The following is a 141,744-nucleotide window of genomic DNA, read 5'->3' as shown; positions in this document are numbered from 1 at the left end:
ACTATTTTCAGTGTGCTATGGACACTAACCAGCTCAGCAGTCCCTTTGGCTTTGACAGTGTTATTTAAAACTCAGAGACTCACCTCAGGGAACTGTGCCCTCCTGCCTCAGCAGCAGCAACAGACAGTCGGGGTGGGAGACAGCAGGAGAAGAAAAGGTAGGACCTGTACTTGCTACAGCAGCAGAGTCCGATACTATGTTTAAGAAAAGCCTCAGCCTTCTGAAGATGAAGCTGTCAAAATGTGAATCCCACCCATGTGTGCTTAGTCCTAGCTTTTGTTCTTCTCAATTAAGGACAATCTGTTTCTGCAGCCCTTTGAGGCGGTTTCTATCTTGGAGACACAGCAGCGCGTGCAGGAATGAGAGCTGGGATGGCCAGGATTGTTTGGCTTTCATAGGGAAAGGTTGCTTGGACAGAACCAAAAGGTTTCTGTGGAAAGTTTTGGTTTTCTTTTTTTTTTTTTCCTCCTTTGGGAAGGATTCTCCAGGCTGAAAAGAAGGAAATTAATTGGGTAGCCACTCTTGGGTGAGACTCAGGTTCATACCCCTTTTTAAACCTGGCTCTGTGGCATCCCAGCTGCATGCCACAGGCTATTAGCTGTTTCAGAGGACAACACAGTATGTGGGTGAGAAGTCAGTGAGACTGGGAGGGAAGGGAAGGAGGGACCCTGTTTGTGTTGTGAGTCAGAATAAAAACATCTCATCAGGGTGATGCTTTTCAGGAAACGGAACTGCTGATTTCTGGCCAGCTGTCTTCAAGCTTGGCTGAAGTCAGTCAGGAAAGGTATTTCTGGGAAAACGGAATTTTCCAAGTTTATGATACCTTGTTTCATATCACATTGCAGCTTCTGATTTTGGTTTGCTTGCATGCCTGGTTATTTTTGGCCAAAATCCATCTGTTCCTTTGCAGATCTGCTCTCCAAGCTCTTTTACTACCTCTTGCAGAACTGGCTGGATTAGAATTAAATCTTAAAAAAATCTACGGAGGAGACCGTTCATCCTGTCCTTCCCAATAACAGAACTGCAAGGGTGGTAACTGGCAGCAGAACAGCAATAACAAACAGCCAGGGATAGTCCTGCTGCAGCCCTATGAACAATTTGTGCTGTAGTAAGTGGTGCTATCCTGCTTCAAACCATCTGCAAAGATATGATGCAAGCCCAATAAAGCAACTTTGACTGTTGTTTTGGGATTTGGATTTGAGCCCATTTCACAGCTCACCCTGCTCCTTCTCCTTTAGGCATGACTACAAAATCCCAGTATAGACACAGTCTGTTGCTTGAAGTCAAGATAAAGCTGTCCTGGCTCACGTTGTGTCTTTCTAAGGCTAAAGACCCAGGACAAACTGGGGCCAGAGAGAAGAAAATTAAGTTTTCCTCATTCCCTGTCTCACAGTAGATTTCACCTGAGTTGGGATTTTTTCCCTTGCCATGGGCTTTTGCCAAAACCCTTGGCCCTACCACCCCCTGCACAGCCACCATGCCCTTAGAGAACCTCTTTATCCCCATCTCTCCTTTCACCCATATAATATCCACTGCTGCAGCTTGAATTTTCCTTCTGGAGATACACAGATTCAACAGAGGAGATGGACACACGGCTGACTTGGGGACAGAGATCAGAGACAAATTCCACTACCTAGCTACCTTGCCTCTGCAATGCTCGTGTATTTGTGTCTGAAAAGAAGCCTGCAGACGTTAGCCACAGGGCAGGCAGCGTTTCCCCAGAGCTATTGGTGCTGGTGCAGCGAAGGACTGTCTATGGGCTGGAATGAGACTGGGCATTTTCAGGCTGGGGATAGGAGCAGCGATGGCCCCAGCACGCGGAGGCAGATTCCACACCGGCTGTGCCTAATGCAGGCTATCCCACAGGCAATAGCAGGGGCCAATCCTCCCCGAGTCTCCTCAGCTGTGCTGGCCCATGCCTCATACTGCCGTGCCACAGATGTGTAGGCAGGTGCCTGCTGCCTCTGGGGTGGCATGGAGGAAGCTGGGTAGTGCTGAGGGGTGGACTGGCTTCTGTTACCACAGAAGTCTCCAAGAAATTCCTCTGGTAATGGAACAGCCTTGCAAATGGACAACTAGAGCTGCACAGGGATGTGTTGTATCCCAGCCTGGCTTTCTTTGCCTCTGTCTGACTCATGTTCCCTCTTTATGGGAAGTTTCCTTGACCAGCGAATTGAGGTGGAGTAACCAAGGGCAGCGTCACCATTCAGGGCAGTCTCTTGGCAGTGAGGAGAGAAGCGTTTGGATGGCACATAGATGATGCAGAAAAGAGAGATCTCCTTTAAAGAGAGAGGGAAATCCTTTATGCTATTGCACTGCTCAGGCCTGAAATCAGAAAATGACTTTTCCCGTTCCCTTTTTCTTTCTTCAAACACCGACTTTCAAAACAGAGGCTATTTCACTGTCTGCCCCCATTATCATCCAATTCAAACTCTTTGAAAATCATTAGGGCAGCATGTGCCTTATAAAACAAGGAAACAAGCTTAATAACTGGGATCAGTAATTTTCCTGGGGTATTTATTTGCCTTTTGTTTTTTGAGCTCTGAACTGTCCCTCCTGTTCTTTGTCCCAGAGGCTTGGACATATATGTAATATTAGATGAGTGGCTGTGACACAGGTCTGAGGCTAGAGGGGCTGAGCTGTAAGGAAAGACTTCAGAACCTGGCAGCAAAGGTCAACAACATCCAAGGGGCTACAGAGAGATGTGCTAGGGTGTGCTGTAGTTTTGTGATACACTGGTTTTGGTCACAATTGTTTCCTATGAAGCTCCTGGCTTGTACAGATTCTCCTATCCTATTCAACTCTGGGAGGTGATAAAGGCTCCTTAACAAGATCACAAACAGACTTGGGGGACAGAAAGGCCCAGCTGTTGGGGGACCAACATCCAATATGTGCATAGGAAATATTCCCTGATACTCTGCAAGCCTTTAAAAGAGGAAAATGAATCACAAAAATGCAGTTATGTTATGGTTTCTATTTCATTGAGTAATAAAGAGCGGCATACTGAATGAGATAAACTGAACTAAAACTTTATGACTCATATGTCCCATGAATGAGCTGTCAGAACAAGATATTTTGTATTCCTGGTTGAGTTACCTACCTGCTGATGATCTCACATCTTGTTTTACACCGTGGTATCCAGTCTTTCACTGAAATAACAAATATGGCCAGAGTGCTCAAAAGGCAGAATGACTGTGGACACATCAATCAAAGTCATCGGTTTTCTTCTTTTCTTCATTGGGTGTCTACCAATCTAGTTACCTGATCTGCTTCCTCTATAATCCCGTCAGAACCCTGTAATTAATAATAATTATTAATTACCCAGCAGACCCCTGACCATTAATGCCAGACCCAGGCAGTGCTGTTGGTCATTGGTAGGTGCTGCAGATTTGTTCTAGCTCAGGTGTGGGCCCACAGCCACATTCTGACAGGGCTCTCCTGACTCCCGCCAGCTGTGATTTTGTGCCAGCATATGCCCTGCATGTGTGAAGCTGGTGCTCCAGGTGGTACTGAGCATGGCTGGTGCTGTGCATTGCAAGGATGCACTCCTGTTGCACAGAGCAGATGTTTGGGCAGCTTCCCAGGAAGGGACCGGCTCTTTCTGAGGGCAACCACCATCCCATGACATGACCTTAAGTAAAGACATCCCACTCCATGGTGGGAGGGCTAACACGTTACCTCAGCAGTGCAGCATGTCATTTTCATCCAGTCCTAGGACACTACAGCAGCAGGAGGAGGCAGATAGAATCATAGAATCATTAAGGTTGGAAAAGACCTGTAAGATCATCGAGTCCAACCGTCAACCCAACACCACCATGCCCACTAAACCATGTCCCTAAGCGCCTCATCTACACGTCTTTTAAATACCTCCAGGGATGGGGACTCAACCACTTCCCTGGGCAGCCTGTTCCAGTGTTTCACCACTCTTTCAGTAAAGAAATTTTTCCTCACGTCCAATCTAAACCTCCCCTGGCGCAACTTGAGACCGTTTCCTCTTGTCCTGTCGCTTGTTACTTGGGAGAAGAGACCGACACCCACCTCGCTACAACCTCCTTTCAGGTAGTTGTAGAGTTCAAGCCCTGGGAAACTGGAAGCCCTCAACATCCAGCCTTTTGTTGCCAGCTCACTCAGAGAAGGTTAACCTGTGGCTTGGCAACATGATGTGAAGCTGTCACAGCACAGCAAAAGCATCTTTTCCCCCAAGCTGTGGGAAATCCAGATCAGCATGCCATGTTGCTGTTGCAGTTCACAGGAGATGATGAAGCCTGGAGCAGGAAAAGCAATCTCTGGAAGACTGAAAGAGAACCTGAGCTAGGATATCCTATGTTCTTGTATCTCAAGCTGTGTTAGTTTTATACCCCTGTGTCGTTCACTAATGTTGGTTGCATGATGGAGAGTATGTGAGTGAGAATCATGGGTAAATTTGCTAATCCTGAGAAATTATAGCTATTGCAATGAATGTGTGTCTGTCCACTAAGGGCTTTCAGGGGTCACAGATACAAGGTTTGTGGAGTTAGAGGTGAACTAATATGCAGAATGGGAAATGGCTTCTGGAGAAGAGATATAGGCATTGCTTAGTGTCAGCCTGTCACATACTGCTTACATCTTTGGAGGAAGTTGTTGACAGGCACATTCGAGTGAACAGAGCTGCTGCAGTTTAGGAAAGTACCATCCCATCTCTTGACTTCATCTCAGGTGATGTTTATTGCTGTCAGAGCAGAGTCGCTGGAAAAGATCACGTAAACAAGCGCATACTGCACATTATCCTGCCGGAAACTTTCCCATCAAATCTCCACTCAGTCCATTACAGGCTGAGTGTCACCATCGTATCTTAAAAGTGTTCTGCATCTCAATCTGAAACCTCCAAAGAGGCCTATTCCTTAGTAATGTAAGTTTTTCAGTCAAAGGCAGGTGTGTTTATGACAGAAGTAGCATATTTAATACCTCACATGTATGCATTCCTGGCAGACTTTTTCCAGTTGCATCTGTGATCCTTTTCAGCTTTCAGAAAGTTGCACTGTTGCCACAGATACTTACAATGCATGTACAACCAACCATGTCGAAATGAATACACTGGTCATGCACGTCTTTACACCCTCTTCCAAGACGCACACAAAGTTTGCCCATCAGGTTAGGGTGGCGTGCATTGGTTAGCCAACAGCCCACAGTTCTCACTTTGTCCCTCATGGAGAGAGGCGGTTTCTGAGGCAGCCAGCACTCAAGCCAAGAGAGTTTGACAAGCTGGTGTCAACATCTGGCACTAGCTCCAGCATGAGCCCTGAAATCACTGAAGCTCCTTGTCTCTCAGAAGAGACAGGGCTCAGCAATTTCCTTCAGGTACTCCGTAAAAGGAGAAATGGAAACCAAAATCCTCACACTGTCAGCTCATGCAGTTTTGGGATATCCCAGGTAATGGGAAAAAACCCAAGGCCAGTTCCTGGAGGGCCAAATAGCTCTGTCACTGTACTAGGCCAAAGCTGGCTCTGTGCATCCAAGCAGCGTTGAGCCTGAGGTAACCTAGCTGCCTGGACCACAGAGTGCTGCCGGCACGCAGAGTGTGGCATAGCTCATGTTGAGGCAGAGCTGGTCCCTTCATGGGTCTATGAGGAGTCACTCGGGTGTCATTGCCCCCTGCTCCCTTGGGCTCCTAGTCTCAGGAACATGCCTGCAGAGTCTCTGCAGCACTCTCTGTAGACACATCTGGTCCTTGTTACCTTAGGCTTAGTGTCCTGTGAAAGTATTTGTAATGTTTCCAGACCTGAGCAGGCAGTGCTGTGCCTCAGCTAAAGAAGCCAGCCAGACTTTGCATGGAGCCAGCTAAGCTCTCTGCATCCACAGCGCAGTTAATCTGCAAGCAGAATATGAGCTCCCGAGTGACTGGTAGTTGTAGCTGCTCCTCGGTGTCACCCTAGGATTATGAGTCTTGCTAGTTTTGCCTTGGCCGTGTTTTCAGAAGGGGCCTGGCAAAGTTGCTGAGCTGCACTGTGTTCTTCTAGCGTAGCGGTTAGGTGAACAGTAGTAACTCTGTGGGACTTGGGAGCTACTATCTTTCCTAAATGTCTCCATAGGAAATTAGTATAACAAAACTCAAAAAGACCTTAAGGAAGGGGAATGTGATTTTATTTTACAAATCTCAAAATAAATGGATTTTGCCCCCTTGCACTGTCTTACCCATATACTCACCAGCACCAAGATGTGTGCATCTCAGTGGCCTGGCCAGGATCACTTATGTGCAGGAGAGACAGTGCAGGGTACTTACTGTATCTCAATAAGAAAGGCCCGACAACAAATGGCTAAATAAAACAGCTGTTTTAATAAGACAGAATAAGAAGAGGAATATAGACAGCGAGTAAATCTAACATCCCTTCAGATGCTGGGCACCCCGTGTTCGCGCAGCGTTGGACAGAGCCCAGATGGATTTCCCCACGGCACACTGCGCAGATCCTGTCTGTGAAGGGAAGCTCCCTCTTTTTGGTCATCTGAGCTATTACATATTTTCCTACAGGAACACAGTTCTGTTCCTAAAGGTTGTTCGAACTTCCTGCTGCACGTGTAGATAACGGCAGGGCCAGGCCGATGGCGTAATCGCTGGTACCAAGCAGGAGCTGCCTACAGGCTCCTCTGCTACAATCCACCAGCTAAGTTTATCCTGCGGCCATGGGGTTTGTGCAGCATGGCACGGCCTGAAGGCCACGCTGCACATGCAGCACAGCGCAGCACAGACCTGTGTATATAAATTACAGATTACATTAGTAACATAAGGGCTTCTCAGTCCCTAAGCACGAGGCCCAAGAGAGCAGACATGGCCTGTTCGAGATTACCAGCTCCTTGAATGCCACGTCTTCTGCAAGGCTCCCAACACACAGTCCCCTCTCTTCCTCCATAGGGGGAACTCTCGACCCGCAGGGTTTGGCAGGGAAAGTAAGTAAGCTTTGCTGATACCTTGTGAGCGAAGTCTCTCATCAGAGGTATTTGTGAGCACTTTGTCCTTGACAAAGCTCTGACAGCATGGAAAGACCTCGTGATGCGTGAGGCTGAACCACCGCGCTTTCCACAGACCCAAGCTTTGGGTGCTTTGGAGGAAAGGCCTGCGTGCCACACCGAACAGCTGCACCACCGGGAGGAGTTTCCTGCACAGAAGAATAAACCTCATTTTTCTGCCAACGAAGCGTTATCATCCCTTTCAAACTTACCAGCAGGCTTCAAAGAGGTTGTCCAATTCTCACATTTTTAACCAGAAACACCTATCAGCCCTTGCTCCCCAGCTAAGGTGTGAGGAAAGAGCGCTGCTAAGGGCAGGCTTGTAAAGACATGTCATTATGTGGTAGCAACCGCCGTCAAACCATTTTTTTCCCTTTCCTCTTACATCACCCGGAGCCAGCGGAGCCTGGGAGTGTGCTTCTTCATCAGCCGCGGGCGGAGCCCCCGCCTGCAGGAACAGAAACAGAAAGGAAGACAGCACCAAAGGAAAAGAGCAGTGCCGGAGGGTTCACGGGGAGAGGAGAAGCCATGTACAAGAAAAAGCTGAGAGGGTAAAAAAACAATTGCTGACCAAAAAAACACCCCAGCTTCTGCTCTGTGTTGTCGTTGCTCCAACCCAAGGGGACCCTTTGCTTTGCTGCCCCAGGGGTGTGCTTTCTGTCTGTGCAAAGTCTCTGCCTTGCTTGGGGAAGGGCGAGGGCGATACTGGTATCGGTGTACCCGAGTGGGACCCCTGGTCCCCGGTGTAACTGTAGCGGGCGAGGGGCCGCACCGAAGTCTGAGCCTGTTGCGGAAGTTCCCGCTGACATAAAACTTTCACGGGAGCCGTAAAACGGTGGGGAACAAACGGCACCGATAGAAATGAGTGAAAGATGGGGGTGGTTTGGGGAAGGGCTAAGGCAGGAACTGGCTCACCCCAACGCTGGGCAGGAACGGAATCCGAAAGTGCCTCTTCCCTGCTCGACTGTTTCGAGGTCTTGAAACAGCTGTTGTGCCACAAAATAAACAGGAAGTGTCAGACCAGACATTTTCTGTCCAATAGAGGGGAAAAAAAAAGTTTTAATGCAAAGTTTAGTAAAGAAGTGCATCGGCTGTGCAAAGCGTTAGCAGTAGAGGAAAAACACAGATTAAAGAAGTTTTGACACATCTATGCTCATACATTTTTAGATATTATCATTATTACTATCTTGCAATGAGCAGAATTTTAAATAGTTTCTAATAAAAAGTGTTAGAGGAAGGAAGGAAAATTATCTGCACCATCTGTAATGGTGCAGTTTATTACACAAAGTTCTAATAAGAGAGATATTAGTTTTAGGAGCTGTTTTCGTAAAATTAGTACATTTTAAAATAAACTCATTGCATTCCTGTTCAAGTTATGGATGATAGGACGACAGAAAAGGTATAAATAACACATTTTAAAAGATATTTGTAATCAGTCAGTACGTTTTTAAGGTTTAATGCACATTTACATAGCAGCTGCATATTAATGGAAAAGAAAATAAAGGCTAGGAGACAGTTGTGTTGGCTGTCATCCCTCTGCATTTTCTCTCCTAACTCCTCTAAACAGTGTTTGGGTGCAATTCACCTTTCAAATAGTCAGTCTTTACAGTTGGTGTATTTCTCTCCAGCTCTTAAATACTGAAAGGGTTACAAGTTTACCTTCATGAGATTGATGAACCCTATTTAGAAAGAAAACTAAAAAAGTTTTAGGACTTTTTTTTTTATTTGCTAGCTCTTAATTTTGTCTCATATTTGTATCAAGGAACCAGCTATTAAGTGCTTGATTTTTTTGAGTTAGGCTCCATGTGTATATGTGTACCATACATAACAATGCTGAACAGCAAGGACTCTTTGTGTTAGCTATAAAAATAAAAAAATTAAAGTGATTGAATGGCTTTGGACAATTTACCTGTAAACTCACAACTTATTTTAAGTATTTTCTTATCTGGTTTGGGGAGAAAAGGGAACAGGTTCTGGGATTCTATATATATTCTATAGTGCAGGAAAGTTTTATGATGTGTTTTAAATTTCTTGTCTGTCCTTCTGTTAGAGCTGTTTAAATTTACATTAATCCATTAATGTAAATGGGCATGATTAATGTAAATGAGCTGGCAGTGTGCCCAGGTGGCCAAGAAGGCCAATGGCATCCTGGCCTGTATCAGAAATAGTGTGGCCAGCAGGAGTAGGGAAGTGATCGTGCCCCTGTACTCGGCACTGGTGAGGCCGCACCTCGAATACTGTGTTCAGTTTTGGGCCCCTCACTACAAGAAGGACGTTGAGGTGCTGGAGCGTGTCCAGAGAAGGGCAACGAGGCTGGTGAGGGGTCTGGAGAACAAGTCCAGTGAGGAGCGGCTGAGGGAACTGGGGTTGTTTAGCCTGGAGAAAAGGAGGCTGAGGGGAGACCTCATCGCTCTCTACAACTACCTGAAAGGAGGTTGTAGCGAGGTGGGTGTCGGTCTCTTCTCCCAAGTAACAAGCGATAGGACGAGAGGAAACGGCCTCAAGTTGTGCCAGGGGAGGTTTAGATTGGACGTGAGGAAAAATTTCTTTACTGAAAGAGTGGTTAAACATTGGAACAGGCTGCCCAGGGAAGTGGTGGAGTCCCCATCCCTGGAGGTATTTAAAAGACGTGTAGATGCGGCACTTAGGGACATGGTTTAGTGGGCATGGTGGTGTTGGGTTGACGGTTGGACTCAATGATCTTAGAGGTCTTTTCCAACCTTAATGATTCTATGATTCTATGATTCTATGATTATTTAAAAAATAACAAATTACAAAAAATCTGATACTGTAGCAGATATTTGTAAGAATGCAGACTTGTTTATATTGCATTAAGGTGATTACACAATAAATTTCACTTGGCTTAACACATCTTTAAGGTGGCTATATCTTGAAGACTAGTGCAACGAAAGATTGTTCTAAAGAAATGGCTTTATGTCCCTGAAAATATGCACAGGACACCCACTGCAATAGCTTATCCAAAGTGCAACATTTTATGGTCAAGACACAGGCAAGAGGGTGCTTAAGACCAGTTTAAGTAAGACCTGGAGATTTTAACTTGTTGGTATGTTGTAATCAGATGGCAACAACTACAGATACCTTTAAACAAATCAGATCTCTGTAATCTATTGTAACACTGCTTTCCAAAACCTTAAAGATACCTTCTGTAAGAATTAGATGAACTGATTGGGCTTGAGTATTGGGAGTTCAATGTATTTTCTTCGGTGAACTTCAACCACTGTCACTATATCCCATGTATACATACACACACACACACACTCTCTCTCTCTCTCTCTCTCTCTAATGTACATATTATATATTTATTATATATATATGTTCCCTAAGCATCAAGTTTTAAAGAAATTTATGCTAATAGGCATTAACTTCCAAACAACATAATAGAAATAGAAAAGAATACATCTCTTTTAGCACCTCAAATGAGAAAAAATAAAAATTAAGCCTGTGTTTCATTTTTGTCTCTCTTTGTTGTTTTTTTTTAAGAACATACTAAAAGAATTAAGTATAATAAAAAAAAAAGTTATTCCTGTACCAGAATTAAACATTTGGTGATGTTTACATTTGCTACATTTACATCAGTTCAATAGAAAGTCTGCTGAAGATATCTGTATGCATAATTTCTGTGGTTTATATACACAGAGTTTACATGGAGAAAATAAAGAGAGATACACTCTCTTTATGAACTGGTTTATGAACTGGTTTATGAACTGGTTTATGTACATATGTATTTTAATGTGTAGGAGGCTGGGATGAGGAAGGAGACAGGGTAAGAAGACAAAGCCTTCTGACTGACTCAGATAAATGAGATGCTTTTTTACATAGGTGATGAGTCCTGCAGCTAGAGAATATGTGACAGTTGCTTGATCTTCAAGGTTTCATTTGTCCTTAGTTCAGGTAGTGGTTTTTTTTTGTTATTGGTGGATGCTATAAAACAATCTACAGGCTTATTGCTTCTCTGTTAAGAGTTTGTCTAGTTGTCTACTAGATTTATTCTGAGTTACTCTAATGTGGAAAAATATATATCTGAAGTGCATTCTCATATAAATCTCTATATAAAGCAATTGTACAAAGGCTACAAAGTGCTAATGGTGACTTCATATATTATTTATGTATCATGGATAATTACTGATATAAAGGATACATTCACGACTAACACTGGCAGTCTTTGTATAGTTACTTAATTGACAATATTTAGAGGTCTGTTCTGAACTGAATAGATCTGGATCTAAGAGATGGACTATCTGTCAGAAAAATGTCATTCTTGGGAGCTGCATCTTTTTGTATAGAGCACTTCTTTTTCCTTCTCTCATGTAGGATTGTGCTGACTGTGCTAATCCTTATGAAAATATAAACAGCAAGAGAATCCAGTAAGGAGAAATACTCAGCTTCGTAATTTATCAGTGGTTTTCTTTTCTTTCTTTTATTTTTTTAGTTTTTACAAAATTCGCAATGGCTCCCTACATTGAAAAGGGCTACATAAGAGCCCTGGAAAAATGTCTGACACATAAAAAGGTGTAGAAAGCTTTTAGAAATACTCATGCTGATGAGGAAGAGGACAGCCATAGGGAGGGGTGAGGACGTGAAAGTTCTGCATGCAGTGGCAAGCAAAGGGAGGATTAGGGGGTTCAGGGTTTGGTTCCTCTACCCTGCCGTGGTGCCTACCTCTCCATTTTCCTTGCATTGCTGTCTCCTGTTTTGCCCTTCTCAGTTCTCCTCTTGTTTCGTCCATCCTCCCCCTTTTTTGTGTACTGGAGAACTACTGAAAACAAAGTTGTAACCAGTGATTCCTTGAAATTTCTTGTCTGTTTCAGCATGTATATATCTAAGAAGGTGTTAAAGCATCATTTTGACCCCCGTAAGGCTCCACGGGATGCATATCTACTATGCAAACTGCAGTGGGGTGAGACCGGCACACCTTGGATACACTGGGTCAAAAATGAGCGTTACCATGCTGAAGTCTACTTCCTGGAGAAGATCTTTAAGATGAGAAGATCCTATAATTATGTCAACTGTTCCATCACCTGGTACTTGTCCTGGAGCCCTTGTGCAGACTGCTGCCGTAAAATACTGAATTTCTTAAAGAAGAACTCAAATGTGAACATAGACATATATGTAGCACGGCTTTATTACACAGAAGATGAAAAAATCCGCCAAGGTCTGCAAAACCTTGTGAGCTTGGCAGAAGTAACCATTGCTGTCATGGAAACTGAAGGCAAGGTTTCCCGTGCTTTGTGGGACTGGGAAGGGGGGAACTGGTGAACTTTGTGCATGGGTGAATCTGGGATAGGCTGGCTTCTGTGCCCAGTGTCCTGCCCAGCTTCTTTGGGGGCATATCCATCACCATTCAGCAACTGAGTGTCGCATCCAAAAAAAGATGTTCAGATATTGCAGGAGAAGGGGGAGGGGACTCTTAGCAACCAGACCTGTATGAAAATTCTCCCTTGTTTAGAAACACCATCTTTCTGTCTCTCCTGAGGGAATGGGAGATAGCGTGCTTCTCCCTTGTCCTAGGGGACTAAATGCAGCTGCTGGGATAAGGCTGGCTGAAGGGGGCCTCCACTGATAAGAGAGGGAAAAAAAAAATGCCCAGAGAGAATGGCATTGGTTCCAAATACGGAGTGGACAGCCTCCATCATCTGGCCTGTCCATGGCCAAGCTGTCTCTGTGTCATGGGCACAAGGCAGAGGTTAAAAAGTCTTGTTCCCTGAGCTTGGCTGGTATCTGAATAAACTCAGGTTAGTCATCTTGCTTCCATTTCTCCAGACTATACTTTCTGTTTGAAAAACTTTATCCAAGGAGGTGCTGATGATGATTCCTGGACTGTGGGCTTTCAATCAGAGATAACTAAGAATCGTTTGAAGCTCCAGGACATCTTAGAGGTTAGTAGACTCTGAGGTATAGGGGGAACCACATTAAATGATTTGCAGTCTGGGGTCACTGAGCTGTAAAGAGCAGGAAAGAAGCTGTTCATATCTAGTTGGTGTTTAAAGAGTGCTGCAGCATGCTTTGGGAAAAAGTAATATAGCAAAATCATAGGAACTATCCTGTCCCATTGGAAGAGAAGCACTGTGGATTTTCTTCCATCATATTACGAAGCAAAGGCTAAGAGTGCAGCTTTTCTCCTTCAGGCTCCAGAGTGGGAAATCCCTTGATTATCAGCTGAAACTCCAGTTTCATCCCAGAAACCCTCCACCAGATTCCTTTCTAATCTGGATCTGAGCATGGGTTTCTGTTCACCAAATGATGCTACTCAGCCACTTTCTGTCAATACCTGCAGTGGTCTGACACACCCTCCCAGTCACCAAGCCCCTACATACTTCATTAAAGTCCCTTCCAGATTTGATTGAGCAACTTCCCTGACTGGTCCGAAGGGAACAGTTTCTGTGAGATGAGAAAAGTTGTTCAAAAAAGAATGTCTGTCCCCTGGGAAAATCCAACTTTTGTTTTTGTTTTGTGCCAGACCTCAAGGTGGGAGAGAGAAGAGTGTGTTCACCAATGGTGCTGAAAGTTTGTGCCCCTGGAGACAAGAGACCCTGCTTGAATGAATAGGTCCACATCCTTGGCCTGGAAGGACTGTGTACAAAAAAAATCTAGCAAAACTAATATAAGTTCTGCAGCATTTTGATTTAAATGTATTAGAGTTTTCTGCCAAGTGCTATTTTTAGTGAAACAGAGTGAAAGAAATCTATGGCTAAGTAGGTCATTGAACATCTGGGAAATCCATTTTATATGGCATGTGTGGAAAAGAAATATTCTGGGCTATTACAAATAATAGACTTCCCCTGCTATGTCCATTTCAAATCACAGCAAGTCCAAAGTGCAATTGTTAAAGGATCTAAATGTCATATTTTTATTTTCATTTCAGGATCTTCCATTCATAGAATCGTAGAATTATAGAGTATCTCGAGTTGGAAGGGACCCATAAGGATCATCGAGTCCAACTCCCTGCTCCTCGCAGGACTACCTAAAACTGAACCATATGACTAAGAGCGTCGTCCAGACACTCCTTGAACTCTGACAGGCTTGGTGCCTTGACCACTTCCCTGGTGAGCCTGTTGCGGTGAGCGACCACCCTCTCAGTGAAGAACCTTTTCCTAATGTCCAGTCTGAACTTCCCAACACAGCTTCATTCCATTTCCTCCTGTCCTGTCGCTGGTCACCAGAGAGAGGAGATCAGCACCAGGATTACCCTGTCCCAGGTGGAGAATCTGGCACTTGCTCTTGTTAAATTTCATGCAGTTGGTGATTGCCCATCTCTCTCATCTACCCAGATCTCTCTGTAAGGCCTCTCTACCCTCCAGGGAGTCCACAGCTCCTCCTAGTTTAGTAGTATTGGCAAACTTACTTAATGTACATTCGATTCCTGCGTGCAGGTCATTTATAAAAAAATTAAAGAGCACTGGCCCTAAAAATTGAGCGCTGGGGAACCCCACTGGTGACTGGCTGCCAGCCTGATGTAACCCCATTTACTATAACCCTTTGAGCCCGACCCGTCAGCCAATTGCTCACCCAACGTATTACGGACTTGTCTAGCTGTGTGCTGGACATTTTGTCCAGAAGGATACTGTGAGAGACAGTATCAAAAGCTTTGCTAAAATCCAAAACAACCACATCTACTGGCTTCCCTTGGTCAACTAGATGGGTGACCTTGTCATAAAAAGAAATTAACTTGGTTAAGCAGGACTTTCCCCTCGTGAACCCATGCTGGCTATGACCAATGACTGCACTGTATCTCAAGTGTTTTTCAGTAACTCCCGGAATAACCTTCTCCATAATTTTACCAGGCACTGAAGTGAGACCGACAGGTCTGTAATTACCAGGGTCTTCCTTCTTACCCTTCTTGAAAGTTGGGACAACACTTGCCAGCTTTCAGTCGACTGGGACCTCTCCAGACTCCGAAGACCATTGAAAAATAATGGAGGGAGGTCCCGCGATGACATCGGCCAGCTCTTTCAATACCCTGGGACGAATCCCATCGGGCCCAAAGGTTTATGTGCATCCAGCTGGAGCAGCAAGTCTTGAACAAGTTCAGGGTCGGCTGGGAATTTATCATCCCTCAGTCATGGTCTTCCAACACAGGGCTCTGGGGGTCCCAGGGCCCATCATCAGTGTTGAAGACAGAGGCGAAGAAGGCATTAAATGTCTCTGCTTTGTCTACATCCCTATTTGTGAGGTGACTGACCTCATCAAGTAACGGACCAATGTTATCTCTGATCCTCTACTAAGAGATTTCACCCACAGAAGATGGCCAGCTGCCTTACTGCTTGAATGTAGAAGATAACAATCATAAATTGTTGCTAACATTCCCCAGTTTCTAAAAGCCACCAATATCCCGGACAGACAGCTTGTCACTGGGAGTCTTGAGTATACTGAACAGTGCTAATTATCCCCAATGAGAAGCTTCTGGATGTGGAAATGGAGGCAGGTAGCAGCCAGAATGGGGAACAGTGTCCCAGGCCCAATACTCTGCTAACATTGTTCTTCCTCTGATGTGGCCCAGTGGTGCACAGGCTGATGGGAAAAGGGTACTTAAAGAGGACTGCTAAATTAGCACCTGAACAGTTGATTAATCCACCGTAACTTACTTCAACTGAGTCATTTTGATGAAAACAGGCTATTTCCTTGACTCTTGAAAAATGAATCTCTGGCGAGAGGAGGTCAGGGCGCCAAAAGGAACATCTCTGGAGACTTGCTGTCCTCTCGGCTAGCCTTTTCTCCTACCTCATGCCGCAAGAGGAACAAAAGTGAACCTAAAACCACAGAAAACACCCCATCAGGGCAGAGAGCATAGTCCAGACACTGTATCTAGTAGTGGCAGGAGGAGATGCTTTTTAGGGAGAGCAGACAAGCCTGGCCACTATCTGTGGTTTGTTATGATCCAGTCACACTACCTCAAGACCCACAATGACTGTGGTTGAGAACCCTGCATCTTCCCTTTAGTGTCTGTTTATGGACTTGTTACCATGAATTTCTCAGATCTCTTTTGACCCTGTCCCACCATCTATGTCCACAGTTTACTGGGGCAGCAGATTCCAGAAGTTCACAGCTTGCCATGTAAATAAGTACTTTCTGTTTTAAACTGATGAACTAATCACAATAAGTGCCAGTTCTTGCTATACTAATGTCTCATCATTAATCACTGAAGCACTTGTCTGTCTGCATTTGAAAGACTGTGCTAGCCTAGAGAATTTTCCACTGGCTTCGTGGGAGCTATAATATGTAACTGACAGCAGCACTTGATCTTAAAAGAGCAACTTAAAAAATCCACAGATGCTCCATTCAACAGAAGCAAATCATCCATCCACCAAGTGGTGTGACTGTGGAATGATAATTACAATATCCGTGGTCATTGCATTTCAGCAGCTCCACTCAGCTGGCTAAAAGAAGTAAGAAAGTATTTTTATTCGCAAGCCCGTCCTGGAACTGGACCACTAGATGTATCCACTGGAAAATCCTTGAAAAGCAAGGCACATTAGGCTGCACAAAGAACTATAGGAATGCAGCTGTATCCCTTGCAGTAGTCAAGCTGGGTTGTTTGCTCCTCTGTACAGTGCAGAGGTACAAGCCCTGCTGTCAGTACCGAATAGAACCTCTCTCCACCCCCTATTTCTGATGCTAGGTTATTTTTGCAAGACTAGGATGAATATTCATTGGCTTATACCCATTTTAGTCATTAAAGTCTAAAGCTATGATTGGACCTGATTCTTCTCTCATTTGTATTGCTAATCTTTTAACACAGTCAATAGAATTACTCAAGAGTTTTGTACCAGTCTAGCCTAAAGAGAATCTGGCTTATGGAAACTAAGAGATGACAACCTGTAACTCACAAAATGGCAGCACTCCTCAATTAGGTAATGTCCACTCTGGTAGATGTGTCCTCTTGTTTAGATATGGGTCTTTACATCTTACAAGTTCAGGAGCTGATGCTTTTAAGCTGGTCTTAAAAAGGCAGAGAAAATTGGTCACACAAGTTGTTATGGGGGGGAAGAGAAACACAGACAATGTGAAACTGCTAAGCTCAGTTTATGAAGTGGACCAAGTATCCCCCCCTCAATCTCTACTCTGAAGGTCTTTGTAGCTAGTTGTCGGCACAGGCTGCCAATCAAATGATATCACAGTATACCTTCCCAGCAGCTTTGGGAATGGTTCTGTCGCTTGTTGATCCACTGTCCCTGCCAAGGCTCATTATGCTTCATTCTTGTTTACATTGTCCTGTTGGCCTTGGCTTACCACACACAGCCCCTGTTAGCATTGTAACCAGCTCTTGGCCAAAGCAAGGCTGTGACATTCCTATGTCACAAGCAAGCAAGAACCCCAAATTGTTTTCACAATAAAAACTGAAGGCAATTATTATGGTCTGTGTCTCTCAGGGCCCTGAAGGCATTAAAAAAACCTTAGTTGCCTTGACCACCCTCACTTGGGGCTGCCCATAGATGGCCTAGGAGCCCCATTTAAGCTCAGGTCTGTGCTATTAGTCCCTGCCTGAGCTATAGCGTAGGTGTGCTTGTCTCCATCTCTCACACCTATGCCTATGTCCATGCCCATGGCCAGCCATGGATCCTGTTGATCTGTTTCCTGACCTGTGAACTGATTTTCTGGGTTGACCTCAGACCTGTCTCATCTCTATGGACCAGCCCAGTGATCACTGTGTCTGTATGCGACCTTGGTTGCCATCACAGGACCTGATCCTGACCTGAGGATTGACTTCCCAGCTTGACCTAGGACCTAGGACCTGCCTCGTCAGCATGAACCTGCCTGAAAATTTGGACTCTTTCTTGATCCTGGCTGCTAGCCCTTGGCCTGCCCTACTCTCCTTTTCTGGATACACTGGGATGGGCCCTGGCTAGGAAGGCTCCTTCCTTGCTGTCTGCTTTATCTTACTTGACTCAACTCCTCATCCCTTAGGGAGTAGTTGGCCCTTGCTGCGCCCTGGCAGTGTCTGGCAAGAGCTGCTGTGACTTGGTCACAGAAAACAGTGGCTCTGGTCACCTGGGCAGTTGTCTAGATTCTGCTTATCTGTAATACTATGATGAAATTTTTATTTCAAGCCATTCTTTTTGAGTCACATTTGCCTAGCAAATCAGTCTGTGGTCAAACAGTAAGCAAGAAGAGACCTCACATTCAGCTCAGTTCTGCCTGGGGTGTGTGTGTGTGAGAACAAGGAAATGAAATACAGAATGCTGTATCTAATATAATAGTAAAAATTTACATACCAAATGAGACCTGATAGGCCAAATATCAATGATGCAGCTGAGCAATATTTCTCAATAGTAACTTAGAAATCAGAAGCCGTCTCTCTTGAACTGGCAGAGACAAAAGCCAAGTCATGAAGCAGGAGAATACTCTTGTTGCTGCCATAGCTGGCTGGAGCACTGCCATTTAACCATGTGGCATGTGCATATGAGGCTGGGAAAAAGATCTGGGAGCTGAGGGGTGATGTTTTGTACTTGGATGTCTTGTAGTTCTCATGTACAGAGAAACAGAAGGGCCTGAATCCAGTCCCAAGTGGCACCTCTATGGTCACTGCTAGTCCCTTATGCACTATGGCCTTTCTGTTCCCTGCTTAAGGCATGTGACATTTTAGTCTCCTATGGGCTGAAATTTGTGCTTAAACTCAGTCATTTAGAGGTTATGGATGATATGTAGAGTAAGGCCTCATCCAGCACCCCGTTTCTGGCTACCTGGTCTGTTCACATCTTGTCCACCTCCACCCCAAGCCCGTGTCCTGCCACACAGCATGATGACTGCTTCCCTCACAGTCTGTTTCCTGACTGGATAAAGGTGCTGCTAGCTGTTGTCTCTCTCCTTGCGGCATCCATGCTGAGGCTCAGAACTGTCAGGCACTGAAGGGGCTGGAGCTCCATCACTGTTTTGGCCTGGTCTTTTCCTTCAGCAGATCAGAGCTCCTATGCCAGCATGCTCTGTACGTGCCACCCCACCTGTGCATGTGGATGGTCACTTGGTGACATCCCAGAGCTCTGAACAGACCCAGGGAGCAGCCAGAGTTTTATCTCCCCAAAGTGGCTTTGGGAGCCTGGCTCAGCTCTGCTTCCTGATCTGCAGCCCCAGAGATGTGATGCAGAGCCACAGTGCTTTGCACTGGCATTGTCTTGTTTGTGCTGCATCCATTGCTACCATGGGTCTGGTTAAACCAAGAGCAGTTTTCCTGCCAAATGTGAAGTCTCTGTTCATCCTTAGCCATGGTGGTGGTAGGCAGAGTGTCTCAGTTTAAGTGTCTCTGATGAAGGTGGGTTGTGGACTGGGCAGTAGGCTGTGGCAAAAGAGGTGCAGATGGATATGTTCCCCATCCTGCAGCCCTGCCTGTCTTACAAGATAAGCAGTAACTCTGTTAGCCTCCAAATCTGCAATCTGTGTTAACTGTAGTAGTGAGATCTGGCAGGGCTTCCCTGTCAACATCATGCATGACTTCTCTAAGATAAGACAAGAAAATTGTGACAGGGCAGATTGCTGAGACATGGTATCATAATTCCCTCTAATTCCAACTACCATCTGGATTATTGGTCTACGCCATAGTGAGGTCTTTCCATAGCAGCATCCTGATCAGTGAATGCCTAATCCATAGCACCAGGGCCAAGACTATTTGGGTAGTTGGAGATGATTTTCAGGCCACTTTCATAGCTGGATCTGATGAGCATTTACAGTTGACCCCATTGGGTGTACTCATCTGAGCGAACCATGACAGCTCAGCCGGATTTTTTGATATAAAGTCTGCCCTTCCACCCTCACAGTTCCCTGCTACATCTTGATTTCCATCTAATTTGTTTTCCACTTCTGCCACTTGGTGCTCACAAACACTTCTTAGCCCCATATCCACCTTTTAATCCCTCACTTCTCTTAAGATCTACTCAGATGCAATGAACACAAACCATAACCGTCACTGCGGCAGGTGTGGCTCCTCCTTGTATTGCTGACTGGCCTAAGCAACACAGCTTCAACCTGGGAAAAGGTAGCTGGGACCCGCCACTTCAGCTGCATTCCCTAAATCTCTTCCCTTGAAGGGTTATCTCACAGCTGTACCAGGTGTCCCCTGGACCTGCACCACATGCCATGACTGTTCAAGGTCAAAGCTATCAAAACTACTAATAGATGGTCCCCTGAAGATTGTCCTGCCTCTGCTATGAGGAATATCATAAAGCACTTACTGCTGCTTAAACACACAGGTTCCTATCCCACAGTCCTGGTCTATGCCAGTGACAGGAGAAGGACTGTTAGCTGTGATGGAGAGACTATTTACATAGTAACATAGGGCCTGAATCATGAAGATCCTGGCAGAGCAACCCCATCTCTCTGGAGTCTTCTGAAGACTTCTTACAAGACCTCTTTAGCAGCTTACTTGTGGATACCCAAGTAGGGTGGATTTCTAACCTACCTGTGGACATGAGATGGTAAGATGGGTTAACCTTGGCAGGCAGCTAAGCACCACATAGCTGCATGCTCTCCCCTCTCCCCACCCCATGGGATGGGGGAGAGAATCGGAAGGGCAAAAGCGAGAAAATGCGTGCATCAATATAAAGACAGTTTAACAAGTGAAGGGGAAAAAAAGAAGACATGCCAAATGATGCAGAGGCAATCACTCACCACCAGCAGACTGATGACCAGGCAGTCCCCAAGCAACAGCAACTTCAGAAAAAAATCCCCCCCAGTTTTATTGTTGAGCGTACCGTTAGATGACATGAAAGATCCCTGTGGTTAGTTCGGGTCAGTTGTCCCAGCTGTGTTCCCTCTCACTTTGCCCACCCCCAGCCTACTCACTTGGGGGCAAAGTCAGAAACAGAGAAGGCCTTGACGCTGTGCAAGCACTGTTCAGCAATAGCTAAAATGTTGGTGTGTTATCAACACTGTTTTGGTCACCAGGCTAAACCACAGCACTGTACGGGATGCTATGACGAAAATTAGCTCCAACCTTGATGGTGCCCAATGGTTGTAATGCCTGGTTCTGGTGGACGTTTTCTGCTTCTGATGGAGGTTTTACCTCCCACGGGAGCTACAGCTTACAGGTGACTTTTGGGGAGAGTTTAACCATATGGTCACCATTGAGCAATCTCTGAGTGCTTGGAAAAGAAAAGCTGAACATCCCTAGAGCTGCTCTGAACATTCTTTCTGGTATGACTGATAGGAAAGGAACAGATGAATCATTACTTTCTCTCAAGTGAAGTCCACCTGGTTTTGTTGTCCCCCTTGCTATTTAAAACCCTGCCAGTTGTGTGATGACTGTATGCCAGACTCAGCCTCTCAAAGGGAGTATGGACACTCTGATGTCCACCGGATTTGGGGTACTTATTGTTCTGCCAAGTGCTTTGACACAGCATGTGCATTGAAACAAAGGGGTAGAAACGAGACAAAATCAGAAAGATAAATATATAGAACTTCTGTGATGCAAAGTAGTGTGAGATGACTGTAGAAGGACTGCCTAGAGTAGAAAATCATAGTCCAAAATACAGATATGCTCACTTGCAGCTTTTCTCTTTTCACACTGACTCCTCATGAAATATATTTGATTCACTTCTCTGATTTCTATAGCCTCATCAGTTAATGTGAAAGAATTATATTATAAGGATATTGGGATGTTTTGTTTAGCTAAGAAAAATTAATACTGAAGTAAGCACACAGGTAAGTCCTTCCCGCTAATCACCTGTTCTCCACCTTGCCTGGGTCAGGGCTCTGCCCACACACACTCGTAGCTGGCTGCCATTCCACTTCGTTGTTCGGAGTCAGACTCATAAAGCTCACCCAGTCATAGCAGGGCGTCATCAGTTATCTTAACCTCTTACGTTTCAGTTTCCAGGTATGGGAACTGAACAAGAGTCTCAGTAAAATATGATGATGCTGTGTAACCTGCAGAGGAAAGGAATGCAAAGGTGCTGGGAGAGATAAAAAGGCCATGGGCAGGTGTGCTTATCGGTCAGAGTTGTAAACTAATATGTTGCTAAGGATGTGTATTTGTGTATCTACAAGCTTGTTTTTATATGCATTATTGCATTATTGTGCATACATATATATGTAAATATGTGTGTGTGTACTTCATACATATATATTCACACACAAACAGAGACATGTTTTAGCCCTTTTTTTAAATTTGAAGTTCACAGAGTAAATCTCAAAAGGCTCTGTGTGTTTTTTCTTTCCATAAAAATGTAGATATCTACTGAGAAAACTCCATTAAATCCAAACAAACATACAAGGAATTTCCCTTTTACTGTCAAATGTGCCAGCAGCAGAACACTTAACTAACACAAAGTTTACCATTACAAATTAAGTCCAGGAGGAGGCTTGTAAGTGGAGACCTAAGCCTCTGTGGCAAGAGCCCGAAGCTTTTAGCCAAATTAAAGTTTTGCCTTCCCCCTTGCTTCCAGACTTCCACTGGGTGATTCTCACCTCTTTCCAATAGATCATTCAGCCAGAGAATAGAAAGCTCAGTACCTGTAAAATCCTCAGACATTTGCGAATTGGGATCTTGGCTGATTCAAACCTTGTCCCTTTTTGTCTTCTATGGTGTCTGATCTAACTTTCCTTCTTCTGTGCTCCTTTTTCTTCTCTCTAACCTGCCTGTCTTTCCTAATTTCTTCCATATGTTTGCATTTCTATTACTTCTACCTCACTCCAAATTTGTGTTTTATGCTGAACAAAATTGTTCAGTGTGATGCTGGAGTTGGTGTTACCAGACATACATCTTGGGTTTCAAGTGTCAGATAAGCCAAAAGACATTTTAGAAAAATTGCAAACTATGTGTGCCTCTCCTCTTGAGACACAGCTGGCTCAGTGAAATAAATTAAGGGAGTGCTACATCCAGTAGGCACCACTACTGTAATACTGTCATGCTGCAGGACTGTTATGCTGAGATCTATTTCCTGGGAGACATCTGCAGGGAGCTAGCTCCCTGTTGCTCTGTCCACCTCTCTATCACCTGGTGTATATCCTGGAGTCCCTCTGCAAAGTGTTCTGAAGAAACTGTGAAGTTTCTAGATGATTACCCCCTGGTGAATCTGGTCATATGTATACAGCATGGCTCTGCTACCACCAATGGCAATATTATTGTGAAGGGCTAAGGAACCTGGTGGCTAAAGGAGTCATGAGTGAGTGTATGTCCACCATTCTGTGTGCCTTTGCTGCGTGTGTTCCTCGAAAATGCATTTATGTTCAGGAGGTATGCATATGAGGGTGGTGGTTATTTTTAAAAATCCATTTGCTGGAGTGGGTGAGATATATTCAAGTGTTAACAATAGCTCGGCATTACAAACCACCTTCACATTTATCTCTAACATTATCATAAGCAACTTCTGTAAAGGGAAATAATTGACAGCATGAGAAACAGAAAAAAATATTTTTGTCACAGCTGTTTGAGTAACACATATGACCCTTGCTACAGACATGTAGCAACTTAAAATCATACTGGATTACTGCTGTTTGCTCATAAAGGCCAAGAAAGAGTTTACCCACCCAGATATATGACCCTTCTGGAGGTTATCATCATACTCTGAAGCACTGAAGTTTGGTCCCCGTAGACAGGATATGCAAGTTCTAAAAGCATGAAAATTCACTTGTGTGGTAACCTTGTCTTTCTGATTTTGTTAGGGTTAAAACAACTGCCAGATTTGGAAGGGATTCCTCTCCTCACATTAGGGTGGCAGGAACAACAGAATGACATTTCCTTTTTTTTCCCTTTTGGTTTTCCACCATCTCATGGAGCCCATGCAGCTTCCTGGAGACACCTGGAAACGTTGCGTTGCAAATTCCCTGCTTCTGCTTGGACTCATTTTTTCTCCCTCTGCTTTCTGTGGCACATTGGTGGTTTTATACTAGGAACTGCTGCTACTGAGCACTGCTGCTAATCAAGCCATTTCTTGCAGATCAGACTAAGCATCTCAAAGCCTAATTTACTACTGCATATTTGTAAGTATCAACTGCAGAGAGAAGGAAGTGAAGAGAATACTATAGTATCATTGCATTTCTGGCTTTACTGAGTATCATGTCCATGAACTCAAAAACACACGAGTCAAACACTTTTTTATTTGTTTCAAGAAGTCTCTGAGTGTCTGAGTTGATCCCATTCACTCTTCCTAAGGTATGAACTAATGCAACCCCTAGGGAACAATTCTGTGCTGTGAAGTGAGTGATGACCTTGCAGCAGAAGAGGCCCTGAAGGCAGATGCTGTGTTGGCACTGCGCTGCCCGATAACCTGCCATGACTAGCCTTCTCCTTCACAGAGGGTCCTGTCAGTGCCTGAATCCCTCCTCCCTCTGTACTCCACCATTCGTGTTCAGTTCTGTTTATTCTGCCCTTGCAGGAAACTGAATATTTTTTGACAACAGAATATTGAGGGCTGGCCTCGGAGAATACAAATAAAATCACTCCCCTAGCTTTACAATCCCAAGTCAGGCTTGGCACTGAGGAAGGCAATGGTTTTGTCCTCCAGGAGTGCACATTACTGGACGATGGCTCACCAGGGATCCATTTCTGCAGCTTGCATCAGGCCACAAAATAATTGTGTCACAAAACAAGAGGAAACTGTAAGTGATAAAGACTGACTCAGCACAGACATCTCTAGCTAAGCCATATGAAGAATTCTTTTGTAATCCCTTTGCTCTGCAAGCCGGTTTTGGGTGTGTCAGTCAGAGGATAGCTTCTCACGAGCAACTAGCATTGTTTCACTCATATTTCAGATTAAATGGGAAATATTTTTTGCTGCTTCTTGTGTGAGTTACAGAACAGATCACAGGAAGGTGATGCCCAGTTCATAACACTGAGCAGATTTCTCAGGGCACTGGAAAAAGCCTGTTCTTTTTACATCAGGGAACTGATCTGTCATGACCAATAGCTTCTGCAGATACTCACCTGCTGGCTCAGGTCTTGCTCTCAGGGTGCCCACGTGAGTACAGAGCTCTTCTCAGTTGTGAAGTTTCATAAATATCTGGGCGTACCCCCACAACAAGCTGTCCAATGCCACAGCTCTCCTGGATGCTGGGCAGCTTGCTTAGAGTTAGCCTGAGAGTGTCTGCCCAGTCACTGACCACAGCTGTAGATGTGGCCTCACACACATTGAGGGTCTTCCTTCCTGTGAGGACCCAGGTTCAAGGGTGTATGAGTGGTCCTTGGAACTCCACAGAATGGTTCCATGAAGGGAAATGGCAGTAACCATCACCACCTGCTGGAGATCCATAAAATCACAAGCTTTTGTAGATGACATCTTCTGTTTCCCTCTCTCCACCGGGTTCCGCTCAACTTTCTGATGATATCTGGGTGCCAGAAAAGTTATCTGCCATGCCACTGCTATGTGACTTGATGCCATTTGTGTAGATGCTCTTTCTCTCTTGGTGCATTGGGGTGACTAGAGAAGAGTTGCTTTTCTATTCTGGGGCCAGTGGTAATAAAGAGGGACAATTTCTGTTCTGCACTGCAAAAAAATGTCTCACCTGTTAATTCCAGCTTCTGGCAGGCAACCTTGTCTACACCCCCAGATCCACTTCTGCATGGGACTCACCCTCTTTTGCAGTCTTTTACTGCCAGGAAGTTGCTTTCAGTTTCACCCAGCGGGGTAGTTTATTTGCATAAGAGCAAGTCACCGTAAGGAAATATTCAGCTGAGTAACATTACTAACGTCCAAAGTTCAGTCTTTGGGAATAGAAACTGAAACAAATGTAAGACTAATAAAGGGACATCCATCACCCAAGAGGCGACAGACAAATCCAGAAATATCCATGGCTGCTGTCACTGATAGAGGTAAGTACATGTATGTGAAAAGCAGGTCTATTTCTCCATATTCAGTGTAGATATTTACTGTAGTTTTATCTAACGAACTGGCGAGTACAGACAGATGTGTGTGTTGGCACATGAAGATACACAGGAGACACCTGTGGATCTGTGTGTGTTACCTCTTTGAATGCATTACTGTATCTTGAGTCTTAGGTCCAGCTTCAAAATATTAATATAATTTTGTTAATCCTGATGTGACATTAGGCAGGAAGAATTCAAATTCCGAAAGACCTTTTAATGTGGAAAGAGATCTCAAAGGCAATTGAGAATGGAGCAAATTAGTTGGCTTATCTTTTCGCTTATTTTGTTTTCAATGCAATAAACAACCAGAAAATGCCTCTTAAAGGATCAGTGCAATAAAGCTATGCAAGGAAAGGATCAGTGCAATAAAGCTGTGCAAGGAGCTGATCAGGTCTCTGTTGATGTGGAAGACTATTTTATTCCTGCTGAAATGTAATTTCACTGTGTATATTTCATAATTCCTCATCTTAAAGAGCTAAGAGCTATGGAAAAGTGCCTTTAGTATCTTAATTCTAAGTAAATTAATCCTTTTCTTCAATAAAATGAGGGTTCTTAGATCCTTAAGTTTGCTGTGGATGGGCTTTTACAAAAGAAATAACTAGCCTTGATCACCTGCAATTCTTTTCATCTAGACCCTCAGCTGGGAAGGGATGAATGAGTCATAGGGTCAAACTTCTTTGCCATCATGAGAGACAAAATGTATGTAATCAGGCAGGTCTGTGGTGCCACCCCACAGGTATTTGTTAGTCAGAAATCACCCTCCTTTCTGCACTGATATTTTTTCCTTGGCACTGATTTTTTTTCAGCTTTTGAAACAGTTTCATACTAAGAAAAGAACGAACTGTTGGCTATGAAAATGTTTTTGTCTAGATTGGCATTATAAGGAAAATAGCTCAGGTTTTGCCTCGTAGAAGTGGTTTGGAAGATACAAAGGGAGAAGAGATTTGATTCTGCTCTTCAATTAGTCAGGGAAAAGCAGATGCAGTACTGCTGAAATCAGTGAAGTTAAACTTGAGTGAGATCACAGGCAACCCTAATGTGTTAGAGTGAGCAAGGGTTCATGTACAGCATAGTTTAAACAACCATCAAGTTTAGCTCCCAGGCAGAAATCCACCACTCCTGCATCCCAGAGTGGCTATCCTGCTGTGCAGGGATTATTTATTAAGCCCTTTTACATAAAAGAGATTTGGCAGGGAGTGTATAGACTGAAAGGGGCCAGGACAGGAGGTGTAGAAGAAATTTTGTTTTCTGATCTACTATCCCCAATGACTCAAATCTTTTCTATATAGATCTTGCACCCAGAGAGAACAACCAAAGGTAAGAGATATAGTTCTATCGCTGTGTGCTGCCTGGGCTCCGTGGCAATTTCCAGAGACAGGCAGAGCTAAGAAGCCTTGTGCCTTGGTTTTCTCTTACCATCCCTTTCCCTGATCTTCCTTTCCAGTTGTCTCACTGCTTTGATCAGTGCTGATCTCAGAATGGAGATGGGGTTGCTTACGCTCCGAACATCTCTCAAGGAGGTGCTGTGGGTGTTTCACCAAGGCCACTCTAAGGGAATAATTCTGGAGCCTACATCAAACTCCAGATTTAGATCATTAGATTACAACATTCTTCAAGCTGCTCGTTTGTGATGGGAAAGGCTGAGAGTGGGAGGCTTGGCTGATGTTGAGAGCAGGCAATGCACAATGGGACCAAACATCACTGAAGTGTTGGGATCATAGTACTGCTGGTACTTTTGTCGCAGGTGGAAGATACAGCCAAATGACTTCAAAAGAAATTATTTGCCTGGCCAACATCCAAAGGTGGTGTACCTCCTGTATGAAATCAGGTGGAGCAGAGGTACCATCTGGAGGAACTGGTGCTCAAACAATTCTACCCAACATGCTGAAGTCAACTTCTTGGAAAATTGTTTCAAGGCAATGCCATCAGTTTCTTGCTCCATCACTTGGGTCCTATCTACTACCCCCTGTGGGAAATGCTCCAGAAGAATTCTGGAGTTCCTGAGGGTACATCCCAATGTGACCTTGGAAATATACGCAGCCAAGCTGTTCAAGCACCTGGATATCCGTAACCGGCAAGGTCTCAGGAACCTGGCAATGAACGGAGTCATTATACGTATCATGAATCTTGCAGGTAACCCAACTACTCTTTGGGTTTGTCTAGGTGTGGATTGAAAGTTCTGGGATTATGTGCACTCTCAGCAGTTGTGCTTTGTAATAGTGGTGATGACTGGCATTAGGGAGTACTAGTAAGTGCAAAAATGCCACTCTCTTCTGCCTTATTTCTTCCCCAATCCCATACAGCAGCAGGACCAGCATGGTCACTTCCTCTTGCCAAATCTGAACAAGGAGAGTTATGTCTTTCTCTAGCCATCCATGCCTCCTTTATATACAGTGAAAAATCGTGAGCGTAAGATAGAGCCTGTCCCTCCTAGCATATATATGCAGATCAGCTTGCCAGCTGCAGCAGTTGGTTTCCTTTGACAGCTGGAGAAGAGAAGGAGACATATCTAAAGGAGACTTTCAGATAATGCATCACAGAGGACAATTGTGTCTTGCATGTGTGTCTTTTTGTATGTATATCTTGCTTGCCTGTTGATGTTTGGCTGTAAAAATAGTCCAGACAAGTAGCTCACAGAAAGGAATGTACATTTGAAGAGGTGAATCTCACATACCTGTCTGGACACTTACTACTGGAGTGTGCAGCTACAAAACCTACCAGGTCAAATGTAAACTTAAAGGAGATTGCTTATCTTGGGGAACCTGTCTCTGGGATTATACCACCAGAGCACTGACAGAAGCTCTGGCCATCCTATCAAAACTAAGATCAGTATGAAACTGCTAAATGTTAGGGTGGTCACTCCAGGTTTTTCCTGATCATCGAGATAAGTCAAGCAGATTCATGACTGAAGCAACAAGTTTATTGTCTTACCCAAAGCTGCTGTGATCAAGCACAAAGCTGCCAAAAGGTATGCCTGAACAGCCCTGATTGCATGTGCCACTTCCCTTTTCGGTCCTTCCCAGAGAAGCAGCCTGCCGCCCACTGATTCCTTCTCCCTTGGCCAATGTGTTCTGGTTTTATGCCCTGATGTGCTATCCATGATAGGGGTTGCCCAAGCCACCCTAAGTGATCTCTCTCTCTCTGGCAAGTCCCCTTTTTAGACATATTGCTATTTGTAGAGTTTTGGTTCCCCTTTCCACTAACTTATTTGTGTAGTTGCAAGTCATGGTTGGTCCCTTGCATGAATACCCTCAGATTAATATCTTTCTCCTGCCCTTTACTGTTGTCTTACTGAGAAAGAAGTGACTCATTGCATATTCATGAAGAAAGAACTGGGCATGCCTTTCATCAATAGTGACTGGATATCTCTCTTCTCAGATTACAGTTACGGGTGGAAAAGATTTGTTGCATACCAACGTGGAGAAGATGATTATTGGCCCTGGAGCTTCGCTTCATACATCCTTCTGAATTGGATAGAGCTCTATCATATCCTTTCGGTTAGTAGGCACTTGAAGAAAATGCTGAGAGTGAAAAATAATGCAAAATCCTGGGAAAAGGAGGTTTGGAGGATCCTGGCAATGGTGTTAGCAGAAACGATAGTATGAAAAAAAAGCGTGGGCTTGATGCTGCATGAACAGAGGGCCAAGCAGGCAAGAGATTGTCAAGGACTATGCTGCTACATTGTGCCTTTGTGGCCAGGAGTAGAGAAGAGATTTAGCAATACTCTCAGTTTTTTTACTAAGGAAAGGGTAAATTATTTCAACCCTTTACATGGATGAGCTACAAGTTCATTAGCTTGCAGCTTACTGGAGCTATTTGATCCCAAAAGCTCATTCAGCTGTGTAAACATGATTCAAGTACACTCTTTTTGCCTCTCAAGACAGGACACTGATTTTAGTTAAGTTCTGATCCAGTACAAAGGCCCAGATCAGTGGATTCACTTTCAGGATCACAGCTTACACGTAAGAGTATCATACGACTGAGATCTACATTCCCTATTTCTTGCAATCCATACAACTGCAGAAGTTATTTGCATGGCCTGATATCCAACTGTACAAGAAAGAGAAGGTGGTCTACTGAACAGGAGAGAAGACCAGGACTGGAGTTAACTTCCTGGCTCAGCCACCCTTTGCAGGGCAAGCCAGTTCTTGCTTGAACTGGTCCCTGTATGTAGAATGGGGGCTAGCAGAATGGACGGCAGGAGATAGAGTAGGGATGCACAGAACTACATAATACAGACAGGAACTTAAAGTCTAGAAGGAGAAAAACTAACCTATCTGTAGGATGCTATAAATGCCTTGTTTTATTTCTGGCTGAGGAAAAGGAACACATTAGACTTCACTTCCATCCACCCCAAACTTTACATAGGTCTTTTAATACCTCAAGACCTGACCTTTCTAATTCTGTCTAAATAAGACATTCAGGTGACAGGATACACAGTCAGTGGCATTACCCAGTCAGTCAGCTGATCTAACAAAGTAGTTAATGCAATGTAACTGTTTAGGAGATATTTTTCCCTTGGCTTTCAGCCTTCCTGAGTCTCCTAATGTCTGAGACGATGATTAAATAATTTAGCAGCTTACGCACAATCAAATGTATAGTGTGATGCTTACCAGGGAGCTGAACAGAGGTGTCTGCTAAATGCTTGTGAGTACCAATGAACTACAGCTGACTCAGCTTAGTTCCCTGGGCAGCAGTACAAGGTGAATATGCCCTTCAGGTCTTGGTTTTAAAGAGCCAGCTAACAAATGACCTGTTCCTCCCTGTGCCCCTGGCAACCTTATTGATTACTGCAGAGTCCTGGTGAATAGGGCCCATTATCAGTAGTTCTGACTAACCACCAACCCTCCCCAGAAGGAATGGGAAGGTCTGTGTGCTCAGCCCTTGTGAACACCCAGCCCCATTTTCCTAACTGTGCATGGTCAGATAAGTCTCATTGACCATTGCCAGCTGACACAATTCTTGGGGCAGACCAGGACCCCCTGAGTGCAGAGGTGTAATGAGGAGAGTTCATTCCAGGCACATGCTCCAGAGAAATACAGACAGTTGTGTCAAGTCCTGACCTCCCTGGCAGAAGAAAGACACTGAGGAACCAGAGAGGATTTGGTGGAGTACCACTGCAATAGTCAGGGTGCTGGAGCACTCGCCCTACAAGGAGAGGCTGAGGGCATTGGCTTTGTTAGGTGTAAAGAAAAGAAGGCTAAGTGGGATATAACTGCAGTTTTCCACTACATAAAGGTGGCAAAGACAAAGCCAGGCTCTCCTCAAAGCTGCATAGAGGGAAAATGAGGCAACAGGCACAAGCTGCGACAAGGGAAATTCTGGACAGAAGGAAAAAGTCTCCCCCAACAGTGGTGCTGTATTGGAACAGGTGCCCAGAGAGGCTGTCAGACCTCCATCCCTGGAGACACTGAGAAGTTTCCTCTGAGCTGCCTGATCTATCTTTGGAGTTAGCCATGCTGCAAACACATTGTTGGACTAGAGACCTCCAGAGGGCCTTTCTCACCCCCAAAATTCTGCCTTTCCACAGGACCTAGCTCCACTTCCCCTGGATTCAGCTACACAGCCTGCCACCTTTTAAATGCTTCTGTTTCTGAGTGGTCTGTCTTTCTAGGAGGGGTTTACACGGCACAGTAAATGCCAAGGTGCTGCTCTTGTCTGGAAAGCTGAGTCCCAAGGGAGATCATCTGGCATGCTGAAGGTGGATCAGAGTGATCTCTTGGACTAGATGCTGTATTTTCAAACTCTGGATCATGTTTAAGAGACAACTTAAGCTTTTGGCACCTAATTTTTAATGTTCATGTTTCTTTCTTCCTGCTAGGGGCTTCCTCCATTGCTGGCAAACTTTAAATACTAACAAGTATCAGCAGCATGCTTTCCAGCTCACTTTGTGCATCATAACATTATTTACAAGACTGGAAAAGCCAGTCCCTGGAAGTCTTCCCCACTACAGCCTTGAACTATGAGCTTCATACTGTCAACAGAGAAGACTCTTATCGCTGGTTGGGCATTGCTAAGTATTGGACACAGCAGAAGGAACACATGAGAAACCATCAGAAAGTTCGGATGATGCAGCCAGGCAGCCAGGACACAGTGCTCTGGGTCTTTACAAGGCTTCCTGCGAGTCCAATGGGGATGGGGACCATGCCCCAGGATCAGGCCTTTCATGTCTGCTGATTCTGCAATCAGATTCTGCAAGTACCCTCTTGAAAGGCCAGCAAAGTAACATTTTTCCTGCTTTGATCTCTTCCAAAGAAGTAATCAGAGCAATGCATTCTGGTTTTGAGAATTTCTTATGAAGATCACTTTTATGGTTATGTGTGTATGTTTCAGAAAATACTTCATGCTACTAGTATTTGTGTAATATTATTATTATATTACTGCTTTTATTACAATATAATAAGATTATATTACTAAGGATTATATTGCTTCATTTTAAGGTCTTATTCTCCCTGTTTTTATGACTGTAGAAACAACAGAATAAAAGTTAAAATGTCAACTCTGTGGAAACTTTGCTTTTCTTGTTCAGTTCCTGGGCACACATCCTTCCCTTGTAATTCCACACTCCGGAGTCCCAGCTGTTCATTTGCAAACTGGGCGAACACAGTAAAAAGCCTCTGCTTTTCCAGCTGGAAGCACTGACTGGAATGGTGAGGTAGGAGATACTGAAAGCTCTGAGCTATCTCTACAGGCAGAAGTCAAAAAGAAGATACAGGTGTGTTGGGCCTTGCAGAGTTTTCAGTCTGTGCTGCAAATAATGCAAAACATCTGAATGAACCATGTTGGGAGCTCCATGTTTCATGACTCCCAACCCCTCCAAGCAGGAGGCCCATTGTGTGATCCCACTGAGGAATGTGCTGCTGCTGGGATCTGCAACATACAGGCACAAATGATTAATTGAAGAATAAGGCAGGGGCTGGTGGGAACCATGCCTATCTCTTCTAGTTGATTAATGCTTATAGCATCCTTTGGCCATGCCAAAGTCTCCAGATGTTTAGCAGACAATCAAGACAGGCAGAAAAGTTGCAGGCTGAGGAAGCAGCTCCAGCCCCTGCTGTCTGAGAGAGTATCTAAAGCTGAGTGCAGCTGGCTGCAGAGTGTCTCCTACGTTAACCGAATAAAATTACTCCAAGCAATGTATAGTGTGGCTAAAGTTTTCTTCCCCCTGTCCAGGTCCTCAGGCTGGATGTCACATGCTTTCTTTCTGGCCATTCTAGTGTTAACTCTTTGTTTCCTTAGGGAGAAATCAAATCACTCGATCAACATGTAGTTGAGTACACCGGGGTCCATAACCATTCAGCAACATAACTTGTAAGTTACTGGTCTGCTGTGGAATGTGGCAACTGGATTTGAGCCTGATCAACACATATATCTTCAAACATCTTCATCTGGGTCTTGGTACAGAAGTTAGCTGAGTCCCACCTGAGAACCTAGAAAGTACAACAGCACAAAGCTATACAACTCTGTGTAGCGTCCAGCAAAAAATGGAAACCCTAAGTGTTAACAAAATCTGCAAGACCTGAAGACCCATCCATATCTCTTGCCATAAATACTTAAGCATCGTAGAATCTTACTCACAGCTTAGCATCGCACAGAGAAGGCTTAACCCATAGCAGTGTGGAAATTACCGACACATTGCTAGGTCACATGAAATAATCTAAAAATGCTGGCAGGTGTTGCTATGTTTCTGTACCTTAGAATAAATATGCAGTCAGACTTTGACCTTGGAAAGGTCGGAGTTCAGTGTACCTAAAACTCCAGCTCTCTGGAGGAAGATGGCAGGTTGGATGGCCCAGGTCTTTTGAGTAGGATGATGACATTGCCTGGAGATTAAACGAGATGCGAATTTGAATTAGGAGGGGAAAGTGGCTTGATGGGAGAGAATTTGTTTGAGAAGACTCAAGAAAGAGAACAGGAGCCTTCTGTAAGTAGCTCTAGGTGAAGGGGATTAGACGATCCAGAAGCTAGGGCTGTGTCAACCACATTGTTCTACATGAGAAAGGACCAGTAGTCCAGTAAGGAATAATATATACCAGCGCAAAGTTGATCTTAATCCTCTAGCAGCAATATGGTGACCTACTCCAAATTAATTACTTTTTCCTGCAGTATCATCTGAGGGTGAGTACAGACCCTGCTGTGAATCCTCCAACTTTGTTCCTGACAGTCCAAGGCCCATCTCAGTGAACTATTACCATGAAATAGTTTTCCTGCAGGCAAGGTAGAGGACAATGCCTTTACTGCAGGACAGAGGGGTTATTCCTGGCACGCAAAGAGGTACCCTATTCTTGCTTTGAACTTCAGCTAATACTCATCTGTTTAGCCCCAGGCCAGAGAGCCTTGGATGAGGGTGGGGTGGTGGCCAAGGGAGAAAAGCGAGGGAGAAATCAGGATATACCACAGAACAACAGAGGACAAAATGATCGATGAAGGAGGAAGAAAATGAGATCCCATTAGGCTCCTCAGTTTCATTTAACATGGGTCTCTGCAGCATTATCCAGTGCAGCTTCTCTCAGACAGGTGGTGCAGTAGGTGTGATTCTCTTCAGGTTGTGAGGAATGCTTTGGGGATTAATAACAGTAGGTCAGCACTAGCAAGAATATGAGATGGGTATGCAACCTGATGATTTTTGGACACACAAGCTGGAAGCTGTTGGGCCTAATCCTGTTCCATCATCCTATCTCAAAGCAATATTGGCAAGTGTCCACTGGCTCCAGTGGGTTCCTGCACAGGGATGTGCTGTTTGATGTCCCTTTTCAGCTCCCTATAGTTACAGTTACAGTTTTGACTCTCTGACTGTTACTCCCAAAACAAATGTTTTCATTTGTCGTCCCCTGTAATTATCTGATTTTCTGTCCAACTTCTTGTTTGTTTGTTCCTCCTTCTCAGAAGGGCTAATCAGTGTTTCTAGAAGTCCCAAAAGAGAAACACAGCAACAATGGGTTCCTGAAAGTGAAATACTAGGGAAGAGAAGAACAAAGTGAGAAGATGTAATACTTCGTGCCTGACACACTCCCAGGCTCCAGCTCTCTTCAGCTCTTCCTAGGCCAAACGTGGTTTCTGAGTATTCGGTAGCCCTTTCTGAAGCATAAGCAGCTACACTGCTGTTCTGGGAGAGGAAATGAAGCAGGGCCTTGGAGACAGCTGAAAGCAGAGACAGCATTTTATGGAGGCTCTAACAACTCCAGCTGGAGTGTGATCAGGGTCCTGTGGCCCCGCTCCAGTACAAGTGAGTCTGGATCAGAGGGGTGAACCAGAGATGTGCCCATTTGCTAGGAGCAATCCTAGTCCATTAGACAAGAACTTTGCAGTGGTGATGGTCCTGTAATGTGTAGGACTGTCACTAAGGGAGCAAAAGGACACATGATAAAGCAGAAATGATGAACAGGGCAGCGTGAGCGATGGTGCCATACTCCTAGTGGAGCCTGGACTCTGAAGTGAACAGTGACACAGGCTGGTGCCCCCACCTCCCCCAGTCACATCTGGCTGGGGATAGTTTCTTGCTACAGCTGAGCACCGGTGCGTAATGAGGCAGAGATCTCTGGCACCCCCATCCCTGTCATGGGTCACAGTTCTACTACTGCTAGTGTCAGCTCTGGTCATTAACAAGTCATTCAACTGCACAGAAGTGCCTGGATTAACTGAAGTGCACGGACTCATTTTTATGAGTTAGCCAGAGTGCATGGTTCTTCATGAAAGGCTCAACCCTTTCCCACTGAAGGCAGGAGGACAAACTTTCTCTGGTCCATTTGGAAGCTTGCCAGTTCAACGTCAGCCCAGTGAAGTTTTTTTACACTAGCTGTAGCTGTCAGAGTGAACTTGCAATCTGCTGTATCCCTGCTGTGCTCCTGCTGGGGTGTAAGGGCCTAGAGGTGGGTCTACCACACTGCTAGCCTATAGAGGTAACCACACAAGAGAGCTGGTCTACTCTCATCTTCTCTCCCTCTGGACTGGTAAAAACATTGTTCCAGCTTGTAGAGTAGGCTAGTTCTTAACTGTGATTAATAACAAGATTATAGCATGGAGACATCAACATCCTTCCTGCCCTGGAACTTGGGTGCCACCTGCACTCACCCATGTGAGGAGACAGGTCCCTTGCAGGCAGGAAGATTACCTCTCAGTATTAGCTCCACACCTTTGAAAGTCACATCAGTCCTTCAACTGGTACGCTTAATAATAATAATGACAACAGCAGCAGCAACAATGGTGTTTTAGCTATATCTTATGCGGGTTTGGAAGCCTGAGGGGAAACCTGCCTATCACAAAGTGTATGAGAGATTTAAAAGCCAAAGGCAGCCTTCAAAATACTTGCCATACTTTGGCACCTACCCTTCTGCTCTGACCTCTGCTCTTGCAACAACCCGCTTTCTCCCTCCCCTTCAGAGGCTCTGCTTATCCCTGCTGGCATTGTCAGAACAAATGGTCTCTTCTGTGCCAAACCCCTCCACATTTCTTTTGCGAACCAAATCTGATTTCCATCGCTGCGAGGATTTAATACATATGTGATCAAATAATGAAATTTCTGCTCATAGAAACACCAAGGGGTCAGCACCAGGGAGGGAAGAAAAAACTACTCGAGCTAGAGGACAATGTTGGACTCGAATACATATAGGCTAAAAACCCCTGAAGGGGCAAGTAGCAGGGGACTGGACTCCATGACCCTGAAGCCCCTTTCTGTCCTGGTTTCCAAGTACCAGCATGCGGGAGAGGGAGAGAGAGCAAGCAGGGGGGAGACATGCTTTGAAAATCCCCCTTGTATTTGTAAGGGCCTGGAGCGTGTCTTTGCATTGTTTAATGGTAATCTGTTTCTTATTATTGCAATGTGATGTCCAAGGACGCTGTGTACTGACCTGGAGTGATGCTGTGTGCAGCTGTGGGAATGATGTCAGTGTCCTGCTCTTCAATGGGCATGTTCTGGGGGTTGTTGAGAGCTGGACTCTGGGAGCCGTTTGCAGCGAGGAACAACATCCCTCCAGCCAACACCCTCGTAAAGGTGCCAAACACCCCCGTGCACCAGGAGACGGCAGCCATGCCCGGTGTTCCACACTGTACCAATAACCATCCTATCCCCTGTTTATCCTGTTTCCTCTGTTATCAAAGACCGACCCTGTACCTTGCTCTGCTGCAGAGTTGGAGCTTTCACAGAGTGGGTGGTCTCTGTATCCCAGCCCTCGAGGTGATAAAGCGCATGTCAGTTGTTGTAAGACTGGATGCGTCCCGAGGGTCCGATTGCCAAAAGGTCATGCAGGTGGCTGCGTGCAGAGACACACAGGGTGTCGTTCAGTGAGGATGAAGGAGCTACCCCCAGCCCGTGGGCAGGACTGTTTTCAGCAGCCCCCTGTGCCTCGTGAGGGTGTGCTTACAGCAACGGTAAATAAAGCTTGAGCATGCAAAAAGCACCCAAAACACTACACAGCCAGTCACGGGGGCAGGTCTGGTGAGAGCTCACGTTTGTGCCAGATTTGCTGGGAATCTTTTGTATCCTGCCATTAATTGTGGCTGTAGTCCTTAGGGTGCGAGTAACAAGATAACGGGGAGGTGGGCACACTCGTGGAAAGCATGGCTCGGGGCACCAGCTGTACAGCTGTTCGGATGCGCCTGTGCTTTGTCCATCGCCGCAAGCAGTGGGATGTTGAACCAAGTGAGACTGGGGTTTTCAGCTACCACCATAGGCCCATCTCCATAAGGACAGGCTGTAAACATAAGTGATACTCAAAACTACATAAGCAGTAGTGAAATGTTCCCTACACACACAGTCTACAAAGCAAGTAAAAAAATCTTAGGTTGTAAAAGTAATGTTACTACGTAACAGTCATCCTCCAGGGAGTTATTCTTGGCAGAGACACCTAATGCATTTGAGGCTGGATTAATTAATAATGCCAATTCAAAGAATACCTTGTAACAAAATGATATGAATTGGTATTTGAGAATAGAAAAAATGCAGTTAAAAAGGATCTCTATAGCAGCAGAGCTAAATTCCTATAGCTAAATCACATGGATTAGCTAAACAGTCTGCTCTGAATTTAATCTGCTTTAGATTCAGAAGAAGCAACCTAGGATATATTCTGAATCCAGTGCACGTTTCTTTGCATTTACTCATTGCATTTATTCTCCTATTGTATGATGTCACCAATAGTCATGTTTCAACAAGTATCTTCAACTAAATGTTTGACAGCATTCAAGCAAAAGCCAGTGTCTCAACTGCTTTTTTAGAAAATGCTACTTTTTCTAGTAGCTCTCCAACAATTTCACTCAGAAGGACAATGGTGTTGTACAGGCCAATACCAAAAGTTGGAAGACAGAGATCCTTTTTCCATCTCTGCTTCTCTTCTTGTTTTGTGGAGTATGTTGGGTCAGCTCTTCTTCTGTGTCCACTTTGGTCAATTACGAGTCATGAATGGGGACGATAGGCTTGAAATCAATAAAGGAAGTATCTTGAACAACTTTAGCATTTATGTCCCAGATTTTTGATAGTATTTCCAAAGTATCTATTGCCTGAACACTTTATCTGCCGCCTCGATCTGCTGGGTGACACTGTCAACAACTTCAAAGTTACAAGGGAAATTAATAAAGACAGTTTAATAGGATAGTGCCAGGTTGTCTCTCCAGAAATCAGAAAGGATAGATGACACATCAGTCCTTTGTGTCAACTTTTACTTCCCTCACCCACGTGGTACCAAAATAATGACAAAACCAGATGGTCATTTGTAAGACCTTTTTTTATATAAATAATATGCACTGTATTGAACAAATATACAACACCATGCTTGCAAATTAATGCTTTGCAAAGAAATCTCATTGCTATTCCTGGTCAAAATTCCTCAAGCTGAGTGCCTCAGGAGCCTGAAGTTGTAGGAAGCTTGTGATGCACCCAGTTGTGACCTCTCCTAGCAGGAGGAGGCACTGTGGGAGCAGGGCTCTCTGCTGTCCTCCTGCGGCTGGCCTATCACCAGGGGAGGTGTTTTGAGGAGCAACACAGGAGCCTCCAGCCTTACCCAGAAAGAGGAACAAGATGGAGCAGAGAACTCACAGCCATCATGAAGGAAATTACAGAGCACTCCCAGAATGTGGGACACACTTAGCCTTGGCAAAACATCAAGAGGTTAGACTGCAGAGGACAATCCATCTGTAATTTAGGTAGTGGGAAGGTGGTGGTGAGTAGGCATGTACTATGAACCCGTCTTCAACTTGGTAAAGACTGTGTCCACAAGACCAGGTGCTGATGGGGTCCCCTAGTGGAAACACACTGATTGCCAGGCAGCAGGATGCTTTGATTTTGCCCCCTACAAAAGATATCTATCTACAGGCTGTATAGCTTTGCTCATGCTGGGTGTTTTTTCTGGTCTCAACTCTCAGTCCAGTCCCCAACTAGCCACATCTAGCCATATTATGGGCAATAAAAGGCCTGAAAAAACAGAAGACTATGGGACTGTTAAGGTGCCTCCAGCAGAGGACAGTTGGCTAGGGAGGGAGCATATTGCAGGCCTGATCTAGGAGGAAATGCTCAGTGGATGAAAAGTACCCCAGTAGTGAGAACTGTGGTGCTCCTCCCTGAGGTATGTCAAGAAACAGATGGTGACTGATGTGGATGCTAATACACCATCTAAAAAGACACAACCTCAACCTACATGAATGAGAGATTAAGTCTGAGGGACAATACAATGTGGAAATGAAGTGTGTTATCCAGTAGATATATGCTGGAAACACATTGCAGTGGTGAAGTTCCTTGGTGGCTCCTTTCCTGGCTGGGTGACAGGTCCACACACTAATCAGCACTGACCTCAAGCTGCCGTGGCTCTCAACATAGTTGATAGGAGTTGAGTGGACTTCCTATTTCTGCATGGGAAATGTCTTGCTGGACACCCAGAATTGCAGTTTGCACTTGAAAATGTTGGCCAGCAAGTCTTCTGCTTTCATTTTAGGCTTTTATTGTCTAGTTTCAACCCCTCCTAGGGCACAAAACCTGGACCCACAGCTACTGAAGCTCCCTCCTTTCTGGGCAGGAGGCACCACAGGGCCTGGGCCTGCACACAATCCACTTAGAAGACCTGCTGGCTTCAAGTGAGGTTTTCAAGCTAAGCTACCTGGGCTGTCCAGGACTCGCCTCAATACTCTCAGTCCAGTTTTCCAATAACTGGCCAATTTTGTTGTTAGGACATAGGCTCTATCACTTAAATGGTGATGGTTTTCAACTTCCTACCCACATCCAGAAGGACAAATACACCGTTTCACAGGCAAGGACACAGAGCAGCTCAGTGTAGTGCAGCTCTAAGAGCCAAGAGATGTGCTCCCCAAAGCCCTCATGAAATGTGCAGATCGGTGAGGTGCCAGTGAGAACACAGTTGCACAAAGAGCTTTGCAGGCTGTCTGTTCCCACCTGGGCAAAGCTAAACCCAGAACTCCATTTAGTGGACCACCTGAATTAGCTCTGCAGGGACCAAGGGAGGGCAAATTGCTCTCTGGCAATGTCACTGCAGTCCTGGCTATTCCCAGCTAGCAATGGATGAGGTGTGAGTCTGGGGAATGTGTCTTCAGAAGATCAGCCTAATTCTCCTTGGAAATGAAAAAGTAAGGATAGTCTTATCTCTAGACACAGGGCTGGAAGGGAGGGAGATGTAAAGAGGGAAGGAGAGAAAGATCTGTTGTAAGGGAGAGAGTTGGAAATCAAAGAACAAGTGTTTGTGAAGTCTTCTGATTGCTGATGACTTTCACTTCAAAGTCCCAGAGTTTTAAAGGCATCTCGTAAATCATCTACTTCGTACAGTGGCTGCAGGACAAAATATAAATGGTAGGTCAGTTGTCAAGTGAGCAGGAACCTATGAGGATGGGGAAGGAGGAAGAAATGGTAGGAGATGGGATGAGAGGTGGAAGAAGGGGAAGAGAATGAGGAGAGGAGATATGAAGGAAGTTGGGGTAGAGAGGCACGAGGGAGGTGGAAGGTGAAGACACAGGAATGAATGAAATGGCAGACGGCAGAGATGGGCAGCAAGAGCAGAGAGGAACTATAGCGAGGAAGAGAGGAAGAAGCTGAGGGGAAGAGCACTGGAAGGAGAAGGAGAATTGGCCCTCACCAGGAGGATCCGTCGAAGTTTCCTGGACAGATGGACAGAGTTTTCATGCAGCCCTTCCCAGGCTTTGAATGTCTTTTCCCTGTTCTCCACAAATGTGTTCCAGCAGTAGAAGTAATCTGTGCAAGGCACAGGGGAGTTACAGAGTGCTCAAGACTGCCCCAGAGAGGACACTGACCTCTCCTAGCATCACTAAATCATCACATCCTGCCATCATCTTCTCTGGCTCCTTGTCCTAGCTTCTCCCACCCTCCTGGGTCTCCCTAACCCCCCATAGCTTTCCATCATCTCTTTCTTGCCTGCACATCTCACCTTTGAAGGTCATGATGGCAATCTGTGCCCCTGCCCTGTGCAGGCGCCTCAGCCCCTCAGGCTCTGCTTTGCGGTCCTCGCAGAAGTAGAGGCGTGCTGTGAAGATGCGGAGGGTCAGGTTGGGGTAGGCACGCAGGAAGTCGGCCACGTGTCGGGCGCAGTCATAACAGGGGCTCCAGGAGGTGAACCAGGTGATACGGTAGCAGCGGCCTGGGTCCAGGTCCCAGGCTGAGATGTAGCGCAGGAAGAGCACCTCCACGTGACAGCCCATCTTCGTGAAAGAGGGAGAGGGGCAAGGTGTGAGGCGGGGGAGGGGAGCAGGGTGTAAGAGGGGTGAGGAGGGAGGTGTGAGCTGGATAGGGTGTGAGAGGAGGAGAAACAAGGTGGGGGGTATGTCCTAGGGTCAGCGCACAGAGGAAGAAGGCACAGCGGTACGTAAGTGGAAAAGCACAGGGGCGCACTGATGTGTAGGGACGTACAACAAGAGGAATGGGTGGGAGCTAAGTAGAAAAATAGGTAGACTGGTAAAGCAGCAGGGAGTATGGATGCCTTGCTGGTAACACACTTGGGGGTAGCATAAAGTACAGGTTTACCTGGAGGCTGCATCCCCCAGATATTATGTACCAGTGCAGTGTCCATGCTCATGGACACGTGTGCCGGTGCCTGCGTTGCTGTTACAACCCTCCTTTCCCTGCTGCCCCAGGCAAACTGGAGCTGCATGCACCTCAGCACAGATATAAGAACAGGATGCCAAGGTGTTCCCTATACCTTATTGCGCAGGTATCCAAAGTCCAGGGAGCACGATGTGGCACTGTCACGGCGCTTCACAACATAGCAGAGGTAGGTTTCACGCCGGCCCTTGGCCCAGCGCAGGTTCTTGAAGTTATAAAGGAAGAGTTTCCTCTTCATCAGGAGGCTGCAGGAGAAGACAAGGGAGAATTTACACTAGCCCCACCCTGGAGCCAGCAGCTGGCCATGTCTTTGTTGAGGGCTCAGCACCAAAAATATCCTCCTCATGTCCAGGCCTCTCAGTACAAGAAGAGCATCAGTAATTTGCATGCAATGTGTTAGGGAAAGGGTGCAGACGTGACTGTGGGGATGAAGCAGGTGACCTTGTGAGTGGAAACAGTAAGTGAATTAGTAGTGGTTAGTCAAACAGCAACTATGGCTGGGTAGAGTGCGAAAATATCTGCAAATATCCAAAAGATGGACACCAATGAGGGAGAAAGATGAAGGTGTCTGAGAAGACCTGGGAAGATAAGAGGGTCTGGAGTTCAGTCATCAAGAAATATTATTTCTGCTGTACAAAACCCTGAAAAGCCACTGTGGCAAAGGATTGATCAAATTAGAGCCTCTTTAGAGAAGACTGGACAGAGTTTCTTCCCAGCATTGCCCAGAAGAAGAGCATGGTTGAAAGCGCGCAGGGCTAGAGGCTCGGGTAAGGTGCCATACACTAGCTGACAGAATACGTAATGGGGTAGGCATGCTGACACCTCTCCAGACACAAGTACTATTCCCACATTAGACAAACATCGAGATTCATGGGGTCCTGCTCCCATGCCCAGGGATCCTGCTGGGGAGAGGCAGCAGGAGCACGGGGAGGGTAAGGTAGTCATGAGCCGTATCTAACAGCCTCACTGCCAAGTGGAGGTACATTGGCAGCTGAGAACAGCTGTGTTCATTGAGGTGAGATACTTACCTCCCCCACAGCAATGCAAAATAGAAGTGAATGGGTTAAAAATAATCGCGTCCTTTGTCATCTTTTCCCTCTGATAGGCTGATGTTCAGCAGGGAGATGGGGTCAGTTTAAGTGATACCGAGCTGGGTTTTCTGGGGGGTCTCCAGTGAGGTGTAGGAAAAGGGAATTTGGGTTTGTTAGGAATATAAATCTGATTAAAATCCAAGAGTCTAAGCAAGGAAAAGTTTCTTACACAAACACCCTTCATCTGTTTGCCAACATCACCATAAAGCCTGAGCACTGCAGGGCACTTAATCTCCAGCTAATAGCGGCATCCTCTCTCCTCCTCTGGGAGCTTCTCTCCATTGTGCACCCTCACACATGACCACTGCACCACAGGTGCTCATTCATATAGTCACGCACATCCTCTTGCTTTTTGTTACCTGGTGCATGTGCTTTGCTCTCCTGTAGCACTCCCTATTGCACCTCACACCGCATCTCTAGAGAGGCACATTCTTCCCTCAAGCACCCTTGCTACCCTGATTGTCCCACAGATAGGCAAGCCACCCGCGCACACATCCTCTTTCCTGCCATGTCGCCCTCAGACTGCAGTGCAAAAATACCTGTCCTGCTCACACAGAAAGAGCAAGCACACACATACTCAGTTATGCCACTTTTTATACAGACATGCTCCTAGAGAAGTAGATCACATGGGAGTTGTGGCATGTCTCCTGCTAGGAGAAAGTCCATAGAGAAGACAAGGCTCTGCAGAGTCCTGCACACACTCAGAGAGCAAAGCATCCCTACTAAGCATTTTATTCAGCCCAACAACAGCCTCAAACAGTTCTTGGAGGTCTGTCCTGTAAGCACTGCCCCAGTCCTGCTCTGCTGGGCTTGCAGGTTGTGTCTGGAGTAGAGCACAAACTGATCCCACTGCATTTCATCACCCCTTTCTCTGGCAGGTCACGTTGGGTGTGTGTTTCCCCTACCCACTTTTCTCTCTTGTATCGTGTGTTCTTCATCATCAGTTTTGATTTATTTCTCACACTTAGAGCTGCCCCGCTTCCTACCACCTTAGATTCACCCTGTATCCCTGCCTTTGAACAAACATGTATGAACATGTGTGTATATTCCCTAACACACTCATGTGTTGGTCCCCTCACAAAACTGTCAACCAGTAGTTCACCTCAGGCTTCTCCCTCTTGGATGTGTGTTATTGCAGGGATGTAGGGAAGACTCTCCTCTGTAACAGAGGTGCTGGAGAGGGAACACCCCTTCCATGTGTGACAGATCCTCAGGTTGTCCAGAGAGGATAGCCCACACAATCGCACGGGAAATGAGCAGGTATGATAGACCAGAGGGTTGCAAAGCTCTTACCTGGGATGTGCCACAACAGCAGAAAACAGAGCAGAGGAATTGTGAAAAATGCAATCACTTGTTGAAGAACCATATACGCCAGGTGAAAAACAATGACAATTATGTCGATGTTTCATCAAAGCCCACATGGAAAAATGCTTTTCAACACATCAAAAAGTTTAGGGAAAACAGGCTTTCTCTTTTCTCTTTCTTGTGAAGTTTTGGGCAAAACCATTTGCTTTCAAAATGTTCCTGATCCTTCTTCTAACTTTCCCTTTTCTCACTTCTTCCCATTTTTCTCTATTAAATGGTTTTTCCCCTGCAGAGCAGCATGCAGATGCAAATACGGGTGAAGAACAAGAAATGACCCCAAAACCCAGAAAAACAAAATTACGATCAGTTGGGTTATTTTTCAGTGTCAGAAAAAAGTGAAGACAATTTGGAATCACAGAAGCCATTTGTTCAACTAGAAATGTTCATTAACATCAGTTCCTGTTTTCCCTTCTCTCTGGAATTCACCGTCCCAGGGTTTTTTTGCTAGGGAGGATTTCAGAACGTCACTGGTACGAGAAGAAGAATAATGAATGAACAGATGTTGCGGGGAGCAACTGGGCAAATTTGCAGGTAGGTACAAAGTGCTGGATACATGTGCAACTCCTATAGCTATAGGATAGCTCAAGAGAAAGCGGCAAGGACACAGGAGCTGTGATTATACCCGGGCACTGAAAAAGTATACTGAACAGAGACCTTGTCCTCAAATAAAGATTCATGAAGCCAATCCTCAAATCAGAGTGAAGGCTCCTGAGTGCGTGAATGATATGCAATTGTGGAGAGTGATTAGCGATAATTAGCTCGCAGAGTAATTGCAGTGCAAGTAGAGGAATCCAATGCTGGAACAGTCTGTGCTTAAGAGCACAAGGGTGTGAGCAGCAGAAACAGAGTAAGACAGAAATCTGGTGCAAGAGAAAGAATAGGTGGATAAGAAGACAAGAGTGGGCAGGCATTGAGGTGCTTAAGTGGCAGATAGCATCTGAATGTTCATCTTTCTGTTATCTTTTTTTGTTTCTAGAAAAGAAAAAGAATGAAAAGGAACAGAGAATGGTCCCAAGAAAGAGAAATGACAGAAAGGGAAAAGAGTACAGGGTGGCAGACAGTCAAAGAGAAAGAATGACAGAGACACAGAGATGCAAGGCGCAAGAGCAGGACGGGGCGGGGAGTTAGATCACTGAGTCAGATGGGGAAAGCGAAAGGGATGGTGAGCACCAAAGGGAGAGCAGGTTAATTCTAAGAGAAAGACCCTCATTTCTTATATGAGCAAGAAACTGGAGGCACTCATCTTACCTGTCCATGACTGCCAGGGTCTCTCTCAGGTGATGGGATTGCAGGGAGGTTGTCTTGCAGGCTCCGTCTGTGCAGCCCTCTGACTTGATGTACAGAAATGTGGACTGCCCTGTGTGTCCCCTCCCCATTCACCCCTATCTACCCCCTGCCGGGTTTCATCGGGGTGTGGTTGAGGGAGGAGTTAGAAAGGTCTCTGGAGCTGCAGGAGCTGAAGAGCAAAGGGTTGAGATACGAAGGGGCATCAGTTCTGAAAGATGCTTGGCACCCATTGGTCGCCTCCCCCCGCTGCACTCCCCATTGGGCCCTCCCTGCCTGCAAAATTATTCTGAATTAATATCAATAACATAACGAAGCAGGAAGCATTGTCTAGTGGTTAGAGGGGGGCCTAGGAGCTTATGTACCACTAACGTGAATGTGGGCAAAACCACACTATCCCCCGGGCCCTGGGTCACGCAGCTGTGCAGTGAAGATGGTGACCCTGCCCTGCCCCACAGCGGAGGGAGCTCTGCGCAGCACCCCGCAGCCGCCCAGCTGGAAGGAGCTCAGGGAACACCAAATTGTTGGCAGGCTTCCCCCCCTCCTCCGTGTCCCCCTGAAAGGCCCAGCAGCTGCTTGGCAGCATGGGGCAGCACCGAAGCCGAAGAGGAGAGTGAGAGGGACCCAGCTCTGGAAAGAGCCTGGGGTTTGATGGGGAGCGTCTGGCCCCACTTCAGCGCCTGAACATGGCCATGGGTGCCTGAGCCGTGTCAACACGCCAGGAACGGTGGCGAACCTGCATTGCAAAGCTGTACGCAAAGGACCGGTGGGGAATGACTCAGGGCCTGATCCTGCTGTTCCAGGTGGCACCAGTGCTGCGATCTGCCAGCAGCAGGGTGGCTGCCAGGACCCTCCGTCCGATGGCTGTGCCCAGCAGGCGTGCGGTTGTACGCCGTCACGCCCGGGCTCACGCTCAGGATGCACACACTTCGCTCCGCCAACACCGCGTTCTGTCGCCTGGGCTCTGCTCCACCATGGCCCCGCAGCACCTGCCTGGGCACCCATCCCCTCCTCAGGGCTGAAGGACAGCCAAGGGATGGGGCAGTGGCTTCATCCGGGCAGGGTGCTGAGGAAGCAGCCGGGGGATATTCTGCTCCATTTCTGCCTCAAGCTGGGCACGGTCAGTGCTACGGCTGAGAAACAGGGCTTTTGTTTACCTCACGCTAGGGTAGTTCTTCGTTTTTTCTCTGCTTCATTTACTTTCCTTATGAATTTTACTGGCTTTCAGCATGCTAGGACTGTGTGAAACCAGTATATGCAAAAACATGAAAAGGAGAGATGACTTGCCAGAACAGAGCAGATGACTCCCTAGCCCAGCACTTTGACCGTACTTGTCTTTGAGAGCGGCTGGCATGGCACACTTCAGGAAAAGGAGAAGCACTTCTGGAAGGTCCAGGGCTGGGCTGTCCTACTCCTTGGGGAAATGTCTGGGCAGGGCACATGCTCAATGAATCCACGTTTTGGCAGCTGCATTGGTCCTAAGAGTTGTGGCAATTATCCTCTTTGAGGATCTGGCTGCTAGTGTTTGACCAAAGCTAGAAGAGCCTGCAATCCTTGCGAATCCCTGTCCTACTTAATGGCGTCAAAGAGGACACTCCTGCTAATGAAACAGCTGTCCCCTTTCAGCCTTTGCCCTAGCAGCACCTTGTGACAAATCTCCTAGGTCAGACCAAGAGTCATTTTGTCCCCCTTTCATACTAGTTTTTTTCTTTTCATAATGCAAGGAGGATGTTTGTTACACAGGACATTAAAAAAAGAAAAGAAAAAAAAAGCAACACACCCTGGGAAATCTGCTTCTTAGAGATCACAACTGTTTGTGTTTCATCAGATAAATTAAGGTAGCTTCAGCTTTATTCTTGTTCTGGCTCCTAAATTTCATAGCCAAAAGCTTGCAGAAAATTTTACATAATATTTTCTGCTCTGAAAGGAGTCAAGAAATATCTTTATGGCCAGCCTGGTCTTCCCCATAAATTAAATTTGTGCATAATGATTTTCTCAAAGGTTTAACATGTCAAGTCTCATAAAATGTTTAACTAGATCCTTTCTCTGGTCCTGCCTGTAAGTGGAATTCATTCTTCCATGTTTAAAAGATCAGCTCTTTTCCTTAAATGTTGAGAGTCTCTTTGCTGTCCACAGAGATAAAAAAGAAAGAATGAACGAATGAACAGATGAACTGTATTTATGTCACTCTTTGGCAGGGCTCTCAAGTCTAAATACTGATGTAGGCTTTCTAATGCCCTTCGTTTAGACCAGTAACTTCCCTCACACTGGAGGTGCGAGTGCACAAAGTCAGTGGCAGCGGTTCTCTGCCTCTAGCTCTAATCCCCAGAGCAGAAACCTGTTGGTGTGGATGTGTTTTTAGTGTCTCATAGCAAGCCTAGGGCAACATTTCGAGAGGGACCCTCAGCTCCTATGCAGTTCTGCCTAAAGCAGGAGCTGCAGTCTCTTGCCAAGGCAAGATCTTGCTCATTAGCAGATGTCATCACTGCCCTGGTTAAGAAAAAATAGTTTGGAAAACCATCGAAAGGTTGATGATCCCTGATCCAGCTGCTAGTCCAGCTTCCTCCCTGGCTGTAAATTGCCACATCTTTAACATATGGTGGGACTCTTTTGGCTGGGAGCTAATACCTGAGGAGGGGTGCTGACCACTCCAGTTCTCCTTCCTTTCTGCTCAATGCAAACTTATTTGGAGAGAGGACTGGGGGTGGGAGAGAAAATCAATTTTACTGAAAATGACTCCATCTCTGTTTCTGACCAAAGCCCAGGTCAGTTAAAGGCTAGTGGGGAAGGCTAGAAAGGGTCCCTGTGCTGGTGTGTTTGGAGTGTTATCTAGCAAGAGACACTGCTCCAGCTTATCAGGATCACAGAAGGATGTCCTAGCACCCCTTCAGGTTTCTTGTGCTCGGGGCTCTATTCCCTGTCTTGAAGTGAGAACATCAGAGAAATAACAGCAGGCTGAAGAGCAGTGGTCAGGTGTAAGGGGGGAGGAGGAATATCACCATTACTGTTACTAAAGATTCAGAAAGCACACTGCTAAGAAATCAGAGAGCAAAAATGCGGTGAATAATTAAAAGTAATTACCTAGCCCCAAAGCAGAGGAGAGGTTGCTTGTTTAGTCAACAGGAAGTCATGTGTTGGTGTGTACCGATATAAATACATATTTATTTTTTCCATTCACCCTTTGTCAGAAATCGCATTTTGAAACAAGCGCCAACATCACCAGTTGGTTGGTTCTTACGCTGAACACAAGAAACGCAGACACCTGCTTCCCCTTGCCTCAAGCGAAAACCTCAAGCAGAAAAACTTTCTCTGCTCAACAAGTGCTGATGCACCATGGACACTGACTTGCACAGAGACCTCGAGCAGGGGAAAGGTAGAGTTCCTTGCAGTTAGACACAGGCAAATAAATGAGCTGATGTGCTTATTTATTATAAGCACATATAATGTAATATGCTTATTCCATATAAGCATATATTAAGCATAAGCATATATTAAAGTGCTTATTTATTATATGCACATTACATTATATTCTGTGTTCATTCCACAGAGATTCATCACCCTATTTTGAATGACAGACCCAACACATGCACTTGCTGAGGCACCTCTGCCAGGCAGACCACTCTCATTACTCCAGTCCTGGGTGTGAAAAAAATCCACACTAGATGTAGAGGCAGCTTGCTGTCTAGGACATGGGGCAAAGGGCCTTTCCCTAGAGCTTCCAACTCATTTTGTGACACAGCTGTGGATGCCATGCCTAGGGAGAAGGTTTCAGCAGTTGCATGACAAAGCACCGCCTTTCGTGGTGCGGAATATGCAGCACCATGGAGATACAGGAAAGCTATGAGGACGTGTATGAGGTCTGTCTGGGGTGGACATCACCAGGAGGAGGAGGTGTGGTGGGGGGGATGCAAACACAAATCTAAAGCACTGTGGGGTGATTGTCACTGAGGCTGCACCTATGTTAGACAAGAGCCGGGGTCCCAGGTCATGAGGGGGAAGTGGGAAGGAGAGGAGGCAGGAGGAGCTCAGGATGTGTGGGAGTGCCACTGGCAGGGTGGGTTTATGAAACCTGGACCCCTGTGCTGTGCACTGCTGCATGCTGCAGGATTGTAGATGATGCCACTGATGCAGAATAGAGGGCATCTGGTTGCTGGGTGTGCACCAAGATTATACGTTATTATGCGTTTTACTAGTAATTTGGCTTTCCAGGCTTGCACTGCAAAACCTTTACCTGGAGACTTGACTCGTGGTTTATTTCTGTTCCACTGTTGAGCTTCTTTTGCTGCTGGGGGATGAGGCAAATTAGGCTGAAACTATTGAATTGAGTACACGTTTTTCAACCACAGTCCTGTGAGTGCCTCTCATTCCTGCCCTGCAGCTCTCTGCTAGCCCCGCCTGGGGCTCCTTGTAGGAACTAATGACCCTTAATCCTGCCTCTGTACCCCCACAATTTTTTCTCTCCCCGCCCATATTAGTTCCCCCCACCATGTCTCTAGGCAGCAGCAGTTCCATCCCTGGCTACCAGTGACTGACGCCTGCTGGGATCACCAGCAAGAAGGGAGGAAAGGGGTTGGGTTGGGTTGAATGGCTTCCCCATCATGAATGCAGGTAAGAAATGTGACCAAAGTCCAAGTACTTGCACTGAATGTCCTCAGGTGTCTTCTCTAGCTTGAGGCTGTGACATGGTTGGCATCTTATCTCATTTACACTAAGAAAAACACAGAATCTGCGATCAAAGCAGAATGCGCCTTCCCCATGCTGAGAGCTGGGGGTGGGGAAGTACCCACCAGAGCTGCTTGCACCTTGCTGCTTCCCATAGCAGTGCACGCAGCTCCAGCCTCCAGTGTGCCCTGCCCATCTGACTTGGCTTCTGACTCCATGCTGCGCAGACCTGGAGAACACCTTTTTGCACAGGGAGCTGCAGGCTGCGTTCCAGTGTTACTCCATTCTCCTACAGCTCAGCCCCCTGGTCTGGGCACCCCAGACCCTGCTCCCAATCACATCTTCCCCCTACTTAATGGAAGTCATTGGCTCCCTATCTCTGCAATCATCTGCTAGTCATGGGGAGAAACTCAGTTTTGCACCGCAGTTTTTCACAATGAGACTCACCTTCTAGCTGTGGTTACGGTTTCACAGACCAAAGTTGCCTGTTACTAGCTCCTGTTTGTGCAGTTGCTGCAGCTCATGCTACTCAGTGCAAGAAGAGCTTGCACCTCGGGCCTGGGTGGTAAATCCTGATCTTAATTTCCCTGTTGTCTTTGGAGAAGTCCTTTGCTGGAGGTGCTGGGACAGAAGTGCTTGGATGCTCACTAGAGAGCAGCATGTTGCATGTTCCTCGGCTTGCAGTCATGTGTTGAGTTCCCTGCAGTTGTACAAGCTTTGCTTGGCTGGAGGTCCTCATGAGCAGTGTTCTTGCATCTTACAAAGTTTTCTTATCAACAAAGCAAGCATTTTCAGAAGATTCAAGATAGCCTTGCTACTTCTTGTCTTCTTCCCCCCAGAGTGCAGAGCTGCTCCTATGCTCTCATCACTGGCCACATCCAGAAGGTTTGTGGGATGCCACCACTAACCTCTACTCCCTAATGCCAAAGTATCAGATAGTGGAATTAGGGCCTGCCCCTGACATCCTGATCCTCTTCCAGGGGGCCCAGTGCTCTTGGCAATGGGGGTGGAATGGGAGACCCATCCTGAGGCCAATGAAGAGAGGGAGAAGGGGGTGAAAAGTGATTCTCATTGCATGATGAGGATCTCCTCCTTTGTTGTGATATCTCTGCTGTCTTCCTTCCTTGCTACTGCACTGCCATGCCTGGCTGTGCTGACTGTTAGCATCAGTTATTTCTTTAGCCATGACCACATGGGAGGCTCCCAAGTTTCTGCTGTAAGCAGTGAGGTCAGAGTTGTGACACGCTTGAGCTAGCTGCCCAGGCAGGGGAGGGTATCCAAGAATCTGAGAGCTTCCCAGCTAATTTCATAGAGTTTAAAAATACCCTTTCATGTTCTAGCCAAAAGCATGGGTTCCGCTTGGATGAAAAGGCTGGTAGAAGCTCCTAGAAGGCGGAGGAGAGAAAGAAGAGGAAGAATCTGAAGGGGAAACAAAGACCCTGGGAAACTACTGATTATGAATTATTATTATTATCGGAAATTTTAATTCACTGGTGCCCATTGGTTTTAGGCAATGCTTGTAGCATTGCTTCTGCTTCCCACTCAGATGTGGCCCCAAAACAACTATATCTTACTAAAATATATAGCTCTTGCATTCACATACACAACCAGTTAATTTCCCTTTGCCCAGCCTGTACTCAACGAGGGGACGCCATGTCCACTCATCTCTTTAATCATTTCTGTGCAGGTACAGGTAGGGTAGGGCACAGGAGCATTTACTTTAAGGTGGCTAGCTTAGTCCCATCCCGATTTGGAAAACTGGTGACAAGACCAAAAAAGCTCACAGATTGGAGAGGCAAAAATCTACCCTGAAGCAGTGCCCCTGGGGACTCTCAGGGAACAGAAATGGCAAAGGGGCTTGCAGAGACTATGAAGAGTTCAGATGCCTTTCCTAAACTATACCAAAGGGAAACTACAAAGATACCAGCTGATGGACAATGGAGCCAAGAGAAATGGTATAGTGATGGTGCTGGGCTCAAGCAGAGCTGATGAGAAAATTACTTTTGACCACGGTGTGGAGAGTGTCGGGAGCGACTATATCAACACTGCACCAAAAGAAACTCTTTTGAACCCTTCCTTCACAGCAAGGACTCGGCTGGAGGCTAAGTCTAGGCTGTGGAAGAAAACAGGTTTTATTTGTTAATCCTTAATAATGGCCAATGCAGCTTGCTCCAGCTGATCTGTGCTATTTGGGTGCCAGACAAGAGACATAGTGAGGTGTAAGCATTTTCTAGTGGGTGTGTTTTCTAATTCTATCTGACTTTGGTGCTACAAGGGAACAGAGCGGTAAGGCCCACGGGAATGCCTTCAGCATGGAAAGGCTTTGTAGGTACAAGGCACCCAATACAAGAGGTGGCATGCTGACACGTGCATCAGTGTGAAACCAAAAGGTTTTTCACCACCACACTGTGGTCAAGATGTCACATTGGTAGGCTGTGCTGGCTATCACGTTTGAAGCAACTGCTGCTGCTGCACATGCCACTGCTGCTCCAGCCTCTAAGGCATTGGCTAAGAAGCCAGAGAACGTGGCAGAAGGCTCCAAATCCTGCAAGCCCCCAGTCTCCAGGAGGGCTGATTATGAGGGCGATGACTGTCTCCAAGAAGCACAGAAGAACTTTCTCTCACCACTCTGAAAGGGAACCGAAGTCTATGCAGTACAGAAGGACAACAGCTGCACCAGGCTGGGGCTCAGGAGCCTGGACAAGGGCAGCACAAGAGGACTTGGTACTTCTAGCTCCTTTAAATTCAACAACAAGCCAAGAGGAAGGTGCCAAGAAGGCAGCAAAAGCCAAGAACCACCTGACCATTGACTGGCACTGCCAAGAAGCCCAGATTAGCTGTGGCTGTGAAGGAAGTCCCAAGGAAAGCCAAGAAACTGGCAGCCATCACGGCCAAGAAAGCAATCAAGAGCTTAGAGAATATGAAAGCCAACAGACCAAAAAAGGCAAAGATCCAGCTAAGGGCAAAATAGTGAAACCCAAGGCTACCAAACCCAAGGCAGAGAAATTGAAAGTGGCCTCAGGCTGAGAAGGTAGCACACAAGAAGTAGATGCTGTATGAGCACAGACAAAGTGTCCTGCTTCAGGGGCACAGGGTGTAAAGCCTTTAATTGAACCATTGATTTTCATCATGTTTTGCATTTTTTAACACAGTTTCCCCAAAGGAAGATAATTAAATGTAATAATTAGAAGTCCTTGTTTTGCAATAAAACTCAGGCTTTGTATGAATTGTTTCTTCTTGCTATTTTTTTCAATTGTCTGCAGCAGTATTGTAAGGGAGTTGGACACAGAGTCCTCTCAGAGGTGCACAGCAAAAAGAACAGAGGCAACAGGTGAAAGCTGCAACAAAGGAATTTCTAATCTGACATCAGGAAAATATTCTCCATCTTCAGTGTGGTGCAGCACTGGAACAGGTTGTGGATTCTCCATCCTTGCCACCTTCTCAAAATTCAGCTGGACAAGGCCCTGAGCAATCTGATTAGCTTTGAGGTTAGCTCTGCTTGCTAACTTTCAACTTAATTTTGTCTATGATCTTAACTAGGAAGGTTACTATCTCAATAAGGACATTTATTTAAAAAAATGCACAGCTTCATGTACATTTATTCTTATATTTAAGCAGGAGACTTCTCACGTTATGTATTATTTAGACACATTGAATTCCATATGTTTGTTTATTACATCTTTTTGTTAATGTCTAATTTGTGACAAGCTGTATTTGTATGGAAATTGCAATCTTAGTAAAATGCCCAAAACGGCATTCTGGAAAAGAATTTATTCATTAAATGAAGCTTTGCTCTGCTGATGACTTTCACTAATTCAGTTTTTTTATATACTTCAACACAGTAGGAGCAAGTACATGCAGCTTGCATTTTAACTGATATAATTTATATTATTGAAAACATTTTTATTTGAAAAAATAATTTACATTAATAGCAAAAGTAGACAATCAAATTCATTCATGATGTTTCACACACTTTTTTTATAGGTTTTTTTTTAACGGACTAAAATCCAGCTCTCTGTTTTGTGGGAGTTTATTCCAACTTGCTACAAAACAAGGGCTAAGGATGGCAGGGAACAGAGAGAAACAAAGCAGTATGTTGAAGATCAGAGAGCAGGAGGCGAAGAGGAGATCCAGAAATGGGATTCAGATTTCCTGTGCCCCAGTCAAGGGGCTGTTCATGACTGGACAAATGTACACCGTCAAACAACGTCAGACCATGTGGTGCCAGGAGTAAATGTTATGGGATCATGTACCTTTAAAATCTTCTTTTTTAAAAAAAAAAAACCCACAACTTTTTTTTTAATTTTAAACTAAAATCCCTTTTGGTTTCAACCCAGCTATTCTTTATGCAATAGAGGTGCTCTTTTTGGATGGGTTGCAAGCACCGCTCCCCTCTGTGAAGGACAAGCCCACACCCCAGCCAGCAGTATGCTCTTGAGGGATCCCTCCAAGCTGAGAGGCCTGATGACAACACATTTTGTTCATGCTCCGGGTTCTTGTGGACAAGGTCCGGGCAACATGGAGCTTCCAGGTGACATGGCAGCTGCTTCCAACAGCCTGCCCCTGCTTTCCCGCAGCACTCCCCTTCCTCCTTGCCTTGTTTCTGCAACCAGGGGCTGCCACCTCAAGACAGGTGGTTGCTGTTCCCACTGTGCACAAGTTGACCTGAGGTGCCATTCTCCCCTCCCTGCTTGTACTGGCATGTCTTTCCCTTCAGGAAATCCTGAGCTTGGCAGCTGAGGGAGCCACAGCGCGTGAGAACCGGAGGGCAAGAGAAAAGGAGAGCTGGCATGGGCCAAGCACTGCCCCCAGCCCCACTTGACAATGCCCTGTGTCACCTCATCGAGCACCCTTCCTGCCGCCCCACTTCAGCCCCGCTGTCCTCCTCACTGTGTTTCTTGCCCCAAGATGAACATATGAACAGAGAAGAAAGAGAAGAGATGAGGAAAATAGAGGCAGAGAACAAAGGGGAGAAGGAGAGATGGGAAGATGGAACAACCCCTGCTTTCGAGGTGCAGCAGAAAGACCTCGGTGTGGCCAGCTTCCCCTGCGGGGAACTCCAGCTCCATATGCCTGGCAAAGCGAGGTACCGCTTCAAACCGGGGACCAGGCATCAGAGCACTGGCCTTGAAAGAGCAACCTTCAAACTGACAACACTGATCGGTACTCAGGAGCCGTGACAGCAAAATGAGCAAGAATAACCACTGTGTGGGAAGTGACTGCAGGCCATCTAACTCCCGCTCCAGGTCAGAAGACATTATGAAAATCAGCCACAAACTCTAGATCGTGCTTCTAAAATAGGACTCTGGCAGCTTGCTTTGTGGCTAGTCCAACCTCATGAGAAAGACTTAGCTGGAGCTATATTTAAAACCATTTCCCCAGCTTACAAGAGAAGGCAACGTCCAGAGACCAGCAACACAGCACCATGACAATTCAGGTTGGAATGCAGGGGAGATAAATCCCTGTATGGGATAAGTGCTAATGAAGATGGGGAAGCCTGTCTGCGGACTCCGGTACTGTAAGGAAAGGGAAGAATAAACTGAATTACAAAAAGTTGATGGCATATGTTGTACTCCGCTCACACAGCCGGTGGAACATGCCGATGGAGGGATGCTGCAAAGGCCAAGAGCTCATGAGTCAGAGCAAGGTCGGACCTGATGGGAGCAACAACTACAGTCACCCAGGCTGAGGCTGTTTTCATTGTAACAGTCCGAGATAGGGACAATGCAGCGTTAGCCAGGAAGGAGCATTGATTCTAGGGGATAGTGTTGTGCAATAACTTGCATTGTGTGGTTTAGTCCTGAAGAATTATGGGACACTGTCAGAGGCAGTTTAATGGGTGATTTGGGCCACAGCCACTTTTGTTCTAGAAATACCATCTAAATGCAGACTTTACTGCTTGCACATGAAGACACTGGCTAGAGTCCCCCAAGCTCTGAGTGCTCCATCTTTTCGACCAAAATATGATGTACAGTCAGTGCCTGATGAATCTATGCAAAAGTCAGAAATGCAATGAAAGAGAAATTTTCCTAATCCTTTTGACCTAGATGCGTAATTTTTAATGTAGTCTTTCAGTTATTCCCATTACTGAGTTAAATGGCTCTAGCGAACAAATTCTTTGCTTATGAGATGATTTATCACAGCTCTTATTTCAGCCATCTTACCATTTTACTTGGAGATGGTAATTCTCCACCAGCAAGTCATGGCACATGCACAGTGGAAAGATGTGTTCTCAGCACAAATCTCATGGGCTGGGAGGAGTTATCCCTGTGCTCAGCAGCTATCAACTGTCAGGAAAATCTAGCACAGCAATCCATGGAAAAAAAATGCTGAAGATAATTTTCTGTATCCCTAGAATAAATAACGACCTCCCAGGAAGACCTGTGACTCACGAGTGAAGGGAGGGTGGCAGTGGAGGACTGAGCTAGCAGGGAGTAAAGAGGTCCAAATGACAGATTTGGGCTGGAGCCAAGTCTGCCCACAAATCTGGAGGAAACACAGCTAGAGACAAATAAACCCAAACACATGAGAGTTGCCAAGAATAACAGGAAATAAATTTTCTTTTAATATTTTTGTGTGCATTATATGGACTCTAGCATTAAAACAGTGTTCTCCTGGAGAGGAGCACCTCTTCCTGTCCCTGCTGAAAGCAAGCAACAGAAAGGCTTCTAACCATTCCCCAAACTGTATGAATGTTAAATTTCTATATACTGTACAGTAGCTATGTTATACAGTTATATAACTATATCTATATCAGCTTACATTCAACTCTAAATACAGAGTGGAGACTTGGCCTAGTCCAATTTCCAAGAGCTCCCTCTAACATCTCATCTCCATCCTACCTTCCTCCACACAGGCAAATTCCACACAGGCGTCCCAGCATAGAAGTCAGTGGCTGCCAGTGGCTTGAATGTCTTTGAGATCAAGCTCTCAGTGCCCTCCTCTCTACAGAAACGTGCACGCTCTCAGTACAGAAATTCCTCCTCCATCCCTAGTCTCGTGAGCCTCGAGTACTCAAGAGGAGCATCATCCTCTGCGTAGGGGTGCGATGCCCCTATGTATAGGATGAAATTCCAGTCACCGCATAACTTGGAATCCTTTCTCCTGTATACTGGATTAATATAGAGAGATTTAGCCCATCTATGGCCATATATGGAACAAATCTATGTCTGCACAGGGTGTTTTCCTCTACACAGAGGGTGTATGCTTCTTGCTGCATACAGCAGAAATCCGAGTCCCGGGGAGAGGCTCTTGCCTTAATTGTTTTGCTCTTTTTTTCGGAGACGTCTGCCTCTGTGCAGCAAACTGTCCCCTATATTGTGTGACCCTGGCTCTGTGCAGCAGACCAGTACTCATGCAAGGCTGAATGGTACTCAGTTCAGCAGCAGAGTATATTATGTGATGGGGGTGAATGCCTACTCTAGCAAACTGGCTTTCTGTTAGTGGGGAACAACGCTTAGAGATCCTACAGACAGGGTCTTTGCTGATCTGCTGCTGCAGTGAGCTAAGCTGCTCAGCTCCGGTATGCCACAGAATCATGCCACTAAGAGTCACATAGAGTGATTACTACACTTAAGACAGCTCTTCCCCACTTACCCTACCCAGTCTCATAGTGAAAACTGCCCCTATACCTGGAAATGTTCTCCATATATCTGGAAAACAAACTTCTCAAGCAGACCACAGACATCCAGTGCTACCAGAGTGAATTCTTTCCCCCAGGTTGGCCTGCCTCTATAAGCTCTTATACCTGCAGATTCGTTTACCTCCCCACCGGCACCTGGCTCTGTGCAGGTCAGCACAGCCAGAAAACCTGCAAGAAAACCCAGGGATCCCAGATAACGATTCTTCTCCCACATCCCATTCCAATCTGTGACTCATTTCTGCTTTGTGCAGGAGCTCCCAGGTCAGGAGGTAGAACTCAAGTGGAGATATTGAAAGCAGGCTCAGCAACTGGAGAGTGTGGAGGTAGCCAGACCAAGACAAGTCACCAGGACAAGCTAATTCATTGCAGGTTCCCAGTACTGCGAGGACACACAGGTTCTTCATGGGCTCTCTTGGGCTTAGGAGCGGAGGCAGCCGTACTTACTGCTCCCTGGAACTTGCCTGGAATGGGCATCAAGAGATTTCTTCAATGGGAAGGGAGGGACAGGACAGGGGAGAGGAGAGGAGGGAGAGGAAGAGGCAGCACTCTGTTCCAACATAATCTTCTTGAGAAAAATATAATGCCATACTAAATCCAGAACCCTTCCTTTTGGTAGCAGTTGTGTGTGAAGGAGGCAATGAGCTTGAGACAAAGAACTTCCCAGAGGTAGTTATAAATGATCTGCTGCCATAGAGGGACAATGAGGTTTGTCTTGGGTTGAGGACAGCTCATCTCCCAGTTCTGCCACTTCTCTGAGGCCAGCAGACACAGGAGGAGGCTGTGCTATCACACAGCAAACTCAGTGGCTCAGGAGGATTGGAGAGGCTCAGGTTGACTAACCATATCTGAACTCATACTGATGCCATGCAAGAAACCTAGGCCAGGAGTCCTAGGGCATAAAGGTTTGCACTCCTCCACATGAGACGCAGCTTAGGGCATCTGTACTGTTGGAGAGGACTACATCCTGTCCCTATGTACGTCTCTCTGCAGGGGCAAAGCAAGAGAAGATGCAGCACATTTATAAGGACCTCTGGGAAATAAGCAGTTCATGGCCTGCCAAACAGAGTTTGAGAGAAAAGAGGGGAGCATCCCACATCCTCAGCAACAGATTTAGAAGATGACAACAGCCACCATGACAGACTAGCAGAGAGGGGACTCTGTGTACTGCAGCACCTGAAGAAAAGGATGTGGGGGAAGGCAGAGAAGCAAGAAAATGGGGAAATCACAGACGAGAAGGACTTGTCTTGGGTTGTAGGTAGTGGATGATGATTTGTCTTCTCTCCCTTCCTTTTTCTCTCCTACTGTTGGTAGCTCACAGAGCATCAGGCTTCCTGCGCTGCTGCTCCAGGAGTTGTCTGCAAGGGAGATGCGGGGGTTGCCCAGATCGGCGGAGACGTCGAGAAGGAAGGCCAGCCAGCTGGCGACAGATTTCATCTGAAGACATAGCAGACACACACAGGTTGACAGATAATCAAAGATTCCTTCAAATTCTTCACCACCAGAATAGTTAGAGGTACATCCTTCACTGCATTTACAGAAACTGTTGGAACTGCTGAGTCCTCATATACATGAGGCAAGTGAACAAGTCCTTAGGCTTTTATTCATTTCCTTCTGGCTTTATTCATGTACAATACATATTAAAATCACTCGTATTTTGCTGCAACAAAGACTGCATAAGAAATCTAGACTGGATCCTGTTTCTATTCATGAATAGAAATACTGAGAGTTACTCTTTAACCTCAAAGGAATGCAACTTTGAGTAAGGGTGTGTCTGGGGCTAGTAGAGCATGATCAAGATCGAGGAAGGCAGAGCTCTCATACTTCTTGGTAGTACAATATCTACTTCCCAGTGTTTTTCATGGCATGCGAACTGGATGCAAGGCTGCATTGCACTAGAGCTCCCCCAAACCAAGTCCAGGGAAACTACTACATATGGATTGGGGTTGGGTAATTAGTCAGCTTGGAGGCTCTATTAGACGGCTGCAGCTATTCTTCTAGGCTAGCTTGTGCTATCACTCACCTTGCATGACCTCATTCTCCTTGCAGACAATGCGAGAGCACACCTCCTTGTTTATTATGTACATGCGACGCACACTGAGGGATCACCAGGAACACGCCAAGGACAGTAGCGAAAGGCACAGGGACCCAAAGAAACAAAAAAGTGATACAGGCCATAAACATGTATATTCACTGATGAGGAGGCAAATCCTAAATTTTTAGGATTGGTTAGTCTAGAATAAGGCTGTTGTCAATAGGGAAGTAATCTGTCAAGACTTCATGAAATGGCCAAATACCTTAAATACGGATTACAATATAGGGCACATTACAGCTCCTTAGTGCTGCACAGATAATGGTTATTGTGCTGTTTTAATTAATCACCCTACAAGGACACTCTGCGGATAGGATTCATCTCACCAACTGGTTCCCTGAGGGAACCTCTAGTCTTCAAAGGAACAATTGCCGAATGGGACATGCTGTTTCTGGAGAGTTTTTAGGGCTTTTCTTAGGGACTGCTGGTTTCTTACCTTGTAACACAGAGGTAGCTGATACACTGCTTCACTGGTTTGTGAACAGAGTACAGGCGTGTGCAAGGGAACTTTTCTTCACGACAATCTGGGAACACATACACACACACACAGATGCAATCCAGTTTCATTGGCAGGTGCACTCATTCTGGCACATATATGACTTCATCACTAGGTACTGTCCTCCAGGCTTCTAGGGAAGGCCCCTAGCCTCTATTTTCCACTCTCTTGTGAGAGATGGGGATGGTTTAGAGAAGAGGAAAATAAGGCAGACATTTCTGATCCCCTTGCCTCATAAGACAAAAGTAAGGGAAAGTTGAGTGAAATGCAAAACAAGCCCACTGGGAATCCTCAATACAGAAGGCACATGCTGTAAAGGGGACAGACATAAATAAACAAAACGTAAATTGTAGTTGCATGTTTAAGACTCATGTTTCTAATAGATCTGCAATCTCACCCTTCAGGACACAAATCTAGTTCCTTTCTTTTCTGGACAATCATCCCCGTAGCTAACTATGATGGGTTTTCTTGCATTTCCTTCTGAAATGCCAGGTCTCGGCCACTGACAATGGCAGAATATTGACCCAGCGTATCTGGTCTGGTGATCTGCCAGTTCCTCCCCTCCCGGGCATGCCACCCAGGGGAAGACTTCAGTTTCCACTACCGTCATTCTCCAGTACTTCTAACTCAAGGAACAGGGTGAAGGGAATTTACCAGGAGAAAAAGCTCAGTGCTCAGCCAGCACATGCCTGGAGAGGTAACAGGGTGGGTGAAAGTGGGTCTGGGAGGGGGTGCAGGCAGCAAAGTTAAACATACCTGATGAAGCGGTCGTAGTTTCGCTGTCAGACTGAACTGGAAGACAGAGGGTAGCCAAGTTAGTGTGATTTACCATGATTCCTTCCTAGACATCAGCCTACTCAAAACAAATAACTGGAAAGCTCTTTCCAGAGCCCTCCATTGTAACTTCTAATGTGGAAAAAGATTTCTTGTTACTGACATGAAACCGTAAGAGAAGGTACAAATCCAGTATGAATCTAGTGCCAGCTACCCAGCCAACAATGCTAAAAATCTCTCCAAGCTTTACCATAAAGCATTACCACTACTGTTCAAAATTACACTGTAAGGGCATCTTGACTTATAATTCAAAAGGTCAGGTAAACGTATTTAGTTGCTGTAATTGCCATCTAGGCAAGAAGCGAAGGAGCCTGTGACTGCCTCTTACTAAGGAACAGTGACTCCTTTAAGAAACAGCATCCCCAGACCGCTGGTTCTTTAATGTCCACGACAAGGGGTCAAAAGGAGGTTGGTTTGTTGTTCCCTCTGATAAAGCAACCCACCTGTACCACAGTAAACCAGTACATTTTATTATTTACCCAGTGACAAACTGGAAAGGAACTCGGAGGACTGACTGCCAGGCGCAAGTTTTCATCAACAGTTATAGAGGACTTCTACTTCTCTTGTTCACGTGCCATACTGTCAGCCAGAAGCATAGACAAAACAGATGGGCGTAGAGAGAAGGAGGCTTTTGGGCGTCAGGGCTGCGGTTAGGGGCAGTCAGGGAAGGCAGGATTCCGGCTGTGCAAGGGACTGGGCAAGGAGAGGGAAGGGGGGGTCCACAAACATTTGGCTGTGAACAGAGAATAAACTCACCAGGACTAAGAAGCACAGGTGGCGTGACAGCTGCAGCTGGAAAAAGAGAAGATGTTCTGAAAGATCTTAATTTGAGCTTTCAGCCTCTTTCCCCCTCCCACAGTTCTGCCGTTGGCTCACCATGCCTGACCAGTAGCCATCCCACATCTGGGTCATAAACAACGCTGATCGTGATGTTATCTGACTTGCCAGAGTAACTGCAGGCTTTTCCTGCGAATATGCCGGGTGTCCTAGAGCTGATGGGACACTGTAGAGCAGAGATGGATCCCATGGCACGTCCTTTGTGAAGAGTTTCTTCTTGATCCCTCAACAATAAGCATTTTGAAGCCAAAGTCTGCTGTAAAGGCTTCACATTTAGTCTTTTCAGGTTTAGATGTAGGTTAGCCACCATCAGTTTGGTCTGGACACCAAGTCTTATCTACCCTCCTACAGACTGTCAGGTCTCACGCACTGAACATGAGACTGACGCAGGTTGCTTTCACCTCCCATCTCCACCAGGAAGATCATGCACCTTATGTATATAATATTGTGCTTCCACTTTTCTCCTCCAGTGTTGTCCCATGACAGCTGGTCAGCTTGACCCACAATACTCTAGCCAGCTGATGAGCAGAGTCACAGGGCAGAGGAGAGACCATGGAACTGCTGTCCTGGAGTACGGGACACCAGTCTCAGATGAGCTCTCCTACACACACAGCACACTTCCCAGCAACAGCTGAGCGCTGCTGCCTCTCCTTTGTCTGTTGAACCATATCGTCGACCAGATGTGTTCTCCTTCTCCCTGCCCTGCCTGGTCCCCCCCCACCTCAGAGGGATGCGTTTGAGAGACTGCCCCAGCAGAGAGAGAAACCATCACTAAGGCCAGTGGTGCCGGATTCGAAACAGGACTCGTATGGAAAAAGCGGGGAGGCTCCTTCTTGAGCCTCTGGCCCTCTCCTCCATTCCCCATTGTGAGTCCGGCAGGATTAGCCTATCTTGTAAATGCCTACACTCCCATCAGCTCTGTGTCCTCACCCTGGGGCTAACTCCACAGCAAGGCTTGGCTCTCTGAGGAGGCACATTGCATGCGAGGAGTGCTCATCTTCAAGTGTCCTCCATCTACCCTATCTTTCGCGTACATTTTGCTGCCCCCCAGTGACATAGCTGCAGGCATGGCAGGGAAGACTGTACTAAAAGAACAGTATTTCCACCTCCCCGTCCCACCACTGCTCAGAGTTTGCTTTATTACTGTCTTTCGGGTTTTTTTGCCTCCTCTGTCTCCTGAGCACTCAAGCATGGCCACTAGCTTTCAGCAGACACGGACACAACCTGTGTCCCAGTGCTGCCCAGTTAACTGGTGGACCTGACCAATTTCTCTCCCTCGTTATTTAGTCTCTTCCTTCCTGCAACCTCCTCTGGAAGCCCAGGCTGCGTGAGCTTTGGATTTCATGGCTTCCTGCAGTGCAAATAGCTTCGGAGAGCCCTGGTACACCAGGTGAGATTGGCATTTCCTTGGAGAACAGGCCATTAAGCTACCCCAAATTCATCTCCCTGCACAGAGCACAGAAAGGACTCCCAGATAGCTATAAATGCTGGAAGAGCATTGCTAGATGTCAAAAGTGGGGAAGAGGAGTTTCTGAGCATAATGGGTAATTTCTGGGGCTATGTAGGCAGGAGTAAAGGGGAAAAGGGGAAAAGAAGCCTGAAGTTGCCAAGAGATAGGAGCTTACCGGAGGTGCTGATAAGAGAGTCGGTGCTAACTTCGCCTGGAAAAGAGAGAATGTCCTTGAGAGAGCTTGTCTTTACTTTGTGGTCCCTTACATAGCTAGCCATAGCTACCTTGCATTACCTTGGCCACCATGGTAGGCTCATGAGACAGTGGGATCCAATCCAGTAAATACATAAACAAACACAGTACCCCCATCCCACCTGTATCCATCCCTGTTTTCAGGGACTGGCTGGGGACTGGATTTCTTAGTGCGCACATGTTGCATCAACCCTTACTGAACTCTGGATTCATATTCTGACTGCTCAGATATAGCCACTGTGGGCATCTCGATGGGAAAGAAAGACGTCTGAAACGAAGGCGCTGATGGCTCCCGCAGCAGTAGGACAGACAGCTGAGGCACCCACTGCAGAGAAGGAGGGAGGCAACTCCAGAACCTTGACTGCAGAAATTCATCAGCAGATGAGTTTCTTTGAAAGGCAACTGATGGCAAAGCTGGGGTAGGTGTGATGGAGGGATAAAGTGTGAAGGAAAGGGAAGCTTGGTGTACACATTTTGGATTGGCTTCTGAACAGTTGTCTGGGAAGCCCCAGGTATTGCGCATGACAGGACTGTAGCTGGGAGATGTCTGATGGCTTAGCCAGGGGCTTCAGTTTAAAGAAAAGGCAGGCCCTTGTGGTTCTTCTGGGTGCTGAAGCATGATGCAAACATACGTTCATTTTATCTTATCATGTCACAGAAATGGAAGAAGGTCCAGAGGGATAAAGCAATTCACCCCTAACAACACAGCCAGTATGAAGACCAGTCCTTTCTCAGCCGCGTCACTGCTAAAGCACCATGCCACTTGTGCACCCTTTTTCTTGAGCAGCTCGGGTAGAGTTCCCTGAGCACCTCATGGCTGAAGAGTTTTCAGCTCTCGTGGATCTCCCACAACCCTTGACTGCAAACAAGCACGCTTCAGCTAAGTGTTCAGGACCCCAGCACTAGTGAATTATTTGTAAAGAACACACAACACTTAGCAGGTTGTCTTGGAGGGCTTGTTTAATCTTCACTGAAAGGCAAGCTCACAATGTCAGAGGCAAGGAAACAAAGAACAGCATTTGCAATTAAACAGGCTGTAACTACACAGGACAACTGGGTCACATGAGCAGTCTTTAGCACATAACATGCCTGTAATACTTACCAGTTGCACTTTCCAGTTCTTGCCCACTGACCACCCATGGAAACCAGTCTGCAAGAGAAGAAGAGAGGGGAGTGAAGAAAGGACAGAGAGAGGGATTTCTATAGTCTGCAGGCTTTGTGAATTTTTTTTTGAGATGCTTATCTGTCCAGGAGACACCACTGCCCTCTGCTGAAGGGAGAAATTACCTCCTCTCTGCCTCAGCCTCCACTGCTGGCTGGGTTTGTTCTTCAAAGATTTGTGGATACAGCAGGTCCTGATCCTATCCCTGCTGTTTCCACCAGGGTCAAAGGCTAGGCACAGGGACAAGATAGTAAATACCTCCAGATCTGCTACTGAACTTTGCATTTCTGAAACCCCATTTGCTGCATTTTGAAAACAAATTGCATGTTGCCTCCCTGCTCTGGAGGTTGGTCAAAATCCCTATCTCCACTTTATAAAAGAGGAAACCGAGTCATGGAAATTATTTGCTTGGGGTCACAGATTGAGTCATTGGCACAGTAAGAAACAGACTGCAGGTCTTTAGCTCCTTAGGCAAATAATTATCTGGTCCATCATCCTGCCTGGGTATGGAGCACAGAGCAGAAGATCTTTCCCCTCTCAGCCCCTGGGCACACTGGAGAGGGAGTACGATGAAGACGGCTGTGCACGCTGTGTGGAAGAGGAGAAATTGAAACTGAGCTAGACTGTTCGTTTGTCCAAATGTAAAGGGTGAGAAAGCTGCTTCCTACAGCAGCCAGGAATAGGAAAATATTTCCTACTAGCCACAGAGGAGGGAAATGTCTGCATAACTGGGGTGGGATGAAGGAAGGAGTTGGCAGGAAAAACGCAGTGATCTGGGGCACTGCAGGGATGTGTGCAGGACCAGCCCAAAAAACAGTACACCCTGCTACGTCTTATGAACTCAGCCTTTAGCTTTCTGTTCTTAATGGGAGCACTGCATGGGCAAAAACTATCAGGTTTGGAGCTTTAGCCTTAGTTCTTCCTCATTCCAAGAGCAGTTACTTGCAGGCTGCAGAGGGACTCTTGGGACCCCTATATAATCCTGCTCTGCAGCATTACAGGAGTCGCTGGACCCTGCTATTCCCTTCCCCACCCAGCTGCCAGCAAGGGCTCAGCTGCTGGTGACTGACCCAGGGAGAGCCAGACATGCATAATAACTTAAGTGCACAATGTAGTGCAGCCCAAAACTTTCCCTGTTCTGGCTCATCTCTTAATGGTAATGAGTAGAGGAGAAAAAAGATATTGAACGCTTTCTCATTTGTTTCAGGTACAAAAGGCAGTACACAAATTCCGAAACCACTGCAGGGGCCAGCAGTGCCAGATTTGAAATGGGAGACTCATGGAAAAAGGGGGGAGGCTCCCCTCCTTTTTTCTAACATTGAAAAGCCAGCTCTTACTAGCTCCCCCCCGCAAAGATAACTAGAAAACTGGTCCAATTCTAAAACAACAGGACACAAGTGAAGTGAAACCTCTGTATGTGAGGAGAGGAGACAAAAGAGGTGACTTTCTTATCAGATTTTCAATCACTTCAGTTTGTATTTGCTATGGTACCCAATTCATACGCTTTATAAATGATTGGATTTTATTGTCCAAGTTGCAATAAATTAATCCCTGAGGTCTGAGAAAACTGCAACCCTAATTCACTGAATCTGTAGCTCACCCAAAACCAAAAGAGACAATGAGAGACCAGCTAGTGATTCCTATTGTTTTCCAAGTTAAAACAAAAAAACCCCAGAAATACTAAAACAAAATACACAAAAGTAAGAAATCTTCCTTTCAGGCCTCCTTCATGCACCATAAAAACCACAGCCTTTTTTTTCTGCCTCTAACTTTGTAGGCCACCTACAAGCTCATCTCTTGGATGCCTCTCCTCCCTGCTTCACAGTCACAAACATGACGTACTCTACTGTGCACCTTTACAGGAAAAAGTGCTATTGGGAGCAGAAACAGGCTTCAGCACGAGGGGAGGACAGTAGGTTGGAATGACCTGATTTGAATGTGATAGGTGCAGTCATCTGTCTCCTACATACAGTCTTTCCTGGGCGAAGCTTTTTCCATTCACTGGAATTAATCTTCTTTTGCTGCCTGTCCTGAGTCTTCCGACTATACTGTCTGATGCTGCCCTCTTGTTTTGGTTTTTTGTGTTTTGGGGGTTTTTTAACAGATTTGATCCCACCTGAATTTTTGCCAGAGTAACTCCAAGCAAACAAAGAAGTGGAGCAACAAAACAGAACAACAACATCAACCACAAAAGCAGAGAGTGGTTTGAACTACAGAGGTTAGGTTTCTCAAAACAGCTATACAAAAAAACCTACAAAACCTCCTGGCAGTCGAGTGGCCTGGAATGGGGCCATTCCAGCAGGAACCGCTAGCGACAGCAAACGTTTCACAGCTATGACAGAACAAGTTTTGTGGAGCACTGGGAAATGCTCGGCAGATGATGCAAACACAGGTGGTACAGCAGTCTATAGTAAGCACAAAGCACAGGTAACCCTCTTTCTCAACTCGACCTGGATGTTTTGCTTACCCAAACATCTCTGCAGTGGAGGCTGCGGACCTCTGTCTCTTGCGACTCCCAATACTTACTGGAGAGTGGACACATATGGGAACCAGTCCCCAGTTCCTAAATTTTTCCTTACAACCCTGTATCCACCATGCCTTTCCTGTTCAGTCCTTCCCCCTTCACTGTCCATCTACATGTCTCTGTCTTTCTCCTTAGGTCATTGCACACTAGCCTGCGTAGGAAACTCCGCGGGGCCGGGGTGGAGAAGAAATCCTCCCCCTGGCGTAAGGACTCACCAGCTGGGGACAAGGAGAGTGCTAAGAGACACAACAGTATACAGGCTCCAGAGGTCTTCATCCCTGTGGAGTGGAGGAGAGAGGAGTCAGAGGAAAGCTAAGGCAGGAACAAGGATACCCTCCCCTATAACACAGAAACTCTTTGCTTGCTGCCTCTGTTTCCCTCTCAAGACCATTTGGTCTTCCCAGCCTCCCTCCCACCTGTCTCCCTCCTAATCTGGCCAGTTTTCCAAGTGTTTCTGAAACATTTTGGACAGAACATATAACTCCATCTGCTTTCTTTCTCTTTCCACCTCCCTTCTCCAGCCTCCATCTCTTTTCTCATCCAGGTGGCTAAGCCCCCTTCCACACACACCCCCAGCATGCAAAGAAAAGTTTTCTCTTGTTATCTCCCTCCACTCTCTTCTACTTTTAAATTATCTTGAGGAGCACTGAGAGAATAGATAGGGTCCCCATCACTTACTGCAGCCCTCGGTCTCCGCTCCCTTCAGCAGCAGACGCTCTGTCTTTCCCCTTCAGCGGTCCCCCCCACTTTGGCTATTGGGTAAATCACATGCAGCCACACCCAGAACACGTTCTACTTTTGGTTGTCTTCAAAATACGATTTTTGGGGGAAAAAAAAAAAAAGAAAGAAAGAAAAAGGAGAAGCCAGCGAGATGGTGGGACGTGGTGTCATCATGCATCTGGAATGAGGGGGGGGAGCGAGAAGCAGCAGCCCACACCCTCATTCCAGAGTTTATTATCCTCCGAAGGGAGCCCGCTCCTCCCATTCCCCCAGGACGGACCAGCACCAGGGACGGATTCTTGTGTCTACGTTACACATTCGTGTCCCGTTTCGTTTTGCCCTCCTACGCAGTCCCTCTTCTCCTTTTTACGCCGCTGCATCTAGCCTTGGCTGCTGCCTCCTTCCACCCCAGTCCTTCGGTCCCCTCTTCTTACTCTTTTCCTGCCTGCCTCTCGCACACGCACGCTGCAGGGCCCGCATCCCTGTTTGCCTAAAGGACACGCTCGGCTTGCCACGGTGCCGGGACGGGCTCTCGCCTCCCCCCGATGCTCCCGCCGGCTGTCACGCTCCGGACACACGGCCCACCCGGCACGCCCTGCAAGCGATGCTCCTCCAGCCGCCACGACCGCCGGGTCTCCCCGCGCCGGGCGGGGCGCTCCGGCCGGGCGGGGGTGCAGGCGGCCCGGCCTGCTGCAGGAGCCGAGCGCGGGCAGCGGGGACGGGCAGCGGCACCGGGGGGACGGGGACGGGGGGGACGGGACGACCGGGAGGGACCGGGGCGGGGGGGGGGACCGAAGGGGACGGGACGGGCACCGGCGCCCCGCCGGCCGCGGGCAGATGGCGGGCTGGCAGGCAGCCAATCGGCTGGCAGCAACTGTGATGACATCACCCCGCTGCCCCGCGCCGGGGCGGGGGCTGGTGCCTCCCGGCGGGATGGGGACGGGGATGGGGACGGAACAGGGCTCACCCCAGGACCGGGCTCGTGTGCGGGGGGGGGGGAGCCGGGGAACGGCGGTTGCCGTTCTGGGCAGTCTGAGAAAGGTGGGGAATAGGGAAAACGTGTGCGGGGGAAAAAAAAAAAAGAAAAAGAAAAAAAAAGAAGTAGGAAAATGGGAGAGACATATACTGAGAAAGGAAGAGGAAGAATGAGATCTGCCCCTCGCTGTGCCGTCCTTCAGACTCCCTTGCGCTGCTTTGCCCCCAGGCACGCTGTGTTTTATGAATCAGCCCCACTGGAATAGCCGCTCTCCCCTAACCCTTCCTCCAACAGCCCCGAGATCCCCCGTCTCCTGTTGCTTTCTCAGAGCCTTCTTTTCCCTTTGCTGTTCTTGGAATTACTCCTCTGGGTCTGAGGAGGCACTGGCTGGATGGTGCCCCTTGTATGAGCTTCAAGGCACAATCTCAGTCGTGAGGCCAAGGATGTTGAAGGAGAAGCTAGGAAATGACCGGAGCTCCCTCCCTCATACAGTGATGAAAGACAGCAACCTTGTAGGGGAAAGCTGTGTCCCCTAAGGTGTATCCTGGTAGCTAGGTAACCCTCGTTTGTTCTCAACAATTGCAGACTAGGAATAAAACCCTCTAATGCCTTATACACTGTTACTAAGGAAATCCTCATTATGTCCTTGCTGCCACGAGAGACCCAGAAGAGTGTTACCCGCATGTGACATACCTGAAGCCACAACTTCCTACCTAACTGTGGCTGAGCATCGGTTGTGGCAATGCTCAAGAGAAAAGCCACAACGACTGCTCCTTCTTATTTCTGGTCCTCCAAGACTCATGGGGAAGCACCGGTGGTGGGAGTACCAGAAGAGGGGTAGAGGGGATGGGGAAAGCTCGGCATTTCCCCGCTCACCAGGGCAGCCTTCTGGACCGAAGCACCATCACTCCGTTTCACTGGAGCGAGATATCACCATTCCCACCGGAGACGCTCAAACGGTGATTAAACAACCAAAAGAAAGAGATGGAAGTTATAACCGCACCCAGGTTTGAGGAATCCTCTCAGATCCTTGGCTTTTTCTGGAAGTCCACATAGCAATATGTTTGGGCTACACCTTTCCACACAGCTTGGTTTGGTTTTTGTTTTTCTCTGTGCCTCTGTGTTGTCATTCAAGCCTCTGTTACTGCTTAACTGGATAACTAAAATGTCTCGAAGACCTTGCGAGTTCTGAACACATTTATTTGGAAACTTTCATTGATGCCGTATGTTTTGGTCTAGCAATGCATTGATGTATCACTATCTCCCACAGAGCACAGGATTCACCTCTAGTCCTGGACAATGCTTCTTCTGAGTGCTTTTGAGCTTTAAATCCTTTTTTCAAACTGGAAGGCTGTGCCCTCCCCCCGCTGCTCAGTGCGGGTAGACCACTTGTGCTAGCAGCACCCCTCCATTTGGAGAGCTTGGTGCGGATGGTGGGGGATGCTCCTGGTGATGGAATCGCTGGCTGGGAAGCAGTTCAGTCTTTCAGATACCAGGCAAACCGCAGTGAAATAACTGGAGGTACCCTGCTGCTCTTGCTCGCTGTGGACGCCGGAGGGAGCTGCAGCACACCGGCACGCGAAGCCCCATTTTAACTCTTGCAGTCCAAGCACCTCCTTCAAGTGATGTGGCTCTGTGTCTGCAGGCCCCGATCTGGAATGAAGGCTCTCCTCTTAGCTCTCCTGTTTGTCAGTGTACTGGATCCACAACTGTTTAACCGTTTTGCTTTTTGGGATGGAAAAGAATCTTGTTATTTTTTTCCCCCAACCTTGCCCCATGACATTGACAAAGATAGTTGGGCAGCCCTCACTTCTGGGAGATATGAATAATTAGCATCCTTCTGCACCTTCCCTTCTCATTCACATTGCTGTCTTCTGCTTTGCACGCAGCCATCCTTCTCCAGCAGAGGGTAACTTAGGGACATCTACAGCAGATGACTCAAGGTGAAGCACTCTTCCCTCTAAAAAGTCAGGTGTCGGTGCCACACCATGGTGTGAAAGAGAGCTGTGCCGCAGTAGATAGCATGTGTGACTCATAAAGGAAACACTTCCACACATACATTCCCTTAAGCTGCACTGACCCCAGTGCCTGTAGGTGTTTACTTAAGATCAGAAGCAGTGACGGTGATTCAGCAAAAAGTTCTCTTCCAAGTTGGTACTGATCCCATTAAGTTACCAAGAATGCTATAGCGATGGTAGCGTGGTATTTTGGATGAGACACAGAATCAGCCTTCCTAGAAATTAAAATCTCCTGGTGCATTTCACCCCAGAGATTACTGCATCTCAGCAGACAGCTAAGTGATCCTGGGGCATGCTATTTGTAATGCTCTTGGAGAGGCATTTAAATGCCAGCTGATTTCTTTCCCTGCCACCCTTTGTCTCCCTGGCCTTCACATATCCTCACAGTAACTGGGCATTAAGTTACGTCTGAGTGATGAGAAATTAATGAACCGCTATAATATGTTTGAATGTATCAGGTCAATAATGCAGCACTACTGGCCATGTGAATTGGGGCTGAAATGAATTTTCCTGGGACCCACACTGATGATTTCTCAGTGCTGATGGGCTCCATTAATAGCTGAGGTCTGACACTACCCTGCAGTTGTTCCACTGGTGTTGCTGAGGTCATCAGTGGGAAGGGACATGAGATCAAGGCCTGTTCCGTCTGTCCCCAGTTTTGGGAGGTTCACGTCTGACTTTGTAGAAGTGGGAACACTGCGAAGTACAGGAGCCTGGACACGATCCACCTCTTTTTGAGTGATGGTCATGCTTTCTGTTGTCCCATCTACAAGAATAAGGAATAATTCACCCCTTTATTTACAAATCAACAAGCCAATGCTTAGAGGACAGGCAGTCTTGCAGTCACAGAAAACCCTAAGGGAGTCCATGAAACTCCAATACATGCTCAGCTCCTTCAAATCAGTTCAACATTTGTGAAGAAGTGAGCACGAGCAGAGGCAGTCAGTGAGCTCTTTGCTGTTTGGTCGGTGATTTGGCCACGTGCTTCAGGCTTCTCATGGCCAAGAAGCCTACCGTGAGAAGTTGTCAGGACCTTCCTTCTTCCCTTGCTGTGCTTCGGGGTTTCCTTCTCTGCTCTTTCTGTAGTTCCTACTATCACAAACATCCTTCCTTTCTGGTCCCTGGCTGTTTCACATTTCCTTTGGCACTCCCCTTTCTCCAAGCAGCTGAGCTCAAATATGGCTTCTCTCAGGGCACTTTTTCCAAGACCGCTCTCTCAGGGAGACAGGTAACACTTTAAGCTTAACAAATATATAAATCCCTCCTGTAAGGCCAGTTATGTGTGTCCATATAGACTCTGGACTACATAGAAACACCGTCTTTAATTAAATTGGCACAAGTTTTCCATACGGATGAGGCTGTGGCCACGAGTTAAACGCCAGTAAAGACATGACAGATTCCTCCTCTCCTTCTCCCTTCTCTTCTGGACATCACAAACCCTGGAGCAAAGTCAGCAGGATTAATCCTCCCGTCGCAGCGCAGCGATCATGCACTGGAGCAGTAACCAGAGCTGGCTAAAGAAGTCACTGCTAGGAAGGCGTCTTACACCTACGCAGCTTTCCCATTGGTATCTGTCTCACGTGAGGTCCAGCCTTTTGTACCATTTTATTATCTTTTAATAGTCCTCCAAGGTGGAACAGATTCTGGTAGTTTTGCCTACCCTAACAGTCCAAAACCACGAGTGGTGCACCCCCCAGCCCTCCCCCCCCCCCCGAGCAGATCAGCTTCAAAAATCACACCCTGAAGGGGCTACTCTGATGTTCAAATGTTGCAGTGCTGAGTTGTACGTCGCTCTGAGATCTTCACGCAACCTCGTGAGTCCAGTAGCGGGGCTACAGAGAGTACTGGATATTACAAGATGTGATGAAATCGGGACAGCTCACAGTGCCTGAATCGGACGTGCCCTTTCAGTTAAAAATGGCAACAGAGGGAGGCAGGTGTACAGGTGCGCGCATAGAGAGGATGTCTCATGTGCACATACAGAGACTGGGGGCAGGAATAGCGATTAAAAATAAAATAAAATAATTATATTATATTATATTATATTAAAAAATAGGATACCCTATAAGCTTTTAAACATAATCAGGGAAGGGGGCAAAAGTGGCAACTTTAAAAGCAATTTGCTTTAAATTCTGTAACATTAAGAAAAAGATCTATTGTCAAGGCCTTTTTTTAAACTGACTGTATCCAAAATACGCAAACTGTTGAAGGCCACCTCAGTGTCAGCATTGACAGCACTTACCCTGCTTCTGAAAGGATGTAAGAAAGGAGAACAGCAATTGCACTGAGTAGAAGAAATGCAAATGATATACGTGTTAGCAAATTGATGAGTTTCTATTGTGGGGAAAATTAGGAAGCACCACCTTTTGGGTTTTTATCCCTCCATTTCCTATACCTTCACAGGGACTGTAAAGGCTGAGTTACCTTTTAAATGCTCATTTATGTTTTATTCTACAGTTGGCATTAGAGGAATTTGAACAAATGAAGACTTCGTGCATTAACTGCAACTGCATTGATATAAATCACTCTCCCCTGTAGGTACAGCTGACTTCAGCCAGATCACTTGAATTTTGTTCTGACCTTCCCCATGTATAGTCGCTACTCTGACTTGATGGCAGACTGAAACCAAGGCAAGCGATGTTAATGAAAATCTGTCCTAATGTGATATGTATACATGTAAAGGGCCTGCACTGATTTAGCTCACCTCTTAAAGAGATGAAAACATCACCAAATGTAGACCATTCTGCATCAACATAAACCACACCTTTACAAGATGCCTGTAAAAGGGCAACAACACTGGTAGCTGAAAAAACTAATTTGATATTATTCTAATAATTTCTTGCCTCTGTCCATCAATGCAGCTGCCCTGATACGTATCTTTTTATGAAAAAAGACTGCAACTATTCACCCATTATTTCCTCATTTGTAATTGGTCTTAGAATAAAAACACACTGGAATTTCATTTGCATGCAGCTGTATAGGATATTTGCATTCAAATCAAAGCACGCTGGGTTTGCTTGTTAAGATATCTAAACGTTATTTCATTGTCTCAACCTAGCCTCTTTAGCAAGGTTTCTTTGGCTATCTACTGCATCCTCCTTGAGTTCTCTTGCCATGCCTGCCACCTCGGGTTTCTCTCAAATTTAATTCTTGGGTTTTGCCCTACATTTTCTTTTTCCTGCACCTAATATTTTTTTCTCCCCCTCTTTATTTCTGTATTTCTTCCTCTGTTTCTCTCCTCTTCTGTATATGCCTTTTTTCCTTTCTCCCCCTCCCCCCCCGTGCTCTTTCTCCCGGTTTCTCTCTCTGCACAAGCTTTTCTTACTCTGGCTTTCTCTGTGTCTCCCTGGTTTCCTTTCAGTCACCTTCACTGGAATGTTGGCAGAAACATTTTTTTCTTTGAAAACAAAGAGACTAAATAAGTAAATGAATAAATAAAATAGCTGGAAGCAGACGGGAGGTTTCAATTCCAGAAGGGTCTGTATTCTGCGAGCTTTTCTCACTTCTTAGCAAAGGAGGAGATAGTTGCACTCCCTGCCCACCCCCAGCCTCACAGGGAGCCAGGCTTCCCCCTCCCCTGGCGTGAGGACCTTGGCTGGGAGTGATGGATTGCACTGCAGTGAGGGCTGGGAGCACTGCGGGGAGAGGAGGGGGAGGGATGGGGAAGGGAGGGAGGGAGGGAGGGAGGGAGGAGACACGCTGCCAGCGTCAGGACAGGAAGGATGTAGCGGGGCTGATGAGAGGAGAGGAGGGGGGAGTGGGAAATGGGGAAGGGGAGGGCATGGCTGGGAGGGCGTGCGTTTCTGCAGGCTGCACCGTTCCGAGCAGACCGGGGCGCCCAGGTCTGAGGGAGACCGAGCCGGGGACGGCACAAGGCAGCGCGGGCAAGGCTGTCACTGGGCAGCGGGGGAGACAGGCAGGGAAAATGGAAAAGCAATAGGGAAAGGGAGCAGGGAGAGCAAGTCAGAGAGCGAGAGACAGTAAGGCTTAGGTTGTACGGCAGCGACAAAAGAACACGGCTCTTGAAATCAGAATTTCTTTGGAGCTGTAACAGGAGAGGCAATGTCGGAGATGTAGAAACACTCAGAAGGTCAAACAAGGCATACCGCAAACCGTGTTGAAATGTGCTTTCATTGCACTCCCAAGTGCGGTAACAGTATGACCTTTGGACAGTAGCGAGGTACATCTGTACCGCTGGAGCTACTGGTGATGGTAAGCATGTTGGCAGCGTCTGGCTGCAGCAGCTTTATGGCCTTGTGGATTTTGGCAAGGGGAATGTGTCCTTTTGCCTGGGCACTGCGAGGAATGCAGATGACCTCCTCCCCGCTGCACCATTTACAAGTGCTGAAACATCACTTGCCATTGTTGCGTTTCATGCTTCTCTTCTTCCTTTTTTAAATATATACGTCTCCATCTGTTCCTTATTCATTGTCCAGATTTTTCTCCATTTCTCCGCTTCCATCCACCCTCCTTTCTCCATTATTAACATCCTCCTCTCAATCCATCTTCCAGCATTATCTTCCACCCTCCCTTCCTCTCCCTCTCCCTCTCTGCGGACCTCCTCCTGCCCACCCCCAAGGTTTACTGCCCCGCTGGCTAAACGCCATGCCAGCCCGGCGCTCCGCACGCCCGGGGCTCAGGGCAGGCAGGGCAGGGCGGCGGGGGGCGGCTCCGGCGGGCGCCCGGTGGCGGGTGCAGGGGGTGAGGGGCTGGGGGAGGATGGGGAGCAGGGGGGTGTGTTGGCAGGCATGCAATCAGCCTGCAGGAGGCTGTCCCGCCCCTGCAACTTCTCGGAGAGGCTGCCCCCCCCACCCAGCACGGCTCCTCTCACTCACCCCCCTCTGGCTATGGCTGGCTCTCCGCCCCCTGCCCCCCCCATCGCACTGCACCAGCTGCGGTTTCCAGCTACACTGACCTAGTTCTGGCCTCCCTGCAAGGCACCTCCATCCCCCTCCTCCCTTAGCACCTGGCCGCAGGAGCAGGGAAGGGGAAAGGGTCCCCTCGCACCGCAGGGAGCCCCCTGAGCACTGCTCCCATAATGGCGCCGGACCCTGCCACGGGAGACCCGAATTTGAGATACACACACCCGCCCCTTAATCTCCTCCATCGGTTTAAGGCAGGCAAGCGGGCGCTGGGTGTATAACCACACTTGCTGATGGTGAGAGGGAGCATCAGGGTTAGATGAATAAACCACCCCTCACGAATGAGAGAAGCCTTAAAAACAGATTCCCCGCAACACCCTCTCATCAGCTCTGGGCACAGAATTGCTGGACACAGGAGGAAAACACCAAAACTGGGAGAAACTCAAGAGACCTGCCGTCTGAAGCTCTTTAGCTCGCAGGGCAGATGCTTATCAGTCTTAATGCAGCAAAGTGCCTGCAAGGTATAGCCACCCGGTGGTTGCATCAGATCCTTCCCAACAGGCACCGAAATCCTAAGTCATCACTGCAACAGCATTCATCAAAAGACAATGGAGAAAGAGACAGAAAAGGGCAGAACAGGAGTCAAAAAGAGGGAAAGGAACAGGAAACAAAAGCAGGCAGACAGAAAGGAGAAAGGAACTATCTCAAGATAGTAAAGGAAAAATGCAGCCTGAGAAAAACAGCTGGAGAAGGGGCCAGGCAGACGAAAAGGAGAGGCAGAAGGGAGATACAGAGAGAAGGAAGCGTTTTCCTTCCAAATTACTGCTTCCATCAAAAGCACATTTTTCCTTTTGTCCAGCTCCTCCGCACTGTTCCCTGTTTCCCTGCAGCATAACTGCAATTTAGCAGGGAGAAATGCACTCCTGTCTTCTGGAACTGGGAGCTGCTGGTTATATACCAGCCTTTGAAGTCTACCAGCTGCTATTCATCCCTCCCTTTGTTTCTGTTTGTAACCCTGCCCGCCTGAGCTTCTTTGTGCCTCCCAGTTCTCAAACTGTGCCCAGAATAAGGATAGCAGAAGCCTCTGACCTTCTCCAAAGTTACCTATTCAATGAGATGCGTGCTCTCCTCCCTTACGTCCCCAAACGGTTGCTGTCTGGCAGGAAAAGTCCTGCAATGGCCCTGCGAGACCCTTCCTTCTGGCAGGACTGCGCCCCGAGCCTTTGCAGTCCTCGTTTCAAATGTTGGGAACGAGGGGGTTCCCACTCCTCCTATTCCACCACCGCACAGACCTCTCTTCTTTTACTTTCTCCCAGTATTTACACCAATGGAATCATTTTCCGCCCTAGCAGCCTGCTCGCTCCCTTCCCACCGCCCGGCGTAGGAAATGGACGGCCGTGCCCTCCCCCTGCCAGTGCGTTACGCACCGACCGCACCTCCACAGCAGGACCGCTCTCCGTCCCAGGCTGGGGTGCCAACCTCCTTAAACCGAGGCAAACCGGCAGCACCCCCTCCAGCTCCTCTCCCCCCATCCCGGGTCCCCTGCCCGGGGGCGTTGTCCGAGCCCGGCCGGCGCTGCCGCGGGAGGGACGGCGGCGCAGGACCGGGCAGCCCGACCGACTGCAGAGACCTCGCCGCCGCCGCCGCCGCCGCCGCCGCCGGTTCCAGCCGGCTGCCGCTGGGCGCGGCCCGTCCGCCGCCGCAGGCCGGGCTGAGCGCCACCGCCCCGCCACGCCCCGCCGGGCCGCGCGCGCTGCCCGCAGCGCCCCCCGCCCGCCTGCCTGCCTGCAGCCGCCCGCGGGAGCGCGCCTCCACGCCCTCGCGCACAGGCCAGGGTGCGCATGCGCGCCCCCCCAGCCGGGTGCGGGGGCTGCCCGTGCCCGCGCCGCGCCGCACGTGCGGGCGGGCTGCGGGGGCGAGGCCGGGGCCGCGGCCTCCCGCGCCCTGCCCCCTCTGCCGTCCCTCCGTCTGTCCGTGCCGGCAGCGGCGGGCAGTCCCCGGCGGCCGGCCCGATCCCGGCAGCGAGCGGCTGGTCTCCACCTAAACGCGCGCGGGAGCGCTGGGGGCAGAGGGAGCCGCTCGCCGGCGGCTGCCACGCGCAGCAGGGCGTGGAGCTGCCCGCGGGGAGCGGGGCGGTCCCACGCATGGGAAGCCCCTGTGTGGGGGGCAACGGAGGGGGTTTATTCGAAGGCAGCGGTGGGTTCAGGGTGACGAAGCCCTTGGAGCCCGGGCGGGTTACGTGTGTGACAGGCCCGTGTGCAAGCTCGGCTGCCGCGTCCCGGAGCGGGGACGTGCGGTGACTAGTCTGTTGGCGTCTCCGAGAGATGAGCCTGGAGCAGCTGGCTGGCGAGATCGGAGGCGTGCATGGCGCTGGGTCGAAATACCTCCGGGGTTGAGTCAGGGAAAGCTGGAACCTAACTGCAGACCCCCTTAGCTGGGGTCCTTTGTGCTGGCAGCAATTTCTCCATTTTCTGGTATCTTACGGTAGTTTATTCAGAACAGGGATTAGTATAGCAGTCAGAACCCATGAGAAACTGAGGTTCCATGAAATTAAAGATGGTTTTGCAGCGTTTCGCATAGTCCTCATTTTACACAGTGTGAAACAAGAATGATACGGCCGTTTTTTCATTGAATCACGATCCAGAAATTGTTTCCCTCCGTGGGACCATCTGTGTTCATATGTGAGCCCAAGCATTCATGTGTGAGCAAGGGCATTTACCTTGCCTTACATTTTTTATTTATTATTCAGTCATCCAAGTAGAAAGCAGAAACATCGCTATGAGACTTAGCCGACCAAAGGACTAGCTACTGCAGACACAGGCAGTGGGCGCACAGGCTTAAGCAAATGGGTATAAAGAATTAAGCCTAGCAACATTTGCAGGCTGGACTTTCCACCATTTTCCCATCACAGGCTCATACACCCAACCGGAGACAGTACGTGAAACTTTCTGATGTGAACGACAGAATAATGGCCTGCAGACTTTGGCTTCAGGACTAAACGGCTGGTCTGCATTTTTAGTGAACTCGGTGACAAAAGATGTTTCATGGAATCAACCGTGAAATCAGATTTTGCATACATTAAGGCTTCGGACCAGTCCTTACATTATGCATTTCAGAGTGCATGGGAAAAATCTCAAAAGAAAGGTGCCAGGAATGTTTAGTGTTCAGAGGCGTCCATTCTTCACTGATACTACAATTATATTTCTTTCCTAAAGGGTGAAACTTGGTACTCTGGACCACTGACACTGAGGACCCTAGCCAATGTTCTCCTTGCACTATCAAATAGTGAGAATTTTGTCCTGAGAATAGATTTATAGGTGACAGGAGAGACCTCACCTTCGCTGGCAAAAAAGAACAGAAAAAAGAAAAAAGAAAGAAGTCTTGCCTAATTCTAGGGAAGTATAACATCTACATCCACCTCGGCTGCAGTGACAACTCTTTAAAAAGAAGTCAAAAGCTTCTGCAGCAGTGGGCACGTCCCGAGCAATAAATTGAGACTTTCTCCTGCTCCACCTTCCTAAGAAATAGCAAAAGGCTTTTGGGACTCTCTCCAAAATGACTTAAGTTTCTAGGTGACGGGAAATTGTTCCAGAGACACAGGTTATCCAGCCCGCTCTTTCAGCTGACTCCCACCATTGCTCTCACTTCAATACTCAAAGTTTGTTTGTGCCCAGGTTCGGCACACCACAACTCCAGCAGCTCAACGAACAGTAATAAACGGGATACAAGGCTGCAATCTGCATGCGAGAGCGCTAGGAAGGCAAATGGTAACTGGTGGAATAAATTGTTGCTGATAATCATGAGACCCAGCTGAAATACCCCGAACGGTTTTGAGTCATAGATCAAACGTCTTACCGTCGCCATGCTCAGTGTCTGTCTTGTACTTGTAGAATGACTTTCTCTCGGATGTCTTATAACCAAACGCATATTTGTGTGGCCAAAAATCTGCATTACAGAATTTCCCAGCTGTGCGGTTCTCTTCTTTCCACAAACTGCTAGCCGTGGTTGGGATGTAGAGGCACCTGCCTTACAGCTTGGCTGCTTACGGAAATACGAAAGAAAAAAAATCTGCCATTATTATGTCACTGTAGTTATGGCTATATAAACCCTAACGTGGACATTTTCTTTCCCCTTTGCTTTATACTATCTTAAAAATGGCATACGTGGATCCAGAAGAATTCATACTCTGAAATATGCATGCGTGCTGGGTGATGTGCAGTGGTTGCACACATCTTCAGCAGTGTTACCACAGTAGTTTTCTGTTAGTAAATTCCCTGTGTAAACAAACCCGTGCACCTCACAACCTGAAATTACAACTTGGAGAAGTGTGAACTTGGTGCATGTGGGAACTGTATTCCAGAAGGTGTAGAATGTAGTAGTTCTGTCAAAGAAGGTACTGTTTTGTTACTGTCAAAGTAACAAAAGTACTGTCCAGCATTTTGGTGTTATTTATTTGTTTGTTTATTTACCCTGCCGGGACTTGCCTATGATTGCCTCCTGCCCTCAAGTTGTACTGTCAGTTGGCATTTAAGTGAGCGATAGTGTATTTTTCCCTGTACTGTTGTACAGAGTCGCGTGGATGGGAGCCTGGAATCCAGAAGTGGTCTCTGGCTTGCAGCCGCGGACTACTGAGAAGCCAGAAGTCTTGGCCAGCAACCTAAGCAGACGGGAGAGCATCAGATGATGTCTGGGTAAACGGGGATTTTGGCCGGTGACATCATCTGTGAGGTAGCCTTTTCTATAGCACACTCGTGAGGCGAAGAGTTTTCCGAAGAGGTGTCTGAATCACAGCTGAGGTTTGGGGGTTAGGACCCGGATGTTTGCAGAACCAAATGAACAAACATACATACCCTTCAGTAAAGTCAGTCTTAGAAATGCTCAGTGACGTTTGCATCATGAGTATTTTACCAGCTGTAATTTTGCAGAAGGCATGCCAAAGGTGGAGCATATGACACTGTGGTACCTCATCCTGCAGTATGAATGACTAAACGTTGCAGCAGATTTTAGGGCACTCTGTCTTGTAATATATAGGTTACTACTGTGGAAATCGGTCCCATCGTGTTGGTTAAATTGCGGGGGTACTGCATGAAAGGTTTGGATGGCACATCTCTATCCTGCAACTGCAGGTTTTAGAGCCTGTCTGAAATGGTTCTGGATGTGTTGTGTGTAGATGAACTACACTGGGGAGGCAAGGGGCACGTAAAGTGTCTGTCGTCCAGGTGGGAGAATTAAGATGGTTAGGACGGAACCGCCACATGCTTAAGAGACAGAAGAAAGCAGGTTGAACTGATTACATTCGTGATAGGATGGGTGTTTGGGATTATCAGATGTCTCCAAGCGGGTATGTCCTGTCTTTGCAAAGTTGGGAGCGTAACACAGATTGTTGAGCAACACACACATTGTTCCCCCGGGGCACAGGCTGTGTGTGCTGTATCTAGAGGCTGTGGAGGTTGGTGAAGGAGAAATTCACACCGGACAGACTTGGGGCAGTAAGTTGAATATGTTTGGTGCGTGTGGTGAAGCCTGGTGAGATCACACCTGGAATACTGTGTCCAGTTCTGGGCTCCCCAGTACGAGTGAGGCACGGACATACTGGATGAGTCCAGCGAAGGGCTGTGAAGATGATTAGGGACTTGGAGCATCTTCTCATATGAGGAAAGGCTGAGAGAGCTGGGTTTGTTCAGTGTGGAGAAGGCTCAGGGAGATCTTACCAACGTGTATAAATACCTGTCAGGGGGAGTGAAGGAGGTGGAGGCAGACTGCTCGGTCATGCCCAGTGAACAGCCTTGTCTATTCAATGGGCACAAACTGAAATACACAGAAATTCCATTTAAACATGAGAAAACCTTTTTTTTTTTTTCTGCGAGGGTGGTCAAACACTGTAACAGGTTGCCCAGAGAGATTGTGGAGATACTCAAAACCCGACTGGACATGAGTCTGGGCAACCTGCTCTGTCTGACCCTGCTTTGAGCAGTGGGGCTGGACTAGACGGTCTCCAGAGATGCCTCCCAACCTCAACTATCCTGTGATCCTGTGGCGATGGATGGAACGGAGCTCAGCGTGCCACGCACATGAATGACGATTCATATATGTGCAGTTCATATATGTGCTCCTCGGTGCCTCTGGGGCCATAGTGTGGGTTTGCTATGCACACAGCAGACGTCAAACCAATCAATACCAGCGCGTGTCTGGGAATTCTTGAGACTATCTTGCTAACCGTCATGTTGGACTAGGTGGTTGGTTGTACCGGGACTGTCAGATACGTGACAGTTTCGTACAGGCAGCAGTTTGTTTATACCACTCGGGTGAAGCAAATAAGGCAATTACCAGACGTAAGGCAGAAGCTGGGGGATTTTCAGCACGCGCTGCTTAGCAAGTAGTCATCTGCTGCAAGTGCCAGTTCAACCATTCATGGAAGTGGAGGAGATGGGAAAGAGGAAGCACCACTGATGCACTGGGTGTTTTGTGTCCAAAGTGTGCCCGGCATGTGTTTTGGGGGCAATGTGCCGCCAACATGAAATATCCAGCTAATACGATATAGTGAATAAAAAGGGTGTGGTACGGAGAAAACTGAGTAGGCGTGCCACAGAAACTGATAAACAAGGTGTGTTGGTTAATACATGGGATGTGTCATGGTCGTTTGTTGCCAACAGTTATTATTTTAGAGAAATGATAGCAGCGAGGGATGATGCAGCCCAGGCTGCACACTGGGTACGTCAGACATGTGGTGGAGTGAGGCAGGTGGTGTGTGGGACATGTCACATGTTTATCTGTCACACGAAGGACAAAGGTTTTGGCTTTGTGCACCACGTACCAACAGCAACAGAGACGAGCGCGACAGGCATCAGATGTTTCGCCGTACCACCTGACGGCACGGCGGCTGGCTACCTGTGCAGTGCTATACCCGGCCACCTGTGGCAGTGGGACCGTGTCCACACCCACGAGCGGGCAGCCAGGGGTGGAAGGTGGGGCGCATGCCCCTGCACAGCCCGGCACGGCCACACGGTGCCCGGCTGGTCTGCAGGAGAAGCCGGGCGGGCACGCCAGGGCCGCGCTGCCGCGACTTGAGCCGTCCCTTCTCTCGGGCCCGGGCCGGGGCCTGCCACGGCGGAGGGGTTGACCAAACCTCTGGCTGGGGCAGATGGAGGAGGGCAGGAGCGGGCAGGATGCCTCGGCCGTATGACTGGGCCGGCCTCAGCGTGCGTGTGGTGCCGTCGCCCAGCCCGGAGGCGCCGGGGGCCCGGCGGGGCACGGGCAGCCGATCGGTTCGGTTTGGCCCGGCCCGGCCGCCCCTTCCCCGCCGCCTTCGCGCCCCCGGGCGCGGCGCGGGGTGTCAGGCGGGAGCGCGCCGCCGCCGCCCCCGCGCGCTTTCCCCGCGCCCGCCCCACCCCGGAGCCGGGCGCCCCGCCTCGCGCCCCCTCCCCCGGCGGGTGCCAGCCCCGCTCGGCCGTTAGCGCCGCCGCCGCTTCAGTCAGGCGGCGGGAGCCAGCCCCGCTCGGCCGTTAGCGCCGCCGCCGCTTCAGTCAGGCGGCGGGAGCCAGCCCCGCTCGGCCGTTAGCGCCGCCGCCGCTTCAGTCAGGCGGCGGGAGCCAGCCCCGCTCGGCCGTTAGCGCCGCCGCCGCTTCAGTCAGGCGGCGGGAGCCAGCCCCGCTCGGCCGTTAGCGCCGCCGCCGCTTCAGTCAGGCGGCGGGAGCCAGCCCCGCTCGGCCGTTAGCGTCGCCGCCGCTTCAGTCAGGCGGCGGGAGCGAGCGCGGGAGGAGGCGGCGGCGCCCGCGCCCGCGCTGTGGCTGGCGCGGGGGGCGGGGGTCTCGGTGCAGGGAACAGCCGGCCTCCTCACCCCAGCCGCGGGGAGGAGGGACACCGAGGAGGGGGAAGGGGGGGGCCGAGCGTCGCGTCGCGTCGCCCGCTCCCGTTTAGGACCGCGCCGCCGAGCGACCGCTGCCGGCGGGGAGGAAGGGGCGAGTCTCCCCGGAGCCCTCTTCGCCCCGCGGCTTCCCTTCCTGGGCCCGGTGCCGGAGGGGGAGGGGGGCGGGCGCCGGCGGACTCCCGCGGGTCCCCTCAGGTCCCCTCAGGCTCGGGCTCGGCGGCCCTCGGGGCGGGTGAGATGTCGGGCTGAGCGGGTGCGAGCCCGGGGGTGGGGTCCGCCGTGCCCGGGGGGGGAGGCGGGGGGGGGGGGGGTTGGGACCGTTCCCTCAGCTGTCCCGCCCCGCCGCCGCGCTGCGCCCATGGTGATTGTGCATCCCTGCGCGCGGAGCGGGGCAGCAGCGCTCCGAGCTGCCGGCGCCTTCCCGCCGCGCCCGCGCGGGCCGGCCAGCCGGGGCGCCCAGGTGGGTGGCGTCCGGGGCTGCTTCGGGCAGGGGAAGCGGCGGCCGCTCGTTGTGCGCGGGTTGGTGGGGGAGTGGTGGTGGTGGCGGTGGTGGTGGGTGTTGCGCACCGCGGCTGCCGGGTCGCGGTGCTCCCGCCTCGCCCGGCGCGTTCCGCGGGCGGGTCGCGCTCGGGTGTAGCGCTGCGTGTGCGTGGCGGGGGAGGTCGCTTCTTTGCCTCCCGCCTTGCACGCGCTCGGGCTTGCACGCCGCCTGCGTGCTCACACACGTTCGTGGGTGCAAAGCAGCCGCTGAAACGGGGTGAAAAACCGCTCCCGTGCGCGTGAATGTGAAAATCTGCGCTTGTTGGGGGCAGTTTCTCACGTGATGTAGGGGTGTGCGTGTCTGTCGTTGAGTCTTACAACGAAATCTTTACAACTAGGTTTCTTTTCCTCTTTTGTTTTCTGATGTTTAAAGAGCTAATTGCACATGAGTGACTTAACTACCTAGGATCTACCAGGGGCTCCGTTTTCAAAGTGTGCGACTGTTAATCTTTAATTAACTCCATCATTTAACCAAGCATCCTCTAGACGTGTTGTTTTGGGTCGGTTTTTTTTTTTTTTGGTCACCGTTTATAAACGACTGTTTATTTTCTGTGGCGGAGTGGGGTCTAATGCATAGGAATATATGCTTCTGACCTGAAACATACTTTTCTTCAGTCTCCTCATCTGAATTCTAAATGTTATTCTGGGGGAGGGGTTTAAAGTCTCACACAAATAAATAGGAGTAGTTTTTGTAGGTTTTAAAACTTAATTTCTGTATACGTTCATGTGTAGATACAGATTTATCTTTACTTTGAATGCACATTCTTCAGTAAAGGAACAAACTGCTTAACCTTGTGTTGTTTTTTTTTTTTTTCCCTTAAAATGGGTTTCTGTGGTAGTATATTTCTGTAAATTATTTAAAGTTGCACATTTGCCCTAATTGTGTTCATCCCATCTTTTTCTTTTGGCTTTGCTTACTGTCTTGTATGGTACCTTTTCTCCATTAGGATTTAGTTTACCTTTATCAGATACCTTTCTATGTGTGTTTATGTCTAATAGGGATGTTTCTCCTTTTTTTTTTCTCCCCAGGTGTTGGTGACTTCAGAGTCATTTAGGGGTTTAGTTCTGAGGAATTAGAGACACGAGGATTGAGTCTATTTTACTAAGAAAGCTACAGCTCTTCACCAGTACTCTTCTTCCTCCTTCCCATCCCTCCTCCCCTGTAGGGGAGTACAATTCGGGAATTATTTTAGCAGTCATTTACTCCCCCTTTCCCCCCTCAGAAATCCATCTTGGTCCCCGAGGCATCCTCTAGATATTGCCCGTTACAGGACCAGGAGGACGTTATCATCATCATCATCATCATCCCTTGCTTGCTTTGGGAGCTTCAGTAGTACCCTTCCCTCCTTTGGAGTGCAGTGCAGAGAGGCGTCCAGAAGACTTCTCTTGCCACCCTTTTTGGTTAGTAGAGGATCCAGGAAAAGGGGTACCTAGCAAGACACGTGACCTCATTAAGGGAGCCAGAACTGGAGCAGCACTTGGCACACTGAAGGGAGCACCCATCTTTGCTATCTTTTTTCGTCTTCCACTCCTTCCTCACCAAATTTCTGGTAAGTCTCTTCAGCCCATTCATTCATACAGTGCATGTTTCCCTTCCCCCACTCCAGGCGCTGGGAGAAGCATGCACAGAGACAGAGAGTGGGGTGGGGGAAGGGAGGAGGGAAAACTGGCTGTATACACAGGGATCGGGGAGGAGAGGGGGTATTGTGCCACATTGCAGGCGAACCTGGGCAGAGGTGGAAGAACCTCTCTTCAGAAAAGCAGCTGATGTGGGAGGAAATGGGTGTTTTATTTGCACGGGCGTGCACGCACGCACAGGCAGAGTGGAGGGGGGTGAAAAAGCTGAGAGCCTGTTGTAGGAAAAAAAATACGAAGACCGAAGTAGAAGGATAGCTGATGCTGACCAGTATCAGGCTAGTGTTGCGGGGAGGGAAGAGAATAGATTATTCACTGGCGATCAGGGACTGGGGTGTGTGAATGAGGAATGTTATCACCTACTTGCAAGCATGAACATAGAGGAGGAAAGACGGGGTGTGTGTGTGTGTATGTCTGCCTTTTAGAGGCAATTGTGCCTGGAAGGATTGCTGCCAGCATCTTTAACGTTACTCCGTGCAAAGGTGGGGACAAGCAGATGAAAGCCATCGCAGGGAGTGCGGTTGCTCGTCTGCGGGGGTGGGGGGTTGTACTGGGAACGAATGGGAACGATTAATATATTCCCATATCTTCTGGCTGTTGCAGTCTACAAATCTCACAGAGAAAAGGAGGTGAATACCATGATACCCTTTCAAAGAGGTGTGCTTGGGGTTCACCTGCCTGCAGTGACTTTAAATTCTATGATGCATGTGTAGAGGGTGGATGATAATGCAGCAGCACTGGACAGATTGCGCTGCAGCTGCTCAATATATTATATAAAATGCATTTAAATAAATATTATAATTTTTCAGATTCTTCAATTTTTAAAAATGTGTTCTTTCCAAAGATTCTCAAACAGTTATGTGACAGTCTTAGGAAAACTAGTCTCTGGTAGGTAAGAGAGGAATTTTTCTTGAGGTTGTCCTTAAGCATCGCCATGAAGCAGCAGTGTCAGGAATGAGTTGATTTATCTTGGATTTATTTTTCTAAAGCAATTTTAACAAGTGGTTCAAGATGTCAGTTTTTCTCTCTGTACATGTCACCATGGGTTATATTCATCATCCATACATATTTCCTTCAGGTTTTCCTTAGATGGTAAACATTCTGGTATCTTTGTGTGGAAAAAAAATTAATTGTGCTTTATACTTGAAACAGCTGTGAACTGTTTTCAGACCTGCTCTCCCTATGACATAGAAAATCATATTTCTGGGATGTTTCAAATACTGCTCTCTTCTCATTAAGATGAGACAGAGACTTCCATGACAACGTATGATGGATCATATGCCAGGTCATATGCCGGACGACCCTTCGTTAGCTGCTTAACCGGTCTGCTAACTAAGATTGACTTTATAATTCAGATCTGCCTTGAGGTATCTCCTAAAGGACATAACTTACGAGTATCTGCCAACTGTCCTTAGGTCTTCAGCGTCTTGAGGTGTGGCCTCCAAAATAGCATTCTAGAAACTGCTGTAATGGTAGAGACAATTGGTTTACTGGAAGTGTGTACTCAGTTTCAAGCCTTAGCTAATTTATGATAAAAAGGAGAGCAAAATACCTTTTCCAACTTGAATAACACTGTTCTGCAAACAAGTATTAAGGGATGTGCATTAATGATAAATGCGAAGGTGCAGTGTTATTCGTAGTGAGGTGAGTGCTTCGAGCTATATTTTTCCTAGTTCTCCATTTCCCATAGCAATCATGGCTGTCAGTCTCTTTGCTCTTTCCTTCTCACTTCCATGAGATTTTTATTATCATTATCTGAGCTGTAGGGATTAAACGTGCCTAGAGGTACGCTAAAACTAAGATTAGGTTTTACCTCTCTATTAACTGCTGAAATCCATGGAGTTGTGTTAGCTGCATAGTGCTGTAACTGAGGTTGAGAGTCTGAGCCGAGGTCTAAAAAAGAGGCGATTCTGGGAGGGGCTGATGGTAATAATTGTTCCACTAACTTGTTTCCCAGATTGCACTATAGGGAGTGTGCTACAACATCAGATCACAAGTTGTGCAGTTGAGATAGCTAGATCACATTGATTCCTAATGCTACAAAGCATCTGGGATTCCATTCGTTATTCCCATAGGGAAGAAACAACCTAGTCTTTTTAATTTACAAAGGCGTTGAGTAGTTGCATTCTGAATAGAAAGGATACGGAATGATCTTTTTGCGTACTAGATATCTTTTATGTTACACATTTATCAATAATACATAAATGAATTAGTATCTCCTAATAACTGGTTTCTTGTTTCAGCTTAGGGGAAAATACATCATGATGAAAAAGAAAAAGAGACTAGTCCATTTTTCTCCTGCTTTTGGGTGTTGAAGACAGGATGAGGAGTAAATGGACAATGGAGACCAATCCTCCATTCCTGGAGGCAGGTCTCTAAGGCTCTCTGTGAAGAGAAGACCCCTTCAAGGGAAAAAGAGTGGTCTTCAGAGAAGATTTCCAGATCTCTCTAGACAGCTGATCTGATTGGCTGAATTCCCTGTTATGTCAATAAAACATATTTGCATATGATGCAAAGTAGAAAAGTGGCACAGTGAATGCTTTTGTTAGAACAGCTGCTAAAGGTGGATTACAGATTCAAGGAACGCAGGAGGAAATATGTTTGCATGTGATGGGGAGGGGAGGAAGCTACTGTGTGAATGCCAGCATAAAGCCTAGCTTAAGTAATACAGGGATGCCACAGCTCAAAGTTGAGGTGAGCGTTCCGTTCCCTCTATAAATTGCTAAGAATCTGTTCCACACAGCGTCTTTCTGAAGCAGATGCAGCAGTGTCTGCTTGGCTGGCGTGACACGCAGTTTGATTTTTATCATAGAGCTTTTACTTTGATGCTACCCTTCTACCTCTCCCAGTCTGTTTTATGCAGTTAAGTTTATGATGATTTTTTCCTTTTCATTTCATAAATCTATTAAATAGTTATTGGAAGATTGTACTTACATTGACTGTAGTAGTTTTGAATGAAAACTGCATTTCAACTGGTCATCTTGAAGACGTTTAAAAGTCTGCTCTTCCCCTTATATATACTATACTTATTTTGCAATAGATGCTCTCATGGGTTAGGAAGTGTTCCATGCACACCCAGCATTGTCTGAGGCTGTGTCTTTTAGATTGAAATGGGTGGGGTTGGTTTTCAGGGAAAAATTCTGGAAATCATATCCAGCTTGAGAGTTTAATGCTCTTGTGCATCTGACTGCAAGGCAAGCTTTCCTCCTACAGACCATTTTCTTGAGAATGTGGGAGGGATTGTTAAGATGTTTGGGTTAATAGGGTAAATTGCAGGTTTTGTGTTCCATTGAGACTTCTTACACAATCAAAATAGAGATTATAAGGAGAGGCTGAAACTGATAAGTAGATTCTGTTTTTAGGAGCAGAATGTTGGTGTGAAAAGGATGTTTCTCCAGGTGGAAAAAAAATGTGGTACTGGGTTGGAGGTCAAGGAAATGATAGTTAGGATTACCAGTTTCTGCCTCTGCCGCTGGCTTGTAGCTTGATCTAAAGGGAGTTTCTTTACCTCCAGACTTGAGGTTGTTACCTGCCTGCCTCATGATGAGATGCGAGCCTTTGTATATACATTTATAAAACTTAAGATTTAGAGGAAATGAGACATAGTATTAGGAGGGAGATGAATACCCATAGCCAAGGCATTTTTATATGCCTGCTGGTTTAATGTGATAATTGAGATAGCTGGATGGCTCTTGATGATGCTGTAGCTCCTTTCAAAAACAGAAGAAAGATGGAGGAAAGAAAAGGATACACCTTTTTTTTCTTTCTTCTTCAACCCTTTGCTGATATTTAAGAAAGAAAGTACTGAAATGGCAATCAGGGAGAGATGATGGCACAGTCTCTGCAGATTTAAGGGGGTGGAGGTGGGGCCACGTAGAAAAGAGATTTGAGAAAAATGGGAGCAGATCCCTGTTGGCAAAGAAATCAAGGGTTAGTAGCAAGCAAAAATGGGGAGAAGGCTGCCAGAGAGAAAATACTTGTTTCTTCGCACCAGTGTTAGAACCACTACTGAGGGGGGGGGAAACCCCGAAAATAAAACCAAACCAAAAAACCCAAACAGGCCGAAAATCTGTAATGGCTTCTGATTTTTTTTAATTACTAAAAAGTCTGTAGTATCTTTTTTTATGTGCTCAATGTTCTATAGCTGTTTAAACTGAGATAGCCTAGCCTGTTAGGTAGAGCTGCTTTTCAAAAGAGAGGCGGTAGGTGGGGCTGTTTGGTCTCCCCAGTCATTCACGCGAATAGCAGAAATAAAGGTAAATTGACATGAAGCTTTCTGAACTGTGCCGTAGCAGTGCCATTTTTGAAAAATATAGCTTGTCCCAATTCTTAGCTGAGGATGTTGTCCCAGGACGTTTTCTGTAAACTACCATGTAGAGAAATCCATTGTTGAGAGAGCAAAAAGTGGGGCAGGATCTGACGGTTGTCAGCCTTTGCAAGCCCAAGCCTCATCTTGCCCTTTTCACTTTCAGCTGCTTTGAAGTAAAAAGGAGTTCTTTGAGATATCAAAAGATAATCTTTACAGCTTCCCATACCCATTTTCCTGTGGGAAGCAAACACTCCTTTTCCTGCTTTACCTTGAGCATCTTGACTGCTGTCAAGGGCCAGTCTGCATCTGTGATTGTCTTTCCCTAGCTTCTGCTTTCTTTCAATCTGTTAGTATGAAGAACTTTAGCCCTTGGCTTTATTGTTGCTCCTCATTTAGCAAAGCAATGGAAAAAAAGTCACAGTCTTTGCTTGTTGTCATTATGGTTCTCAGTACCAGGAATAAAAATGGCCACTTAAAATTTTATCTTCTTGTTAAAAAAAAGCTGTACTAGCAGAAAAAACTTGGGTTTTAATTAAAAAAAAAAAAAACAACCAGCTTGTTCTTATGGTTGTATCAAAACAATCCTTTTGTCCCAAGACCTGCTGCAGAAACTGAAATTCTTTGTAATATTAAATTGAAGCAGTTATATACCTATGGTCTTTCTGCATTTACATTTTCTGCTGACACCAGGTCCTGTCATTAGGACTACCAGGCAAAACTCCTGTTTCTATCCCAGAGTTCAGTTCTGTTGGAAACTCATGTAAGCTATATTGGTGAAAACAATGATTTCTACCTCTTTATTTTAATATGAAAGTTTAAAATGTGTCACAGAAAACAGCTCTGTTTTTCTCCAGAATTCTTTTTCCCTACACCATGCTGCTTCTTGTTTTTCGTGAGTGTAAATGGATAGTCCATTAATATACTTGTAATTGTTTTACAGCTTTTAAAATATTTTAGTATATAGTGAAAAATAGTCCAAGTCCTCTGCATTCAAAGCAAAAGGAGCAGTACCTTGCTGTTATCACTTCTAGCACCATTGAAATTCTTCAGTTTGAACTGTTTTTTTCTGGTTTTGGTGCTGAGTTCATTAGTGCTGTTTATGTATAGAGGTGATTTAAAAAAAAAATTTGGAGCAAGAAAGGGCTAGCACTGAGATTCAAACCTTGATTTTGCTTTAGTTTACGTGTATTAATGTTCGGTATTCTTAACATCTTGTTGATGCTCCTTGTTCCACTGTTTTTTCCATTAATATGTTCTGGATAATACTAAATATATTTCACAGTAGATGTGAAGTATTTGTAAGAGCACATCAGTCTTGAAGTACTTATGTGGAAAATTATGTTTTAATGGATTTCTTCCTTTCTTCTGCTTTTTTAACATAAAGAATTTGGCACAATTTGTTGTCTTCCATATATGGTGGGAAGGGATACATCAAGTCTGTCACTGGTGTTTTAGCGGTACCTAGGAGAGGGGCTGAGTTACGTCCAATTGTAAGGAATTATCCCAATCGTGAAGTTGAAATTCTGGCCTTCAGAGGTGGCCATTCAAAATGTTTTTGGTCCTTGGCATGCCTCTTCGTACTGTCAAGAAAGGGGGATGCTACTACCAGTACCAGTAGTTATGTCAAGCATGTACTTCTTGTGGATGAAACTAGGATCAGGACCAAGACCTGATTTTTAGCATTTACATTCCATTGAATGTAAATGGATTTGTTTCTGTTGTTGTTACTTCTGTTGCAGATTAGGCGTAGACATTATTTTCCCACTTGGAGGTTGGAAGTTGCACTCCATTGAAAAGGACTGACCTGTGCAGAGGGAGTAGGACTTGGTACAGTGGGGAACATGAAGATAGGAGCCTATGTACTCTAACAGAGTCTCATCTTCTCCACCATCTAGAAGTTCCATTGAAAGGAAACCTTGAAGGTTGCAGGACAAGTCCAAGATGTGCAGTTCAGTTGCTCCCAGGCTGTGGTTCTTAACAGACCGTCGCATCAGAGAAGATTACCCTCAGCAGGAGATCCTGAGAGCACTGAAGGCCAAGTGCTGTGAAGAGGAGCTAGATTTCCGGGCCTTGGTGATGGATGAAGTGGTGCTGACCATCGAGGATGGAAATCTTGGTGAGAATGAGCTAAGGCTGGGAATGTGCTGAAAGGGTACTTGGAAAAAGATTGTAAAATGGAGCATCTGTACTCTTTAATAATGAATTCGATGTGTGCCAGACTACCATACATCATCTAAATCATGTAGATGTACATGATATCATGTTCTTTAGCATTTATTGTGATAATCAAATATAATTGTTAACTTTTCTAATTCGCATTAGAACTACTTTTGCCTTCCCTCTGTAGAATAGAGAGGAGGGTTGCTTTAGTTTGTTGATTCCAGGATAAGGACTATAGGACCTCTGAATTAAGAAGAAATTACAGAGTTTCATTTTTGCATAGGTACTTGAAGTTTATGGGTCACATTTAAGAGTTTCAGGGGGACTTTTTTCTTCCGTTTGTGTTCTGACTCCAAGATAGCAAACACATTTGAAATAAACTAAAAGGAATTTTCAATGGACAGTACAAATTGTCATGGAGATAGAGGTAATAATATGACATAACTAAAGCATTCTGCTGTATGGATGTGTAGTTATGTATATGCCAAAAAAGAATGGGGCTGAAAAACAAAGTATGTGCATCAGAATAATTTGAACTATTACTACAACTTACAGTGTTTTAAACTAAATTGTAAGTTTTCCATTCTGTTTTCCTATTAGCTTTTTTTTTCCTGTGGCGTTTAAAAAGGAAAAGCAAGATGTTAAGGTGTGTTAGAAATGTTAAGTAAAACGATTCTGTAGATAGTAAGCTTATGTTACAGGAAGAATATTAATACCACCAATGTCAAGCTGTGTAACACTTATTATTGTAATTCTTTTTTTTTCAACTTTTTAATGTGGATTTCCTAAAGGAAGGAGACTGCAGTGTTGTTTTGTACCTTTACCTCTTCCATTTCTCTTCCCCATATATCAGTCAAAAAAAAAGTCGCTGGAGATCCAGGGAAGAATTACATTTCTGAAAGTTGCATTAGAATAATTCTGTATGGGAAGAAAATACAAAAGTACCCTCAGCCCTGAAGAAGAGGCTGCCATGTGATCTAATACCTTGTTCCTTATTGGGGAATCTAGGAGGGAAATCTTAAAACTGACTCTGGGGAAGTACTTTGGTCAGAATTTGTACCTTATTGTAGCGTGAATCAATCAAGCATAAAACAAATGCATGGGAAAACAGGATTTTTGATTCTGATATTACTAAACTTTTATTTACATATTTTGTCTTTTATTCTGAGGTGTCTCTGATTTTTATCAGAGACTTGAAATTCTGTAGGATGTCTTCAAATCAAGGCAACTTCTTGTCAGAAAGTCTGAACATCTTACTGCTCTGAGCGTGCTGTCCTTTGGACAGCATGTTCTGCGAAGGCAGCTATCCTGGACTGTAGCTGCAGCCTCCAAGATGCATAATTGGTCTTTCAGCATTTCAGTATTGTTTTTATTTCTTGGTGATGTTTTCTTCTTTCCTGTCTCCTGCCTGTTTTGGGGGAATTAAATATGGCAAGCATGAATTGTGGGCCTTTCTGCTCTCTTCCATTTAATGTCTCCTAATGCTGCATCTATTGCAAGAAGAAAAGATGAAGTATGCAAGTTGGAAAACTGATACTGAAGAATGTGTAGTACAAGAATGGGAAAAATTAAGGAAATGACTAGAAAGAGAATGCAAAAAAAGGAAATTATTTTCATATAAAGTGTTCATTCAAAACTATGTAAATAACCGACCTTGTGAAAAGGGGTGAGGTAAAAATGCTGAAAGATTGCAGGTAGAAATTTCCTTATAAATAATCTGGACTGGCTAATTGTGACTTTTTTTTTCTTTTTTGGGGGTGGGGAGGGTGTGGGAGTTGTCTTATATCAAATAATTCTTTCTCTTGGAGAGAGATGAAAAATCTTCCCTCTTAATTTTCCAGGTTTTTTTTTTCCTAGTGCTTGCCCACGTGTTTTGATACAGATTTCTGGTGGAGGACACAAGCAAAAGTTTTGTGTTCCATTTTCCTTGTTAAACTCCTCAGCTGGCCTAGGAAAAGGTGTCCTGGAACAAAATCCAGGAGGTAATGCATTCTGTACACTTTCTGTTATCTACTGTTGTGTGAGGGGTCCAGGTTGAGTAAAATTTTGTACAACATAGAGGAGTTGGTGAAGAGAATGTATTTTCAGTGGATAATAACCTGCTTTTGCTTCCAGTTCTACCATTATTTGTGTTGAAAGCTTAGCAATACAGGGCTCAAACTCTGACGGTAATACATGGTATTGGAGGAAGTAATAGTTAGGTTTTCACATACTTACACTTGTGATTAGAGGGTTTTTTTGTCCTTTAAAACCTAGGCAATTTCTTAAGTAATCAAGAATCAAAGTCAAGTTGGAAATTACAGGATGCTATTTAAAACTTTAAAAATATGGTATTTCTGTAGATGATATAATCAGTAATACTTCTTCGTGGACTTGCTGACTGTTAGGAACATGGCTGAAGACTTCAGAGACCAAAAATTTAGCACAGGACATTAAAAAGCTTGAAATGATTTACCTCACAAAGGTAGAGTGGAAAAGACACTTCTAAACTTGGGAAAATTGAGCAGAACTGGGATACATACCAAAATTGAAAATTGACCCTTCCACCAGTTACGTGGTGTATACCTTGACAGTAGAGCACATTGATGTAAATATCATTGAAGCCCAGAGCCAAAGACAGATGTGGAAAACTTCTGCGATGCTGAGACTCTTACAAAATCTTTGTACGTCAGAGAATGATAAGATTTGTCATGTACCTGACGTGGCCAGAGGGAGAGGTAGGGTTGTTTCAGTCAGTGGACACAGCAGTAGCGACTCCTCAGGGCATTGCTCTGCTGTACTGCAGGGCTGGATGGGAGGCGTGGCTGGATTCCCAGGCAAGCCAACAGTGTAGCCCTGGCAGTCCCTGCTGGTTCCTTTTATTCCGCAGCTGAAAGTTGGGATGACCCAGCATCCCAAGCACCCCCCACAGCCCCGGTATTACTGGCCACGTGATGAACCTGCATGCGGCTCAAGATCCTCGACACAGCATGAGTCCAAAAATGGTTGTAAATGCAAGTTAAGAGATGTAGAATTAAACTTTTTTCTTTAAGTTTAGAAGGGAACTCTTAAACTGATTTATGCTTAAACTGTTTTGGAAATAGTTTAAGTTCAACAAATAGTTTTTGAAAATAGCTATGGTTTACGCCTTATTTAAGTACATGCCTGCCTACCTGAGCCATGTATTCCTGTGTCCTTTGCACACTGGCAGTAGTACTCTGTAGATCTCCAAGGCAAAACCTGAGTTAAAATAAGTGGAAAAGTCCAGCTGCATAAAACAACGAATATTTTTCTGCTTCTTTGGTGGGCTGAACCTGCTGAAATGGTTACTGAATCAGACATGCACAACATTGGTGCACAGGAATGGACAGGAGTGCATGTATGGAAAAAAAGTGGAGGGTGATATTGCAGCTGTTCTGATTTAAACTGGCTCAAACTATGGTGTGGCTGTAGCCTAAGTTTCTTAAGAGCTAAATTCTTGAAGCTAAACCAGTCTAGTATGATCTACTGTGGAATGAGGCAGCCGTGTTCCTCTTGTCCCTTTCCAGCCTTGCTGTTGCTGCTTGCCTTGTATAAGGACTTCATGTCTCTCTTGGCTTGCTTTTATGTTGTAGCTAAGCTAATCTAATTCAAAAAAAGGTTGACCAAATTCTCTGCTCGTTTGCAGGATCTGGCATTTGTGTGAGTTGAGTTGGCTAATCCAATGGAACACTAACTCCGCCCAAATAATTAACAGTTTTCTGTTGGAATAGCTTGCTGCATCAACCCATTTTGTGGTCACACAATTGCTAACTTGAGTACATGAGGGCGGGGGAGAATGGGTTGCTCTTTTAGGGAATGGCTTTATGTTGATTTAGTTGTAGCTTCAAGGCGTACTTTAAAACAGAGGAATTTTCTTACAGTTGGGATGCTTGATAGTGTCAGCTTTAGGGGTTTTTTGTGGGTATGTTTCTTTGAAGCATCTGGTATTTACTGCTGTAAGAAAAATACTAGGTTATGAAATCAAATGGCTAGTTGCCTAATCTAGTTTGGCAATTCCTATATTCATTTGAAATACATAGCAGGTAATTTAACAAAACTCTGCATGACGTTTTCAGACACACATCTAAAGTCTTAACAGTGAGTCCTGTTAAAACGTGTAATTTTAAACCATTTGTATAAGTTTGCTAGCGCAGTGATATAACAGGCTTGGGGAATTTGAAACTAGACAAATTAAAGCTTGTGAGCAGGGGTGTGCGGGGTGGGATGGGGGTGGAGGAAGCCTGTAGGGAATAAGCATGCTATGAGACTTAGTGGACAAGAGGCAAAAGATAATTCATTATTTGTTTCCTCTTTCTGAATAGAGCACTCTTTTTCTCGCCCTTCTACACACCTTACCTGCAGGGAAACACAGTTCAAGAACTGTTTGTTGGTGCTAGGGAAATTTGGATCTTTCCTTTGTTAAAATTACATACAAGAATATCTTCATTAAAATTCTTTGCTACCAGAATAGCAGAAGTTGGAGATCACTGAGCCAGCAACTCACCAATTCCTTTATTGTAGGTTTTTGGAATCTCCATATTTTCTGATACTGTCCTGTGAAGGAAAACAGTTTTAAGGAAAGTTGCTTTCATGAACTTTTAACTACTAAAGATGCTGGAGTGAGTGGAATTGGAGTGTCCTAAAGCATAAAACAAAGTGTGAACTTTTCCTAAGACTTTCTTGGCTTTTCCTTTGGGAATGTAAAAGCAAGTGATCAGCCTACGTGAGGAATAAAAAGGACATCTGTTCTTAAACAGTACTACTTTGTGCATGGTCAGCTGGCTTTTCTTAAGTCAGATGGATGACATCTGGGAACTGATCTCTTCATTTTTTTCTGCAGAGGAAGTGTTTAGAAGATAGATTCTTTTAACTTGGTAAAGGTTGCTGGTGTGCTGGTTTAGGCATCTGGGTTTCCTGTGTGGGCCTGAAATTTGCAATATTAGTCACTATTTCGTTTAAGTCTTTAATCTTGCAAAATCTGATTTTGTTTCATATGATCTGTCCTTCATGTCTAATTTAGTCTGAACTAGTAACAAATAGTTGTGATCTTTGATTTATTTTTTTTTTTTTCCTCACGCTGAGTTAGATAGCATTGGAAATAAACATGGAGGAATCAGGATAGTTGAAAGATTTCTGTAAAGTATAGAAAGCTGGGGAAAAAAGGGTACAGTTGGATAACAAGTTCCTGTGTTTTCAGTGTAATGGTAAGAAAAGCACTCTGTCGGCTAGATCCGTGATAAGAGAGGGCTTTTACATCTATGAAACGGTTGCTATATCAAAACTCTTAATATTTTTGAATCCTCTTTAAGTCGCTTAAAGACTGTCTTTTATCACACAATAGGGAACATAATCACCTCCTCTTCCTGCTGACTGTTTCAGCAGTCCTCTGGCACTTGTTAGTCCAGCAGTGCACCTTACTGTAAGAGCTTTTCCTGCGGTGTGCAGCAATGGCTCTGGGAGTGATGGAGCAGCGGCAAGTGGCCTTGGCAAGGTGCCTTGTTGAGCACTGCAGAGTTGGCCCGTTTCCTGCTACTAACAACAGCCAGGGCAGCCATTGCTTTCTCTGCAGAGTTGGGAAATTGGTTTGTAACTCAATAGAGAGCTGGAGAAGAAACTGCATTGTGTGCAAAGGACTGGAAGGTGGTTAGACATGAAGTGAATTTTGTGTTGTTGAAAGTGCTGGGCCCAGAACCACTTGAAACTGTTTCTGATGTTCTTTCACGGTGGAAACCGGTTACTTGCCAGTCTGATTGATGTTAAACCTTACTGAGCCACAAGCATTACTAGCAGGCAGTTATGGACTCCAGTTATGGAGTATAGAGGGGATTCTGGAATGGTAGCTGTGTTTAGAGGTGGGTGACTATGTGACCACCCCAACATTACCTCAGACAAACACATCTCTAGTAGAAAAAACAGCAATTCAAACATTTGCTTTAGTATCATAGAAGCATATTTTAATAACAGTGCATTTCAACGGCTGCCACATGTTTTAGGAAGAATTGTTTTCTTTCAGAACTGTGACACCAAACACAACTTTCTTATGATGCATATTGGAAGAAAGGATTTATACTCTGTGAACCTGGGTGTCCTTGCAGTATTCTTCCTTTCTATCAGGGATTTCTATTCTTACATGAATGATTGCCTGTTGTTTCAAGCTGATGCTAAATAACGAAGGCTAACAATTGATTTGGTCTTCTCAAAATCGTTCTGTTTCTTCAGTAAATGTCAGTATGTCATCAGTGGTAGATATGGGCTCAGTCCAAAGCTGCCTTTGCAAGGTGGAGAGGTAGGCATGTTTCTGCATGGAAATACTTTATTTTGGTCATTTCAGAGGGCTATGTTAAGGACTAAAGTTTTTCATTTGCACGTGGTCTAGAACAGTGAGCCAGGAAAATCAGACTTGTAGGGCACAAGTCTGATTTCTTGAATATCTTGAATATCTTGAAAATACGTGCATGTCATCATATCTGAAAATGCCAGAAAGCATTGCCAGATTTTTAATTGTTGTAAGAATTCTCAGGAATGACCATCTGGGGGAAAAACAATGTAAAAAAGACAAAAGCAAGATGAAAGAGGTATTTCCATACATCACAGTCAAGAAATGAAAATTAGCCTAACGTTTCACAAGACAGTCTTTAACTGGCTGGGGGTTTCAGTGTCACTTTTCCAACAATCCCTGTTGGAGTGCTGTGTCACCTAAGCGAGTTATGCTGCCACAGTTGTCTGAGCAGTTGCATTGTGAACAGGTCTGCATACTGGTGTAGTTTTAAACCAAATCAGCCTCTCCTTGGTGGAGGGTGTTTTTTAATGCTGCATCAGTCCTCTGAGGCAGGTAACAACATGACTGCACAAACAGTAGTGTGCTGCAGCTCTTAAATCAGGAGGGCAGAGTGTGTGTGTTGGGGTGTGAGAGATCAGGAGATACCACAAGTATTGATGTGAAAAACTTATCTTATGAAACTGACAGCTATGCTTGCTTTACTAGATTTGTGATCAGAGAAGTACTCTATTACCTGTTCTTTAAGCAATGTCAGTAGCTTTGGTTTTCTCCACCTTTTCTCCAAGTCTAGTTGTTACCCGTTTGTGAATGATGGGTAGTTGATTGATCCTCAGTGACTGTGAATATGAGAGAGGTTGGTACTGCTGAACTTTGTTCAGTGTTGAGATGGGTCTTCCAGTGTGCAGACCTGTGTCTTAACTGATATGGACTTCTAGGAGTGCCAGTGGCCATGGACAAGTCCCTTTATTTTCTTATTCTTATAAACTCTTGTCTATAAAATATAATGAAATACCGGTTTCAGGAATTAAGCTTTCCTTTTATATCTGCCCTTTGCTGCATGAAAAGACTGGAATGAAAAGAAGAGCCCCCCCCCCCCCCCCCCAAAAAAAAAGTGTCACTAATGAAACTATCACTAATTTTTTATTTCCTTGTATTGTAAATAATTAACATTTACAATGTCACAAAAATCTGTGATGGTGTCCTTTTAATGATTGTTCTTTTAATGGAAAAGCTTACATGATTTCTGTATCTGTTTAAAGGTACAGTCCATTTTAGGATTACAAGTGTGATACGGAGTTTTAAAATGCCTTTGTAATTGTCAAAAGTTTAAGCAAGCTTTGGTAAGCAGAATGTGTTACATGTGCTCTGACAACGTGAGCAGAATACCTGAGAACAAATGTATTCTGCTAATGTTGCCAGAGAAACCCTGCTAGGATTACACTAATTAACTGCTTAACTGCTTTAACTAATAGAAGGCTTTTCCTGTCATACAGGAAGGTTTTCTTGCTCTGTACTTCCATATAGTGCAAGTATTGAACTGGGGACTGTCTTGCTGTGCTTGTTACTCATCTTGACACATCTGCGAGTAAAACGTGCAATTTTTTTTTTTTTATTTTCTTATCTGGAGAGGGCATGCTTCTGTTTTATTATTTTTCCTTTCAGTAAAGTTGTACCAGTGAAGAATTTGGCTTCCAAACCCTAGGAATATATTTTCATGAAAGAGAGGGGAAAGGAATGTGCGCCTTTCTAAGCTAAAAAAGTACTCCAATGGAATACTAAAAAAGTAGTCCAATGGAATACTTGCACTGTGTGCTTAACATGAAGAAAGTTCTCTCTGCTTCAGACACGTGATGTTGCATGGTATAGGTAGAAATGCTAGAGAATTGAACATGCCCAGTACTAGCATAGTGGAAGAACAGATATTGGAAGAGACAGACTAGTGATTTGATCCATTTTGGCAAGGGGTGAGGTAAAAAGACTAAATACGCCAGTGTTCTCTGCTGGATTTTTTAGCTGAGAAGGGGGGTGGGCTGCACTGACACAGTAAATAGAGTAGATGATTTTGTTTACAGTAATAGTTGTAATGTAACATCACTGAAATAATATGCTCAAAATCCATGCTATCAAATCCTGTTTCTTGGCAGTTTCTGTCTAAAGAATTAGATCTGGTAGGGAAACATAGCAGTCAAGATCAATAAATATCTCATTTGAATTCTAAGAACTTGATTTGAAAGTGTCCTCTAGGTATCTAGCCCGTTGCATTGTTGTGTTGGTACAATGCTGTGGAACTTCTGGGGGGGATATCCTTTTAATTTAAGTTTTTGCAAGGACAGAAGAGGAAGTTGTTTGTAAAAAGTTGTGCAAGTGTTCCCTTTAGTTGTTCAGAATATAAAACTATTTATTGTTTGAGAAGTAGTTTAGGTATAGAAATAAGTAAGTAGCATAGACAGAGCTGTTGGATCACAATACAAATGTGATTCTCATTACAGGTCTCACTGATATGCTTACCATCACAATGCTGGGCATCCCCAGTCACTGGGAAGGCATAAGGGGGTTTATGCCAGCGCAAGCCCATTGCTCTCTTCAAAGCTCTTTTGGGTAGTTGTTCAGTTTTTGTACTCCAGGTTGGGCTGAGCCCTGTATACACTCCCCCATGCTGGTCTAATTATCTCAGGAAGACATTCACGCTCTTGCTGCTCTCCTGGACGAACATGTACACAACCAGTTGATACACTGAACTGGGAGTCAGCCAATCCCCCTAACTGTTACAACCCTTTATCTTAAAAGCCACCTTCCGGTCCCCTTTGTCATAGTACAAGGTCAGCTTTCTTTGCCACAGGTATGGTCAGTCACTTCCCACATTCTTCCCAGAGCTTCACAAGCATGTTGCCCTTGCCCATCTCCACTGAGCCTTCTCAGGAGTTTATTGATCCATCACGTGGAAAGAAGAGCTGGCAGTGTATAGAATCTGGAGTCTGGGGCATTTGCCTGGGTGTAAGAGACTTCTCTTACAACTTCTGTCTTAGGTGGAGGAAGTAATGGAATACAGGTGTATTTCTTCCCAGGTTCATGCCCTGACCTTAGAGATGGAACGTTTTCATCTTTGACTTGGTAGATATTTGCTTTATGTAATACAAAACAGATAGATATGAACAGAGAGACCAACTTAGGAAGTCTGTGTAGCCTGATGACTGTGTCAATATTTGGATTCCATGTCCAAGTAACTGTCCTTGAATGAGGAGGTAAAAGAATAATCTCCACCACCACCAAACGCTTACTGTGAAAAGTGCCAAAATCCCTTTGTGAACCTAGTGTGAAAAGTCAAGCTGCTGCTTCCAAGTTTCTTTTTATGCTCCAAATAGTACTGTGAAGGTCTTGAATTAATGAATGGATTCTCTTGCTTTCCCCCACTCCCAATAAAAATTACTGACTTCATTTTTCAATTAGCCCTTGAAGCGGCTTAGACCACCCAATTGAGAATCATCTGAGGATTTAATTTTTGGTTGAATCATTACTTAAGTAGATTAGAACGAATTAAATTTGGCACTCAAGGGAATCATGGCCTTTAGTGTTTTTGTTAGTCTGTTTTTGCTATATTGGGACCATTTGTTCAAACAGTATTTTACAAAGTGACAGTACCATATATCGTGATGGAACATAAATGTGTGTGTTGTTTCAGTACAGAAGAGTCTGAGTAGTAGATAGCTTTTGGAGATTGAGATCACAGATTTTTTTTTTTTTTTAGTTGTATAACTGTTTTACTCAGTTGTCCCCAAATAATATTAATCTGAAAATTTTAGGGCTTTTTGAAAACACAGATTAAATCCTCAGTAATATTCTTGTAGTATGAGTGCAATAGTTTGCCGTGTTTACCAATGCAGAAATAATATATAGGAAAGCCAAGAGGTTTGTCTAAGGCACCACAGTAAGTAGAAGACTTGATTTATGCCTATGACTAGATTGCTGGCTGCTTGCTTCTATGTACTAAGACCAGTTTTCTAAATTAATTTGCTCATTTTATTCTTTGACATCTGAATGGGTGACCTAACTGCTGAAACTGCTGATGTACTGACATTATGTTTACTTCCTGTGAAAGTCAGGATTTATTTAAAAGTGTAATTTCAGACACTCAAGGTGGTAAATGGATGAGATGTCCTAATCTGTAAGGCCTTCTTCCCTGCTTTCCAGTAAGAAAAGCATATTGCTTGCTTTGTCTCTTATGTGTGAAACAAAACAAAAACATGGTTTCATCTGTTGGCCAGGCAGGTGACACTGATACAGAACTGGTACTTTGCTTAGTTTGGGCGAAGAAATCTTGGGTTTTAGTACTGATTCTGTTCTTAAGCGACATACTGTATCTGATGAAACATTGGAGGTGTTTTTTGACATTGTGGATGGGTCTCATATCACCCATCTTAACATTACAATGGGCCAAAACTTTCCATTATAAAACAGATTTTTATTGCTTATCATTTGTCCTTCCTTATTAATATACGTCCCCCCCTCCTCCCTGCCGCCCCTTAAGTCTTAAATGTCTTTTTGAGGGAGTTTTGGAAATTTTCTGCAAAGTGATTCAGTGGAAGGAGGGCACTTCAAGGAAAAAAGAATATGTTTTTCTATTTTTCCATGAATTTGTAAGGATGTTTTTGGAAGAACTAGCTTGGAACAGAAACTCAATTTCGCTGAAGTGCCTTTTGCTTGTTATACCTGTGAAAGTAGACATAAGTTTGTCCCAAATTATTACCCTTTCGAAAAATAGTCTGTTATGCATCTTAGAGGCTTGTTTAAGCTTCACAGCTAAAACATTTGAAACATTCCCCTGTATTATGCAAAAAAAAGGACTTCTGGTGTTGTGGCCTTGTCTGCTGTGGGATGCGCTACAGTTTGGTCTGAGCACACAATTTAAAATGGAGGTTTTCTTTTGTGTTGGTTATACCTCCTCTCACTGACACGAAGACCTGAATGGAGTAAATCACTCCATTCAAATGTAGCAGGGACAAGAAGAGTGGAATTGGTTTGGAACTGGGGACTGTGGTGTCAGTGGGGAAAGATCTGGTGTGAAGGCAGCGTGCTTTGCAAACATGCTGGAACACGAAATGGTAACAGGAAGTGATTGCAGTGAAACTCTTGCTAGATAAGAAATTGCTTCCCTCAAGAAGGAAATTGGAGCTGGAAGCCAGTGGAAACGTGGGTTGTGTGTTGAAACTTCCTTGGGAAGAGATGCAAGCTGAACAAGGAGCCTCAAATGGAAAACAAGTTTGGAGGCTTCAAGGCAGGAAACTGAGTGGTTAGAGTGGTATTCAGAATTGCAGGCAAAGAAGCTACTTGACAGTAGGAGAAATCTGTAGTTTGGAAATTAACTGGAAAAATAAGGAGAATAGAATGAAGGTGGGACAGAAAGGAAGTGGACGCACAGGTGTTAAATCTCGGGGGATGAATCCTGTGGGGGGTGAGTGGGGAGTGAGAAACTGGGGCAAAGCAAGCTGTGTGCAGTAGTTGCAAACTTCCAGTGCCTGGAGTGGAATCAAACCTTCCAGAGCTTTTCTCTCCTGCAGAGAAACATTCCTCTGCCAGTAGGTTACACAAGTATTTGCTGACAGCTGAGCCCATTCACCTTAAGCGCTGGTCCACATAGAGGCTGCTGACCCAGTGCTGTCAGCTCAGGTGTCAAAGGTCTGTGTGGTAGATGAAACTGTTCTAGCTCTCATGTGCTATTCCCCCAGTGTCATGCATGTGTTACTTAGATGCCAAGTGATGAAGTTTGCTTTTGATTATCTGCAAATGTAAAGATAAAATACTATTATGAGTAATAACAAACAGCAAATACCCAAAAGCTAGAAATTGGCAAAAACAAATTTACATTTTTGACTCCTTTGTTGTGTATTTGTTTTCAGATACTACATTTTAAATTACTTGATCACATGCTACTTTTTCATCAGCCTCCTTAAAGTACAGGGTGTTCTGCTCTGGAAACGTAACTTGTAGCATAGTGAAAGAGAGGACAATTTGTAGGATGCCTTCTTTGTGGTTGCAGGAATTTGTGACAACTGAATGAGAGCATTGCTGGAAGAAAAGTGTTAGTCTGGTGATTTTAATTGGACTGTTCAGAAATTTGCCTGTAATCACATGTTTTTGCATTTTCTGAGTGCCCAAACTTTGGAAACTAGGATCAGCTTTGTGAAAGTGCTGAATACTTGCATCCACAAATAAAATCAATCGGAGCAGCATCAGCAACTGAGAAATCATGGTCTTCCAAATGTGGTGTCTAGAATTCCTTCTTTAACACTTACCTCTGGGTTTCCTTTCCCCATATGGGAAATCAGTAGAATACTCACTGGCTTCCTGTGGTGTTGACAAAATAAATTAAGATTGTGAAGCACTTAGATGTTACTGTGATAAGCACAATAAATAAAACTCAAGAAGAAATTAATAATGATGTGTTTCAAGCAAGGATTTCAGTACATCCATCCATGGACTATGCACTGAACAATGTAAAAGAAAATACAGTGCTGAGTAGCTGCTTGTTAAGTGAGTGCTGTACCTCCTGTGCACATTAGATAAATGCTGTGGGGAAAAATAATGTTTGTTCGTGTAATTGAAGACAGTATGTGGGTGGGGTAGCAGATCAATGCTACAGACATATCCTTAGCTGCGGCTTTTTCAAACCTTTATGTGCTTGACTTTGTGACTTCAGTAGTTTTCTCTTAATGTAGCTTTTTAACGTAATATTGTATACACACATTCTTTGTAAATAATGTATGTGCAGTCACACAGGGATTGTGCTGGATGCATCAACACTGTTTACTAGCCAGGCTTTGGAAAACGTAGATGTAGGGAAAAACAGGAGTAATGCAATGATAACCAATTACTTGGGTAAGCCAATACTCTGTCTTTGAATAGTAGTCCATGGATGTGTATTTACATTCAGGATACATATGTATCCTGTCAGTGAGACTGAGGAATTATTTTACCCGTCTAAATGCCTGGAGAGGTTGCGGTTGTGCCTTGTTCTCCCTCATACTTGTTTCATGAATATGTAACAATGGCGTGTCCCCATTGTTATTGTACTTCTCAACTACTTTGGAAAATGGCTTATGCCATTCTTGGAATTCTTTTTGTTGGCGTTCTTTTGACAGCACTGCTTTCAGTGTTTGTATTTCATATTTTATGAGGTGCCTTGCAGGCTGTTTTTCATGGTTAAGAACATCTTCATATATATGTATATATATATATAAAAAAAATTAATACATTACTTTTGGGTATCAATGTATACCCAAAGTATACACTGGGTATTGGAAGTATTGAACCTTCTGTTCCTGGAGGAGGAACAGACCCACAGGGTGAGCTACATTCTTAGTTCTTGGCCAGGCAGGATGCCACGCTTTGAGTTGAGTTTTTCCTTAATATGAAGCAGGAAGGGAGCACTGGTGAACCTGACTGAGGCTGCCATGGTAGAAGCAGTTGTTACGATCTTGAAATTACTTTTTAGGAGTTCCAGGATTTCCTGCACCAACCACATGTATATTTTAGTCTCCCTGTTCTAGAAAGCAGAGCCATCCAAATCTTACCTCTTCATGTTGTTGAGGGGTGGCTTTCATTCCTGTACCATGCCGTTTCCTTCTCAGTGAAGAAGGTTTTTAGTAATAACAAAAGAGGCCATATCAAGTTCTCCTGCTAGTGTTACTATGTGTCCCTATTTCCCTGACTCAGATGATCTTCGTGAATATCCTGTAGGCTAAAATTAAAGGTTTAGCTCTCCTTTGCCTGGGTTGCAATCCAGCTCTGCTTATTCCCAGTGAGACAGAGTTTTGGTAGTTGTACCTTAAAAATTCTTTAAAGGTTTGGAGTAGCTCTTACTTGTTCCACAAAGGTAGATTCAAACTCGACTCAGGACCTAAAGGGGACTACCCTTTCTGCCCCTGACAACTTTCTGCATCTTTCCCTGAAGGACTATATTGTTGGATGACTGCTTCTGCCAGGAGGATGGAATGGTGGTGAGCAAGACCTGTTTTCAGTTGTTTATTTATAGCTTAACAATAAAAGTTTCACAACTTTCCCCCCCTCTTTGTTACTTTGCTTTCCAGACAGGGTTTGCCTTTACCATATACTGAATTTCTTCTTAAATCTCTTTCCAAGTTTCATTGTGGTCAGGGAATCAGGCTGTGGTCCCCCCCGCAACTGTCAAACCTATAGAGGCACTTTCAGCATGGAGAACTTTATTTTAATTTTTTTAATGACACTAAAAGCTTGTCAGATGAGCTTGACTTTGCAAGAGAAAGAAAGGATGTTTCCCAGTGAACCCACAAACCTAGTTTGAGCTGTGAAATAGTGCATTGTGGAGCATGCATCCTACTGTTGCAGCCATGTAAGAGGCCAGGCATACTGCAGGAGAATGCCACAGAGAATCATAGAATAATTGAGATTGGAAGGGACCTTTAGAAGTCATCTGGACCAACCTTCTGCTCAAAGCAGCCAACTTGAAAGCTAGAGCCAGCTCTGAAGTTAGATCAGATTGCTTGGGGCATATGCAGTCGGGTTTTGAATATCTCCAGGGATGAAGCCTCCACAACCTCTCAGGACAGTCTGTCACAAAGTCTGACCACCCTCACAGAAGGGGATGGGAAATACAAATATATGGTCACAACTGTGTTTGCAAGTTGTATCTGCTGCTAGTCTCTTGACTAGCTCTGCGCACTCCAAAGAAAAGCTGCACGTATGTGATCCGCTCCTTTGTGTGGAGCACAAACCCTCCTCCTCACTTTCACAGCCTGTTGTTCTGAAAGACCCTTTATCCATTCACCACAGCATGCAAACTATCTAGCTGCCAATGAGGAGAGAATACAGGTTGGAGTGATGGTGTAAGTGCAGGTAGAAAGGTAGAAAGAAGTTACTTAATAACAACTGGAGGTTTTTGAGATGTGCCTGTTCATATCCTGCTTCCTTTTGTTTTTCTGTCAATCTTCCCAGGATCATTCTGGCCTAAGAAGGTTCTTTGTGCACTCCTCCTTACATGCTTGGGACTAAAGGTGAGGCAGGATTCTGAAAGTGCATGCCCTTTGTGGATGCTTTGAGGTGAATAAGGTCTGTGGCTGCAGATGAAAGGGATGCCGTACATGTAAACTGCATGTCTTAATGCTTGTAATTGTTTGTCATGCTTGAACAAGGCTGGCAGCTGGGCCTTTATAGCAATTTTGCTGCAAATTTTTCTTAACCTGGCAGAGTGGGAGCTACTGGAGAATGTATTATCTGCATAGGACAGGAGAGCAAGAGTTGGAGAAAAGAGAAATCGGTCTGACAGGGTTGTTTTTGCAAAGTTGGAAGCTGGGCTAGCTTAGTGACCATAGAGTTGTAAACGTAGGAAGGGGGGAAAAAAATATCTCACTATAGACAATTCTACAGTCTCAAAACAGCACTATCTTGACAATTTAAGCTGTTCAGATCATTGCTGTTGTTGCTGTGATCCAGCCTCCTCTGTTGCAGTTGACACCTGGATTGATCAGATCCTACAGTGAGCTGGTTCAGCTTGCGATACCTGCAGAAATCGAATTCCACAAAAGAACAGAACAGTTTCCTGCTGGTGTAGGAAACTTACCTGCTCACCGGTGGGTCTGATGAGCACTAGTACAAATGATAGGGAGTGGGTGGTACTACATGCCACTGTAGGATTGCATGGGGCTGGAGAGTAAAACTGTTGCAGCAAAAGAGTGACTTAAATTGTCTTAGAACCACTACCTTATGTGAGTGTTTTGACCAACACAGGGATTTCTAAAGAGGTGCTCATTTCTACCCCTTTCTTGCAAGGTGCATAGCATGCAGTTAAACCTTTTCCTCTAAGAATTTTTGATCTTTTTAAATCATGAGAGGCATAGTCTAGGAGTGAATGTAAATTACAATTCCGTTACTGAGAACGAATCAAGAGTGGCATTTGATAATGAGATTTCTATGATTGTGTTGCTGTAAAGTGGAAGAACTTGAAGAAGAATGTAATCTGCAAATATTTAAAGGAGATTCTCAGAGGAATCTATGGAGGAGTGAGATAAATGAACTAAGGAGACTTGTCATACCTGATGCTGGTAAAAAAGCTTCTGTTTCCCATCTCTGCCATTGATTTGTTTGTGATGAGATCAGTAGCCCCTCAGTGCTTTTTGCTTCTTTGTAAATTGGGCAGACGCTTATTTCAGAAAAGACAAGAAAAGAGAGCTTTAGAGCTTGTAGTGCAGAGCAAATACATATAAAGATATTTACCAATTAGTAGGGATTGGTAAACTCAGGACTACACTTACAATCTAGTGGTAAAATAGTTAATCTCTTAAATGTGTTGCCTTCAAAGGTCAAAACAAACTGACAGTGGGGGATGTCCCTTCTGCTTGCTTTAGTCTGCTGTCTGTGAGTACAATACTACCACTGCATGATTTTTTTTTTTTTTTTTTACTTGGATGGTCTGGTTGGAAGAACTATATACCTGTGTAATTCTGGGGAGCGTTTTCTTTTAAGAAGGTAGTTACGGATTGTGTGGAGTGTCTTAATTAGGGAACATACTAAGCAAATGTCTTAATTAGTTAACATCTTTTTGGCACTAGGTGGAAGCTTCTGGATCCAGAACAGGTGAGAAATAATACTGTGGTGTTATACTTGTATTTTCATTACAGTATGGGCATGGAGCACATGTGCAGCTACTGCAGTGTAGTTTTAACCCTCTAAAGCTGGGAAGAGGAAACAGGCCCAGTAAGCGAGCTTACAGAGGTGTGGGAAAAATGGAATTCCTCCTTCTCTAGCTTTGCTTTGTGTATGGTTTTATGTTAATGTTTGTCAAAACTAAGAAATTTTGGGTTATATCTTTTGGTCTAGAACAATTTTTTATCTTGGGTTTTTTTTTTTGGTGTAGATAAATACTGGATTCATGAAGAGACCCAAAACTGTTGTATAGTGTGTATCTGAGTAAATAAAGTTTTTCTCTGACACACCAAAAAAAAAAAGAGATACAGAATCTCCCTGGAGATGGGAGTTGATGTTATCTCTGCAAGCTTTAGAGTCAGTTTTAACCCAAAATTTTTCTGAAGTATCATGGTTAAATTCCTTCCTTTAAGAAGGACACATTTGTCTCCAAAATAAGTGCCTCCAATTCATAAAGTTAATGCAATTTTGACTAGAAAGTCCTTAGACTGCAATGACAGGTCAAAACAGTAAGCTGAGGGGATCTTTGCGTTCCCCAGAATTCAGGCTCAGTTAAACATGTTTAGGAACACTTGGAAAGGACAAGTAGTTGGATATTATTTATTAAAAATTTCTGGCGATGTAGACGTGCTTCTAGATGTCTTTTATGGGAGACAGATATGAAGGATACATGTCTTCATTACAAGTTGAAAACTCACATGGGATGCTTCTCCATTCAGCAGTTTGCTTAAGTAATAAAAGGGCAAATTACTGACGTGAAAGAAGGTACTATTTGGTAGCAGAGAGAGACGAGGTGCGTAAGTTATGCATTTAAAAGGTATTTAGTAGATTTTTGGCATTGCAAGGAAAGCTTTAGATGCATCTCAGATGGGAGGAGAACCCTCTGCCATTCTGGGTTGCCTGAATTCTTCCTCCGGATTTCTTTCTGCTTTTGGAAAGACCTTTCCAATTATCCATTTTTTTCAGGTGTGTCCTTAATTCTTTTTCTTCATCTGCTATTTAAAATGAACAGAAATTGGACATTTAAAACATGGGAGAGACTAACTGACTGTTAAGAGTGGAGTGAGTTTGCAGTAAGGTTAGTTTACATATATTTAGTCTCTATTCTTGTTCTGTAACATTTAAGACTTGCATTTTAGGATGGGATTGTTTAATGCTTATGACTGCATTTGGGGGTGGGGGAATTCCAGAACTTGTTATTTCTAAGGCTCTCGGTGTTGGTGGGCTCTAGATAGGTTATATAAAAAGACAGATATCTGCCACAAGCAGGTGTAATGTCAGTTGAGGATGCTGTAGACTTTTAAAACACTGTAAAGCATGCTTATTTGACCCAGGAATGTTCTGAGATCTCCTAGTGGGAACCATTGTACAAAAATCCTGACGAGATACAAGAGGTCTCACCTACAGCCATGTAGAAACTAAAAGATCATGTCTGGATTGTAAACAGATGTCTGTTTTTGCTTTTGAAGTGTGGTCTGTGCTGAGCAGTGGTTTTAGGTAAAGGTTTCATCATAAGGCCTTGCTAAATTTACAGCTCCTAGCTTCCAAAATGGGGAGCCCTTGTTTCCCTCTCAAACCCCTGTTCCCAGTTATGCCATCATTTCTTCCTTGTGCAGGCACTTCTACTCATCTTCTAATCACAAGCTAATTAAGTTTGCTAAAAAACCCCCACCTGTTTCCACCTGTCAATTTTCTGACATTCAGGTTTGTTGAGGTGGCTTGTGGTGCAAGTATGTGGGTACCAAGGCTAGCTCTAAGTGCAAGCAGTAGGGAGATGGGTATAGGAATATCTTCTTCTGATGACAGAGCATGTTCCTCTTGTTTTGTTTCCTGTGTGTTCACTTTTATCTTAGCTCTGGCGACTGCTGAGTCTGTGTAACTCATGGGTGTTTGATTGGGTTAGGACCCTACTGCTTTTGTCAACTAAAGCAGGTCAGATAAGCAGGAGAGAGGTAAGTAGGGGGGAAGAGGACAGCTTTTAATTCAGACCTCAAGTAACCATTCTCTAAGTTTCAGTTCTTCACTACTTACTAAGCTTTGCATGATCTATTCCAGTCACATCTCTGTTTTCTAGATGGGTAACTTTCCCTTTCTTTCTCATCCCTACTTTTTTCTTAGACCTGGTTCATGCTGCCTTTGACATTATTATGATACTGGCTTTTCATTTGGGAGTGCTAATCTGTGTTTTCAGAGTATTCATAGATAGTTAAAACATTTCAGTTTAAAAACTCTGAAATATTAATTTGACATTCACATTCACTGCAGATTACCTGAATATCTTTCTGAATTGATTATCTTATTTAAAAACCATAATGCAAAAGACAAAACATAATCTAAAGGAAGTAGTACAGAGTCCTCTGTAAATAAATAAACAAACAAAATCGTTAAACATAGGGCTGTATTCCTGACCATTCTCACTGCTTTCTGTTGTTGTTTCTGACAAGTCTTGTTCAGTGATATCCTGCTCTGCATGATATGTATTGTCAGTAAATATAGACAGGTGTCTACTCAATTGTCACACTGGTTCCACACTTGGCTCAAACTTTTTTTATGGCTATGTAACAAACCAAACCTAGAAATTGCTCTGGGGTAAAAAAAAAAAAAAAGTGTTGCTGGTTTGGTATTAATTGAGTAATTGCCTCATCTGATTCACTTTACAGCCACATGAATGTTGCTGCTAGCACAAAAGGAGCAGTGTGAGTACTAGGAGCAGAATAGGACCACTTTTTTTTGAATGCCAGTGCAAACTCAGGTCTTATGACTTTGCAACTACAGTATTAAGTGAAAAACATGATAAAACGCTTCCTAACATAAATGCAGACCATGGCTGAAAGAAATGATCCTGCTGTCCCCTCATACATTGTGTTCCTATTGCTTTCCTTGCAGTCTAATGATTTCATGACTACTCAGTGAGATGAGTTAGCTAGTTATCAAATGCAAAAAGAATCACTGGTTTTCTTTTTATCTCCGCCCCCCCCCCCCCTCCCCCCCCCCCCCGGCCCTGAGCAACAAACTGATCTGACTTCCTATATGGTTGTATGATCACTAGGTCTAGGTCTGATGCAAGGTGACAACTACGAGTATGGGGGGTTGCGCTGCAGCATGCAGTTGAACCAGGTTAAATATAATATGAAACTGCATATTTTATTTGAACAGTTCTCTTTTCTGGAGTCTTATCCATGTTTTATGAGGTCTGCCTACATAGAAAGGTTTCCCTGTTATCTTTAGGGAAGTCCAGCACCTTACAGCATGTTCTAGACATTTCTGGACAAACTGCGTTAACACCCCCCCCCAATTCATCAGCATTCCTTTGTACTGTTTTTGAGCAGGTGCGGTTACTGAAGCTATGGCACAGCATTTCCACTCCCATGGTCTACACAGTCAGGCTTTGAATCAGTATGTTAGCACTGAAACAGTCTCACCACTTCTGATGTGCAAGCTTTTCCTGGTTGTGGATACTACTGTTAACAATCTGTATTACTGTCAAACATGGAAATTGTAATCATGCATCAAAAAGGCATTCCTTGTTTTAATAAATGTATAGTCTTAATATGTTAAAGGAATGACCCAAACCCTTTCTCTCAGCAAACTTCTGAGCTTAAAATTTGGAATTACATTGCAGCCTTTAACACCATTGATCATTGAGGAGAAGAACACAAGAAGCTGATAAATAGGAAACGTGCTGTGTTAGAACCTCTTTTAAATTCCTTTTGAGAGTTTCCTTTCATACAGAGTTTCTTAAATGTTGCTTTTCCCCTGTTACCTTTTGTATTTTGCATTTGTAGTTCTCTTTTTCTTCTGGTCAATAATTTTTTCCATCCTTTTTTTACTTCTTACTAAGGTTAGATTGTCTGGTTTTTTCTGTTTTTGACTGAGATTCCTTCAAGAAAGCTAAAGTTACTTTAAGCATGCTGCAACAAGCTTGTTAGTAGCAGTGGCTGATGAACCTGTTGTTGCTAATCCAAACAATCTCTAAAATCCTGGTCTACTTCAGAAGTCATGTGAAAGATTTTAAGATGCAGAAAATTTTAAGATGACACTGAAAGAAGTAGAGGAAAGCTTTCCCTATTATTCTTACCTACATGTTTTTGTTTCTGTGCTGCCTTCTCTGTCCTGTGGGTTCAGGTCATCATGTAGGTGTGCAAATACTTTTGCAGGTAAAGTGGAGAGGCATCGTGGGATTTGGAAGCAGCAGTTGCAATAGCAAAAGAGCAGGACTGTTTCTTTTGGTGGCAGTGCTGACTTGTGCTGATTTATAGTGTTTGTGTCCAAGTGTGGTGATTTGTCAGATGTTAGAACTGATTGGACTTCCACTGCCCAAAAGGCAGTCTGTCTTACTCCTCACCTGTCCTTGTCTGTGCAAACCCACTCTTTGCTCTTGCAGTATGGGATCTGGTTAACTGAGGTCTTGCCTCACAAATGTCTTGGGTAAGTTACAGTGCAAAAAACCCTGAATGGTGCTCTGCAAATGTAGCTATCTGACCTAACTCATTGAGAGGATGAGACAAGTGCCAGAAATGGACCAAAGGAGAGTGGAACTGTATGGTCAGAACAGGGCAGTGAGACTGCCTCCTTCGGTTTCGGTGATAAGTTTGTTCTCTCAGCTGCCTTGTGAAACCTCACCCCAAAGTTAGCTTCACTTTTTTTTTGGCTTATGCTAATTTAATAACTTTCTATTACTCAAAGTAGCAGTGTTGTTCTCCCTTTCATCATGTCTTATTTGTTTTTTCACAATGTTGATATTAACAACTGCAAAGCTATGGTAAGCTGAAAACTCAATACTGCCCCCCCCCCCCCCCCCCCCCCCCCCCCCCCGTTGGCTTCCTCTTGGTCACTTACACCTGGACAAAGGAGAGATGATGGGAGCACATTGCTGGTAGTGTGGTAAAAGACAAGATTGACCTCATGTATGTCAACTCTGGCTTAGATCAGATCAGCTTAAACTGATCATGAAACCCAAGGTTTTTTGTTTTTTTACATGTAAAAACAAGAAAGGAAGTATTTGTAGTGCAGTTGCTAGAAGTACGTTTTAAAGGCACATAGTAAGTGAGGGCAAGATACATAAATCCTGTTTGTGAGCCTGAGCTTGCTCTTAATATGAAGAATCGTTACATTCATTGAGAGCTTTGATGGGAAATCTAATAGACAAAAGACAATCTAATCACTGCTTATAGCATGTGTGCATGCGTATAGTTGTATAAGAATTGGAGGACCTTTTTGCAACATTCAAGTCAAAACCATCTCCCTTGCACTCAGAGTCATTAACTTGAGCTGTGAGAGACTTTGCTTTGTTATAATCCAAATCATATAAAACTTTGATGAACAGCACACTTCACTTTTAATTTCAGTAAATTTAAATGGATCTCATCCTGAATATTTTTTTTCTTTTGAATTTCTGCTATGGAAAATATTTAAAATTCTTCTAACTTTGCCCAGGAGCAAATTAGAAAAGCCAATATGTGAGAACTTTAAATAAACTCAGTGGGAAAAGCAGAAATTGACTTTTCAAGGTGTTTTAAATCACATCTTTTCCAACACTGTTTTGTTTTGTTTAATGACTTTTGGTTCCCCTTATGTGGCATTTTTCTTTACAGGTTGTTTTGTTGTTTTTTTTTTAACAATACTCCATTTAAAATGCATCTTAACAGTTACATCACTAAAGCATCCATGCTTGGGAATAGGGCTAAAATACTGTATATTTATTTCTATACTTGTTTGAATGTCTTTTAAGTAGTCTCTGGAAATGTATTTTTTTGTTAGTGATGCGAAGTTTCTTAATTGTGTGAGTGTTTATATACATATGATAATGGTAGCTAAGGCTCTAACATGATTTCAGTATAGTTTCCATGTTTATATACCTACCATAAAATCAATTCTCAGAGCAAGATGGTGGTCTAGAATTAATTTGTGTTTGTAATATAGCTTTTACATATGTTTTTATATTTGGGTCCATTCACTTCACATTTATGCATGACTCTGAAGAATGCTTGTGGTATGGGATTATAAGCAAACAATGTACTGTGACTAGAAATATAGCTCAGAAACACAGATCTAGCCATAATCACTCTGCTTAGAATTGATTTAGTGAGGTACGCATATAGGCATCTGGTCCTGTTTCCCCTTGTGCCTGAAAAGAACCCCTCATCCAGAATGGCCATAACAATCACTTTGAGCATCGTCGTCCTTCCCAAGTTTTTCACCATTTTCAATAGCCCGTGCATTTCTGAGAACGATTTCGTGTTCTTCCTGGGGAAGGGAAGAGGTCCTCTGAGTCCAGGAAGGGACATGAAGTAGAGCTGGTTTAACTCGGGTACCTGCTTGCTTTCTGTTTGGAGCTGCAGCAGTGGCCTTTTGTGAAAGTTTTCACAATGCTTGCATTAGGAATTTACAAGTTGAAGCTGAATGCACCTTTTTATTTCTCTGTTCTCTGTTTCAGAATAGAATGGTGTAGTACTAGTCTAGAGAGATCAGTTTTGTCTCTGTTATGTGTGATTTTATTGGAACTGCTGAGCTATGGAAGTGTATCCTGGTGAGAAAGCCTTTTTGGTTAAGTTTGTGTGGAGAAGGAGACTGAGGTCTTATTAAACCCACAGGGTTAAATGCCAGCACTTGTCAATTTGGTTTGAAAAAACAGTACGTAGGAGAGGAAGGGAGAGAACATGAACTTAAAACACCCAGCACAGAACTATTGTAGAAATCTGTTTCTGTGTACACTAGAGTAAAAAATAGCTTGGTAAGACTAGATACCAAAAGGGCTTTTGCATGGAAGTGAAATTTTGGAGAAATTGTGACAACTTAGTGTTCAAACTAATAAACTGTGGCTGTCAGGTGGTAAGTGATGCAGAGGAGAAAATGCCTGTGCAACTCCAAAGGGGGAAGTTTAGTTTGGTGTTAATGAATCGGTGGATTTCTAAAAATTCAGTGCTTAGCTGCTCTCCAAAGGTTAAGTTCTAGTTTAAATAAAATTGCATTTAAAGTGCTATACTTTACTACGTATCACCCAATTTATGGGAATTTATGTTGTTTACAGTTGTTTTGTAAGATAGATATGTGAAGTTAAATCAACATAGTGCAGCAAGCTTCTGAGGTATAGAATAGTATTTAGTTAATGTTAATTCTACTTTTGTTAATTATTGCTAAATTCTGCCACTCTCTTGGCAGAACGTATGTTCGAAGTATGCTGAGTTTTAAAAATTTGAGAGATCTAGTTGTGTTTGAGTTTGGTGAAGGAACGTATATCTTGTTATTGCCAGTAATCAGCTGTTAAAGTTTGAGGTATTTCCCTTTTGAACTTGAAGCTTGCTTTTATATGGCAATTAGGATGAAACACATTTAATTCTCTGCGAGTAAACTGTAAGTAATTATTGAACACTTTAGAAGTTTAACACAAGTATTATGCAGTGTCTTGTGGCTGACAGGTAGCGGGAGGATGAATGAGCCAGAAATAGTAATGCACTGTTTTGAGAACAGGAGTGAGACTAGGTTTGTAGAAAAATTCCGTGATTTTTTTTGTTAGAACAACTGGTTAATTGGGAAGAGCAGGTAGCAGAATGTGATGCCCTCAAAATATGAGGAAAGGTTTGTGTGATGGAAGGCTAGCCTGTTTTTCCCAGCTGAATAAGTTGAATTCATTATAGCCTGCTTGCTGAGTGACTGTTCATTTGGGAAACGTTAGCAACTCCATGGATGGATGGATGGATGAATAAATTGGTATAACGAAGTTGAGAGAGCTGGAGACTTTCAGGATAGCATACAGATCTCTCAGGAAAAATCTGTGTAATGTTTTTGGAAGTTCTCAGTCCCTGTTAGCTCCTGTTGGGAATGTGATGGGAGCTGGTGTATGTTTAGTGCTTTTTGAAAATTTGATTCAAATTTTATTTTCTGGAATGCTGCATGCACGATGACCATGCATTATTCCACTTGTATGCTATGCCTGTTAGAAATGTATTCCACATACTGGATCTGTCTGAATACTGAAACACTTTTTTCCTGCTTTGTTTTACTTGCATATTTCAGAGCAGTTGGCATTTATTAGGGGTTTTGCCAAAGACTGAGGCAGTCACTGAATTAAAATTCTTCTTCTGAGAAGTGGCTGCTTGTGGCAGCTGTGGCTGCAGAGGTGAGGATTTCTTTCGTAGCTATCCATGCTCTACAAGGGATAATTAAACTTTGTTGTCATGTTTGGGTACTTCATAGTCACACAGTTCTCACATAAATTCTGTGAAATGTATACATTTGGAAGTCAGTTTGAAAGAAGAAGGCTTAACGACTAGAATGTTTTATGTTGCTGGATTCATGGCAGCACTGAATAGGGAACTTCTGCAAACCCACCTTTTGTGCATCATTCCTGCTCCTTTGATCCATTTGGTCAGAAACGTGATATGATAGGTTATGAACTTCCATGGGTAGCAAGGCAGTTATCAGTTGTCTTCAGGCGCAGATTGAAAGGCTTGGTGTTTTTCATCATGGAAACCTGTTTACTGATTTAGGTTTTTCTAATGTACATATAGAAGTAAATGTAAATGTAGTATTTCTCCCTGAGAAAGTTTCTTCTTTGTTACTCTTATGTCAATGTCCTTTGGGTTTCTTCCCCAGGCCATAACTTCTGACATTTCCAGCTACTTTAGTCTTTTCATCTATCGTAGTCTATCAATTAATACTGATGATTCAAATTGTATAAAAGTAGAAGCTTGATATCAGTAATTTGATTTACATGTAAGCCTACCCAGATCTCCTTCTGCTTGTGTATTAAAGCTTTAAGCGTTTAGCTTTGTATCATACCATTTTATTGAAGAAGTTGGCTATGGTTCTTATGGTCACATGCTGTACTTGAAGACCTGAATTTGAGTCCTAAGTACTTCATGGTCTTGGTGACTCAGTTTGCTTTTTTTTGACTGTTTTCCAAAATTACAATTTGGAATGAAAATACTTTTTATTTGATACTACTGAGATTTATTTTTTGTTAAAAATGCTTGCTGTTTGCTATAATGAGAGCTATAAAAGCTCTGTAATTATTTTTGCAAAGATTTTGCAAATCTTTGAGATTTTTAGACCTATCTCCTGAAACTATGTTCCTTCTGTGAAAACATTTGCATTGTTTCAGCTGAAAGTACAATTGTTCATAACATGCAAACTGGACGTGAGATACTGCTTTGCACTAGCTATTAATCTGCTGATGAATTGATTCTTGTAGAGACTGGAAGGGATTTGTGTAGAGTGCAAACTGAATAGAATGAGTTTCAAAAATGTCTGGCAATGTAGAATGCTGCTTGGGTGTGAATTAAGATGTTCAGAAGCTGCACAGTTTCTTGAAATCTCAATCCTTTTTAGCCATCCATAATGCCATCAATGCAGAAGTGCTTCTTAGAGTTTCTAGAGTACAAGAAAGTAGGATAACTGGGTAGATGAAGCACCAGTTCTGATGGGTTGTAAAAGGTGTGAGGCTGCAGTTTAAGAATTTACATACTCTGGCTGTGGTTGTGATTGACTTGCAGAAGTGTGTTCAGCTTGCAAGCTTTATGGGATATTGTTACAATGCCTGTATTTGGGCACTTAGCTTGTCCCAGTTGTGTAGTGAGATTCATTATTGCTGAATCCCTTCACTGAGGCTTAAGGCCAAGCATTTTGTCTTGTGTTTTGCTGTAGGGTGGGAACAAGCACATAGTCAGCTTAGGAGTCTTAGCTGATGGGCAGCAACTTGTTAAGTCAGGATAACTCAGTTTTGTTTGTGTGTCTGTATTTTGAGGCATTTCATTTGGAATGTGTGCCACCTAAATGATAACTCTCTTAAGAGTGAGGCTTTTTAATTGAGAAATAGCGATTGTGAGATAAATTTGTCATAGGAAAGAAGACAGAAGGTACTAAAAAACCCCCGTGCATGAATGAGGGCTGGGAAGTTCCAGAATTTTGTGTTTTTTCCAAAGTATGTGCATCCACCCTAAAATTGTACTAAATCAGGTTGTCAGGAGGAACTGTCATCTTGAGTATGTTGCTATGCAAATAGGCTCTGCCATGTTAGATGTTACTGTCTCAAACTTTCCTAGGGTATAGATACATGTCTTCTGATCTCACGGGCAACAGCAGAAGTTTCTGCCTCTTTCTTCTGTCTTCACTAGAGTTTAATGGTGTGGCCATTTTCTCTGGACTTCACAGGTTCATGTGATGGCTTCTAATCTGTTTGGGTCAAAATAAGCTTTTTTTTAGCAGAGACCAGCTACTTTGCACTTTAAGCTCACCTGCTGTTCTTTGGGAATGAAAAGCAGCAGGACTGGTTGGTCCAGCTGATGAGGAATCATGCATTTACCCACTCAGTTCTATCATGTGCTGCTGCTTTGAGCTGTCCTTGAGAGAAACAAGTCTTTTCGGCTTTCTTTGAGGGATGTGGTCAAGTTCATTCCCAGGTGATTACAGTTCTCATTGCAAAAATTCCTTTTCCACTTTCATCTGAATACTGTGATGTTTGGTGTATAATGTTAAAGGTCTACCATATTCCATTTTGGAGAGTTTCATGTTGCAGAGGAAGAACAAAGAAAGCTGGTACTGAATGAAAGAATAGGTCTTGTTCAAGTGTAGGATTTACATCTGTTTTTATAGTGTGATATTCCAATTCAGGAGTCTTTATCTCATAGGGCCAAAGAATACCCAAATGTTTTATGATAACCTAAGAAATTGTTCCCCAGGCACTGGTAAATGGTTGTTATATGTTGGGAAAGTTCATAGTAATAGATAAGTGTGAAATCTCCCTTTCCTGGCTCTCGGTATTGGTACTTCAAAGGACTGTATAGCTGTCTGTTTGCTGTGTCTGCAATGTCACGGGCATCCACTGAGAAAGCCAACAAATGGACCAACTTGTTATTTGTCAAGGTACTTCTGTATGATCTGCCTTCTGCGTGTTTGTGAGGTTGGTTCATTGTCCACAGGCAACCGTGAATGTAACTCACTGCTACTGTTCTGGGACCAGGATGGTAGTATTACTGCAAAGGAAAGAGAGTTCATCTCCATTTAAAAAAAAAAAGTTTGATTACCTCTTAACCACTCTTCAAGTAACATCTCTGTAAGATATCTTTTTTTCCTTTCTCCCTCTTTGCATTCATGAATTGTTTCTTTGGAAAAGAAATTAATTGTATGCGTTAATATCTTCTGTGTTACTGCTTTCAGCACATCACAGTGAATAAATATTATTTTATCAGGCCACTCAGCAATAATGACCATTAACCTGATTGTTAACTGCTGGGTCTCAGATGGAATGCTGAATACAAGCTTGTTCCAAAATGGCAGAATCTGGCTCTCCTTTTTACTGTAATAAAGCTGCTTCTGTTTGCAGCACTGTGTTGCTGGGAGACTGCAGCTAATTTTTATGGCGCATGTCAGTAGTAGTGATTCAAATTATACATTTCATTGAGTAGCTCTTCTCTTTGTTTGTAAACTGACTTCTATGAGGGGAGAGAATTTTTTTTTGTTCTGGGGAGAACAGTATCCAGATCAGAGAAAATGATTGAATCTGGAACAAAAGCGTAGATTGTTCTGTTGATAACATCATTGTACTTCCAAAGTCACTCCGGGGGGGATGGTGGCCTGGCTGAATTTACACCAGTCTAAGAGTCAAGTCTAATGCAGGTATTGAGGAGAATTCCAGGTGAGGCATATGCATCTCCTCAAACTGCTGTTTTTCTTTTCGAGACTCCATGGTGCAAAACTTCAGCATGTGGTGTGACTTTAAAGCAAAACAACAAAATAGACTCTGAGAGATTATGAATTAGAAAACTATGTAGTTTTGGTTTACAACAAAGATACAGTGGCAATTTTGGGGGTCTGTAGAAAATGCAGTCCTTTTTAAAATGATGGTTACACAGCGTGCATGTGGATCAGGACATGCATGCAATTACAGTGGCAAAAAATCGATGTAATTGGGCATGCACCTAAATGAGAAAATACATGTGTAAGGTGGAATCTGACTAATAAGTTAAATCTTTCACTTGCTGAATCTGTACTCCTTTTCTGGCTAAAGGAGATAGTAGTCCTTTTCCTGATGTTCATGTTCTGCTTAGGTTTTTAGCAGTGTCTTGTTTTTAATCTTGCTTGAGGTGCCTTTATAAAATGGTGTGTGTGTGTCTGAAGCCTGCTTGCTTAAACACGCAAGTCATGTCAGCTGCAATGCGGCAGCGCTTGGTGCTAATGAGGTGAGCAGCCAGAGCACCCGTCTGCTTATGTTTTCTCATCTGTGCAATTATGGCAATGGGGATTGGAAAAAGGGATTTGTATTGGATATGGCTCTGTTTTGGCCTTTCCAGAGTCCGGTTCTGTGTCCTGAGGACTGGGCAGCATATTTCTACTTCCATTTTGGGAGTTAGGTGGTTGCTTCACTATATTTAAGGCAAGCTCTAAAATACATCCTGGTTGGGAGAAGAAAAGGGGAAGTACAGAGAGGGGGACACCCCCCCCCCCCTAATTCAGGTGAAGCTTGAAATGTGATATATTGCCTGGCAATATGTGTCTTCAGGTTGAGTAGATGCAAGCCTGTATTTGAAAAATAACATCTTTGGAATAGAGCTAATCAGGTAATTAATTTGGGCTAGATCTGAATAGTTACAGCTGGCCTTTCATAGGCACAGAAACGCAGATGCACTGTGATTTCTCAACTCACCTTCTGTCTTTTTTTAACCCTTAAGGTGCTGACAGCAGTGTGAGCTGTGTATTTTATGCTGAAGTCAGAAAGTTTTACTTTGAACATAAGGCAAATAAAGTGAATATCAAATCATATTTGTCTTTTCCCATCCTCAGATGCCAGACTGTCTTCATCAAGCTTGATGCCTTCCCGTTCAATCCTATCGTATTCCCATTCCTGCAGCCTATCTTTCAGTGTTTCTTTTTCAGAGACATAGTCAGTAAAACTATAGGTCGTGATTGAGTAATACATTGGTCTTGGTGGCGAAGCTTGGCTTTCCTTCTAGTTCCTGCCTTAATGTCATGGTGTGCTGCCCTGTTAGTTGATAAAGTTATTTCTGAGTACTTACTTAGTATAAATCAGATTATTGAAATTACCTGTGTTAAAAATATTTTTTTTAAAGGGTCATATCTAATCTCTGTTACTTCGGCGATATGTTGTGTAACGTGATACTACAAACAGGGGGATCAATACAGCTGGGACTTGGAAAGGTATGAACTGTATCATGTAGACAAGAACGAGGAGTAGGAGGCAGGAACCTCCTGACCTGTTGATACTGCTGTTGTGAATGTAGTGTGCAGCTGACACCCATAGAAAGGGTGATGTGTCAACCTATTAAAAGAAATCCTTCATCCTAGGAAGGAGCCCAAGATTGTGTGCCCTAATACAGTCTGTTCTTTGCCTAATCCTAGCTTTAAGTGGGTTAAGAGTGACATGTATGAAACAGCACAACTGACAAGATAACTTTTTAGGGAGAGCTGCGCTGTTTTAACACTCCCTGTTGAAGTCTGGTATCTCTGTTGTGATCACATATAGTGCAGTATTTCTTTGCCTGTTTACCTTCACCTGAAGACCTTGCAGTTGATTGGGATGTTTTTCTCTTCCTTCTTTAGGTCTCCGGGTGAATGGGGAGCTCATTACTGCTTACCCACAAGTGGTGGTTGTGCGTGTACCAACACCTTGGGTCCAGAGTGACAGCGATATCACAGTCCTTCGCCACCTAGAGAAGATGGGCTGTCGATTGATGAATCGTCCCCAAGCCATCCTCAACTGTGTCAACAAGTTCTGGACGTTTCAAGAACTTGCTGGTCATGGTGTGCCTCTTCCAGACACTTTTTCATATGGTAAGGCTTTTGGATCAAAAGGATAGCATAGTTGCCTACCATAACTTATGCTTTTGCAGTGCAAAAGATATGAGTCAAGTTTTGGAAATCCAGAGAATTAAGTAGCATGAGGCTAGTTCCACAGATAAGCGTTCAGTAGCCAGAAAAGGAAATTAAAGTCACAACACTCAGATTCTGTTTTTGGCTTTGTTGATTAGCTGTGATGCTTTGGGAAGAGTACCTCAGCCTCCCAAGCAACTAACTTTGGCTGTTACTACTAAAACACTTTGAACTCTTTTCCAGTTGCCCGAAACAACAGACAAGAACTTGGGGAACTAAATGTCATAGGATACTATAAAGATCTAGACTTTGGTAATACCTGAAAGTAGATGAAACTTCTATATGAATAAAAATATCTGCAAATATATTAGTTATTGTGAAAGGACAAAAAGAGTACAGGCCCTCGTGTTCAACTTCTAACAATTGTTTGGCGTTTGTTTCCCACCAGAACAGTTAATTATTAATGTTTCTTGTGCCTGCTTCTGGAGTCCGTGGTTCCTGACAGAGTGCTAGATTAGAGGAACCATTTGTCTGAGCTACCCTGATGCTATTTCTGCTTTTAATTACAATACATTAAAGAATTGGAGATACCTCTCAGCCTTCCTTTCCTTCTTGGGAAATACCAGTGCTTTCCTCCCCTTTGTGTGGTTGCACCAATAGGCTTTTGTAATGGGAACTTGTCAAAGACAGACAAACTTGACAAACACAAAAACATGGGTTTCCACCAATTACTATGAATTACCATTTTTTCCATCAATTACTGTGAGAACACATTTGAGAAGAAACATACCCTTTCTTTATAGATGTGGTTGCTCTAGCTCTTTGAGAAAGGAATGAGTTTTTAATTTTTTGGAGGGGAATGGGAGACCACGAATGATGGGGTAATTGCAGAACATCTCTGGTCGTAACTCCCTGCCACTTGTTTTAATGCCTGCCTTTGGAATTTGACAGAAGCATGACCTTTTTTTTTTTCCTCTTTTCTTTCTTTCTTTTTTTTAACACAAGTATCAAGTAATCAGTGAGAGCTGGCTTTGCCAAGAAAAACAGGATGTGCTGAATGACGTTATTCCATGACACACATTAAAATCCATGGCAGGGTAGTGATGGCTGCTGCTGGCTTTGTGACCAGTGTCTTGGCTTGACTTCTGCGATGTACTGCACATGCTGTTAGAGGAGTCTCATCCCTTTGTCTGCTGACTTTCTCTTCCGTATTTCTTGTACTGTGGTCAGCCTTCTGTGAATTGAAATGAACTCAAGTAACCTTGAAATATCAACCATAATCATGTGAATGGTCATTAAAAGCTACTCTCTAAGGTCCTTACAGATGCGATGAGATGAAAAGGTTGAAGTACTACTTCAGGAAATAGGGACAATGAGATGCAGGAGACTTAAGCCTTGGAAAGGGGGGAGGTGGAGTGACAAGATTTGGGTTGTTGCTGCTCTCTGGATTATGCCTTGTCTTTGTATTCCATGTTGCTTTCCTGGTTAGTGGTTTGGATGGAACTGTTACTGGTGTAACGTCTGTGTTATTTTCCTGCTAGACATTTGAAAAGGTGGGAGTTAATAAAAGTAAAAGGGATAAAATGGAACAAGATGGTAGAATTGGGGCATTCAGATTTGGAAGATTGGATTGAGCCTTTTGGGGTTGCGATCAAGAGGCCTTTGTCAACTTGTGTCTTCCATTTCAAAAGAAGTAGGAGTTAGTATCCCACAGATTACAAACACTTTGAAAGTCTGATCATGCTCCATGACCAAGTTCCTCTTAACTGATAGTTTTTTCTGCATTATCTAAGCTGTAAGGGTGGGAGGAATGTATGGCAATTACATCCCCAATTTGGCCACATCAGATTGGTGGCACATAATGTTGTTGGTTTTCTTTTTGCCAGGTGGTCATGAGAATTTTGCCAAAATGATTGATGAGGCGGAAGTGCTGGAGTTCCCTATGGTGGTGAAGAACACACGGGGTCACCGAGGTGGGTGTGAGGTCAGGGGTAAGGGCAAGGAGTATTCTGAGCAGCACTCTTAAGATTTTGTCTCGTCAAGGGATGATAGTTAAGAAGGTCTTGTATTAGGTGTTGGACTTCCTTGCAGTACATCTGAATTCTACCACACTTCGACTTCTGAATGTTGAGTAGGCTGCAATGCTGGGAAGCAGTTTTAGTAGAACCTAGTCTTGCAATAGCAGGGGGGATAGGGGTTCAAAATTACAGTGCATTGGTGACTTCTGTGAGGAGAGCTTTGAACTGGAATAATGGAAGGTCTGGCTTTAGGGAGGTAGAGGGAAGCCTACATGGATTTTAGGGATGTTTCTAAATGGGCATAAGAAATGAAATCTTAGTTCACACAGTCTTAATTTGACTTTTCCTACTTGACTTTGTCTATAATTAGGATTCTGACTTAAATAAAATCTCATGTATTGTTTGACAAACTGGATCTCTGTTTTTCAGAAAAATATCTCTGACAGTGCTGGTGATAATACAGCAGGTTCAGATTAAATTGTTCTGTTACCAGTCTTTTGTTTTAAGTGTTGAATATGAAACAATACAGCAATTTTGTTTAATGTTAGATGGTGATATACTAAAGGAAACCAGGTTTAAAATCAATTTCAGAGGTTATTTACAGAGGAGGTTGCACTGTTTTTAATTTACTTTAAAACCAATTTAATAAATACTAGAAGTAAAAAGAGACTGAAACCGAAGTTTAAGCACATAAACCAGCAGTTACCTTAAACAAAAGCATAACAGAAATATACGACTTCTTCGTTCTTATTGTCCATCGGTTTGTTCCCACTCTGTGCTGCTCTGGTGCATCTGTTCTGCTGTCATGAGTGTTTCTGTAGCCATGTAGTAAATGGATTCAGGAACTGATGTTGGATGAATCTAGATGGGTTATTTTTACTTGGATTAATTCCTTACATGAATTATCATTTACTCGCACAAATGCTTGTGTTGATGTAATGGAAGAGTGAGAGCAAAAGACTGGGGCAGAGGAAGATCAGACCTGCTTGTGTTGGCAGTAATATCTGTTTATAGGGTTTTAAAGTGGTTGTGGAGCTACAAAGCCAAGTTGGAGTTTGACTTTGCAGCAAGCTGAATTTGACAGCTGTGGAGTATCTGACACAGTGGATTTGTCTTGACACTGCCTCTTGTACATCTACTAAATAATTACAGAGTTTGCAGCTATTGACTTTCTTCTCCCCTTTTTAGCCAGAATTCATATAAATCTCTGTTTACAAGTTTTGCTTTATAGCACTTTAAATTCCAGGCATTTTAATGCAAATTTATGAATGGTACATATCCTTTCACATTAAGACAGTTGGGGAAACTTTTTCAAACTAATTGAAGAGCAGCCATTTGCAAATTGTATTTAAAAAAACCAGGCAAACATGGTGATAGGTACTGGCTGATGAATAAATGTCATACTCCTCTAGGCCCATTTTCTGTGTAGTTTGCTGCTTCAGCAAATGTGCCAATCTTACTTTTGCCAAGATGTTATGATGCTGCATAATTCCCAAGAACTAAGTAGTTCCTCTCCACGGCATCATTCTTCCTATCCCATTTTAGGATTACAATAGGATTATTAAGTGCCTGTAGGAGAGCTAAAGTTGGGAATGGGAGAAAGCACATGGAGGTTTTTGCTTTCTTGTCATGATTTTTAAGCCTACATTCTGATACTCTGTGATGAGAAACTCCATGTTCCTCAAGCTGTGTTCTGTGTTATGGAGACCTTAAATCCTGATGAAGCAGAGGCTGCTCCAGTTTGGCTTTGGAGCACTTGGTGGAATTCTTCTTCACACATTATTTCTCCTAGTTCTGCTACTGCTGCATTTCTGTTCCCTTAGTTAAGATAGGCAGTTTATCAATTGATGTTTGTACGCTGTTAACATTGTAGCATAATTGAGTGACAATTCTGCCACAAAAAAAATTGTGCAGCCTTATTGCAAAACGTAAATCTAATATGACACATAAAAGAGTCCTTAAGAAAGGGGAAAGGGAGTTGGGAAATGTAGCTAAAGATGGAAAGGGATGCCATCTTGTGAGACTAGAAATGAGATGGAAAGTGGTAGAGTCTGATTCAGGAGTGACTTTGATCAGTATTAGTAAAATTGGAAAAGAACAAAGAAGGCTTTGGTGTGCTCTAGAAATGAAGGGGAATGAAATGACATGTTTTAGGTTAAACGAAACCAAGTCCTTGAGATGTTTGCTTGGGAGAAAAGCTAGTGGTTTCTAAAGAGTTTTTTTCAAAATTGTAGTACATTCCATTCATTTTATGTCTTGCTGGAATCTTCTGCTAAATTATCTTGGATACTCTGTGGAGTCTGGTGTTTTCCTCTGAATGTAGTTGTTCCACTGCAAAGCCTCATTCTGGAGTTGTGAGCTCTTGTAAGTATTGGGAAGAGCAGCTCTCAGCAACTTACCAACGGGGAAGTGGTTGGTTCTGCAGTGGCACACTAGCGACTTCAGAGTTCTTAGCTGCCTGGTGTTTAACAGTTTCATGTCACTGGTTCCTGTGTGTCAAAGCTGTAGGCTGCAGGTCCAGTCCTCTTGGATGAACAAAACTGTGTTATTAATTAAATGTCTGCTGCTCTTTAAGCATTTCTTCCTTTTTTCTCTCATTAAGGACTTGTACCAAAAGGAGTTGAAATTACAAGACCACCTCCTTTATCTAAAGCTGTTTTCTTTTTCTTTCTCCCCCTGCCCCCCCCCCCCATATGGCTCCTCAACTCTCTCAGTCAGTACTTGAACACTTAGAAGCACTGAAACAGCAGAACACTGATGTCCACAGAAGAATTTGTAAATGGGTATAAGCTACAGATGGGGCCTGTAAGAATGGGCAGCATACTGGTCAGAGGTTTTATTTTTATGCGCTGAATCATTGACGCAGCTCAAATCAGTAGCTTCTTCCAATCTTCTGATGTTCTTTTCTTCATACAGGTAAAGCTGTGTTCCTGGCACGAGACAAGCACCATTTGGCAGACCTAAGCCATTTGATCCGTCATGATGCCCCTTACTTATTTCAAAAATACGTTAAAGAGTCCCATGGCAAGGATGTACGTGTCATCGTAGTAGGAGGCCGTGTGGTGGGCACCATGCTCCGCTGCTCAACAGATGGAAGGATGCAGAGTAACTGCTCACTTGGTAGGAAAAGCATTGTTCATAGTTTTGATCAGAATTTTTCAATCCAATTGAAAAATCACAAACCCAACTGAAATAAGCTGCAGGTTTTACTTTGTATTAATTGCGCTTACTGTTGGGGGTTTACAGAGGAAAAACGAGAGTGAAGATTAAGTGAGATGTGTGTTGAGCAAACACAGGAGGAGAGACAATGTCTGCCCAGAGTATTAGATGAATAGGACGGATGAAAAGGAGGGGAAAGTTCTAAGAACACAAATGGAGCAACTGATGTGGTAGTGGCAGTGTCATGCTAATGCCATGTTATCGTTTGTTTCATCCTGTTAAGAGAAACAGAAAAAGAAGGAAGACAGAAGATGAGACTGAGGGAGGTGGAGGAGACAGCCAGTTCGCAAGAGGGTAGAAGAGAGTGTTAAGGGAGGAAACTGTTGAAGGCAGTAAACAGATTGCGTTGTGCAGCTGCTGTGCTGCCTTAAGTCTGTCTGGCTCCTCCCTGCAACCTTTTCCCCTGAAGGCCGTGTCTGGGAGGAAGAGGAAGGTTGCTGCATTGATTGTAGTATACTCCGAACTGAGTTTCTGCATAGCTTTGGGTGTAGGACAGGGGGGTTCTGAGGGTAGAAGGAGGAAGGAGGATTGAGGTTGCCTGGCTGAAACTGTTCTGAACCTGAGCAGGGATGGGATAAAACTTGTTCATGTGTAGTACAGTTTTGGTTAGTCAAAATGCCTGTGAGGTTTTAGTTGCTACTTGATGCTGAGGAAATATAGCCTGAAAGATTTTTCTGCCAAATGTTTTTTGGTTTGTTATTGTTCGTTTGGTTTGGTGTTTTGTGTGGTGTAGTGGGGTTTTTTTTTTTTTAGACTTAAGTGTTGTGATAGATGAAGTCTGAGTCAGTTAATAGTTAGATGATGGACTGTGAATTGGACCAGCTGAGGCTCAGACACAAATGTTCCCTAATTCTTGCTTTAGAGACAGTAATCTACGATAGCAAGCTGAGGGGGACATGAGCAGGTGATAATGTCTTAACCCCTGTTGCCCTCAATTATATCTGTTAGAGCTGTAGTCCTATCAGGAACACTTGGTTTAATTTTGCTGAAAGATTTCTTGTAATAACTTACAAATATGTATGGAAAGCCTCTACCTTAGAAGGAACAAGGACGGTTTGTTAGGTCATCTTTTTAATATCCCAGGATCATAAAAATGTATGATATCTTTCTTGACTAAAAAGTCAGCACTTAACTGTTTTTTAAACAAGTCACTATCTTGACCTGCCTTTGGCAGGTTGGAATCTTTTGAAATCCTGCTGCGGCTTCAAGTTCATTAGTAGTCACTGTGGAAAGGAGGTTGCTTTCTGAGTCATCAGCAGTATGCTTGCAGGCTCGTTTTGGAGCTTCCCAAACAAAAAGCACCAACCAGTTGAGAAGGATGTCAGTCACCTGTGACCAGACTACAGACAGCAAGTTTTTTTTCACTTTTTCCAGGTGGTGTAGGGATGATGTGCTCACTGAGTGAACAAGGCAAGCAGTTGGCAGTCCAAGTGTCAAACATCCTGGGGATGGACGTGTGCGGCATTGACCTGCTGATGAAGGACGACGGTTCATTCTACGTCTGCGAGGCCAATGCAAATGTAGGTTTCATTGCCTTTGACAAGGCTTGTAATCTAGATGTAGCTGGTATCATAGCGGACTATGCCGCTTCTCTCCTTACCCCCGGTCGCTTGACGCGGCGCATGTCCTTGCTCTCTGTGGTGTCCACGGCAAGCGAGACTAGCGAGCCAGAGCTGGGCCCTCCAGCTAGTGCCGCTGTCGACAATATGAGTGCTAGCTCCAGCTCTGTCGACAGCGACCCTGAGACCACGGAGAGAGAGTTGCTCACCAAGCTCCCGGGGGCTCTATTCAACATGAACCAGCTATTAGCCAATGAGATCAAACTTCTTGTGGAGTGATGCCACATGTAAATAGATGACCAACAGAACTCTCTCTTGTAAATTTTTTTTTAAACCAACTTGCAATGCTGTTTATCGGAGAAGCTCAGAGGAATGAGGAAAGGGGGGGGGTGTCAATCAAGAGCGCAAAGTAAAAGGCACGTGTGCAGTGATTGCTGCCCCTACTTTTTTGCAGAACATAAAATTGTGTTCATTCTTCAGCATCAGTTTTCTAATGAAGATGCTCAGTTCACAACCTAAGTGGGAATTTTATTTGGATGCTGCTTTGGTCTGCAGACATACTGCAATTCATGTGTGTTCACAGGCAAGCATTGAAGCATGATTCACACTTGAAGATTTTCAGAAGGCTGTCTGGCAGCTCTCTAGAAACTTCTGTGAATTACTGCACCAGTTAAGTCTCTTCTACCTCTGTAAGGCTTGATCCTGTAAATTGCCGAGTGCCTGAAATTCTCAACATGAGTTGAAGGTGTTAAATACCAGGTATTTCAAAGTTCCTGGACACCTACTGTTCCTGCTCTTGTAGATGGGAGCTGTAAGTTCAGGATCCTTTTAAAGTCATCACTTTCTGACCTTGCAGGATATGGCCTTTCAAATGATGAGGCCGAGAGAAGTGTCAGTTGACTTAACGTGAGCTTTCTGTATAAATCTATAATTTGTGCCGTCTTGGTATTAATTGGCAGCTTTGTGTCTATATTTATAAAGCTTTTGAAGGAGGATTTTAGTACTTGTGTTTTTCTCATTTCAAATCCTGATTTTGGAAGGTATGTAGGGGAATTGGTCATATTCTATTTGTGGCAGAAGTGGCACGTTTTAACTATTTTTTGCATGATTGGAGGAGATAAACAGCACTGTAATGTTTGGTATACAAAATAATGTTTAATCCAATGTGAAAAAGAATTACACTAGTTTAAAGCAAACGTGCATCGACTTGTATTTGTTAGTGTTTTAGTCTTTCTGAGAGAGATCTGCAATGTTAATGTTCCTTTTTCTTTAATACATGCTAGTCCAACACTCCCTTCTCTATGCCTGCATCTTTAACGGTGGCCAAAGTGAAAACACTGCAGACTGTATGTTAAGAAAACACTGAGTTAAAGCCTGTACGTTGGTGGGGTGTTTTTTTGTTTTGTTTTTATTTTTTGCTTTTCTTGGGGGGGAAACATGGTAAGGTGTGGAGGAGGGAAAAGTTGGTTAAAAGTGATTAGACATCTAGAGGTACTTTAGAATAAAGCTGCAGTTCATACAATACTTACCAGGCTTACTTTTTCCCCACTGAACATAAAAGCTGATGTTGGCAGAAATCCAAAGAGTATAGCTGGGGAGAAATACTCAATTCTTAGCTTTGGGAAACATGCAGCAGATTTAAAAAATAAAAATTTAAAAAAAAAAAAAAAAAAAAAAGAGAGCTCAGCCAGAATTAAAAAAAATAAAATATATAACCTAGGTCCACAAACAATTAACAAATTGATCCTGGACCCTTACGTGTGTGTGGTGTGAGTGCACACACTTGTGTGTGTTTGTGTGTGTGCATTTGCTTTGCTTTATTTCTTTTCGGGTTTTGGCTGTTTAGCTCCTAATTTTTTTCCAGGCTGCCTGATTTTCCTTAGTCCTTCTGGCTGTGCATTTTCTCATTAGCCTTGAGCTGTTTTGGAAGACAGATAACCAAAACAGATACTGAGTCCATTTTTCAGTCCCTATCTTCCCCCTCCTTTTCCTCCTCCTTCTCTTCCTCCCTTTTCATTCCTTTCTCATTCTCTGGGTTCATAAAGCCCTGGAACTATAGATAGAGAGAGAGAGAGATATATATAAAGATAAGCCTCTTTTTTAAAAAAAAAAAAAAAGTAAAACGTTTACAATTGAAAAATAATCTTGTGAAAATAGGGTTTGTTTGGAGGGGGGTTGTGTGTGTGCAATGCTGCTGTTTTCTGGATACTTTAATGGAGCATGTCCCATGTACCCTCTGAGGCTCTGCACTGCCCACCTCTGTGGCCCTTCCTCACCTCTCTGCTGCTCTGCTGTTTTACCTTCACTTGGACCTTAAACACAACTCACGGACACTATGCAGAGAGTCTTCAAGAGGCAATAAACAGAACAGTATTAACCTGCTTTATGGAGGTTTGATCATGCTTCTTTGTACAGTTTGGTTTTTTTATTTTAAAAGGAATGTAATAAAATGGCTTTTTTTTGTAGAATTAAATATTATTATTAAAATCAAGTGAAAGGTTGACTGTTGGTGTTAAGCAGGAGAGCGGACCAGCTGGTCCGGCAACAACAGGAGCTTCAGCAGTAAAGGTATTTTCAAATCTTTCTTCCTGAGCCTTCAAGCGCACAGGTTACACCTGAAGAATATAAAGGTCTTTAACTTCCATGAAGAGCTGCAGAACCATAGAACATGAAAGAAACCTAATTTTCTAGTCACTGAGCAGTAAACTGTCTCTTCCAGGGCTCTTCTCTCCTTGCTTGTTTATCTAAGTGGAATTTGGGTGGTGGTGTTCCTTTCCCCCCGCGCCCCCCCCCCCCCCTTTTTTTTTTGTCTTCTTTTTCTTTTCCTTTTTACTGGTAGGTGTCTGCACTCCTTGAGAGGCTGATAGGGTCAATCCTTCCCTTTTCAGCTGTGGCACACATTGAGCACATGTGGAATAACAGCAGGGGAGTAAACATGCTAGTTGGTATAGTGGGACCTTGCTATTTCTATCACAGGAAACATCTTTTAGAGGAAAGAACTGGTAACTGAACATTCTGGACTGTTTTTTGAGTCTCCATAGTATTTTGCAGCTCACAGGAACTTTACAATTTTATCACCCTTTCAGAATGTGCAGGTTACACCTCACAGTAGTAAAACTTGTGAAGTAAACATGAGATTTTTTGAAAGACAAACAGCGGATTGAGAGATTTACAGTTTGGCTCCCTTGGGATAAGATGCTCGTCTGGTTGGTGCTTCCATTGCTAGTTTGGAGAGAAGTCTATTCATAGTGGTCAGGGAGGGAGACAGGATTTGAAACATCATGTACATTTGTTTGGACATTGGGTATTGATACTGCATGAAAACCTTGCTTGAGGGTTCATTGCTACAAATGGGCACACTTGTCTCATGTATTTACTCCCTACTTACCCATTGCTCCTGAAATAGTGAAATGTATAGAATGGGCTTGGGGGTGCGAGGGGGAGTGTCTTCCTTTTACTTAAAGGAAAAAAACACAAATCTAGCCTGTGGTAACCAGGCAGTGTTTCCCATTGAAGGTGAACTTTACAGATGTCAGCTCTATACACTGTATTTCCTTCAGTTCCATATGCTGAAAAACACGTGCTAAACTTTCATACAGTTGCACTAACACTACCTCCGTATGTGGGTTTGGAAGCATGTGCTGAAAAAATGGTCAACGTAGTGCTGGGTTACAATAGTGCTAATACAGCTGATGGTGATACAACTATTTTTGTATATTTTAATGTTTGGAAGAGCCAGTTAGAAACTCTCGTTTGCAAGAATAAGTCTCTTAAACTACATCCGATGAAATTTGTTTCTTTGTAACACCGGAGATTTTCTTCTGTTCAACTTACCATGTTTATAATTGATGTGTTGCTGTGTCAATGTACGGATTGTATCTTAAACCTTGTATTTAATGCTTTAACGTGTTTTATAAAATCTTTTCTTGGAATGTTACAACACCTCATCCGTAACATAGCGTCAGTGCTTGATGCATATGTGGACTGTTAACATTTTGTTCTGAGCTGATGGTCGCTCTTGGAGCATTTTCTCCCACTTCGTGTGCTATATTTCAAGTGTGATACTTACTCAGGAAATAACCTCTGGAACATCGTGTACGTCAGACACAAAGGAGATATTTCTTCAGATGTTATACTGGACTTCAAAATCCAACAAATGAAACCAGTGACGTTTGCTAAATCTTTTCTCCCCCTTATTGCAAAAATCTGTCAGTTAAATACATAAGGGACCTTAAGGGCTTAGAGAGACTTTAAAAACAAATCGCATGTGCAGTATCTTTCTCATGGCTCACTCTTTTTGAGAAGGTTTATGGGCTTTATGGCTGGTGTGAGACACACGACCCACTCCTGTTCTCTCTTTGGAATAGTAGGTGCTCGGACAGGTAACTTCTGTTGCTACTGTCTTTTTTCATTTTTAATTTTTTCACTGTTCTAGGAATTGTTTTAAACTGAACACTGCAGGATTTATAACCAGATGTTTGCTGCCTTTTCCTTTGTTTTATTTCTTTAAGTCTTTCTTAACCTTTGAGGGTGACTTTTGGAGCATTCTGATGGTGGATCTTGGCCTGCTGTTGGAAGTCTCCAAGCCTCTCACATTTCCAATTTGAGTTGAAAAGTTTTTGTTTTGTTTATTTGTTTAAACCGATGACACAAATTAGATGCACGGATTTCGGGTGGGATTTGTTGTTGCTCTATTTTGTGTGACTTATTCTCCCTTTTTTTACAGAAATGTGTTCTAACAGTTCACACTTTGTTACTGTTCTTTGCAAAACTTTTCAGGAGCCAAAAAAGTCAAACAATCCAGAGAAAACCTTCCCTTCTCCCCTTTCCGATGGCGAGAGTGAGAACTTATGAAAAGTCCTTGAGAATGTTCCTTCCTAAACTTTTCCCCCCAGTAATGCAAGCGGGTAAAATGGTAAACGCAGCAGTTTGGTGACATCCAAAACCGACCTGTTGTCAGGTAAATTGACTCTTTTCTGCTCTTACTGTAACCTTCATAAGTTTGCTAACTTGTCTGCCTTCCTTTCTTCCCATCAGTTCATTTTGGTGAAACTTCTTGAATGATTTCTTTAACAGTGATATTTAGAGAAAACCCTACTTTTCTTCTTTATTACCCCTCCTTATACATGTTGACCTTTAAGGGTCATTGTCCTTTGCTTTACTCAGGTGAGACAAAAGTGAGTCCCCTCATGTAAGTATATGAGGGATAGTTTTGTAATACGTTAATTCCACTCCTCTTTATCACTTCAAGGTAGTTTGTCTCCAAGTGTTCTATTTTAGCTTAGGTTTTTGAAAGATACGATGCTTTCCATTTGCCAAATGAACATAAAATATAACTGCATCAATTAGGAGTCGATAGGTATGAAAAACTAGTACTAAGAACATTAAATTAAATCTATTAAAATTCAGTAGAGCGGGATCCTGTAAAGAGGACAGATGGGAAAATATGTGTGCTAAAGAATAAGGCTGTGGGGCTGGTTATTTCTGTTTGTGGAGGATGGGGTGACATGTTTTATGGTGACCTTACTGCTATATCTAAGTACTTGTACACTTTATCCTTCTCTGGTAACTCCCTCCTTAATCTCAAACCACTTAAAAGTGCTTTTTACTTCGTCTAAGGAGGAGAATCTGTATTTTACTCACAGAGGTAAATATCAGACAATTGGAATACCATTCAAAGTGGAAGAGTATGAGCCTTCAGACAGGCTTCAAAGTTTCCTGATGCAGTATTTTATTTCCCATGACATCTGTAAAGAATTAGCACTTGTTCCAGCCTTTTTTCTGTGTACATTAATAACTCTTCTGTATCATCATAAAATAGTCTACTTTTCATATTCTCAATTTATATTTTCCTGAAACACAGCAAATTTATCAGCAATACCATAAATTGCAGCTTCAAATTAAGGTGGGAAGGAATAATTTTAGAGCCAACTTTTGCTCTCAATTAGACTGAGATAAGCCTGGAATCGCTCTGTGAAAGTCAGTGGAGTGATATCCAATTTCACTGGTATAATTGAGTATATAATTTGTGTCATAATTTTACTTGCAAGATAATTTTACAGACCTGTTATACTTATGTTTCCAATGCTTTTTCCTTTCAGACACACCCACTTCTTGCGTCTCAGCACTGGGCAGGCCTATTCCTTTATTTGTGTATATTTTTGTGCATCAGCTGCTATAGGACACGGGTGTAACACTTTCAGGCATGTGGTTGGGTGTCTTTTTGGGGGAGAGATTTGTGGGTTTGTAATGTCTAAAAAAATTTCCTCAAATTTGTTGAACAAATTCATGTTGGCTCACAGTTTTGCATCTCTAACCTGCTTTTATATATATTACGTGAAGATTTTCTTGAAAGAAGGACAGTCCTAGTTCTTTGCAGTGTCTGCAGATAATCTTTGGTGGGGAGAGTTGATCAAAATTTACTGCATTCTCCAGAAGTTAATGTCTTAATATTTAATGTTGCTTGAAAGGTTGTTTTTCAGATCATGCTCCTTCCTCTTTATGGAATGGCTTTCAAAGCCTTGTATTGATCTTGGTTGTGCCCAGTGCTTTGCCTAGTGTATGGGGAAGTGTTGTAGAACTTGAATAAGCCATGACATCTTAGACAAAGGATGATGATTATATGCGTGCTGAACAAGAACTTCTTCTATATGCCCCTCTGCTGCAACAGAGTAATAAAACTGGTAGGTGGCAGCAGCAGCAGAAGAAACTCATGAGACTGTGACCTGAGAAACCTCCAGTACTGGGAGAAATGGATTGCAAAATATTAACTGAAGTAAGGGGGACGGAGGAGAGAGGCAGAGTCCCTGAACTGCCCCTTTGAATGGTGAGTCTAACTTACAGAATTCTAACCATCAAAAGACTAGCTGCAGTACAGTAGACGCATTGATCTGTCCGATTTGGTGTTTGGTTACCTGATGTCCTAATTCTGATCTTTGATTCAACATTCCAGTTTCCCCACTGCCTCTATAAGGCACAGTATATGCCTTAAAAAATTAAACTTCACCAAAATTGCCACATCTTAAGGGTACTGGAAAATAAGGCTGGAGGGAATTTGTCTAGTCTGTCCATTTCTCCGCCCCACAGGAAGATCAGTCATAGTTATGCCATTGGTGACATATTTGTTTTAACCTGGTTTAAAAACCAAGGAATAAATGAGGAAGATTCTGCAGTCTTTACCTATGGAATTTTATTTTATGAAGATAAAAAGCATCCTTACTGTCAGCCAGTGGACTTCATGGGCTGAGACCCCATCTGGTTTTTTTACTACTTCCTTTTTTGCCCACCTGCTATCTAATGCTACTTTTGGGGTGATTCTCGTACATATAGGTCTCTTCTTGAAATGTTCTTGAGTATTTTATCACAATGCTACTTGGTGATAACTGAAATAACGTGTGTATACATACATTTAACATTTCACATCAAATGTTGGTTCCTTTGACTCTAAAGCCTGGTACCCCTTTGAGTGTGGAGAACTTCTATCCTAGTATTGTCAACTTGCATTCTTTTTGTGCAAGGAGCATAGTTTACAAATGCAAGTAATAAGCAGCCAGCTTCATGCTGTAATGACACTTTAAGAACTCAGAATTTTCACGTGGTACGTGATGGTTACTTGAGATTTAGGGACAACAGCAGGGATTCACCTATAACAAATAAATAGGTTTGGCATTAAGTCTAAATTGTATCCTTAAATCACTCTAATTTTGTCCGGTAGGGCACAATGGTGCACACTTATTCAAATTAATCTAGATAAATTTTTCAAAATTCTCGTATGAAGTTTCCTATATATAAAAAGCCTCTTCGAGACTTTCCCCTCTGTTTCTGAATCCTGGCCTTTTTTTGATCAGTTTAACTAGTCATATCAGTAAATCCAAACTGGTAAGTACAGAAGATAAATTGCGTCTTAGGTTTGTACCAGTCATTAGCCCATTACAATATAATGAAAAGGATTTAAGGACTTCTTATTAATGGAGATACCGAAATGTCTTTACATAACACTTAAGAAAAATTTGTTCCTACGTAATGTTAAAAGATTTTTATGTAAGGGAGAGAGAAGATACTGATAAAGGAACAAAGTAAAAGTGCAAAATGTTCTCAGGCACCCAAATACTCAGTCCCAAACTTGGAAATACTAAGTAAAAGCTCTAAACCAGGAAAAGCCAAAAACCAGATCCATTATTCTCTTCTGTGACTCTTAATGTAGATATTAATTACTGTGTAATGGTATTTATAGAGCACCATATAGATTAAATGATAGATGCCTTAGAAACACCATGATAGTAAAGGACAGTGTTCTTTATGGAGACTTCATATATCTCAAGATACAAAAAATGTTCAAAGCACCAACAATTAAAATTCTTTTTGAAAGTGGGAGAAAGTGGGGAACGCAAAGTATATAATATTTCTGACTTAGTGGCTAACAGCTAGTAGTTTCACCCACCTCTTCAGTTATCTAGACCAGTGGTCTCTCAAAGTTTCTGATTGCACATCCCTATCAGTAAAAAACATTTTGAGCGTGCACCCCAATATATGTTTATTTATAAGTTATATACATGTACTACTATGTACATTATAAAACATACACAAAACCAGAAATTAAAAAAGGATGCGATAAAGATGAAATGAGCACTATTTTAAACATTTATTTAATTGTATTTATTAATGGTGCAAAAAACGTTTTCTTCCTGCAGCCTTATGGATTGTCTTGCCCCCCCCCCCCCCTGGGGAACATGCACTCCTCTTTGGAGAACACTGATCTAGACATCATCAAAGAATTATAGTTGCACACGTCATTAGTATGTTCCAGCATAACAGTACCTCCATTTGAAGTAAGTCTCCTTCCAGAGATTAAAATGCTGACCTCTAGTAGGATGACTTCTCTTTCTGAAAAGAAAGTAAAAGAGGAGAGAACAGCAGGATATGGAAGCACTGATGGAACGGTCTGGCACAGGGGAAGTTTGAATCTGGATCAGTTGAAAATGCGGAGAAACGCGTCCAAGTGGATTGGGGAAAAAAAATTGTGGTCAGAATATATACCAATATGCAGAACACAGCAGTAGCTTTTGTACTTTCATAAAAGTTTCTAGTTCACTGGCAGCTAAGTATTAGTTGATCAATTCCAAATTCTGTTTCCTGTTGTTATCTGGGGTAGTCACACTAAAATCGGGAACAACGCTTACATATGGGAACTAAGCTGGATCTGAGTTTTTGATGTTCAGGCAACTAGTTTCCAGTGCACATCAGGTACCACTTAGGACTATGGACACCTGGTACACTTTTTGCAGTAGCTTCTCACTTCTCATACAGCCTTTAAAAGTATTATGTGGACCACAGGCTGGAAATCCCAGAACTGAGTTACTGCAGAGTGAAGGAGATCAAATGTGCAAAGTGAAAAATATTTTGGATTGATATTTGAAAAGAGTTTTGTTAAATACAACGATGAGCAAAGTCTGTGTGCATGATGAAGCTCATGGAGAAAGTTTTTTAAATCCAGTCAGGCTGGAGATGTGAAAGAGAGAAAGTGAATTCTGGTAGTAGAGGCAAAGGAGTCTGAAGCATATGCCAGTCTGTCAGCAGAGAGGGAGATGAGGCAGTAAAACGGCTATTGCTGATCTTGAACATTCCCAGCTTTTTGTTGTAAGGAGGAATCTCACCAGACTTTCTGTACATAATATATGCTAGGCATGCTAGCCTTTGGGGACTGGATATCAAGGAGGAAAGCTGAAAGTCGATATGGAGCTGTTGATACGGAAACTAGCTGTAGCACTTGCCTGGTAGAATGGATGGTCACATGGATTAAAAATCTTACTGCACTGAGTTTAGATGACAGTAATACTTAGGAAGAATGGTGGTCATCTGGCCCTGAACATGGGCTTATTTGCCCAGATATACCTGTAACCTTTTGCTTCTCAGCATACTAAGGGATAGAGGCATAGAAAGCCTTTTTAATGAGCAAGGGGACCATTCTAGGTGACTTGGAGTCAGCTGTTTAGGAAAGATTTTTTGGGTGTAAAACAAGCAGGAATTTAGAGTACTCTTGCAGATCCTCCATGTTTTCACATGTGGCTGTCAATACAAAAGGGTATTTTTTTTTCTACTCGATGTGACATAGCAAAGCATCCTGTTCTTTGCAATTTTGATCTGGTAGAGATTTGAAGAAGGCAGAATGTTTTCCATTCTTACCATAGACTTCCACAGGCCCGCAAGAGTTGGTATGTATGTGAAAGGAGGAATGGATAGGTTCCTCACGCTGACTGAAAAGCGGATTATAGTTTAGGCTGATAGAAAAGTTAATATTTACATTCTACTTAGGCAAGGCATTTTAAAGGTATTTCTGCATCCCCCTTTTGTTCCATTTAGAAAGAGTACAAGTGTTACTAGAATATACGGAGTCTGCATAGTAATATGTCAGCATATTAAGCTCTGCTAAGTGTGTGTGGGGGAAGGGCTTATAAAAGACTTATGTGAATTTCTGTGTGTCTGCTAAGTCTACTTTTTTATTTGGAGGCAATTTGCTATATGTAACTGCATATTGTACTCTGTCTTGGTGTAATAGATTTTTTTTGTTGTTTGGAAGGAAGGAAATGTGTTTGGGGAGTTAAATATGTCATTCTGTTGTCCATTTCTATAGGAAGCAGAATGGTTAAGGGAAAGCACTCAAAATGCGTAAGAACTACACGACTAGTTATATCCAAAGTCTCGTGTCAGTTGAGCACTCATTGATGTTGCTGGGGAGAAGGCTTTTTGGTCTATCTTTTAATAAGAGGAGACAAAGAAACATCTGAGAAAGGACTTTGAAATTGTTGTGTACATTGAATTACATCTTCTGTTGCCATTTCTTTTTGCTTTTGGAACTCTTTGATGTGCTTCTGTACATGTATCTTATTAAAAAAGTATTGGCTGCTGAAATGTCTCTGGTGCGTAGGGCTGAGGTCAGTTGTACAGGGGGAATAGACGTGGAATGCTCTCTAACCGAGAATGGTCAGCTGTGCTAATCTGGGCCTTGACCAGATGAGGACAGAGAGTTGAAGTCTAATGTGGATTTTGCTGGTCTGTATATTTTTATTGCGATACATGCAGCAGTAGCAGAAGTCTTTGTCAAATAGTATTCTGTGTAGCTGCCACTAGAAAGTGCAGTTGCTTTTGATCAACAGTGAATTTTTAAATTTCCCTTGTCATGTAATGCTTTGCATTTTCCCAAGTATAGGTACTGTACTATGTTAATCTGTGGTTTAATGTAATATATACAGTTTTCCAAATCAGGACTGAATTTTTGTCTTAGACAAATTGCAGTGTAATTGAGGTATTTTAATACGGGAATGGAAAAGAAATGGAGTTTTATTAGAGGTCATTAGAAATTTTCTTTTCAATAAAGTATTGTAATCAGAAAAAACTAATTTATCACATTCATAAATTTTTCAGGGTTATATGTTAATTTCCAGAATTTATTGGGATGATCCCTCTTGTACAAAATAGCATTTGTTGTTAGAGAGGAAGGCAAAATCCGTATGATATTAGCCAGTAACCCAGTTGTTGCTACCTCTTTGGCCAGT

General features: G+C 44.3%; 5 protein-coding genes and 1 pseudogene across 7 annotated transcripts; 4 read left to right on the top strand and 2 right to left on the bottom strand.

The window, feature by feature from the left end:
- The first annotated feature begins 7,311 nt into the window (after positions 1–7,311).
- Positions 7,312–16,690, top strand: LOC143158300 (C->U-editing enzyme APOBEC-1-like). Its single transcript, XM_076334124.1, has 4 exons — positions 7,312–7,532; positions 11,811–12,211; positions 12,763–12,878; positions 13,865–16,690. Exons 1-4 carry the CDS (start codon positions 7,312–7,314, stop codon positions 13,886–13,888), a joined length of 762 nt encoding a protein of 253 aa, XP_076190239.1. The 3' UTR covers positions 13,889–16,690.
- Positions 16,691–26,477: 9,787 nt separating this feature from the next.
- Positions 26,478–32,283, top strand: LOC143158247 (C->U-editing enzyme APOBEC-1-like). The gene is made up of 4 exons (XM_076333994.1): positions 26,478–26,528; positions 27,514–27,925; positions 29,171–29,289; positions 31,614–32,283. The coding sequence occupies exons 1-4, from the start codon at positions 26,478–26,480 to the stop codon at positions 31,647–31,649; spliced, it is 618 nt and encodes a 205-aa protein (XP_076190109.1). The 3' UTR covers positions 31,650–32,283.
- An 8,219-nt stretch (positions 32,284–40,502) lies between these two features.
- Positions 40,503–50,460, bottom strand: AICDA (activation induced cytidine deaminase). The gene is made up of 6 exons (XM_076333868.1): positions 50,368–50,460; positions 49,812–49,865; positions 41,938–42,114; positions 41,170–41,440; positions 40,861–40,976; positions 40,503–40,556 (listed from the first exon to the last, which is right to left on the bottom strand). Exons 1-6 carry the CDS (start codon positions 50,458–50,460, stop codon positions 40,503–40,505), a joined length of 765 nt encoding a protein of 254 aa, XP_076189983.1.
- Positions 50,461–52,179: 1,719 nt separating this feature from the next.
- On the top strand, positions 52,180–53,269 carry LOC143158135 (histone H1.01-like; annotated as a pseudogene).
- A 3,505-nt stretch (positions 53,270–56,774) lies between these two features.
- MFAP5 (microfibril associated protein 5) lies at positions 56,775–77,247 on the bottom strand. 2 transcript variants are annotated; one of them, XM_076345873.1, is made up of 9 exons: positions 77,209–77,247; positions 67,744–67,806; positions 64,945–64,992; positions 63,766–63,801; positions 62,060–62,095; positions 61,226–61,261; positions 60,410–60,497; positions 59,905–59,978; positions 56,775–59,318 (listed from the first exon to the last, which is right to left on the bottom strand). In XM_076345873.1, the coding sequence occupies exons 2-9, from the start codon at positions 67,802–67,804 to the stop codon at positions 59,197–59,199; spliced, it is 501 nt and encodes a 166-aa protein (XP_076201988.1). In that variant the 5' UTR covers positions 67,805–67,806; positions 77,209–77,247; the 3' UTR covers positions 56,775–59,196. The 2 variants fall into 2 exon arrangements, with proteins under 2 accessions (XP_076201988.1, XP_076201980.1); XM_076345865.1 differs by lacking the exon at positions 77,209–77,247 and adding an exon at positions 68,207–68,446.
- A 7,122-nt stretch (positions 77,248–84,369) lies between these two features.
- RIMKLB (ribosomal modification protein rimK like family member B) lies at positions 84,370–132,574 on the top strand. 2 transcript variants are annotated; one of them, XM_076345850.1, is made up of 7 exons: positions 84,370–84,431; positions 85,541–86,061; positions 92,351–92,571; positions 123,127–123,357; positions 125,283–125,369; positions 128,331–128,534; positions 130,008–132,574. In XM_076345850.1, exons 3-7 carry the CDS (start codon positions 92,397–92,399, stop codon positions 130,469–130,471), a joined length of 1,161 nt encoding a protein of 386 aa, XP_076201965.1. In that variant the 5' UTR covers positions 84,370–84,431; positions 85,541–86,061; positions 92,351–92,396; the 3' UTR covers positions 130,472–132,574. The 2 variants fall into 2 exon arrangements, with proteins under 2 accessions (XP_076201965.1, XP_076201971.1); XM_076345856.1 differs by lacking the exon at positions 125,283–125,369.
- The last annotated feature ends 9,170 nt before the right edge of the window (positions 132,575–141,744 follow it).

This window comes from Aptenodytes patagonicus, chromosome 1 (genome assembly GCF_965638725.1).
Source record: "Aptenodytes patagonicus chromosome 1, bAptPat1.pri.cur, whole genome shotgun sequence".
NCBI lineage: Eukaryota > Metazoa > Chordata > Aves > Sphenisciformes > Spheniscidae > Aptenodytes > Aptenodytes patagonicus.
Note: the sequence above shows the minus strand (reverse complement) of the source record. Positions and strands in the feature narration are given on the sequence as shown.

What these genes read in the sequence shown, in the direction of transcription:
- LOC143158300 (XM_076334124.1), top strand. Translation starts at nt 7,312, where the DNA reads ATGTCATTATGTGGTAGCAACCGCCGTCAAACCATTTTTTTCCCTTTC. An exon ending in TACAAGAAAAAGCTGAGAGG is followed by an intron (nt 7,533 to 11,810) that starts GTAAAAAAACAA and finishes TGTCTGTTTCAG; the next exon opens with CATGTATATATCTAAGAAGG. An exon ending in TGCTGTCATGGAAACTGAAG is followed by an intron (nt 12,212 to 12,762) that starts GCAAGGTTTCCC and finishes CCATTTCTCCAG; the next exon opens with ACTATACTTTCTGTTTGAAA.
- LOC143158247 (XM_076333994.1), top strand. Translation starts at nt 26,478, where the DNA reads ATGAGAGACAAAATGTATGTAATCAGGCAGGTCTGTGGTGCCACCCCA. An exon ending in TCTGTGGTGCCACCCCACAG is followed by an intron (nt 26,529 to 27,513) that starts GTATTTGTTAGT and finishes TTGGGATCATAG; the next exon opens with TACTGCTGGTACTTTTGTCG. An exon ending in AGCTCTATCATATCCTTTCG is followed by an intron (nt 29,290 to 31,613) that starts GTTAGTAGGCAC and finishes TCTTCCTGCTAG; the next exon opens with GGGCTTCCTCCATTGCTGGC.
- AICDA (XM_076333868.1), bottom strand. Translation starts at nt 50,460, where the DNA reads ATGGAGTCAGAAGCCAAGTCAGATGGGCAGGGCACACTGGAGGCTGGA. An exon ending in GCAAGGTGCAAGCAGCTCTG is followed by an intron (nt 49,866 to 50,367) that starts GTGGGTACTTCC and finishes CTCATCCCCCAG; the next exon opens with CAGCAAAAGAAGCTCAACAG. An exon ending in TTGGATACCTGCGCAATAAG is followed by an intron (nt 41,441 to 41,937) that starts GTATAGGGAACA and finishes TCTTTCACGAAG; the next exon opens with ATGGGCTGTCACGTGGAGGT.
- MFAP5 (XM_076345873.1), bottom strand. Translation starts at nt 67,804, where the DNA reads ATGAAGACCTCTGGAGCCTGTATACTGTTGTGTCTCTTAGCACTCTCC. An exon ending in CTCTCTTATCAGCACCTCCG is followed by an intron (nt 62,096 to 63,765) that starts GTAAGCTCCTAT and finishes CTCTTTTTCCAG; the next exon opens with CTGCAGCTGTCACGCCACCT. An exon ending in AACTACGACCGCTTCATCAG is followed by an intron (nt 60,498 to 61,225) that starts GTATGTTTAACT and finishes ATGTGTTCCCAG; the next exon opens with ATTGTCGTGAAGAAAAGTTC.
- RIMKLB (XM_076345850.1), top strand. Translation starts at nt 92,397, where the DNA reads ATGTGCAGTTCAGTTGCTCCCAGGCTGTGGTTCTTAACAGACCGTCGC. An exon ending in CATCGAGGATGGAAATCTTG is followed by an intron (nt 92,572 to 123,126) that starts GTGAGAATGAGC and finishes TTCCTTCTTTAG; the next exon opens with GTCTCCGGGTGAATGGGGAG. An exon ending in GAACACACGGGGTCACCGAG is followed by an intron (nt 125,370 to 128,330) that starts GTGGGTGTGAGG and finishes TTCTTCATACAG; the next exon opens with GTAAAGCTGTGTTCCTGGCA.